Here is a 144179-nt window from a genome sequence, read left to right as displayed (position 1 = left end):
AGTTTTTCTTCCTGAAGTTTCCACTGTTCCTCTAAGATTTCCCTTCGTCTTTTGCTGTCCCGTTATTTGCCCTCCTCATCACTCTTACCCTGGTTCCCTCTATCATCTTATAACAGAGACTCCATATGAAGGACCCAAAGTGGGGGAGGTAGTTTCACTGTTCCTGGCCTTGAGACTTTCACAGTCTGCATTGGAAGGAAGGAACAAGTAATATTTTGAGAAATATATGACTAAGGAGAATGTGAAAAGGGACTTTTCATGTCTTGATATTCACTAATGTCTTGCAATTGTTTTGTGGGCTCACACCAAATGGAATACCATTCTCCTCAAGATGCTTCAGCATGCATACCCAGGAAGTGGTTGGAGGCCTGTTCCCTCCTCCGTCTCTCTCTGATGCCTCTGATGACATCTCTGCCTTTCTAGTTATTAGTATAGTGTTACCATCAGCAACACGCCCTGATTTCATTTCCTGGTCAATAGCCACTTATGTGGATCCTAGATTCTGGAAATCAAATGACTTTGAAGTGGTCCTTGTCCTTTCCCACATTCCCATTCTGAATATAGCTAGGAAGACTCTGAAAGTATTGCAACAAACAAGTAAATTAATCAATTAATTAAATTAATATGCAGGCTTCATTCAAACACAGAATGGAGATGAATACAAGCTGTCCTTCTAAATGCATAACTGATGATTCTCTAAACTTTCAGGATCAGAAGGGAGTTAAAAGTGTGCCTTGCTGACAACTTTGTTGGTCTGCTGAAGGAATCTTCACATTTGTTATTGACCTGAGTATTAATGAATTTGCATACAGAGAGAGCATGGAAGAGCAGAGCTCCTGTAGATCTAGATAGATCTTTGATACAAGCAAAGTGGAACGAAGAGTCATGCAAGTATCTACAAGAAAGAGGACTACACATGCCCACATAAGCATCAGAATGGAGTGTCAAGGTGTGGCAGGGAGGAAGGTGAAGAGTCTAGGAGGTCAAAAGAAGGGCCTGACAGTGGATGGGAAACACTAATAATATTAAGTGGCACAGGGTGTGCAATTTGGTGATGATTCTGTTAGCAGAGCACTCTTTTTAAGCAGAATTGTGCAAAATTATTTAAGCCAAAGATGGCTTTATTGACACTTATTTGGCCAAAGGTATAGTGTCTCCAAATGACAAATGCCCCATTTTGACACGAATAGTACCATCTGGCTGCTGTTCTACTCCAGTACAAGCATTAGTTGGAGGCAGAGAAGGATGAAAGAGAGAAACAGAGTACATAGGGTGTGTATTTCATGTATAGAGATTACTATTCTTGTTTGAAAGCCGCTTAGCACTTGTGCTTCTCATGGGAAGGAGTCTCTCACTTCAATAGGTATCAAGCAGTACAGAACAATCTCAATTATTCACATTCATAAAACAGGAAAGGGCCAGAGATGTTCCAAAATTACTCTTGCTTCTGCAAATTTCTTTATAAAGTTACTTATTTTTTCTTCTAGGACTGATTTTTATTTTCTGATTGTCTCCGGGCAATGTATTAAAATGAATGCATTTACTAAATTCTTACAACTAAATGAGAAAGGGGATTCTCAGATTTATGTGAGGGCCTGGTGTTAGAGCTGAACAAGGCCTGAAATTTTGTCACAACTAATCACTTTGTTACTGGGAACACACAGGATTTCCATCCATTTCAGAGAGAATACCTTGATAATGGCTCAGTGGATCCAGTCGGTCTTGATGCTATGAATGACTGGGTTCATTCACAATAGAAAGAAGATGTACACTTTGCCCATGATGAAATGGATGAGGAAGGAGGAATGGCCTTCAATGGAAGGGGCTAGCAGAGGGACATAAAGTAACATAAAGTATATCAGAATGTGACATACACACAGCTGTGAAAGCTTTGAGTTACTCCCTTCAGGAGGCAATGGGCACTTCAGATATGAGAATCAGAATAGAAGAAAGCACTATTAAAAAGAAATATGGGCCCATGGCAAGCAAGATGACCAATCAAGCACAGAGGCTGTTGATCTATGAGCCAGAGGAGGAAAGTTGGATCATATCCTGGTGTAGACAGTAGGAGTGAGAAAGGATATTGTTATCACAGTAAGACAGTAAGAGAAACCAAGGAGGTGAAGGCCATGAGGGATGGGGAAGGATGCACTCTGAATCCACCAAGCACTCTAATCTTCACTACCTGGGAGCTGATGAGCACTGAGGGATAGCTCAAAACCAACCCCCCCCCCAAATAATCTTATTAAAAATGGACAGAAGACATGAACAGACATTTCTGCAAAGAAGACATACAGATTGCCAACAGACACATGAAAAGATGATCCACATCACTAATTATCAGTAAATGTAAATTAAAACCACAATGATATATCACCTCACACCTGTCAGAATGGCTTAAATCAAAAGCACAAGAAACAACAAGTGTTGACGAGGATGTGGAAACATAGGAACCTTCATGCACTATTGGTGGGAATGCAAACTGGCATAGTCACCATAGAAAACAGTATGGAGGTTCCTCAAAGAATTAGATATACCTTATGATCCAATAAATTCACTACTGAGTGTTACCCAATGAATTTGAAAACACTAATTCAAAAAGATATATGCACTCCTATGTTTATTGCAGCATTATTTACAATAGCCAAACTATTGAAGCAACCCAAGTATCCATCGATAGATTAACAGATAAAGATGTGGTATGTATATATGATGGAATATTACTCAGCCATAAAAAGAATGAAATCTTGCCATTTGCAACAACATGGATGGATCTAGAGGGTATAATGCTAAGTGAAATTAGTCAGAGAAAGGAAAATACCTTATGATTTCACTCATAGGTGAAATTTAAGATACAAACAAAGAAAAAATAAACAAACAATAAAAAAAGCAGACTCTTAACTATAGAGAAGAAACTGGTGGTTACCAGAAGGGAGGTAAGTGGGGGGTATGGGGAAATAGGTGATGGGTATTAAGAGTACACTTACCATGAAAAGCATTGTGTAATGTATAGAATTGTTGAATCACTATATTGTACACCTGAAACTAATATAACACAGTACATTAATTACACATAGGAATTTAAAAAAATAACGTAGACAGTATAAACAATTTAGTCCAAGATGATTCCTGTTCTTTTAATATATTAAATTACCTCTACCCTTCTCTTCTCAGATGCATGGGACAATAAATATTTCTACACAGAGTTTTGATGCACCCCTTGGTCTCCTTGGCCAACCTGAATCATTAATATTAATTTGTAGTCCTTATACTAACTCAAGTCCTATCTCTGAAAGGAAATCAGAGGACATCAAAAAGACTAAGAAATACCACAAAGAAGTTCATGGAGGAATTATTAAAAGGGGAAAAAGGAGATGAAGGTAGCTTTGCTTTGTTGGTAAGGGAATGGAATGCATAAGAAAGTTGACTTTCTCAGTCTATGATAAGCCCTGAGCTGGGGAGTTTCTACATGAAGTGGAGAGCACATGAGGGAAGTAGGAGACTGGTCCCCTCCCTTCTCAGCTCCCTGTCTGCCTGCCTGCTCAGATTGGTGGTAGGGCTAAGCCTTAAACTTCACCATAATATCAGCTTTTTCACCTAAACTAAGGCTAGCCATGAAGAGGAGAGAGGAAATTAAAAGTAACAGAAAATATCTAAAAGGTGAAAAAAAATTATGAAAGGGAAAAAGCAGAACAATTCTGAAGGAAACCTGGACATTAATTTAATTGTTTATTTACCATAAGTAAACTAAAATAATAGAAAATTTAGAATGAGCATTTCTCGGGGCACCTGGGTGGCTCACTCAGTTAAGCCTCTCTCTGAGTTTTGATATCGGCTCAGGTCATGATCTCATGGTTCACGAGATAGAGCCCCGCATCTGGCTCTGCACTGGCAGCACAGAGCCTACTTGGGCTTCTCTCCCTCTCTCTGGCCTCTCTCTCTCTAAGATAAATAAATAAGTATTAAAAAATAAGCATTTCTTCCTTGCTATCACTTTACACATTAGACCCAGGATGGAAAAAGAATGATCTACCTGTCTGCAGGGAAGAGATTTTCTACCTTACCAAGATGACTTATAGCCTTCTTCAAAGTTTAATCAGATATTTCTGGGAGATGACCTTGAGAGGAGAGACCCTTGTATTTCTCTCACTTTGTGCCTATTTGGGACCACGTTGCTTCCCACAATTGTTCTTCTCATACAATTTCTAGTCAAATATGGGCAAAAATATGTGTACTTGTTATTATTGTTCCTGGATGTAGCCATGAACAATTTAAACTTGCTGGAACTCAGTTTCTTCAGTGGAAAGATAAACTGTTCAGCAGCATATGCTAAAGATGAACATATACATACCCTACGACCCAGTAGTTTCCAGAAATTCTTGTGTGTGTACAAATTATCTACAATAATCTTCATAGCAAGATTATTTATTGCAGTCAAAAGCTAGAAAGGACTCAAATGTCCATCCAGAGTAGTAGCAATAAATGTATTTGTGGTATATACATAAAATGGAATACCATCCAGCAATGGAAAAGAGTCAACTATAGTTATGTCAGCAATATGAATGCAATTCACAAATATTATGTTGCATAAATAAGTCAGATATTAAGAAAATGATAGAGCTCAATATATATACATTTTAAAAAGAGGAAAATGAATCAATCATGATAGATAAAATGAGAAAAATCAGGATAAGATTAACGATGGAGAGATAGCACATATACCATACATATTCTTTTATTCTTAGACATTTACACATGCTACCATCCCTTCCTGGATCGTCACTGCCACTATTTTTACTGATATATAAGGTATTTCCAGTGTTGGGTGTTACTTCCTACAATATATTTTTTTCTGACCTTTTCTCCTTCTGAAAGTCTTTAACTGTGACCTTCATTTATATTTCCATAGAGATGCATTAAAAGTGGTACAGTAGGTATCACGCCAAACTCTATTACTCACTAACCTACAAACTCTGTGATTATGGTCTTTGTGGGTTTTTTTTAACCATAGGACCTGGACCTCAGTGCCTGTATACAGTGTATTTTCAAAAACAAAATGAAATAAAACAAACTCCCACTCCCCAAAAAAAGCTAAAAAGAAAGACAAAAATTATAAAGTCTATGAAGGATTAAATGAATGAACCACTTCTATGGTACTAGTGCTTTTCCTGGGCATTTTGTCCCATTCGAGGACAATAGCACCTTCCAAATAGTTGCTCTTTCTATTCTGAAAGACATGGCCTGGCTCATACCTGATTTGTAAGTCTATAGAAACTGAGACACTAGCATCTCAGGTAATGAGCCTTTATCATCTTTGAAGCGTTCAGAAATTCAAGGATCTAGGAATTGTAGGAATTTAAGCAATTAAAATTTGACATTTTCTGTAATGTCACAATATAACAATGGCTGAGAAGCACTGAAATTTCGTTCCCATAAATAAAAAGTGATCTATTCTCACATAATGCAAAAAAAACATTATCAAAGGCCACAGCAAGAGCAGTCTCCCAGCACTGCATCATCAGAGCAGAAGAATCTTGGATAGGGTAAGCAAAGGCCATGTTAGTCACCCATGGCTTCACATAAGCCCTAGAGGGAAGTCTACCCACCATCTTTTTTCCCCCAGAAATAACACATCCTAGCAATAACATCCTGGTAAATTGCTTTGAGTAACTCCCTTCCCTGAGATACTGTGGCTATATTCTCACCCTTCCCTCATCTGGCTAAGGTTAGAGTTGCACTGGGTGAGTTAACTTTTGCCCCTCCACAAGCTTACCATCCTAAGATATGGCCAGTATTACTCTCTGCACAAGGTATTGCAGCTAAGAGCCTCATCTCTGTGGCAGTAGTAGGGCTAGCAGGCAAGGCATGTTATCTAGGGGTGCCCTGGAAGCCCTTTTTGCCCTTGGGAGTTTGGGTTCCCACTGATTGTGAAGGAGTTTGAACAGTCATCTGAGAATCCCCCAGTTCTAGTCTTGTCTATGGTATCTGTCTCTTCCATGCTCTGGAGACACAATAACCAGTTATCTGGGCCTAGGTTCCACTCTCAGCAAAGTAGTGCTCTCTCTGTTGGGGATGAAACAGGAACAAAGGAACTAATTTATTTCTTCTTATATCCTCTTCCTGTAAAGGAGGGTGGAACTGGAAATTAATGTCAGTATGTGAATTCAAAATTTCATTATTAATAGCATTTCTGTCAAGCATATAAACATGATCATGGTAATAAAATTTACATGAATAAATCATAATTCTAGATGTAACTGTTTTTAAAACTTATTTATTTTTGAGAGAGAGAGACAGAGAGAGAGAGTGAGAGCCAGCACAGGAGGGGCAGAGAGAGAGAGAGAGAGAGAATCCCAAGCAGGCTCTTCAGTGTCATTGAGGAGCCTGATGTGGGACTTGAACCCATGAACCATGAGATCATGACTTGAGCCCAAATCAAGAGTTGGATGCCTAATCAACTAAACCATCCTGATACCTCTCTAGATGTGACTATTAATTTCTATAATATCCACCAGTTTTCTAGGTCTTTCTGAAGACCTTACTGATTTAATATGACAATACATTTTTTTATTGCTGGCCAAGCTATTCTTCTCCACTGTGTGAGGATTACAGAACAAGAGAAGTAATGAAAATGGTGATTGTTGGTGCCTACACTAAAGTCATAGAAATGACTTGGACAACAGCAGGAGTCTAGCAGTGTGTATTCTGGTACTCAATTTCCTAGAAAGACCCTGCAAGTTTTTTTTATCTTGAAAACATGGGGGATGAATAAGATAGTCATGGCCTATTCTGTAATCTTCAGGGGACAATTTAAAATATGTGGAACACTTGGGAGGAGCCAAGATGGTGGAACAGCATGGAAGTTTTTTGTGTGTCTCACAGCCAGACCAACACTAAACCATCCTGCCCACCTAGAAAACGGGTCTGAGGATTAACACAGCAATCTGCATAACCTGAACCACATAATTCAGCAGGTACATGGCGCAGAGAGACGAATTTGAGGAAAGAGAAGCAGCGGCTGGCAGGGAGCCACTTTTGCATGAGGAGAGAGGATGGAGACAGCTGCGGGGGGTGGGGTGTGGGAGAATACAGGAAAAGCACGCCTCCCCAAAAGCAGCTGGAGAGAAAGTGGAAAATGGGAAACAGCTGCAGGGACTGAGCTAAAAAGGGAGAAGGGAGAAAGGAGAAAGGAGAGGGTTTAAATTCCATTAAGACTGTAAACAGGGGGTGTGCAGAGTCTGAAACTCTGCAGCTCAATAACTGGAGGTGCTCTGGTAGGAAGGCTGGATCCCCAGGAGCAGAGTAGCATGTGAGAGGTTCTCGGGCCACATGGGGAGAAGTGGTTCCACTGCTGGAAGGACATTTGATAGAGGCTGTGAGGCCACCTGGGCCCAGCAGACCCCAGAGAATGGCCACATTTGTTGGTGCTGGAACAAGGTTATTGGGGGTGAAGCCTGGTGTCAGATGTGTGTTGTGATTTTCCATAATCCGTGAAATGCTGCTGCTACACTGTCTCCCGAACTTTTTCTGGGGTGTGCTGGCACGTGGCCGCAGTATCTGGGTATCAGCAGAAGCACGGTCCTGCAAGCGCTCCTGGGTGTGGCTGGCACCTGGCCATTGCTCGGTGAGACCCTCTGCAAAGGGGAAGAATGGGTCAAGGCTGCAGTGCCTCAGAAGTGGGGGGGCCGGGGAAAGTAGTGGCATCTGAGACAAAACTAGGGAGGGAGGTGCTGCCTGGGGCTTGGTCACAGACAATGTGGAAGCGGGGAGTGGATGGAAGCTGAAGACGAAGGACGGGTACACAATTGCTGATCGGGGAGAATAGAGTTCCAATACTAGAGACTGGGTAGCTGGGTGTTGCCATTTTCACTACTCCAGCGCATGCTACTAAGCACCTACCAGCACCACAACAATGCATCCCAGTAGGCTAGCAGCACCATCTAGTGGAGAACAGAGCCATTACACTAAGCCCCAGCCAACTGGGCCAACCTTGCTCTTCAAGAACACAAGTCTCACCGCCTGCTTAGTTTATGGACTATAAAGCGCTTCATAGTTTGACTTCTAGGGGAAAATAAAGCAATTCCAGTCATATTTCAGTTGTTATCTGGTCCATCTATTCAATTTTCTTTCTTTTCTTAATTTTAATTTTTATTTATTTTTTCTCTCTTCTGTTTCTTTTATTTTTCTTGAATACAGAAAGAGAAAAACTTCATTTTTATTTTCAATTTTAATTAAAAATATTTTTCTAGAATTTTTTCTACTATATTTTTTACTTTTTTGTAAATTTTTTCAAATTTTATTTTACTTCTATCATTTCATTTTAGTCTACTTTAGTGTATTCATTTTTTCAAATTTTCAAATGATTTCTTTTTTCCCCCTTTTTTCTCTAATCGAACAAGCCACTTTCAACACGCAGACCCAAACACACCTAGGATCTAGCATCATTTATTCAATTTTTTTTCCCTAGAAACATATACACTATGAAAACTGAAACAGGAAGAAACAGAAAATTTGAACAGACCCATAACCAGTAAAGAAATCAAATTAGTAATCAAAAATTTCCCAAAAAACAAGAGTCCAGGGCCAGATGGCTTTCCAGGGGAATTCTACCAAACATTTAAGGAAGAGTTAACACCTATTCTCCTGAAGCTGTTCCAAAAAATAGAAATGGAAGGAAAACTTCCAAACTTTCTCTGAGGCCAGCATTACCTTGATTCCAAAACCAGAGACCCCACTGAAAAGGAGAACTATAGACCATTTTCCCTGATGAACATGGATGCAAAAATCCTCAACAAGATATTAGCCAACCGGATCCAACAATACATTAAAACAATTATTCACCACTACCAAGCGGGATTTATACCTGGAATGCAGGACTGGTTCAATATCCGCAAAACAATTAATGTGATTCATCACATCAATAAAAGAAAGAACAAGAACCATATGATCCTCTCAATAGATGCAGAGGAAGCATTTGACAAAATACAGCATCCTTTCTTGATAAAAACCCTCAAGAAAGTAAGGATAGGAGACCTGGGAAGATGGCGGCATAGGAGGATGCTGGGCTCACCTCATCCTGCTGATCACTTAGATTCCACCCACATCTGCATAAATAACCCAGAAAACTGGCAGAAGACTAGCAGAACAGACTCTCCAGAGCCAAGTGTAGACAAGAGGCCCATGGAAGAGGGTAGCAAGGAAGGAGACGCAGTGCATGGTACACAGACTGGTGGGAGGGAGCTGGGGCAGTGGAAGGGCAGCCCACCTGGCAAGGCAGAGCCCCTGAAGTCTGGCTTGCAAAAGCGGAGGCGCCAGACTCCATGAGTTCTGACAGCTAGGGGGACTTAACATCTGGAATGTTAAAAGTCAACAGCTCTGCTCTCGGAGAGTGGAGAGGGCGAGAGGACAATGGGAGGGAGAGTTGTTGAGCCCTGGAAGACAGAGCTCAGCTCGGCGGTGGAACAAAGGCACTGGCAAGCATCATCTCCCTCTCCCATCCCTCAGCCAAAATTCCAAAGGGAGCCAGTTCCCATCACTGAACTTGCTTGCACCATGCAAGCGCCCAATGCTGTGCTTCTGTGGATCCATCCCTCCTCTGGACCTGCCTCCCTCCGGTGCTGCAGGTCCCCTCCTGCAGGGGACCACTGATGGCAAAGCGAGCTAAGCCTGCCTCTCCCACCCCTGTGCACCTTAAGGATCCAACCCAGCTAATACGCCCTAGGACAGATCCCATGGAAGCAGCACCGCATGCCTGGCAGTGTGCAAGTAGCCCAGACAGGGCCACACCACTCCACAGTGAGTCCTGCCCCTGGGAGAAGGGAAGATAAGGTACACACCAGTTTGACTGGCCCCAGCGGTGGGCTGGGGGCAGACATCAGGTCTGACTGTGGCACCCCCACCAACACAAGTTACTCAGGACAGCACAGGGGAAGTGCCCTGCAGTTCCACACCACTGCAGGGACTACCCAAAATGACAAAACGGAAGAATTCTCCTCAAAAGAAACTCCAGGAAGTAGTGACAGCTAACGAATTGATTGAAAACGATTTAAGCAATATAATAGAACAAGAATTTAGAATAATAGTCATAAAATTAATCACTGGGCTTGAAAAAAGCATAGAGGACAGCAGAGAATCTATTGCTACAGAGATCAAGGAACTAAGAAATAGTCATGAGGAGCTAAAAAATGCCATAAATGAGGTATAAAATAAACTTGAGGCAGTTAGAGCAAGGATTGAAGAAGCAGAGGAGAGAATAGGTGAATTAGAAGGTAAAATTATGGAAAAAGAGGAAGCTGAGAAAAAGAGAGATAAAACAATCCAGGAGTATGAGGGGAGAATTAGAGAACTAAGTGGTGCAATCACACAGAACAATATCCATATCATAGGAATTCCAGAGGAAGGAGAGAGAGAGAAAGGGGCTGAAGGTGTACTTGAACAAATTATACCTGAGAACTTCCCTGATCTGGGGAAGGGAAAAAGCATTGAAATCCAAGAGGCACAGAGAACTCCCTTCACACGTAACTTGAATCGATCTTCTGCACGACATATAGTGAAACTGGCAAAATACACGGATAAAGAGAAAATTCTGAAAGCAGCTAGGGATAAACAGGCTCTAACTTATAAAGGTAGACATACAAGAGTAGTGGCAGACCTATCTACTGAAACTTGGGAGGCCAGAAAGGAATGGCAGAAAATCTTCAATGTGCTGAACAGAAAAAATATGCAGCTGAGAATCCTTTATCCAGCAAGTCTGTCATTCAGAATAGGAGAGATAAAGGTTTTCCCAAACAAACAAAAACTGAAGGGATTCATCACCAATAAACCATCTGAAAAGAGATCCTAAGGGGGATTCTGTGAGTGAAATGTTCAAGGACTGCAAAGTACTAGAGACATCACTACAAGCATGAAACCTACAGACATCACAATGACTCTAAACCCACATCTTTCAGTAATAACACTGAATGTAAATGGACTAAATGCTCCAACCAAAAGACATAGGGTATCAGAATGGATAAAAAAAACAAGACCCATCTATTTGCTGTCTACAGGAGACTCATTTTAGACCTGAGGACACCTTCAGATTGAAAGTGAGGGGATGGAAAACTATCTATCATGCTACTGGAAGTCAAAGGAAAGCTGGAATAGCCATACTTAGATCAGACAAAATAGACTTTAAATTAAAGGCTGTAACAAGAGATGAAGAAGGGCATTATATAATAATTACAGGGTCTATCCATCAGGAAGAGGTAACAATTATAAATATCTATGCACTGATATCAGCAGCCCTCAAATATGTAAAACAATTAATCACAAACATAAGCAACCTTATTGATAAGAATGTGGTAATTGTAGGGGACTTTAATACCCCACTAACAACAATGCATAGATCATCTAGACACAGGATCAATAAAGAAAAAAGGGCCCTGAATGATACATTGGATCAGATGGACTTGATAGATGTATATACAAAACTCTGCATCCTAAGGCACCAGAATATACTTTCTTCTCGAATGCACATGGGACATTCTCCAAGATAGATCACATACTGGGTCACAAAACAGCCCTTAATAAGTATCCAAAAATTGAGATCATACCATGCACACTTTCAGACCACAGTGCTATGAAACTTGAAATCAACAACAGGAAGAAGTCTGGAAAACCTCCAAAAGCATGGAGTTAAAGAACATCCTACTAAAGAATGAATGGGTCAACCAGGCAATTAGAGAAGAAATTTAAAAATATGTGGAAACAAATGAAGATGAAAATACAACAATCCAAACGCTTTGGGATGCAGCAAAGGTACTTCTGAGAGGAAAATACATTGCAATCCAGGCCTATTTCAACAAACAAGAAAAATCCCAAATACAAAATCTAACAGCACACATAAGGAACTAGAAGCAGAACAGCAAAGACACCCCAAACCCAGCAGAAGAAGAGAAATAATAAAGATCAGAGCAGAAATAAACAATATAGTATCTAAAAAAGACTGTAGAGCAGATAAATGACACCAGAGTTGGTTTTTTGAAAAAAAATAAACAAAATTGATAAATCTCTAGCCAGGCTTCTAAAAGAGAAAATGGAGATGACTCAAATAGATAAAATCATGAATGAAAATGGAATTATTACAACCAATCCCTCAGAGATACAAGCAATTATCAGGGAATGCTATGAAAAATTATATGCCAACTAACTGGACAACCTGGAAGAAATGGACAAATTCCTAAATACCCACACACTTCCAAAACTCAAACAGGATGAAACAGAAAACTTGAACAGACCCATAACCAGCGAAGAAATTGAATCAGTTATCAAAAATCTCCCAACAAATAAGAGTCCTGGACCAGACGGCTTCCCTGGGGAATTCTACCAGACATTTAAAGCAGAGATAATACCTATCCTTCTGAAGCTGCTCCAAAAAATAGAAAGGGAAGGAGAACTTCCAGACTCATTCTATGAAGCCAGCATTACTTAGATTCCTAAACCAGACAGACCCAGTAAAAAAAGAGAACTACAGGCCAATATCCCTGATGAACATGGATGCAAAAATTCTCAACAAGATACTAGCAAATCGAATTCAACAGCATATAAAAAGAATTATTCACCATGACCAAGTGGGATTCATTCCTGGGATGCAGGGCTGGTTCAACATTCGCAAATCAATCAATGTGATGCATCACATTAATAAAAGAAAAGATAAGAACCATATGATCCTCTCAATCGATGCAGAAAAGGCCTTTGACAAAATTCAGCATCCTTTCTTAATAAAAACCCTTGAGAAAGTCGGGATAGAAGGAACATACTTAAACATCATAGAAGCCATTTATGAAAAGCCCCAGTTAATATCATCCTCAATGGGGAAAAACTGAGAGCTTTCCCCCTGAGATCAGGAACATGACAGGGATGTCCAGTCTCACCACTGTTGTTTAACACAGTGTTGGAAGTGCTAGCATCAGCAATCAGACAACAAAACAAAATCAAAGGCATCAAAACTGTCAAAGATGAAGTCAAGCTTTCACTTTTTGCAGGTGACATGATATTATACATATGGAAAACCCAATAGACTCCACCAAAAGTCTGCTAGAACTGATACATGAATTCAGCAAAGTTGCAGGATACAAAATCAATGTACGGAAATCAGTTGCATTCTTCTACACTAACAGTGAAGCAACAGAAAGACAAATAAAGAAACTGATCCCATTCACAATTGCACCAAGAAGCATAAAATACCTAGGAATAAACCTAACCAAAGATGTAAAAGATCTGTATGCTGAAAACTATAGAAAGCTTATGAAGGAAATTGAAGAACATACAAAGAAATGGAAGAACATTCCGTGCTCATGCTTTGGAAGAATAAATATTGTTAAAATGTCAATACTACCCAAAGCTATCTACACATTCAATGCAATCCCAATCAAAATTGCACCAACATTCTTCTCAAAGCTAGAACAAGCAATCCTAAGATTTGTATGGAACCACAAAAGACCCTGAATAGCCAAAGTAATATTGAAGAAGACCAAAGCAGGAGACATCACAATCCCATACTTTAGCCTTTACTACAAAGCTGACATCATCAAGACAGCATGGTATTGGCACAAAAACAGGCACATAGACCAATTAAATAGAATAGAGACTCCAGAATTGGACCCTCAAAAGTATGACCAACTAATCTTTGACAAAGCAGGAAAGAATATCCAACAGAAAAAGACAGTCTCTTTAACAAATGGTGCTGGGAGAACTGGACAGCAACATGCAGAAGAATGAAACTAGACCACTTTCTAACACCACTCACAAAAATAAACTCAAAATGGATAAAGGACCTGAATGTAAGGCAGGAAACCATCAAAACCCTAGAGGAGAAAGCAGGGAAAAAAACCTCTCTGACCTCAGCCGCAGCAATTTCTTACTTGACACATCTCCAAAAGCAAGGGAATTAAAAGCAAAAATGAACTCTTGGGACCTCATGAAGATAAACAGCTTCTGCACTGCAAAGGAAACAACAAAACTAAAAGGCAGCCAACAGAATGGGAAAAGATATTTGCAAATGACATATCAGACAAAGGGCTAGTATCCAAAATCTATGAAGAACTCACAAAACTACACACCCGAAAAACAAATAATCCAATGAAGAAATGGGCAGAAAACATGAATAAGCACTTCTCTAAAGAAGACATCCAGATGGCCAAAAGGCACATGAAAAGATGCTCAATGTCACTCCTCATCAGGGAAATACAAATCAAAACCACACTGAGATAACACCTCACACCAGTCAGAGTGGCTAAAATGAATAAAACAGGAAACTATAGGTGTGGAGTGGATGTGAAGAAATGGGAACCCTCTTACCCTGTTGATAGGAATGCAAACTGGTGCAGCCACTCTGGAAAACAGTGTGGAGGTTCCTCAAAAAATTAAAAATAGATCTTCCCTAGGACCCAGTAATAGCACTACTAGAAATTTACCCAAGGGATACAGGAGTCCTGAGGGATAGGGGCCCTTGTACCCCAATGTTTATAGCAGCACTTTCAACAATAGCCAAATTATGGAAGGAGACTAAATGTCCACCAACTGATGAATGGATAAAGAAACTGTGGTTTATATACACAATGGAATACTACATGGCAATGAGAAGAATGAAATATGGCCTTTTGTAGCAACATGGATGGAACGGGAGAGTGTTATGCTAAGTGAAATAAGTCATACAGAGAAAGACAGATACCATATGTTTTCACTCTTATGTGGATCCTAAGAAACTTAGCAGAAGACCATGGGGGAGGGGAAGGAAAAAAAAAGAGAGGGAGGGAGCCAAATCATAAGATACTCTTAAAAACTGAGAATAAACTGAGGGATGATGGGGGTTGGGAGGGAGGGGAAAGTGGGTGATGGGCATTGAGGGGCACCTGTTGGGATGAGCCCTGGGTATTGTATGGAAACCAATTTGACAATAAAATTCATTTTTAAAAAAGGGAAAAAAAAAGAAAGTAGGGATAGAAGGATCATACCTCGAGATCATAGAAGCCATATATGAACGACCCAAAGCTAATATCATCCTCAATGGGGAAAAACTGAGAGCTTTCCCTCTAAGGTCAGGAACAAGACAGGGATGTCCACTCTTGCCACTGTTATTCAACATAGTATTGAAGTCTTAGCCTCTGCAACTGGACAGCACAAAGAAATAAAAGGCATCCAAATCAGCCAGGAGGAGGTCAAACTTTCACTCTTCGTAGATGACATGATATTCTATATGGAAAACCCACAGGATTCCACCAAAAATCTGCTAGAACTGATTCATGAATTCAGCAAAATTGCAGGATATAAAATCAAGGCACAGAAATCGGTTGCATTCCTGTTCACCAAAAATGAAGCAACAAAAGGAGAAATCAAGGAATCAATCCCATTCAAAATTGCACCAAAAACCATAAAATACCTAGGAATAAATCTAACCAGAGAGGTGAAAAATCTATACACTGAAAACTACAGAAAGCTTATGAAAGAAATTGAAGAAGACACCAAAAAATGGAAAAAGATTCCATGCTCCTGGATAGGAAGAACAAATATTGTTAAAATGTTGATAGTACCCAAAGCAATCTACATATGCAATGCAATCCCTATCAAAGTACCACCAGCATTCTTCACAGAGCTAGAACAAATAATCCTAAAGTTTGTATGGAAACAGCAAAGACCCTGAATAGCCAAAGTGATCTTGAAAAAGAAAACCATAGCAGGAGGCATCACAATCCCGGACTTCAAGCTATACTACAAAACTGTAATCATCAAGACAGTATGGTACTGGCATAAGAATAGACACTCAGATCAGTGGAGAGAATACAGAACCCAGTAATGGATCCACAAACGTATGGCAAACTAATCTTTGACAAAGCAGGAAAGAATATCCAGTGGAATAAAGACAGTCTCTCCAGCAAGTGGTGCTGGGAAAACTGGATAGCAACATGAAGAAGACTGAACCTGGACTACTTTCTTACACCATTCACAAAAATAAACTCAAAAGGATGAAAGACCTACCTGTAAGACAGGAAGCCATCAAAATCCTCCAGGAGAAACCAGTCAAAAACATCTTTGATCTTGGCTGCAGCAACTTCTTACTCAACACGTCTCTGGAGGCAAGGGAAACAAATGCCAAAATGAACTACTGGGACCTCATCAAAATAAAAAGCTTCTGCACAGCAATGGAAACGATCAGCAAAACTAAAAGGCAACTGACAGAATGGGAGAAGATATTTGCAAATGACATATCAGATAAATGGTTAGTATCCAAAATCTATAAAGAACTTATCAAACTCAACACCCACAAAACAAAGAATCCAGCAAAGAAATGGGCAAAAGACATGAATAGACACTTCTCCAAAGAAGACATCCAGATGGCCAACTGACGCATGAAAAAATGCTCAACATCACTCATCATCAGGGAAATACAAGTCAAAACCACTATGAGATACCTCCTTACATCTGTCAGGATCGTTAACATTAACAACTCAGGCAACAACAGACTTTGGTGAGGATTGGAGAAAGAGGATTTCTTTTGCATTGTTGGTGGCAATGCAAGCTGGTGCAGCCACTCTGGAAAACAGTATGGAGGTTCCTCAAACAATTAAAAATAGGACTACCTTATGACCCAGCAATTGCACTACTAGGTATTTACCCAAGGAATATAGGTGGGCTGTTTCAAAGGGACACATGCACCCCCATGTTTATAGTAGCACTATCAACAATAGCCAAAGTATGGAAAGAACCCCAATATATATATATATATATATTATATTACAATATATATATATATATATATATATATATATATATATATATTACTCGGCAATCCAAAAGAATGAAATCTTGCCATTGGCAACTACATGGATAGAACTGGAGGGTATTATGCTAAGTGAAATTAGTCAGTGAAAGACAAACATCATATGACTTCACTCATAGAGAACTTTAAGAGACAAACTAGATGAACATAAGGGAAGGGAAACAAAAATAATATAAAAACAGGGAGGTGGACAAAACATAAGAGACTCTTAAATATGGAGAACAAACAGAGGGTTACTGGAGGGTTTGTGGCAGTGGGGGATGGGCTAAATGGGTAAGGGGCATTGAGGAATCTACTCCTGAAATCATTGTTGCGCTATATGCTAACTAACTTGGATGTAAATTAAAAAAAAAAATTAAAAAAACCATTTGTAACACTTGCAGTGTTTATACTAAAATATTTAACTGTTGGGGCTCGGTTGCTCAGTGGGTTGAATATCTGACTCTTGATTTCAACTCAGGTCATAATCCCAGTGTTTTGAGATTGAGTCCCTCATTAGGCTTGGTGCTGAGCATGGAGCCTACTTAAGAATCTCTCTCTCTCTCTCTCTCTCTCTCTCTCTCTCTGTGTCTCTCTCTGTCTCTCTCCCTCAGCCCCTCTCTCCCACTTGTGCACACACTCTCCCCCCGCAAAAAAAATTAATTGCTTATTTTAGTATGATTAAAGATAGATTTAGTTGCCACTTACAACTACTTCCGCTTGTTTTTTGTCTTTCATTCAGTGTTTGACATCTTATTATGTCTGGTTTTTATTTCAGTTTTCTTACATTGTCTTAAATATAGAATAAGCGTTAAAACAGATAAATTTCCTAGATACACATCATTTGAATCATAGTACAATCAAACTATAAGAATCCTGACAGAAACTTCTCAAACACCAGAATGACCACAGTAAAATTTTTATCATGGTTCTAAATTATGGATAATCATTTTTCAATATTTTAACTATAATGAGATTATTATTTATAGACATATAATACAATTAGTAAGAAATATATAATAAGAATAGATAAATAAATAATACATAATAAAGAGAATATTCACAAAATGAATAATAGTAACTAACCATCCCTGTAAACTGGGATTTTAAGCCTATTGTGGGTTTGTGGTAAATAAGTCACCTCCAACGCTAACATACTGAGAACTCCTGAACGCCCAGTTTTTTGGATCAGTGTTATAGAAGGTTCTTATTTCTTCAGCCATGCCAAGACTCTGAAGGGCTTGGCCTCACTTACACTTACCCAGTTCTAAAGCAAACTTGCTTTATGCATCCCTGAAGAGGGGACAATTCAATGGGCTGCTTCTACCCCCTTCTGGTGTCCACATGGGACCATTAGAGGGATTACTCAAAGAATGAGACCATTTAATTTATTGTCCAAAGCAGGTTGTGTATGCGTGTCATTAAATAATCCTATGAGTAAACAAGCAGAAACCTGGACTATCCTGGCAAACAGATGTTTTTTATTCAATATACTGAAAAGGCTCTGACTTTTAGATCCAACAATCTTCCTTTATTCCTTTAGGGTAGATACAGACTGTTGGTCATTACCCTTCCTAATCTGAGAAAAAGGCAGCAAGTAATCAAATAGAGGATCATTTCCAAAGAACAGAAAAATAAATAAATAAAAGAAATGCAGAGGTAACTGAACATGTAGGTAAGTTTGAATTGGAGGATGTAAGAAAAGACTCTTCTGAAAGAATGGTCTGTTTAATTTGATCACAGATAGGGTTTCCAAATCAACATTCCAGACAAAGTGTACAGAGCCAGCCCCATAATCTCCTACCACTGCCCTCGACTCAACTTCACTGCTGCTTGTCTTCACTAATTATTTATTTTGTGCCTGGCATTGTTCTGGTTGCTAGAAATTCAGAAAGAAATATTACACACACTGACTTTGAGGGACCATAGCATAGCATGGTGTTTGGGGAAATGATATTCTTTTTTCCCCTTGTTGATACAGATGGAGCATAGAGTGCATCTGACATATCTAACCACTTTCTTCTTGAAATCTTCGTTTATTCATCTCATCAGCCCTATCTTCTCCTAATTTCCACCCTATCTCAAAATAGAATTAAAAAAAATTCTCCAACATTGAGGCAGCACCATTAACCTTCGTGGCTAGTCTGAAGAAGCTTGAATGAGAGTATGGCTTTTAATGTATGCCTATACTCACAGAATGTTTCAATCTTTTGATACCAATCCCATGGCCAAGCTTCCATGTCTGGGTCAGGTTGTGAACGATAAGAATCATATTTGGGTTCTGAGTATTGTGTTCAGGGTCAGCAGGAATGCCTAGGGCTGCGTCTGTTTTACATATTATATAAAACTTACATAGGATGACACATATTTTGTAGCACATGGCCAGCAAGGGCCAGATGTGTACTTCAAGATATGAGTGTTTAGATTTCACAACATTTTTTACAACGTATTTGAATTTAGCTTGTTTTTCTTTTTTTTTTTTTTTTGATGTTGGTGTTTATTTGAGAGAAGGCATGCAAGCAAGGGAGGGATAGAGAGAGAGGGAGAGAGAGAAATCCCAAGCAGGCTATGTAGCTTGAACCCATAAACTGTGAGATCATGACGTGAGTTGAAATCAAGAATTGGATGCTTAGCTGACTGATCCACCCAGGCAACCCTAACTTGTTTTTATACCTTTGTAATTGTGCAGCTCTTAACTCATAAATTAATTCAAATAATTCAATAATTATTTGCTAAATGCCCACTTGGTGCTAGACCTCATTTTGCATTTCAGTGAGCATAAACCAGACATGGCTCCTGGTCTTCCAGAACTTCCAATAGATCTAATGGAAAATCAGCATACGATAAGTGGTGTAAACACAAAGTAGGGTATTGTGCTAAGAGTAACTTATTTGAGAGAAAGAAGAAATGTTGGTGGGTTACAAAAATCCCTCTGAGGAAGCCACAATGAACTTTACCAAAGAAGAAAAAGTAATTGTTGGCTGTCATCTGGAGCGGGAGAATCCTAAATGAAGAAAAGAGATTTTGTGCAAATACTTGAAACAGATCATTCTAAGCAGAGAGAAGATTAAGAACAAAGACTCTGAGGCAGGAATACTTTTAATTTGTTTTGAGGAATTAAAGATTCCTGGACATTAGGGAGCTAAAATAACAGTGGTCTATGATGTAGATGGAGAGGTGTGTGAGGGTCAGATCATTTAAAGTTTTCTGACTATGAGAAATAAATTATTTTTTATTTTAAGAGCAATGAAAATCCATCAGTGGCATTTGTTTTGTTTTGCTTTGTTTTGTTTTGTTTAACATAAGCTCATGTGATCCAGTAGATGTTTGCAGAAGAGCAATCTGGTTTCTTTGGGGAAAATACAACTTTAAGGGGCAAGTGCAAAAACAATAAATCTAGCTGGCAAATTAGCCAATTACAATAGCCAAGGAACAGTTGATGATGTTACCAGTACAGTGACAGTGTGTAATGTATAGGTAAGAAGTGGACATATTCTGGGTATGTTTTAGGGTGGAAACTATAGAAATAGATGAAGGATTTGATATCCAGTAAAGGGAAGGAAAGGGAAGAATTGAGAAAGATTCTTGAGAGTTTTCTTAAGCAATATTGTGATTGGTGAAGGCATTTTATGAGGAAAACCAAATATTTTTTGTTATAACTTGAGTTTTGAGATGAAATATCCAGATGAAGATATCAAAGTAGGCAGCTGTATCCATGAGTATGAGCTCACAGGAGAGGTGAGGACTTTGAGGTGTAAATTTCAGGCTACAATGGTGAATAAAAATTAACACTATGCCCCCTCTCAGGGAACTTAGTAGAGACCTTAGTCTCTTATGTAGGCTAATGAATATCAAATTGTAAATTCAATAAGTTATATAAAGATAAATGTGGTTATCCAAATAATAGATATGCGGGGGAAATCTGTCTTAGTTAAGGGGCTTCCTGAGAAGTAATAGTTGAATTGAAGACGAAAGGGACAGGCTGGTTTTAAAAGTGGAGGAGAGGTTGGGGAGAAGATGGGAAAGACCATCTCTGTGAAAAGAGCATCTTAGGCAGAAAGAATATTTGGAAGGAAATCTCATGAAAGAATAAAAATGGTGTTTGAGAAATAAAAGAAGGGAAGTGCTTGAGGCTGAGGCTAACAGATTTGTCTTCCAAGAGCAAACACTCCAATCATTCAACGAAGGAGACAATTAAAAATAGCAGGCTAAGTTATCTAATGTGGAGAGGGGTTCAGGGCAAGCAATAATAGACAGGATTCTAGAAAAGGTCTCACAGGGAAACAAGGTGCATTCAGAAGAAGGTTAGCCTGAGGAGCTGCCTGGTGGGCTAGTATGACAAAGATGGGAAATAGGTCACAAGATGAAGTCAGAATCTGAGGCTAATTTAACATGTTGGAACAATTAAATCAAACACAAAAGCCAGTATGGACTTTTAAACATCTGCCTACATTATAAGAGGCTTAAACCTTTTATCATGACTCCCAGGGGCAGAACTCAATGTGAGGAAGAAGCAAGTCAATTCTGTTGCAATGAGGCTTTTTAAAATTCCGGACTTAACTGACATTGGCCCTCTTTCGAATCTTTAGAATGGTAGGTTCTCGGGAAGAGAAAAAAAAAAACCCTGCTCATACGTTCAATAAATGTATATTAAATGAATACTTAACCTACTGATTCAATAAATGACTAAGTGGGCTGGTGTCTGAGACTGTCTTCAACCTAAGTCTCCATATCACAAGGGCACAGATAAGTTGAACATCTCAGGGGGTGAGAATTCTACTGGGAAATCACTCACCAAAGGCCTCTTTCATAAATATTACTCTCTACTTATCACCACAGGAGAACAAAAAGTACTTCTTGGCTATGTTATCTGAAGTGGAATAAAACAGGAGCGTCTTTCCCTAAGTGCTATTTGGAGGAAAAATATACTTGGAGAGCAGCAGAAAATGGAAAACTATGGGTACACAGTGACTATTTAAACAGATTTTGGATACTTAAAAGCTAAATCTTACTCTTCAAAAAAATTTTTTTAACGTTTATATTTATTTTTGAGACAAAGAGAGACAGAGCATGAGTGGGGGAGGGGCAGAGAGAGAGGGAGACACAGAATCTGAAGCAGGCTCCAGGCTCTGAGCTGTCAGTACAGAGCCCAACACAGGGCTCGAACTCGCCAACACAGGGCTCGAACTCGCCAATGGAAAGATCATGACCTGAGCTGAAGTTGGACACTCAACTGACTGAACGACCCAGTTGCCCTGCCAATTCTTACTCTTTATTTTCAATGCTTAATGAATTAGAGGGAAGAAACTAATAATTACTTTAAAAACCTCAGCTCTCAATTTTACAGGTACACCTTTTACCAGAACCTCTGGGAAAATATTCCAGGTAACATATCTTTTCTGAAAATTAGCTTCCTCTAGTCTATTCGCTTTCGCTTGTGGCTTCTAAGGACATCTATGCATCTTGCCAGTGGATGAATAATGGCTCTTAAATGACATCAGGAGAACACTATTCTCTTCCAGGTAGCAGATAATACATGGCTAAAGAAGAGAGTTACTCATCTAATACTTTGTAAACTTAATTAACTTTAAGTATATTTTCATTTACTTAGAAATTTCACCTTACTCATCTGAAATTGGAGGATTTCTTTTGAAAAATACTTCCTTTCTGTTCGGAAGAAGTATCTCAGTTCCAGAATTACCGGTTTGGTAAGCCCTATCATGAATTCTTCCTCCTTTCTTCTCACTGGATTTTCTGGCCTGGAGCAGCAGTATCCCTGGATCTCCATTCCCTTTTTGACCATCTATGCCCTGGTGCTTTCGGGCAATTGCATGGTGCTGCATGTGATCCGGACAGAGCCCAGCCTGCACCAGCCCATGTTCTACTTCCTGGCCATGCTGGCCCTCACTGACCTGTGCATGGGGCTGTCCACATTCCACACGGTGCTGGGGATCCTGTGGGGGTTCATTCGAGAAATCAGCCTGAATTCCTGCATTGCCCAGTCCTATTTTATCCATGGTCTTTCCTTCATGGAGTCCTCTGTTCTCCTTACGATGGCCTTTGATAGGTATGTTGCTATTTGTAATCCACTGCGTTATTCCTCCATTCTGACTAATTCCAGGATTTTCAAAATTGGGCTCGCCATAGTAGGTAGGAGTTTCTTCTTTATTACACCCCCCATCATCAATCTGAAATTTTTCCATTACTGCCATTCCCACATCCTCTCTCACTCATTCTGCCTACACCAGGATCTTCTCCGCCTCGCTTGCTCAGACATAAGATTCAACAGCTACTATGCCCTGATACTGGTCATTTTCACACTATTGTTGGATGCTATTCTGATCCTTTACTCCTATTTCCTGATTCTTAGGTCAGTGCTGGTAATTGCCTCTCAGGAGGAGCGGCATAAATCATTTCAGACTTGTGTCTCCCACATTTGTGCTGTTCTCGTGTTCTACATCCCTATCATTAGCCTCACAATGATGCACCGTTTTGGCAAGCATCTCTCCCCTGTGGTCCATGTACTTATGGGCAACATCTACATCCTTTTTCCACCTTTGATGAACCCCATCATCTACAGTGTCAAGACCCAGCAGATTCGTAGCAGAATGCTCAGACTCTTTTCTCTGAAAATATATTGAGGTGCTCAGGTCTTTAAAAAAACAAAACAGCAACAATAACTAACACACAAAATTCAATACCAAAAAAATGAATTTTATTAGAATTAGAGATTTAGCCCAGGGTCTATGATTCTTGATTTTAAAATACATTTTAAACATAAATGCAGAAACAAGTCCCATTTTAGGCTATGTTTTGGAAGTCAACTGTTCTTAGGGCTAGAGGTGGGAGACTCCATCTGAAACATTCCATACATTTTCTACCAACTGTCAATTTGTGTAAAACAAGACAGTATGTTCATGCCATAAGTATGATCATATTCAAGAAAGGATAAAACTAGTTATTGTGCCCCAAATGGATATTCAAGTATTTTCTTTGCATTGAAACAGAGCTGGATTCAAATCCTAGGTCTTCTGGTTTCAAAGGTGGATACCTTGAAGCTTCTTTAATTCTGAGACTCAATTAATCTTCAAAATGGGGAAAGTGCCCAACTCACAAGGATGTTGTGATAACTAGATGGACCAGAATTGCGCAGTAGAAATTTTCTAAAAGGATGGAGACGTTTTCTAATATAGAATAATATAGACGAACATATAACAATAGCTCCATGTGGCTATTGAGCCCTTGAAATGTAAATAATATAACTGGGCAAGTACATTTTTGATCCGGTTAATTGTAGTTAATTTATATTTAAATGTTAAAAGAAGGTTGCTTTGGACAATGCAGTGGCTGCTTTATTGGACACTGCAAGTATAAAGAGCACATAAAATGGAATATGACTATGGATTCAATTTTCCCCACATCTACTTTATTTATTTTTTAAAGATCTAAAAATGTTTTAAAGTAATTTCTATACTTAACATGGGCTTGAACTTACAACCCCAAATCAAGAGTTGAATGTTCCACCAACTGAGCCAGTCAGGCATCCGTCACATCTACCTTAAATTGGAATCCTCACTTGTTATATTTTATATGTAGACTCCATATGTGGGAGTGGATTTGGCTCCAAATCCTTCACTTTTAAATCTAAATAGGGGAATAATCTGAGCAGATGAAACTTTAGGCTTATGATTGATTCTGATTTTTTTTTTAATTTTTTAACATATATTTATTTTTGAGAAGAGAGAGACAGAGCATGAGTGGGGGAGGAGGGAGAAAGAGGGAGACACAGAATATGAAACAGGCTCCAGGCTCTGAGCTGTCAGCACAGAGCCCGACAAGGGGCTCGAACTCACAGACTGTGAGATCATGAACTGAGCCGAAGTTGGATGCTTAACCGACTGAGCCACCCAAGTGCCCCTGATTGATTCTTATTTAAAAAAATATATATATATATATATATATATATATATATATATATATATATAACATAAATAGGTTCCCTTCTAAGTAATATAGTTCAATTTTCAAAAGAAGGGAAGAAAGAAAGGAAAAAGGTATCTGTGCAGAGATAAAGAGAAAATAATTGGTTTAATATTATTAAAATCTCTTAGGTACCTAAGGAGGAAAGTGTTAGCTAATACTCAGCAGATTAATGCATCAGAGTAATCTTACACCAAGGAAGCAAGTATTTCTTAATATTTTTAGATATAAACCTAAGTCTATGTACTTAAACTTTATTTTTAATTTTTTAATGTTATTTCTATTTATTTTTGAGACAGAGAGAGACAGAGCATGAGCAGGGGAGGGGCAGAGAGAGAGAGGGAGACACAGACTCCAAAGCAGGCTCCAGGCTCTGAGCTGTCAGCACAGAGCCGGAGATGGGGCTTGAACCCACGAACTCCAAAATCATGACCTGAGCCAAAGTCAGATGCTTAATGAACTGAGCCACCCAGGTGCCCCTGTACTTAAAATTTTTATTTCAGACTTGTGTTTATATATTTCTCTCCTTGTTATTGTTCCATTCAATTAAGTAGTCAGTGTAGAAAGCAAAAAGACACACTTTAGTTTCCAACCGCTTAAAAGTGGGAAAATAAATAGTTCCTGGACAGAGCAAAGCACCTTGGCATGTGCCAATTGCACAAGATCCGTATGACCCAGTTTTAGAATGAAATGAGAGTTAGCTACTGAGTTGGCAGAGGTCATGTTGTGTCTCACAGATCATCTTTGGGCACACATCGCTCAGCGGCTAGACAAGCTTCCCTTCAATGTCTTGATGCTACATAATCACCTTTGCTCAGCACTGACTCCGTTTGGGGGAAGCAGGGGCCTCTGCAACTGCAGGATATGTTCTGCCCTGCCAGGCATGCTGGGAGGACTGATGTGAACTTATATGGAGTTAACGGAACAGAGACATATACCTAACACACCTGAGTCGTTGGTTGGAGAGTCATGTTTAATATGAGGAGTGGGAAGGTCCATTTGAAGACTCTATTCATCAAGGCTCTGAGTATCTGTACCTAAGATTATGGCAACTTGTAGGAATATGAGCCAAAATAGTTGGAACCAATGGCTGTGGACAATGGGCTTGAAAATATCTGGTACATACTCAGAAATCACAGCTGGTTCTAGAACTGGGTAATTGGACTATAATGATGAGACTTGTGAAGAACTTCAGATTGTCTTAAAATCCATGACCCAGTGGAAGGGGGTCAAAGGAAGGAAAATGAAGGAAGGAAGCTGATGAAAATACACTTCCTGATTACTGGGTTTTACACAGAAAGGAACAAGTTACGAAAGTTTGTGCTTTGGATTGTATGCTTTACATAGGCCTCTCTATCTTGGAGCACTAACATAAAATAACTAAACCCCTTCCTAGGGAGGATGGCAATTTTAGAGCCATCAGCTAGGGTCCTCACATTGAGAATTGACAGACCTACCACAGGTATTAAAAATACCATTTGGGGGCGCCTGGGTGGCGCAGTCGGTTAAGTGTCCGACTTCAGCCAGGTCACGATCTCGCGGTCCGTGAGTTCGAGCCCCGCGTCAGGCTCTGGGCTGATGGCTCAGAGCCTGGAGCCTGTTTCCGATTCTGTGTCTCCCTCTCTCTCTGCCCCTCCCCCATTCATGCTCTGTCTCTCTCTGTCCCAAAAATAAATAAACGTTGAAAAAAAAAATTTAAAAAAAAAAAATACCATCTGGGGGGGCCTGGGTGGCTCGGTCGGCTAGGAGTCTGACTTTGACTCAGGTCATGATCTCACAGCTTGTGAGCTTGAGCCCTGCATCGGGCTCTGTGCTGACAGCGTGGAGCCTGGAGCCTGCTTTGGATTCTGTCTCCCTCTTTCTCTCTGCCCCTCCCCTGCTCACACTCTGTCTCTCTCTGTCTCAAAAGCAAACAAACATTAAAAAAAAATTTAAAAAAAAGAGAGCTATCAAGCTATGAAATGACATGGAAGAGTCTTAATGCAGTTTTGAGTGAAAGAAGCCATCCAGAGAAGGTTACATCTGTACATGATTCCAAATATATGACATTCTGGAAAAGGCAAAACTATACAAATTAGAAATAGCATAAAGATTAATGTAGCCAGGAGTGTAGGAAGAGAGAGGGAGGGTTGAATGGGTGGAGCACAGGGAATTGTAGAGTAGTGAAAGTGATCTGTATAATACTGTGATGGAGGGTATATGACATTATGTACAGGTATCCCCACTTTTTGAAAGTTCACGTTATGCCCCTTAGCTCTTCGGAAAGACCTACATCAGTACCTGTTGTCACTACTTGAAAGAACTCTGAAGAGTATTTTCACTTTTACAAAAAAGGCAAAACAAGCGTTCAGTGTGTGTTTTGCATTGAGCCATTACAGAGGGAGCGAGAGGAGGCCAGCCTTCCTGGGGACCCACACTCAACATCACAGCATCAACCCCCAGAGTTCTGAACCTCTGAGCATCTGTGCTTTATCCAGATTAATTTTGTGCATCTGTTAGCAAGACATATCTAAAGGCACCAGAAAACCTTAACAGAGATTATTTTGGGGGACTGGACATGCTAAAACAATTTTTCAGATGAATTAATGGTAATTGCTTCTTTGTTTTATGCCATTTCAGCTCAGGAATCGTTCCATAGGAAAGTTCTACTCTTGGATAGATCTGTACTTATCAGAACCATAGAACTGTAACAGAGAAAGTGAATCTTGATGTAAACTGTGGGCTTTGATTAATAGTAACGCATCAATATTGGCTCCATTGTTTAAAAATCAGACAGGCAATCATTAAGTTTTTATATAAAATGGGAGTAGTAGAAAGGACACACTAGTAGCTTCAAAAGGGAAACGAATAAGTTAGTAAACAAACAGCTGATACCTGTAGGAATGGAAAACAGAATGGCCTTGCCGATTTCCACCGTAACACAGGATCTAGAAGATAGCATAAAATCCCTGTGAAATGTTGAGGAAAGCTACTGGGATCCTGACGATGACAGTAGACACTTGTATCTCACTATGTTTACACGTTCCTTGCCCTCCCTCAATCGATAAGGAGCAGAAGAGCCAACCCATATTTTCATGTATAGGGAGAAAAACAATCTCCTACTTTCTGAGCCAGCCCCCAAGCCACACCCAAAAGACTGTCTAGGGAGAGAGGGTTGGGGGACAGTAGCCTACTGTTAGGGAAAACACTGGAAATACCACAAACCCTAACACAAATGCCAAAAAAGAGAGTCCACCCTGTAATGGAAAGTAGTGAGAACAGATCTGAGGCCTTTTGAGTCAGACATTCCTCAAATGGGGAATTAATAGGAGTAGTTGAAAGTGCATGGACATAGGCTTGAAAGCACTCTTGAGCAAGTGTTGATTTTGTGGGAGGAAAAACCATGACAGAAATGGTAGTCAGTTAAAACTGACAAAAAACTAGTAACCACCTTACTCTGAAAGAACCCCCTCACTCTTCCTTATACAACTGTTATCAATATTCCTGGAAAACAGGAAGCATTTTCAGTGAAGAGCTTCTGTCGAAAATAGAAAATAAAAATAAAAATAAAAATATTTCTGGTGATAAATGCTCTGTCTCCCCTGTAAGAACACCCACACAACACACACAGACACACTCACACACCGGTGTGTCCTAGAGAAACTACATTATATTGCTTCGATCTGAAGTCATTCTCTCTATGACTAATTGGTAGATATGGGAATAAAATAAGAAAATAAAGAGAGTAGAGAAATAGACAAGAAATAGATCATATGATATAAGAATCGTTTAAAGTTGGGGTGCCTGGGTGGCTCAGTTGGTTAAGCTGCCGACTCTTGATTTCATCTCAGGTCGTGATCTTGAGGATAGTGTGTTCAAGCCCCACATCAGGCTCCGTGCTGATAGCACAGAGTTTGCTTGGGATTCTCTCCCTTTCTCCCTCTTTCTCTGGCCCTCCCCCATTCATGCTTGCTCTCTCTCAAAAATAAATAAACTTAAAAAAAAGTTAAATTTAACAAATTGAAGTCAGGACCCAAAGAAAATTATGAAATCATTTCAAAATATTTGCTATGTTATAATTGTTATCTCTTGTGTAACAAACCATCCCCAAACTTAGTGTCTCCAAACAACAGTGACTTATTGTTTCTCACAATCCTGTGGGTCAACAATCCAGGTAAGGCTTGACCATATGGTTCTGTTTCCATAAGGAGTGGGCTGTGGTACCTCAATAGGCAGCATTCAACTAAGAATTCAGCCTCAACTGAGTTGAAAAGTCCACGGACTTCAGTCCCATGCCTGGTGCCTTTGGGCTCATCTCCATAGTCACCCTCTCTCCATGGGGATAGCTTCTTCATAGTATTGGTATGATTTCAATGGAGTTCTATTCCTAATATGGGTGCCTGGCTTTGAATAAAAAACAAGGTAGAAGTTGCCAGACTTCGTATTACATTGGCTCAGTCACCCAAGAACATCACCATCATTCCTGCTACATTATGTGGTCACAAGAACTGTCATCCCAGGTTCCAGGGGAGGAGAAATGGGCTCCACCACAGATGACAGCAGCAGCACACACAGAGAGATAGATAGAGAAGGGCATGATTGCAGTCAGCTTCTCAGATTACCTTCCACAGTGTGCAGAAGGGAACAGCAAACATATTGTAATAGGAATTGAGAAAGAATAATAACCAAGAGAGACAAAACTCGTGTGAGGGTCCGTGATAGATACAGAAAAGACAAAAAAGGGTTACTACATATATGAAAGGATTCTCCAAATTTTTTTAAAAAGCAAAATTAAACAATAAAAGAAATGTGAAATTAAGATTATGATTATAATTAGAACCTTAGCCCAACCCCCCAGACAATCCCAATGCATTTAGAGAAAAGTTACCAGGACAGAGAAAGGAAAAGGAAAAGAGAGGCACCTGGGTGACTCAGTCAGTTAAGCGTTCGACTTGTGATCAGGTCATGATCCCAGGTTGAAGATCAAGACTCATGTCAGACTCCACGCTGAGCACTGAGCACTGAATAGGGATTCTTTCTCTCCCTCTTCCTATGTCCCTCGTCCACTCTCTTTGTCTCTGAAAGAAGAAGGAGGAAGAGAAGGAAAGGGAGAAAGAAAAGAAGAAGAGCAGCTCAGGCTGAGAAAATAAAAATCCACATCAAAATCCAAATAAAACTCTCTATGGTAGCTAATGGCATTTCTGGACCCTTCTGATGCGAATTCTACCATGTGACCAATGGAAGAGAGAGAAAGCCAAGAGCCTTAAAATTTCAAGGTAAGTAAGGTGACAGAATCTAGTCTTAGTTACCCTCTCAAAAGCATACAATCCTTCCACATGTGGCATTCACAGTCTACATTTGCAGATGCCTCCATGGGAACAAGACAGTATTGCACTAGCAAGCATCTCTGCCACACAAAGGAGATCTGGGTACTCAATGCAAGTGTGGGCTAACTTGGATGTCCCAGAGTGCTGGACCAAGGAAACCCTGCACATGCTGTAGAGGGAGAGACAGTGGGTGTGTTTCTCCCAGGAGCCGACTCTGGGCCATCTCCTTCCACCAGTGTGTAAAGTTCAGTCCTCTGGGGACTGAAGGTCTAGGGCCTGAGAGATGCCTAGAGGAGGTATAAATAGCTCCACATTTGCTGTTTGTCTTCTGAACATCATCTTGCTTTTATTTTTCCCTCTCAACCAGTTAAATACCTTCAGGATCCAAGAAAGTATAGGTAAGTAAGCTGAGTTTTGCTCCGCAAAGACATGTAGAAAAAGACACCTGGAAACACAGGGAAAAAAAAAAAAAGAAAATCTTAGGGAACTCCAGAGGCAGCTCCGTCTTCCTAGCAACTAATCATCTTGCATTTCTCTCAGTCTTTCCCTATGAGGCATTGGATGTGGCTGTAATGGGACTCATGGGCAATTGTAGTATCTCTTTGTGCTCTTTTCCTAAATGGGCCATCTGCAAAGGCACAAATAGAGGTTTTTCCTTTTAGACGCACTTGGTTTCCATTTTGCTCAATGGTTCTTTTTCTTTGAAATGTGGGCCTGAATGCTGTGCATAGATGCAATGAATTTGGATTCCAGTTCCAGTAGTAAAAGCAAGGCTTTGTAGCTAAACAAGTCTAGTAGTTAAAGACAATGCATATGTGTGTATGTATGTAAATACATGCACGCATTTCCCCCTAAAATTTACAGACTATTCACTATACATCAGGTGCTGGGCTAAACACAGATTAAAAAACCTAAACTCAGAGATTTCAACTCCCTTCCCTATATAACAAAGATGATACACTGAACATGAGGCTAGAATAGAACCCCATTTCTTTTTTTTTAATGTTTAATTTTATATGAGAGACTGACAGTGTGAAAGCAGTGGAGGGGCAGAGAGAGAGGGAGATACAGAATCCAAAGTAGGCTCCAGGCTCTGAGCCTGAGCTGTCAGCACAGAGTCTGATGTAGGGCTCCAGCTCACAAACCATGAGATCATGACTTGAGCTGAAGTTGGATGCGTAACTGACTGAGCCACCCAAGTGCTCCTAAAACTCCATTTCTAAGCCAAGTTCACCATGCTGAATCGCCTGTACTTTATAAGACTGAAATGACAGATTGGGGGTGAAAATTACCAATTCACATTTGTATCTAGCATACGAAAGTAAGTCTAGGCCTTTATGGATACTGTATATTAGCTCAATCTCTGTCTAGAGGATCCGAAGCTTGAAGTCCAAAAATTTGAACTTGTTCAGTGTAATAATTATTATTTTTTTTAATTTTTTTTCAACGTTTTTTATTTATTTTTTTATTTATTTTTTTTATATGAAATTTATTGACAAATTGGTTTCCATACAACACCCAGTGCTCATCCCAAAAGGTGCCCTCCTCAATACCCATCACCCACCCTCCCCTCCGTCCCACCCCCCATCAACCCTCAGTTTGTTCTCAGTTTTTAACAGTCTCTTATGCTTTCGCTCTCTCCCACTCTAACCTCTTTTTTTTTTTTTTTCCCTACCCTCCCCCATGGGTTCCTGTTAAGTTTCTCAGGATCCACATAAGAGTGAAACCATATGGTATCTGTCTTTCTCTGTATGGCTTATTTCACTAGCATTTTTTATTTATTTTTGGGACAGAGAGAGACAGAGCATGAACGGGGGAGGGGCAGAGAGAGAGGGAGACACAGAATCGGAAACAGGCTCCAGGCTCTGAGCCATCAGCCCAGAGCCTGACGCGGGGCTCGAACTCACGGGTCGCGAGATCGTGACCTGGCTGAAGTCGGACGCTTAACCGACTGCGCCACCCAGGCGCCCCATATTTTGATCTTAATGATGGTAATTTTGCAAGTGCCCTAATCTCATCTGATGTTGAGCTAAAAATGTATCTGACTTACGTGGCAACCACCCTAACATACTGACCCACATTTGTAATTGATGTTTACTTTTAGGTGTTTTACAACTGTTAACTAAGCCTCCCATTAAGTAGTTTTTAGTGGTAATACAGTCAGAATAGGATGTAGCTATCACTTAAATATAATTCTATGGGTCCCAGATTTATGCAATCCCTATAAACCACACACTGCCTCTATGCATATATTCATGATTCAGTCAGAATCTGCCATTAGTAATATTATAAAATATGCTTCCTAGAGCCCCAGAGTTATAAGTTGGGGAGCTTCAGGTGATAATGCTATATCACAACAAAAAGGAATACAATGAAACAGATCACTCACTGGTGCCCCAAAAGATCACCGGGAAAGTTAGAAGAAAATCTGTAAAATTTGTCTTATGTCTCTTCTATCTCTGTTTCTTTTTCTTCCATCATTTAGACTCTCCTCTTCCCCATCTCTTATGTCCTGATGAAGCCCCACTCACTAAACATCCCCTCCCCATAACTGCACTTCACACACAGATTAATCTTTTCTTTCTGTCCCCGAAACTCTGTAATCCAATTGGAAATAAATTTCCAGCAATTAATTTTAGCTCTATGTTAAATGGCTACACAGTTGGTTTATGGAACTAAAGTAGATCGATAGACTTAATCATCTCAACATTTTATTACATTATTTTGAAAGAATCATATACCAACTTAAGGAAAGTCCTAATGGGGTGACCCTTTGAGTATTATGTCCGCTAAACTTTAACTCAAAAAATGGTGTCCAAATGAATATAGAGAACAAACTAATGCTTGCCAAACAGGCTGCAGGTCAGAGGACGGGCAACATGAGGAAGGGAGAGAGGGGTAGAAGCTTGCAGTCATGGGAATAAATGCCAAGCATGGGGAATCTGGTCAGTGGGATTGTAATAGAATTGCATGGTGACATACGGGACACTCACAGCAAGTATATAACATACTATAACATATAGACTTGTGGAATCACAGTGTGGTACACTTGAAACTAATGCTACATTGCATATCAACTATACTTCAGTTAAAAAAAAAGAAAAAGAAAGAAATGGATTCCAAATATTTCAATCATATGATATGAAGTACTGGAATATTGAACACCTAATAAAAACTGAAAGTAAAGGTGGTAAAACTATGCTGCACAATGATATTGACTCCAATGCAATCAAGAGGTAAAAAGGCAGACATCTCTTAAGCCCATGTTCCTCTTAAGCAAATACATTCAGCCCCCTTTGATTTGAGAATGGGGACTGGGGGAGGATGGAAGCCACTTGTCATCCACCTGCTTTGTATCCATGTTTATACCCTCACTTATAGCTATGTATTCATAGGAATACGCCCCCTCACACACACATCCCACTCAGATGGGCTATCTCCTCGCTGGCATTTCACCCAACACATCCCTTGCTTTTATGCATTCTGTTGCAACTACAGAAAAGTAGTAACCAGTAGATTACCCTCCCTCCCTTTTATTGAAGGCCTGGGGACCCCACTTCCTAATGTGAAACCCTGTTACTTCCTGCTTGGGGGTATTTTGAAGTAATATATTGTCTAATTTTCAAGCAGGGACCCAAATGGGACAGTGAATTTTTCCTTCACAACTTGTCAGGCATATCCATCCATTTAAGAGTCCAACTCAGTTTGAGGCTGCATATTCTTTAGATTTTTAATATTCATCGTATAATTTTAAGAAATATGTTGATTAGCTGACAAGAATCAATGAAGTCACCTGTAGATGTTTAGTGCCTATCATGGCCCTTAGCATCATTCCAGCGGCCCATCAAGGTTGAGAAGAGCATATGTACTGTATTGCCCAAAATGTATTTAGTTAAAAATGAATTCCCTCCCTCTTCCTTAGGAAGTATAATACTTCAGGGATACGATCAGTGAACAATTTGATGACATGTTTTTGTGTCTAGTTTTATTTTTATAGGGAGTATTGGGTGGTGGCTGCGATGAGAGCTTTCAAATCTATGCTGTCTGACCCTGAATCCAATGGGACCTGGGACAAGAAGCTGAAAGTCTGTGGAATGTTTTTGCATCTGTTGGAATAACAACAGTATCCATGTTGAGGATCATTGTAAAGGTCTTTTAACAGGCTATTGTGAAGATTTAATAAGGTGATATTTATAAAGTGCTATGGCACATATGAAGCACTTATTAATGTGAAGCATTTTTTCCCAAGATATGACTTAATTCTTCCATGGAAGGAGTCAGAGTGCAATTTTAGGCGCATTAACGTCTCACTATCTTTTCACAGAGAAGAAAATATTGCAAAACAATCTAATCAAGGGTCATTCAACCGAAAGTGGTGCTGCTCCTCAATCCTCAGTCAGCCCTGTGGTCTTTAATCCAGATGCTAGGTCTGGAATATACTGCCCCAGATGGCCCCTTTCTCTTACAATCACACCCATCCCCAGGATATGTGGTATGTCCTGACTGGAATCCCAGGACTGGAAGATTCTCATACCTGGATATCCATCCGTATCTGTTCTATGTACATTTTGGCTGTCATGGGCAACATCTTCTTGATCTTCCTGATTGTAACTGAGCGCCATCTCCGTGAGCCTATGTATGTCTTCCTTTCCATGCTGGCCTTATCAGATGTCCTGCTCTCCACAGCCACAGCCCCCAAGATGCTGGCCATCTTCTGGTTCCATTCCATGGATATATCCTTTGGTAGTTGTGTATCTCAGATGTTCTTCATCCATTTCCTCTTTGCGGTAGAATCTGCTATTCTCCTGGCCATGGCATTTGACCGCTATGTGGCCATCTGTCACCCACTGAGATATATCACAATCTTAACCTCCTCAGCCACTGGGAAAATTGGCATCACAGCTGTGGTCAGGAGCTTTATCATCTGACCGGTACACCAACTTACGTATTGTGGGAGAAACATCATTCCCCATTCGTACTGTGAGCACATGGGCATTGCCAGATTGTCATGTGGCAATATCAGTGTCAACATCATTTATGGCCTGACTGTGGTCCTACTGTCTACAGGACTAGACATTGTGTTCATCATTATGTCCTACGCGATGATCCTTTGCAGTGTTTCAGTTACCTTCGACTCTGCCCGATTCAAGGCCCTCAACACTTGTGGTTCCCACATCTGTGTCATCCTTATGTTCTATGCTCCAGCATTCTTTTCCTTTCTTGCCCATCGATTTGGGGGTAAAACCGTCCCTCAGCACATCTACATCCTGGTAGCCAACCTCTATGTGGTAGTGCCCCCTATGCTAAACCCCATCATTTATGGGGTGAAGACCAAACAGATTCAAGACCGAGTAATTTTGCTTTGCTCCCCCATCAGCACACATTGTGAAAATGAAGAATAATGCTAAATGCTGGCTATTTCTGAATAACCACCCCCCAACTTTTCTCTCTCTCTTTCTCACTCACATACACACATACACACACACACACACACACACACACACACACACACACACAAACTGAATGAGCAATGGGAATAAAGAGAATCCATAAGTAACTCTCAATAAACTTAGAAGGATAATAAATGCCAAAGTTTCCAATGTATTTTCCTAAAGCAGTTAAAATTTTTGAGAAAAATAAATGAATGATATTCTCAATTCTCCTAGATATCCTATTATCTTGCATTTTAACTTATTCTTAAGCATACACAAGATAACACTAAGAAAAACATATTTTAGGGTTAAACCCAGATGGAATTGTCTTGGGTAGATCTGGGAAGGGAAAATAGTGAGTCATTGAGTGTTTGTAGAAACAGTTGAAATTCTGCTGAAATATAAAACACTCCCACCACAGTCAGTAAATACTTGGGCCAGGAGCTTGAAGCCACAATAAACAATAAACAATAAGCAATAATTATTTCTATCTGTACCTTTTACAGCAATTAAAATGTGAGTTCTAAAATGAGATATTTTCTGAATCACTGATAGAAAGTCTACTGTATAGAAAAGGCACATCGTATAGGTTTATTGAATGAACAGATGATACTGAATGAAAACAAATAATAAGTGAAATCAACCCACCTGAGACCACATAGACAACTTAAAAGTTAACACTTTGTTCCCTACATAGTGAAGACTTTGGGCCCAAATCATTAATGAAGCATCCTGGTGTCAACAGACTTCACCAAGGGAGGGACTACCAGATGAAAAATACCATACCCAGGTCCAAAAAAAAAGCAGTGAAAGACTAAATAAGATGTTTACGCATAGTTGTATTTAAAGAGGCTATATTCACACCAAATATTATTTTACAGAAACTTGTCTCCAGATTGTACTTTAATTTCTTCATTTAAGATAGTATTCTTACAACCTCTCCTTCAGCAGGCCTTAGCACATGCTCTGAGAATGTGCAATCTGACCTTATATACACTTGAAGATAGACAAACAATGAACTTTCAAGCATTACCTTGAACACTTGCAACCTTTTCAGGGTTAGCCTTTTTTCTTTGTTTTTCTATTATGTATATGTGATGTGTGTTTGTATACACTAGACACATTAATATATGTACAATGTAATATATATACACATTATAAAAACACACATATATACACATGCATGCTAATGATATATATATATATATGATATATATATGATATAGGATGTATATATACACATGATGTAATATACATCACATATATCTATCACATATATATATCATATATATGTGATATATATATCATATATATATATATATATATATATATATATAAAACAATCAATGTGGGAAATGTTGCCTTGACCCTTAGAATCCTGGATAACTTCTTTAGTTTGAAATATATGTTATATTCACTTGAATTTGAGCAAGGAAATCTATTTTAAGAGTTAAAAAAAAAAAACCCTTTGATATGAGAAATCCTGGTTTGCCAGTCCCACACTAACTGTATAAAATTGTCCTGTTGGGCGACTGGATGGCTCGGTCGGTTAAGCGACCGACTTCGGCTCAGGTCATGATCTCACGGTTCGTGAGTTTGAGCCCGCGTCGGGCTCTGTGCTGACAGCTCAGAGCCTGGAGCCTGTTTCAGATTCTGTGTCTCCCTCTCTCTGCCCCTCCCCTGTTCATGCTCTGTCTCTCTCTGTCTCAAAAATAAATAAACGTTAAAATTTTTTTTAATTAAAAAAAAATAAAAAATAAATAAATAAAATTGTCCTGTTATGTAACTATTGGTTCTTGCCCTTAAAAAGGAATTATTTTAGTACCTTCTTTATTGGTTGACAATTAAATGAAATATGTCATATGATGTATTTGGAATTTAATAAAAGCAAATTTTATTTTGATGGTGTTGGTAACTTTTATGAACAGAAACATCAAAGAACTGATCTCACCAAACTCAACATAGCCCTGCTAACAATAATTCATAGAAAAATGGTTGGAATGGGTCATCATCATAGATACGAAAGTCACATAAAATGTTGCTAAAAGTTGTAGCAAATAGGATTCTGGATCAGAAGTAAATTCTCCAAGGATTGAAAGGGAGTCAGAGAGGAAATAGAGTACAGAATGATAACAAAATATTTGATTAAATGAGTGGTGTAAGTGAGCCTTCAAGGAGAAAACTTTTTAAGGGGTGCCTGGGTGGCTCAGGTGGTGAGGCATCTGACTTCGGCTCAGGTCATGATCTCATGGTTTGAGGTTTGAGCCCTGTGTCGGGCTCTGTGCTGACAGCTAGGAGCCTGGAGCCTGCTTCAGAATGTGTCTCTGTCTCACTGCTCCTCCCCCACTCATGCTCTCTCTCTCTCTCTCTCTCTTTCTCTGTGTCTCTCTCTCTCAAAAATAGATAAACATTAAAAAATTAAAAAAAAAGGAGACTTTTTAAGGCTTGATTTTTGACAGTGAGGAACTAAGGAAATACCAATTTCCCACCCAGAATGTATGAAATATGACAGGAATAAACAATGACTCAGTCGTCAGCCTTAATTGTAGAGAAGCTTTCAGGTTGAGGGCTCAGGGATTGGTATATGCTGAAGGAGTCAGGAGTACACTGTGTGTGCTGAGCTGCTAGAAGCACAATCACTGAGTGGTTGCCCTGGAAATTTTGAAGGGGATGCTCCATATCCTACCATCCTACCATCTTCTTGACCACAGAGTCCCCCACTGGGTAACAGTGAGTAAGAAAAACGGTATACCATGCACGATAGAAACGGAGAGCCCTGGAGGGGCTTAGAGAAAACTGACCTACTTTTCCAGGTACAATTAAAAAAGAAGGAGAACTAGAAGAAATAAAAGCTCTAAGAGATTGCTAAAGTGAGAACCGTGTTTCATGAGAGGAAGACGCCGGATCATTTAATATCAGACTCTGAGACCCAGCGAGTTAAAGAATATATTATCTGGGTAGCTGAGCAGTAGCAGATATAGAGATACTATGGAGTCAGAACAAATCTTTCTCCCGATGGTTTCTGCTCTGTCCTAAGTGGTCTCAGACATGGTGAAACGCTGTGACATGAAGCATAGGGTATTAGGAAAATGTATCCAAAAGTGGGAAGAGGCTAAAGATACTAGTCTGCCATGTCAAAACTGTTGCAGAATATGTGTTATAATAGGGGTTTTAGCTAATATAATTAAAGAAGTATAAGAAGTGGGGAAAGAAGAAGACAAATCCTAGGTTTTGTGTCTTAATTTATTTTTCCTTATTTCTGTATTTAATTATTTTCCTAGTCTTTGTAAAGCCAACAGAGTTCCACAAGAATGGCATAATAATCCATATTTACTTATCCTGGATTTTGTGCTTGAAATTTGTTGAGGGGTAGACCTTGGGTAGTCTCATCACAAAAGAGAAAAAAAACATAGGAAAATGGTACAGGTGTGAAGTGATGGATATGTTGATTGGCTTCGTTTTAGTGAGTATTTCATAATGTATACATATACTGGGTCATCAGTTACACACATCTGTTATAAGCAATTTCTGATTGTCAATTATACTTCAGTAAACCTGTGGCAGGGGTGGGGGAGAAGACATTAGTGTTTTATTGTAGCTAGAATGATTAGAAAAATGAAGTGGAACATGACATCATTTAAAATGGTAAACAAAACTGTACATGTGTCTGAAATACATGTAGGAAATGTTTATTGCATATTATTCATTGTAATGATAATATGGCATCCACAATGATCTACAAATTCCCCATAATCCCAATAAATACTAATATATTTTATCGTTTGCATGCTGACATTTTTTCAATTTTTTTTGTGGCAAAATATCTGTTCCATAAAGTTTATGATAACAATGATTTTTAAGTGTATGATTCAGAGCAATTAATCATATTTGCAATGTTGTGTTCCATTTGCCACCAGTTGCAAAAGCTTTCATCACCCAAAACAGAAACCCTATGTCTCTGAAGCAATAATTCCCCACTCCCCTGTTAACCTATAACCCACTTTATATTTCTATGAATTTGTTTACTTGTAGAGGTGGAATCATATAATATTTATGTTTTGTGTCTCGCTTATTTCACTGAACATAAGATTTGCAAAGGTCATCCATTTTTTAGCATGTTTCATCCTTTATGAATGTAGCATCCTTCATTTCTTTATACTGATGCATAATGTTCCCTTTATATATATATGTATATGTATATGTGTGTGTGTGTGTATACATCGTTTTTTACATTCATCTATGGATGTGCAGTTCGGTTGCTTCCACCATTTGCCTACTGTAAATAATGCTGCAATGAACATCCATGTACAGGTATGTCTTTGAATACCTGTTTTTATTTGGGGGGTACATACTCAGGAGTGGAATTACTGCATTACATGTAATTCTGTGCCTGAGTTTTTAAGAAACTGCCAAACAGTTTTCCACAGAATGTGCACCATTTTTCATTTCCTCTGGCAATGTATGATGGTTCCAATTTTTCCCTATTTTGTCAAAACTTGTTAGTGTTTCAATTTTTTAATTGTGTTTTACATTTCCTTATTTATTTTTGAGAGACAGAGCACAAGCGGGGGTTAGGCAGAGAGAGAAGGAGACACAGAATCCAAAGCAGGCTCCATAGCGTTTATTTATTTATTTTATTTGTATATTTTCTTTAGAGGATTAATTATTTAATTCCTTTGCCTATTTTTAAATTCGGTTGTTTATCTTTTTGGTTTTGAGTTGTTTGAGTTTTTTGTATATTCTGGGCATTAATCCCGTATTAGATATATAATTTGCAAATTCCGTTTGCAAATGATGAACCTTTAAAATGATCCATTAGCCTACCACCCACAACCCTCACAATTTTAGGAAAAAGGAAAGTAAATCTATCCAAGTAAAGTCAGTAGAAGAGAGGAAGAAAAAGGAAACAAAAGTATAAAATAGTCTAAGTTTTTCGGTGACTTAACAATGAGCTATTGTTAGCCAATATGTGACAGTCTGACCTCTGAATCAATTGCATTCAACGTGACTCAATGCCATGGTATCAGTCTCCTTTACAGACGGAATTGTGGAAAGAGCATGCAAGGCCCCCTTGCCCTTTGACCTCTACCTCTTATTCTCCCTGCAATCCATTATGAATGTCTTCCTCCATCATACTGAAGGTATTCTTCCTAAACTTGCCAGCATCTCAACATTACGTCAAGTACCTCTTAAGGTTAGCAACGGACAAGAAAGTTCTGGAAATCAGGTAAATCATGTCAAGGAGAAAGGTACAATGTATATAAGTTTTTTTTTTAGAACTCATCATTTGTTCTCATGATTAAAGATATGCTAATTCTTCTCCCCACATTTCTAAAAATTTGAAAGCATATATCATATCTTCTTTTATTTGCATCAAGTTCAGAATAGCATGATTCCTTCACATCTATGAGGCATAAAACACCTGCAATCCTAAGGAAGAGTGCAAGAAAAGCGGAAGAAATCTATGAAGAGGAGGGATGGAGAAAAGTTCAGTCCAATGTGCAACAACTGATTCAAGGCTCAGTATGGAAGGATTTAGAAATGTCCATCATAACTCGTCATCCTGAGAAAATTACTGAATTTACAAAAATAGCTTCAATAAAATAAAAATCTGAGGAAGGAGACTGTAAGAGAATTAGAGGGAAATATGTGATAGAAAGCCCTGGTGGATACAGATTTTTCTTTCCAGAAGTGCCTAAGGGAAAGATGGGTCAAAAGGATACTTATAGAATTCATGGCATAGAAACATGCCTACATTTAAAGGTGCTTTAGATCTTTTTCCAAAGGAGGACAGCAGGAAAGGAACTGAACTCTTAAAAAATACAACATGTGTACTTTAATTTCTCTGCATTTACCCCGTGGGAAAGCGAAAAGAGGAGCGCAAGGAGATTCTGCAAGTTTTAGAAATGATTTCAGAGACATGAGATGTGATTGGACCCAAGGGGGCTTAATTATGAGCTGCTGGGCCTCCTGTGGCTTGGGCTACTGGCTAGGAAATCTCTCAGTCCGTGTTCAGACTGGGTCCTTCTCACATTCACTGGGAAACATTACAAGTGGTGGTCAGAGGCTTTCCTCTACAGTTTGAGTTCAATAAATTTATACTGCTGCCTCAGCATGATACAAACCTTGCTGGGAGTTTTCGTGGAGATGAACCCACCAACACGATCTCAGATAAACTGACAGAACAGGGAGCATGTCTGTTCTGCAGCAACAGAAGGAAACCAAGAAAGGCTCTCCCAGAGATACCTCCCGCATATTGGCAGATAGCCCAGCAGCAAATGGCTCAGAGTTCATGACATTGAAGAGGGCTGTTATAGAGGGTGCAGATAGAAAGAAGAGGCATGGGCAGCATGAGATGCAAGTGAATGAGATGGGAATCTCAGGAGGAGAAAGAGTGGATGACAAGTGAGTGCTGAGTGATTGTATTATGAAGAGTGACCTTGGTCTTTAAGTGTCTGGTAAGAGCAGAACTGGCTCCCAACAGGAAAGGACAAGGAAGTCTCACTCTCGCCAAGTTCACCCCATAATGTTTCATTTCCAGCTTTTCCACTGGTAACCACTCCACCCCCTCGCTCTGTAGTCATGCATCCTCTCCCACCTGCCTTCCCACCGTCTGCACCTGTCAGGTAATGCTCCTATGTCAGCTCCTAACTCTTGAATAGGGTCAGACAAGGTGATCATTTCTAAAGGATTTCTATGCTTTGGAAATGAAGGACTTTGCTGACTGACTAGTCTATCCTAAATACATGTCAGGTGATACAGCCTGTCTTCATAAGTGGTCTCCCTGAATATGATTCTTCACTAGAGGTTTAGCAACACAAACCACAGCTATTGCTGAATTACTGGTATATTTGATGACATTCAGTATATGTTTAAATTTTTAAAAATAATTTTTTTAATATTTAGCTTTGAGAGACACAGAGACAGAATGTGAGTAGATTAAGGGCAGAGAGAGGGGGAGACAGAATCGGAGGCAGGCTCCAGGCTCCAAGCTGTCAGCACAGAGCCCGACACGGGTTTGAACTCAAGAGCTGTGAGATCATGACCTGAGCTGAAGTCGGACGCTCAACCGACTGAGCCACACAGGCGCCCCTAATTTTTTTTTTAACGTTTACTTTATGTATGATAGAGAGAGAGATATAGAGCATGAGCAGGGGTGGGGCAGAGAGACAGAGAGAGAGAGAGAGAGAGAGAGAGAGAGAGAGAAAGAGAGAGTTCAAAACAGTCTCCAGGCTCCAAGGTTTCAGCACAGAGCCCAACACAGGGCTTGAACTCATGAACCACAAGATCGTGACCTGAGCCCAAAGTCAGTTGCTTTACCTGCTGAGCCACCCTGGGGTCCCTAACATTCAGTATATGTTTAGATGATCATGAGCTTGCTGACATAATGCAACAGTGTTAGAGACACTAGGAATGAATGAAATAACTAAAGGTTGTTTTTCACAGGATAGCAAATATTTTTTTTCATAAATGGTTGTTTGTTTGTTTAGAGAGGAGCATGATAAGGAGCAGAGAGAGAAGGAGAGAGAATGCAGAGCCTGACATGGAGCTCAATCTCATTAACCATGTGATCATGACCTGAGCCAAGATGAAAAGTTGGAAGTGTGGGGCACCTGAGTGGCACAGTTGCAGTCCCTTAAGCCTCAGACCGTGGCCAAGGTCATGACCTCACAGCTCATGAACTGGAGCCCTGCATGGAGCTCTCTGCTGTGAGTAGATCTTCTGCACCCACCCCCCACTCCCCGCTCCCCTGCTAGCATTCTCTCTCTCAAAATAAATAAACATTAAAAACAACAACACAGAATGGGATACTTAACTGACTGAGCCACCCATGCACCTAGCAGATATTTTTCTATTGTACAACTTGAGAATTTCATGATTTTAGATATGCAATTCTTAAAAGCAATGATCTTTATAAGAAAAGAACTTTCATACAGGCACTAAGAACCCAAGTTTTGAGGAAATTCAGTCATCAGGGAATTGAAGCAACTAAAGTTTCCTTAGTTGCTCTACAGCGCTCTCTCTCCTGCATCATTTCTGGAACCCCAAGGTCTGCCTTCTGTCTTCCATTTCTACTTCTATCTTGGACTCCTCTTAAGGAGACAGTCTTTTCACCCCTTTAGTCTTGAGCTCACAATATGAGTGAAGCAATCAAATGGTCTGCATATTATTAGGAATCAATGAGCCTAAACTTGCCGATCTTTTGGTGATGGTAACCCTGAGCACTTTCGACCCCAGAAACTAACCTTTATTCTGGCTAAGTTACCCGTTCACCTATATCCCCTAGTCAGTAGGAATGAGTCCTCTTGCCTATGCCTTGTTTCTCTAGATTTCTTTGCCTTCTAGCGATTCCTCCCTTCTAGTCATTCCGAAGCATGTATTTCAGAATTTCCATTATTTTAAGTGTCCAACTCATTTCAAAGATTTCTGCTATTACTTACATAGGGAAAATAAAATAAAGTTTTACTTATAATGTAAATCAGCATGGAACTTTGATTTAGATTGTAAAATTACATGGATTTGATCATCTTTTCTCAAGCTCTATTTCACATTTTTTTAAAAGGACATCCAGTCCTACATAAACACATAATATACAGATACAGGTATCTAAATATGTTATGTTCCTGGGTGAAGCTATTTCTATCTCACTTCTCTTTCATAGGAAGCCTTTTAAACCAAAATACTGGTTAGAGTCTGATTATGTGATTGTCCAAACTGACAGTTTCTGACTCAGAGGGTTTGGGGGAAAGAAATAGAACACTAAGGTCATCTGAAATGTGGTGTGTATGTATGAATCTGTCTTTTCCCTTTGATAATATAAACGAGACGGATGAGATGATCTTAGAGTTCTGCCAAAATCACAGAGACTCACTATGATGACTTTGAATTAAAACAGGAGTAGAAGAGAAGAGTGCCACTGACTGAGAACCTTCTTTCATTTTCATCTGGAGGCCGGAGGACATTATGTCCGTTTCCAACATCACAGTCCTCAGGCCTTCTGTGTTGACGCTGATAGGGATCCCAGGCCTAGAGACTGTGCAGTGCTGGATTGGGATTCCATTCTGTGTCATGTGTCTCATTGCTATGATTGGAAACTCCTTGCTTCTGATCACCATCAGGTCAGAACGCAGCCTCCATGAGCCCATGTACATTTTCGTAGGCATGCTGGGAGTCACAGATACTTTACTTGGCACGAGGATTGTGCCCAAGATACTTGGAATCTTCTGGTTTCATGTACCAGAGATTTATTTTGATTCTTGCTTGCTTCAAATGGGGCTCATCCACACATTTCAGGGTATAGAGTCAGGCATCCTGTTGGCCATGGCTCTGGACCGTTATGTGGCCATCTGTTATCCACTAAGACATTCTGCCATCTTCACCCACCGCCCAGTCACCCAAATAGCAGCTGTGGTAACACTCAGGACTGCCCTTCTTGTAGCCCCATCTTTAGTACTGATAAAATACCGGTTTCAGTTTTACCATACAACCATCATCTCCCACTGCTACTGTGAGCATATGGCCATTGTGAAACTAGCTGCAGAAAATGCACGAGTCAATGAATTTTATGGTTTGTTTGGGGCATTTATAGTTGCAGGGTTCCACCTCACATTCATCACTTTGTCTTATGCACAGATCTTTTTCACAGTTTTTCGTTTGCCCCAGAAGGAGGGTCATTTGAAAGCATTCAATACGTGCATCGCTCACATCTGTGTCTTTCTCCAGTTCTACCTCCTTGCCTTCTTCTCCTTCTTCACACATAGGTTTGGTGCTCATGTTCCCCCTTATATCCATATCCTCTTTTCTAGCCTCTACTTGCTGGTCCCCCCGTTTCTCAATCCACTTGTGTACAGTGCCAAGACCACGCAGATCCGCATTCACCTGGTAAAGATGTTGTATTCATGAAATGCACTGTGATTAACGTCTTCAACCTTCTCCTTTATGCAAAGTAACAATCTTTCAAAACAGAATAAAACAGAAAAATGCATATGATTCATGATGCCTGACTTGTCTCCTTAATTGTTTTGTGAAATTTGCCTGCATTTTAGGCAGTTTTCACATCACAGCCCATGACACCTATCAGTCAGTGCGATTTAGATCCTACTAGGTAATGAGAATGGGAGTGGTAGAAACAGCAATAGTGAATATGTACCAATTCCCTTTCTTTTTTCTTATTTTGCATTTCCTGATTGAATTTTCTCCTTTAAGTATTCTTCTCCACAACGATGCATAAATATCTATTTCTCAATGAATTTCCAAGCACCCAAGACTCATTGTCTTGGATTGTCCAGGTACTTGATGAAATCACGTTGTTGAATCTATTTTTTTCTGGATCATCCTCATCATCTTTAAAGTAAATGAGAGGAGGGGTTCCTGGATGGCTCTGTTGATTAAGTGTCCAACTTTGGCTCTGGTCATGATCTCATGGTTCATGAGTTCAAGCCCTGCACTAGGTTCTTTGCTGAGAGCACAAAGCCAGCTTGAGATTCTCTCTCACCTTCTCTCTCTCTGCCCCTGCCAACTTGTGCACTTTCTTTCCCTCTATTAAAATAAATAAATAAACTTAAGAAATAAAATTAATGAGAGGAAGCATTTTGTTCTCATTCAAAGAAAAAACCTAAAAGAAACAAAAAACTGTATACAATCTAATGACACATAGTCTTCAAATTTCAACATTTCCGGTGTCATTCAGGGCATTAAGGTATAAACATTATGAACAATCCATCATTCTATTTTACAATTCAGTGCTTTTTATGCACACTCACCATTTATGTCTTTATTAATTCCTCAAGTATTATCAAAACCCTACAATATTATAAATGCTATACTCAAGAATAGAAGCAAAATGACAAATTTGACAGTGTTTATGTTTCTTGGGTTTATAGCCATCATAGCTTAATATCACTGGGAGAAAGAGAGAGAGAGGGAGACGAAAATGATAGAAGTAATAGAGGTACCTCTGGAATGTAGGGTTAGCCAAGAGAGTGAAGCATTGAAATCCAAAGGAAAGCAGCATCTGTAGTATTTTCTTCTTTTCTTTTGTTTTAATTACAAAGTCTGATTCCTTTTTTAAATTTTTTGTTAATTCCAGTTAGGTAACACACAGTGTTATATTAGTTTCAGATGTGCAATATAGTGATTCCATACTTCCATACAACACCTTGTGCTCAACATGACAAGTGGACTTCTTAATCCCCATCACCAATATAACCCATCCCTCCACCCACCTCCCTGCTGGTAACCATCAATGTGTTCTCTCCAGTTAAATGTCCTTTTTTGATTTCTTTCTGTCTCTTATTTTTTCCCTTTGCTTGTTTGTTTTGTTTCTTAAATTCCACATATGCTTGAAATCATGTGGTATCAGTTTTTCCCTGTAGAGAGTCTTAAGGAATGACAGATGAATTGCTGGTAGGTAAGGCCTACCATGCCAGGTAGATGGTCTTGGAGCTTAAATAGAGAATCAAGAAATGGCACAGTTTTTCTACATGTAATGCACAACTTGTAGAGACAAGAAAACTACAAATGTCAAGAATGGTTATGGACACTATACAAAATGGGTGAACTTTATTCTGAAAGCTATCATATGTCACTGGCCAGTTTTCACTCCAAAAATGCGCATGTGTGTGAATGTGTGTATCTATTTGACATACGGCAGGGTATCTTCTCAGTGGACTTAAAACATCATGCTTTTAAATCACTCAAGGTTATTGTGCTAATGAACACATAAAGTGTTCTGTCCAAATTAATGACTTCAGAACTTAAGGCTTGTGGGCCGTTCCTGAAAACCTGAGCTCATGGGTCATTTTTAAAAAGAGTATGGAAAATATTCACATGTGTGCAGACGTCCATACTTTGATTTGTGACACTTAAATCAATGTATACGTAAGAATTTATTAGACTGCATGTCACATGGATGTAGATACTCTGGCTTGTTTTATAGACTGGGCTTTATCAATGAATACTGAATTTGATCACTTTGTAAATCTAGAGGCTATCCTGAAGCATCTTTTGAGGCTGTTTTAAATGTCAGTATTTATTATGGAAAGAGCCTAAATGTTAATCAACTAAAGAATGGATAAGGAATTGTGGTTTATGTACACAATGGAATTCTAGTTGGCAGTGAGAAAGAATGAAATATGGCCTTTTGTAGCAACATGGATGGAACTGGAGAGTGTTAAGCTAAGTAAAATAAGTCACACAGAGAAAGACAGATACCATATGTTTTCAGTCTTATGTGGATCTGGAGAAACTTACCAGAAGACCATGGGGGAGGGGAAGGAAAAAAAGTTACAGAGGGAGGGAGCCAAAGCATAAGAGACTCTGAAAAACTGAGAATGAACTGAGGGTTGTTGGGAGGTGGGAGGGAGGGGAGGGTGGGTGATAGGCATTGAGGAGGGCACCTGAAGGGATAAGCATTGGGTGTTGAATGGAAACTAACTTGACAGTAAATTACATATGAAAAAATAAATAAATGTCAGTATTTATGAGATAGGGTTTGCTTGGATTACCAATATGGGTTGTGGTGCTTTAATAACAATTTCTTTGGAATAAAAGAAAAAAAAAACATCGCAGGCAATTTTAATGTTCTAGTCAGAGTTCAGCAAACATTTATGCAAATAAACAGTTTGGGTCATCGTCTGCAAAGAAACAATTAAAGAGTATTTTGTAAGTATTTATATAAAAAGCGACAAAGCATATTTCCAAAAACATTTAGATGAAATTATGTATAATTATTTATCATGTATAATTGACAATGATAATAATGATAGTAGTCAGATGTGTAGTTTTCTGTAATGAAAGTCTACTAAGCAGGGGAATGTGGAAATGTCCATCATAACTGGTCATTGTGAGAATACTACTCAATTTACAAAGCTTCAATAAAATAAAGATCTAAAGAATGATACTACAAGAGAATGAGTGCTAAATGTGTGATAGAGAGCCATTGAGGATACAGATTTTGTGTCCAGAAGTGTCTCAGCGAAAGAAGGGTCACAGAATACTTATTTATACGTAACTCATTGGCACAGGAACATACATTTAAGTACATTTAAGTTTCCTTTCGATCTTTTTCCAAATGAGGACAGCAGAAAGAAACTGACAAAAGTAAATTTAATTACTTAATTTTTACAGAAAACTTTTTATTTTGTAAGGAATGTCAAAAAATACAGATTGCATATATTAATTTCTCTACATCTCCCCGGTGGGGAAAAAGGAATGAAGAGACCAAGGGGATTCTGCAAGTTGCAGAAATGGCTTCAGAGACATTAGATGTGGATGGACAAAAGAGGGCTTCATAATGAGCTGTTGGGTCCCTGGGGGCTTGGGTTAGTGGCTAGGAAATCTCTATTCAGATCTCCTCCCTCTCCATGTACACTGGGGAACGTTATATTTGCCAATTCAAGCTTAATAAAGTTATGCTGTGCCTAGCAAATATAGACCTTCCTGTGAGTTTTGTTGGAGTGTGATCCCACCAACATGAGCTCAGACACATTCACAAAAGAGGGTGCAAGTCTGTTTTGCAGGGACAGAAGAAGAGAGGAAAGTCTATTCCAGAGATGTGCACAGTTTGGCAGATGGCCGAGCAGCAAATGGATAAGAGTTCATGATATTTACAGCGGGCTGTTCTAGAGGGTGCAGAGAGAAGAAAGAGACGCTGCCAGCATAAGCACAAGTGAATGAGATGAGAGTCTCAGGGGGAAAAAGAGTGAATGACAGGTGAGTGATGAGTGATGAGTGATAGTGTTACGAAAACAGACCATGGTTTTCACGAGTCTTGTAAAAACACAACTGGCCCCCAATAACAAAGAATGAAGTCCCTTTCCCCAAGTTCACCCAATAATGTTTCACTACCAGCTTTTCCAGTGATAACCACTCCAGCCCCCCTGCCCTGTACTCACTTAGGTCCTCTCCCACCTGCCTTCCCACCACCTGTACCTGTCAGGTAATGCTGCCACATCAGCTCCTTACTGTTAAATATGCCACACAATGTGAATGGTACTGAAGGATTTCTCTTCTAATTCTGATTAACTCTAGAAAGAAGAAGTGAATGAAAGAATCCATGATCGAGGAATCTCTAGGATTAAGCATTGGGGAGCAAAGCTTTGGAAATCATGTTTTAGTTGACTAACTAACTGGTCTATTCTAAATATGCATCAGCTGATACAGACTTGCTTCTAGAATGGACCTGTTGAATGGGTTCCTTAACTTGAGGTTTAGCCACATAGACCACATCTCTTCCTGCATTACTGGCATTTTTAGTGACAATAAATATATGATTAAATGATCATCGGCTTGCTGACAGGAAGCAACAATGTTCGACCAACTAGGAAAGAATGAAACAACTGAATCCTGTTTTCACCAAATAGAAACTTTCTAATGTAGCCTGAGGCTTTCTAATTTAAGATATGTGATTTTTAAAAAGCAATGATCTTTTTAGATACAAATGTATCTGAACTAGACTAAGAGCCCAGTTTTCAGAAAAGTCAGTCATCATGAATCGAGGTGATTAAATGTTCGTTAGTTGAGCCCTCTCCTCCATCATTTCTGGTATCCCAAGTCTGCTCCGTGTCTTCCATTCCTACTTCCATATTGGACTCCTGTTGGGAAACGTGTCTTTTCACCCCTTTATTTTTGACTCTTTTCTCATGCATGAGCTCACGAAAAATTCAAATGTTCAAGTGATATATATTTCATTAAGAATTAATGAGCTTACATTGGCCAAATCTCATGTTACTGGCAGCTGTGAGCAGTTTAAGCCCAAGAACCTAGCCTCTAGTCCATGAATTACCCATGGACCCATTTTCCCAGACTCTGTTGTCAGCAAGATTGAGTCCCCTTGTCTCTATACATTGTCGCCTCTGAGTTTCCATGTTTTCTAGAGATTCCTTCCATCTAGGTATTCAGAAATGGGTATTCCAAAATGTCAGTGATTTTAAGCACGCCACTAATTTTCAGGAATTCAATTGTTAGTATGTGGGCAAAATAAAATAGAGTTTTACTAGGCATGTAAAAATGGCATGAAATTTTCACCCAGACTCACCAAAAGTGCATGGGCTTGGATGATTATTCAAAGCGCTTCCATTACTTTCTTTTGAAAGGACTTCTGGGGAAGGGAAGAAAAAATAAGATAAAAACGGAAGAGGACAAACCATAAGAGCCTCCTGGGTGTAAAGAACACTCTGAGGTTTACTGTAAGGGTGGTGGGTGGGGGATGGGTTAAATGGGTGATGGGCATTAAGGAGGGCACTTGTTGGGATGAGCACTGGGTATTATATTTAATGACAAATCACTAAATTCTACTTCTGAAACCCTTCTTACACTACATGTTAACTAACATGGATTAAATTTAAAAAGTGAAATTGTTAATGGAAAAAAAAAAACAAACAAGGAAAAGAGAGACATCCAGTCTTGTGTAGATACAAATGATATAGATAGATGAATATATTGTGCTCCTGGGTGTCACCAGTTTCTCTGTTCTCTTTCATAGGGAGTTTTTTCACTTAAAAAAATCAAGAAATAAACAGAAAAAGAGGCTCCTGGGTGTCTCAGTTGAGCGTGCCATTCTTGATTTCAGGTCAGGTCAAGATCTTGGGGTTGGTGAGTTCAAACCTCATGTCAGGCTGTGTGCTGATGGTATGGAGTCTGTTTGGGATACTCTCTCTCTCCCTTCTCTTTGCCCCTCCTGTGATCTCTGTCTCTCTCTATTAAAAAAAAAAAAACCTGGGGCGCCTGGGTGGCGCAGTCGGTTAAGCGTCTGACTTCAGCCAGGTCACGATCTCGCGGTCCGTGAGTTCGAGCCCCGCGTCAGGCTCTGGGCTGATGGCTCGGAGCCTGGAGCCTGCTTCCAATTCTGTGTCTCCCTCTCTCTCTGCCCTTCCCCCGTTCATGCTCTGTCTCTCTCTGTCCCCAAAATAAATAAAAAAAAAAAGTTGAAAAAAAAATAAAAAATAAAATAAAAAAAAATAAAGTTGGCCACTTAGCAACCTTAAAAAAAAAAAAAAACCTTAAAATATAAAACTTATGGAGATTTATCTACTAATGTACTGGTCAGAGTCAGATTTGTTGATCCAAAGTGTCAGTTCCAGACCTAGACACAATGGAAAATAACAGAATATTATCAGGTAGTTGGAATGTGGAATATGGAGATTCATCAAACTCTGCTTGAAATGTCATTTCCAAGCAAGTTTAACAGGTATAATTATTGTATCCCCAGGTGCAGAGGAACTTAACAGAGAGATCAGCAGTTACTCTGTTACCCACATGATCTGGCTGGTTGTGATGCAATTGACTTGCCTTCTATGTAACTTCTCATTGTGCTACACTACTCGTGGATGTCCGTTCTGAAAACACAATGTGTATCGGCGGATCATTTTCCTTCCATAATATAAATAAGAAGGATGATATGACCTTAGAGTTCTGACAAAATCAGAGACCCACTATGATGACTTTATACAAACAAGAGTAGAGGAGAAGGGTGCCACTGACTGAGAAGCTTCTTTCATTTGCTTCTGGAAGCCCAAAGACATTATGTCCACTTCCAACATCACAGTCTTCATGCCTTCTGTGTTGACACTGATAGGGATCCCAGGCCTAGAGACTGTGCAGTGCTGGATTGGGATTCCATTGTGTGTCATGTATCTCATTGCCATCATTGGAAACTCCATGCTTCTGATCATCATCAGGTCAGAGTGCAGCCTCCATGAGCCCATGTATATTTTCGTAGGCATGCTGGGAGTCACAGATATTGCGCTTGCTACCACCATTATGCCCAAGATGCTTGGAATTTTCTGGTTTCGTGTGCCAGACATTTATTTTGATTCCTGTTTGCTTCAAATGTGGCTCATCCACACATTTCAGTGCATAGAGTCAGGCCTTCTGTTGGCCATGGCTGTGGACCGTTATGTGGCCATCTGTTACCCACTAAGACATGCTGTCATCTTCACCCACCGCCTAGTCACCCAGATAGGGGCAGTGGTAACACTCAGGGCCGCTTTCCTAGTAGCCCCGTGCCTAATCCTGATAAAGTTCCGGTTTCAGTTTTACCATACAACCATCATCTCCCACTCTTACTGTGAGCATATGGCCATTGTGAAACTGGCTGCATCAGATGTGCGGGTCAACAAAATTTATGGCTTGTTTGTGGCATTCACCGTTGCAGTGTTTGACCTCACATTCATCACTTTGTCTTATGCACAGATCTTTTCCACAGTTTTTCGTTTGCCCCATAAGGAGGCTCGGTTGAAAGCATTCAATACGTGCATCGCTCACATATGCGTCTTCCTCCCGTTCTACCTCCTTGCCTTCTTCTCCTTCTTCACACATAGGTTTGGTGCTCATGTTCCCCCTTATATCCATATCCTCTTTTCTAGCCTCTACTTGCTGGTCCCCCCATTTCTCAATCCACTTGTCTACGGTGCCAAGACCAAGCAGATCCGCATTCACCTGGTAAAGATGCTCTATTCATAAAATTCACTGTGATTAACTCCTTCAACCTCCGCATTAGTAACAATCTCTCAAAATTAAATATAACATTTAAAAAGCCACATTATCTGCAATGCTTCAGTTTTGTATATTTGTTTTGTGTAATTTGTCTGCATTTTATGGTTTTCACATCATTATACCCCATGACAACTATTATTTGGTCGGTTTTGGGATGCTACCACCTAATAAGAGGAATAAACATAAAGATTAAAATAGTGAAAATATATTGTTTCCTTTCCTCTTTTATTTTTTATTTCCTGGTTGAGTTTCTTCCCTATGGATTCTTCTCCAGAAGGATTCATAAATATGCATCTATCACTGAAATCAAATGCAGCCAACCTCTTTGTTTTAGAATGTGCAGGTACTCAAAGAAAACAAGGTGTTCATGTGGGTTGAACTTATTGTCACCTAGACAGGTTTTTTTTGAGAAGGTTTATTTTAAGCATATTGTGCTAAGAAACAAACAAAAAGCAAACATGTACATAGAAGCCAAATCTTTAAGGATGTAATGAAATAAAAATATCTAAGGGGCACTTGGGTGGCCTAGTCAGTTAAGCCTTCAACTAAGTCTCAGGTCATCTCTCAATTTATGGGTTTGAGCCACCTGTAGGGCTCTGTGCTACAGCTCAGAGCCTGGAGCCTGCTCGAATTCTGCGTCTCCCTCTCTGTGCTCCTTCCCTGCTTGTGCTCTGTCTTTCTCTGTCTCTCAAAAATAAATAAACCTCATTTTTTTTCAAAAAATACAACGGAATACTACTAAAAGAAATAATTAGAGTACAGAAAGATAATTTGTAAATTAAACAGCCATATGAAAAATAAAAGAAAAAACAATGAAATTCTCAGAAGTTAGATATAAGAAAGTAGAACAGAAGGACAAGTGTTAACTATGGGGGCTGGGATGAAAAACTATATAGGGCCAATCCAAGAACACCATCATATCACTAAGTAGGAGTTCTAGAAAGTAAGGGAAGTTAAAACAATATATAGGTGGACCGCTGCAGACTAGGAACATATTAGAAATTATACAAGACTATTCCAAAAACCAAACACACAGATCCAAATTGGGAGTATCCACCATGAACCCATGGAAAAAAGAATACAATTTCACAGTAAGTTAAGAAAATGAAAGCCTGTGGCTATAGACTAGCAGAAAGTATTTGCAAAATACATGTTTAACAAAGGACTTATATCCAAAATATACAAAGAACTTTTAAATCTCAACAATAAGGAAATAAACAAGTCGCTTAAAAAGTAGGCAAAAATCTGAAAACATATTTCACCCCAAAAAGACATAACAAAGAGCAATAAGCATGTTTTAAGATGCTCAATATCATTTGTCATTAAGGAATTGCAAAGTAAAACAATGGGATACCATACACACCTATCAGAATGGGTAAAACCTGAAATACTGACAAAACCAAATGCTGGTGAGGATATAGAATAATAGGGACTCTCGTTCATTGCTGGTGAAAATACAAAATAGTACAGCCACGCTGACAGAGAGTTTTGCATTTCTCACTGAACGAAACATAGTCTTACCATGTGGTCGGCCTTGCACTCCTAGATATGGTACCAAATGGGTTAAAACTTATGTCTACACAAAGACACGCACATAAATGTTTATAGCAGGTTTATTTTTAATTGCCAAAAATTGGAGGCAACTAAGATGAAGGGGAAAAACAGACCGTGGCACCTCTTTAAAATGTAATGTGAGTATTTGATTAAAAAAAAGAGAGAGCTAGGTGTGCCAGAGAGGCTCAGTGGGCTGAGCATCTGACTTCGGCCTAGGTCATGATCTTGCCATTTGTGGGTTCGAGCCCCACGTCGGGCTCAGAGCTACAGCTCGGAGCCTGGAGCCTGCTTCGAATTCCATGTCTCCCTCTTTCTCTCTACCCCTCCCCTGCTCACACTCCGTCTCTCTCTGCCTCAAAAGCAAATAAACATTAAAAAAATTTAAAACTCAAGAGAGCTATCAAGCTATGAAAAGACATGGAAGAGCCTTTAACGCACAGTTTTGAGTGAAAGAAGCCATCCAGAGAAGGTTACATCTGTACATGATTCCAAATATATGACATTCTGGAAAAGGGAAAACTATACAAATTAGAAATAGCATAAAGATGAGTGTAGCCAGGAGTGTAGGAAGAGAGAGGGAGGGTTGAATGGGTGGAGCACAGGGAATTGTAGAGTAGTGAAAGTGATCTGTATGATACTGTGATGGAGGGTATACGACATTATGTACAGGTATCCCCACTTTTTGAAAGTTCACGTTATGCCCCTTAGCTCTTCGGAAAGACCTACCTCAGTACCTGTTGTCACCACTTGAAAGAACTCTGAAGAGTATTTTCACTTTTACAAAAAAGGCAAAACAAGCTTTCAGTGTGTGTTTTGCATTGAGCCATTACAGAGGGAGCGAGAGGAGGCCAGCCTTCCTGGGGACCCACACTCAACATCACAGCATCAACCCCCCAGAGTTCTGAACCGTGTCTCTGAGCATCTGTGCTTTATCCAGATTAATTTTGTGCATCTGTTAGCAAGACATGTCTGAAGGTGTCAGAAAACCTTAACAGAGATTATTTTGGGGGACTGGACATGCTAAAACAATTTTTCATATGAATTAATGGTAATTGCTTCTTTGTTTATGCCATTTCAGCTGAGGAGAGGTTCCAGAGAGAGGTTCTACTCTTGGATAGATCTGTACTTATCAGAACCTCAGAACTGTAACAGAGAAAGTGAATCTTGATGTAAACTGTGGGCTTTGATTAATAGTAATGCATCAATATTGGCTCAATTGTTTACAAATCAGACAGGCAATCATTAAGTTTTTATATAAAATGGGAGTAGTAAAAAGGACACACTAGTAGCTTCAAAAGGGAAATGAATAAGTTAGTAAACAAACAGCTGTCACCTATAGGATTGGAAACCAGAATGGCCTTGCCGATTTCCACAGTAACACAGGATCTAGAAGATAGCATAAAATCCCTGCGAAATGTTGAGGAAAGCTACTGGGATCCTGACGATAACAGTAGACACTTGTATCTCAGTATGTTTACATGTTCCTTGCCCTCACTCAATCAATAAAGAGCAGAAGAAGAGCCAACCCATATTTTCATGTATAGGGAGAAAAACAATCTCCTACTTTCGGAGCCAGCCCCCAAGCCACACCACAAAAGACTGTCTAGGGAGAGAGGGTTGGGGGACAGTAGCCTACTGTTATAGAAAACACTGGAAATACCACAAACCCCGACACAAATGCCAAAAAAGAGAGTCCACCCTGTGATGGAAAGTAGTGACAACAGGCCTGAGGCCTTTTGAGTAAGACATTCCTCAAATAGGGAATTAATAGGAGTAGTTGAAAGTGCATGGAAATAGGAAAGTGCATGGAAATTGCGTGGAAAACACTCTTGAGCAAGTGTTGATTTTGTGGGAGGAAAAACCATGACAGAAATGGCTGTCAGTTAAAACTGACGAAAAACTAGTAACCACCTTACTCTGAAAGAACCCCCTCACTCTCCTGTATACAACTGTTATCAATATTCCTGGAAAACAGGAAGCATTTTCAGTGAAGAGCTTCTGTCGAAAATAGAAAATAAAAATACAAATAAAATAAAAATGAAAATAAAAATGTTTCTGGTGATAAATGCTCTGTCTCCCCTGCATGAACACCCACACAACACACACAGACACACTCACACACCGGTGTGTCCTAGAGAAACTACATTATATTGCTCCAATCTGAAGTCATTCTCTCTATGAATAATTGGTAGATATGGGAATAAAATAAGAAAACAAAGTACAGAAATAGACAAGAAATAGATCATATGATATAAGAATCATTTAAAGTTGGGGTGTCTGGGTGGCTCAGTTGGTTAAGCTGCCGACTCTTGATTTCATCTCAGGTCATGATCTTGCGGTTAGTGGGTTCAAGCCCCACATCAGGCTCCGTGCTGATAGCGCAGAGTCTGCTTGGGATTCTCTCCCTCTCTCCCTCTTTCTCTGGCCCTCCCCCGTTCATGCTTGCTCTCTCTGGTGATAATGCTATATCACAACAAAAAGGAATACAATAAAACAGATCACTCACTGGTGTCCCAAAAGATCACCAGGAAAGTTAGAAGGAAATCTGTAAAATTTGTCTTATGTCTCTTCTACCTCCGTTTCTTTTTCTTCCATCATTTAGACTCTCCTCTTCCTCATCGCAGATGTCCTGATGAAGCCCCACTCGGTAAACATCCCCTCCCCATAACTGCACTTCACTCACAGATTAATCTTTTCTTTCTGTCTCCAAAACACCGTAATCCCATTGAAAATAAATTTTCAGCAATTAACTTTAGCTTCATGTTAAATGGCTACACAGTTGGTTTATGGAACTAAAGTAGATCAATAGACTTAAGCATCTCAACATTTTATTACATAATTTGAAAGAATCATATACCAACTTAAGGAAAGTCCTAATGGGGTGACCCTTTGAGTATTATGTCCGCTAAACTTTAACTCAAAAAATGGTGTCCAAATGAATACAGAGAACAAACTAATGCTTGCCAAACAGGCTGCAGGTCAGAGGATGGGCAACATGAGGAAGGGAGAGAGGGATAGAAGCTTTCAGTCACAGGAATAAATGCCAAGCATGGGGAATCTGGTCAGTGGGATTGTAATAGGATTGCATGGTGACATACGGGACACTCACGGCAAGTATATAACATACTATAACATATAGACTTGTGGAATCACAGTGTGGTACACTTGAAACTAATGCTACATTGCATATCAACTATACTTCAGTTAAAAAAAAAGAAAAAGAAAGAAATGGATTCCAAATATTTCAATCATATGATATGAAGTACTGGAATATTGAACACCTAATAAAAACTGAAAGTAAAGGTGGTAAAACTATGCTGCACAATGATACTGACTCCAATGCAATCAAGAGGTAAAAAGGCAGACATCTCTTAAGCCCATGTTCCTCTTAAGCAAATACATTCAGCCCCCTTTGATTTGAGAATGGGGACTGGGGGAGGATGGAAGCCACTTGTCATCCACCTGCTTTGTATCCATGTTTATACCCTCACTTATAGCTATGTATTCATAGGAATACGCCCCCTCACACACACATCCCACTCAGATGGGCTATCTCCTCGCTGGCATTTCACCCAACACATCCCTTGCTTTTATGCATTCTGTTGCAACTACAGAAAAGTAGTAACCAGTAGATTACCCTCCCTCCCTTTTATTGAAGGCCTGGGGACCCCACTTCCTAATGTGAAACCCTGTTACTTCCTGCTTGGGGGTATTTTGAAGTAATATATTGTCTAATTTTCAAGCAGGGACCCAAATGGGACAGTGAATTTTTCCTTCACAACTTGTCAGGCATATCCATCCATTTAAGAGTCCAACTCAGTTTGAGGCTGCATATTTTTTAGATTTTTAATATTCATCGTATAATTTTAAGAAATATGTTGATTAGCTGACAAGAATCAATGAAGTCACCTGTGGATGTTTAGTGCCTATCATGGCCCTTAGCATCATTCCAGCGGCCCACCAAGGTTGAGAAGGACATATGTACTGTATCGTCCAAAATGTATTTTGGTAAAAACGAATTCCCTCCCTCTTCCTTACGCAGTATAATACTTCAGGGGTATGACAGTGAACAATTTGATGACATGTTTTTGTGTCTAGTTTTATTTTTATAGGGAGTATTGGGTGGTGGCTGCGATGAGAGCTTTCAAATCTATGCTGTCTGACCCTGAATCCAATGGGACCTGGGACAAGAAGCTGAAAGTCTGTGGAATATTTTTGCATCTGTTGGAATAACAACAGTATCCATGTTGAGGATCATTGTAAAGGTCTTTTCAATAGGCTATTGTGAAGATTTAATAAGGTGATATTTATAAAGTGCTATGGCACATGTGAAGCACTTATTAATGTGAAGCATTTTTTCCCCAAGATACGACTTAATTCTTCCATGGAAGGAGTCAGAGTGCAGTTTTAAGCTTATTAATACATCTCACTATCTTTTCACAGAGAAGAAAATCTTGCAAAACAATCTAATCCGACGTCATTCAACCTAAAGTGGTGCTGCTCCTCAATCCTCAGTCAGTCCTGTGGTCTTTAATCCAGGTACTAGGTCTGGAATATACTGCCATAGATGGCCCCTTTCTCTTACCATCACACCCATCCCCAGGATATGTGGTATGTCCTGACTGGAATCCCAGGACTGGAAGATTCTCATACCTGGATCTCCATCCCTATCTTTTCTATGTACATGTTAGCTGTCATAGGCAACATCTTCTTGATCTTCCTGATTGTAACTGAGCGCCGTCTCCATGAGGCTATGTATATCTTCCTTTCCATGCTGGCCTCATCAGATGTGCTCTCCACAACCACAGCCTCCAGGATGCTGGCCATCTTCTGGTTCCATTCCATGGATATATCCTTTGGTAGTTGTGTATCTCAGATGTTCTTCATCCATTTCCTCTTTGCGGTAGATTCTGCTATTCTCCTGGCCATGGCATTTGACTGCTATGTGGCCGTCTGTCACCCACTGAGATATACCACAATCTCAACCTCCTCAGCCACTGGGAAAATTGGCATCACAGCTGTGGTCAGGAGCTTTATCATCTGTTTTCCATTCATCTTCCTGGTACACCGACTTTCATATTGTGGGAGAAACATCATTCCCCATTCTTACTGTGAGCACATGGGCACTGCCAGATTGTCATGTGACAATATCAGTGTCAACATCATTTATGGCCTGACTGTGGCCCTACTGTCTACAGGACTAGACATTGTGTTCATCATTATGTCCTATGCGATGATCCTTTGCACAGTTTTTCAGATATCTTCCTTGTCTGCCCAATTCAAGGCCCTCAACACATGTGGTTCTCACATCTGTGTCATACTTATGTTCTATGCTCCAGCATTCTTTTCCTTTTTTGCCCATCGCTTTTGGGGTAAAACCATCCCTCAGCACATCTACATCCTTGTAGCCAACCTCTATGTGGTAGTGCCCCCTATGCTAAACCCCATCATTTATGGGGTGAAGACCAAACAGATTCAAGACCGAATAATTTTGCTTTGCTCCCCCATCAGCACACATGTGAAAATGAAGAATAATGCTAAATGCTGGCTATTTCTGAATAACATTCCCACTTTCTCTCTCTCCCTGTGTCTCTCTCTCTCTCCCTCTCTCAGTTACACACACACACACACACACATGCACACACACACATACACACACACTGAATGAGCAATGGGAATAAAGAGAATCCATAAGTAACTCTCAATAAACTTAAAAGGATAATAAATGCCAAAGTTTCCAATGTATCTCCCTAAAGCACTTAAAATTGTTGAGAAAAATAAATGAATGATATTCTCAATTCTCCTAGATATCCTATTATCTTGCATTTTATCTTATTCTTAAGCATACACAAGATAACACTAAGAAAAACATATTTTAGGGTTAAACCCAGATGGAATTGTCTTGGGTAGATTTGGGAAGGGAAAATAGTGAGTCATTGAGTGTTTGTAGAGACAGTTGAAATTCTGCTGAAATATAAAACACTCCCACCACAGTCAGTAAATACTTAGGCCAGGAGCTTGAAGCCACAATAAACAATAAACAATAAGCAATAATTATTTCTATCTGTACCTTTTACAGCAATTAAAATGTGAGTTCTAAAATGAGATATTTTCTGAATCACTGATAGAAAGTCTACTGTATAGAAAAGGCACATCGTATAGGTTTATTGAATGAACAGATGATACTGAATGAAAACAAATAATAAGTGAAATCAACCCACCTGAGACCACATAGACAACTTAAAAGTTAACACTTTGTTCCCTACATAGTGAAGACTTTGGGCCCAAATCATTAATGAAGCATCCTGGTGTCAACAGACTTCACCAAGGGAGGGACTACCAGATGAAAAATACCATACCCAGGTCCAAAAAAAAGGCAGTGAAAGACTAAATAGGATGTTCACACATAATTGTATTTAAAGAGGCTCTATTCACACCAAATATTATTTTATAGAAACTTGTCTCCAGATTGTACTTTATTTTCTTCATTCAAGATAGTATTCTTACAACCTCTCCTTCAGCAGGCCTTAGCACATGCTCTGAGAATGTGCAATCTGACCTTATATACACTTGAATATAGACAAACAATGAACTTTCAAGCATTACCTTGAATACTTGCAACCTCTTTAGGGTTAGCCTTTTTTCTTTGTTTTTCTATTATGTATATATGATGTGTGTTTGTATACACTACACACATTAATATATGTACAATGTAATATATATACATTATAAAAACACGCATATATAGACATGCATGTTAATGATATATATATATGATATATATATGATATAGGATGTATATATACACATGATGTAATATACATCATATATATATCACATATATAAATCATATATATATATATATGTATATATATATAAAACAATCAATGTGGGAAATGAAAGCGTGTTGCCTTGACCCTTGGAATCCTGGATAACTACTTTGGTTTGAAATATGTGTTATATTCACTTGAATTTGAGCAAGGAAATCTATTTTAAGAGTTAGAATAAACCCTTTGATATGAGAAAATCCTGGTTTGCCATTCCCACACTAACTGTATAAAATTGTCCTGTTATGTAACTATTGGTTTTTGTCCGATAAAATGGAATTATTTTAGTACCTTCTTTACTGGCATGACAATTAAATGAAATATGTCATATGATGTATTTGGAATTTAATAAAAGCAAATTTTATTTTGATGGTGTTGGTAACTTTTATGAACAGAAACATTAAAGAACTGATCCACCAAACGCAACATAGCCCTGCTAACAATAATTCATAGAAAAATGGTTGGAATGGGTCATCATCATAGATACGGAAGTCACATAAAATGTTGCTAAAAGTTGCAGCAAATAGGATTCTGGTTCAGAATTAGATTCTCCAAGGATTGAAGGGGAGTCAGAGAGGAAATAGAGTACAGAATGATAACAAAATATTTGATTAAATGAGTGGTATAAGTGAGCCTTCAAGGAGAAAACTTTTTAAGGGGTGCCTGGGTGGCTCAGGTGGTGAAGCATCTGACTTTGGCTCAGGTCATGATCTCATGGTTTGAGGTTTGAGCCCTGTGTCGGGCTCTGTGGTGACAGCTAGGAGCCTGGAGCCTGCTTCAGATTGTGTGTCTCTCTCTCACTGCTCCTCCCCACGCAGGCGCTCGAACTCTCTCTCTCTCTCTCTCTCTCTCTCTCTCTCTCTCTCTCTCTCCCTCTCTTTCTCTGTGTCTCTCTCTCTCTCTCAAAAATAGATAAACATTAAAAAATAATAAAAAAGAAGGCTTTTTAAGGCTTGATTTTTGGCAGTGAGGGACTAAGAAGATACCAATTTCCCACCCAGAATGTATGAAATATGACAGGAATAAACAATGATTGACTCGTCAGCCTCAATTGTAGAGAAGCTTTCAGGTTGAGGGCTCAGGGACTGGTATATGCTGAAGGAGTCAGGAGTACACTGTGTGTGCTGAGCTACTAGAAGCACAATCACTGAGTGGTTGCCCTGGAAATTTTGAAGGGGATGCTCCGTATCCTACCATCCTACCATCTTCTTGACCACAAAGTCCCCCACTGGGTAACAGTGAGTAAGAAAAACGGTATACCATGCACGATAGAAACTGAGAGCCCTGGAGGGGCTTAGAGAAAACTGACCTACTCTTCCAGGTACAATTAAAAAGAAGAAGAAGAAGTAGAAGAAGAAAAAGCACTAAGAGATTGTTACGGTGAGAACCATATTTCATGAGAGGAAGATGCCGGATCATTTAATATCAGACTCTTAGACCCAGAGAGTCAAAGAATACATTATCTGGGTAGCTGAGCAGTAGCAGATATAGAGATACTATGGAGTCAGAACAAATCTTCCTCCTGATGGTTTCTGCTCTGCCCTAAGTGGTCTCAGACATGGTGAAACGCTGTTACATGAAGCATGGGGTATTAGGAAAATGTATCCAAAAGTGGGAAGAGGTTAAAGATGCTAGTTTGCCATGTCAAAAGTGTTGCAGAATAATATGGTGTTATAATTGGGTTTTAGCTAATATAAGTTAAAGAAGTATAAGAAGTGGGGAAAGAAGAAGACAAGTCCTAGGTTTTGTGTCCTAATTTATTTTTCCTTATTTCTTTATTTCATTATTTTTCTAGTCTTTGTAAAGCCAACAGAGTTCCATTAGAATGGCATAGAAATCCATATTTTCTTATACTGTATTGTGTACTTGAAATTTGTTGAGGGGTAGAACTTGGGTAGTCTCATCACAAAAGAGAAAAAAATAGGAAAATGGTGCAGGTGTGAAGTAATGGATATGTTGATTGGCTTCGTTTTAGTGAGTATTTCATAATGTATACATATATTGGGTCATCAGTTACACAATCCGATATAAGCAATTTTTGATTGTCAATTATACTTCAGTAAACATGGGGCAGGGGTGGGGGAGAAGACATTAGTGTTTTATTGTAGCTAGAATGATTAGAGACATGAAATGAAAAATGACATCATTTAAAATGGTAAACAAAACTACATGTGTCTCAAATACATGTAGGAAATATTTATTGCATATTATTCATTGTAATGATAATATGGCATCCACAATGATCTACAAATTCCCCATAATCCCTATAAATGCTAATATATTTTATCATTTGCATGCTGATTTTCTTTTTTAATTTTTATTATGGCAAAATATCTTTACCATGAAGTTTGTTATAATAATGATTTTTAAGTGTATGATTCAGAGCAATTAATCATATTTGCAATGTTGTGTTACTACTTCAACCAGTTGCAAAAGCTTTCATCACCCAAAACAGAAACCCTATGTCTCTGAAGCAATAATTCCCCACTCCCCTGTTAACCTATAACCCACTTTATATTTCTATGAATTTGTTTACTTGTAGAGGTGGAATCATACAATATTTATGCTTTGTGTCTGGTTTATTTCACTGAACATAAGATTTTCAAAGGTCATCCATGTTGTAGCATGTTTTTATCCTTCATTCCTTTATACTGAAGCATAATGTTCCTTTTACATATATATATATATACATATATATATATATATGTATATATGTGTGTGTGTGTGTGTGGGTGTATACATTGTTTTGTACATTCATCTATGGATGTGCAGTTTGGCTGCTTCCACCACTTGCCTAATGTAAATAATGTTGCAATGAACATCCATGTACAAGTATGTCTTTGAATACCTGTTTTTAATTTGGGCGGTACATACTCAGGAGTGGAATTACTGCATTACATGTAATTCTGTGCCTGAGTTTTTAAGAAACTGCCAAACTGTTTTCCACAGAATGTGCACCATTTTTCATTTCCTCCGGCAATGTATGATGGTTCCGATATTCCCTATTTTGTCAAAACTTGTTAGTGTTTTCATTTTTTAACTGTGTTTTACATTTACTTATTTATTTTTGAGGGGCAGAGACAGAGCACAAGCCGGGGTGGGGGGGGGGCAGAGAGAGAAGGAGATGCAGAATCCAAAGCAGGCTCCAGGCTCCAAGGCAACAGCACAAAGCCTGACCTGGGGCTGGAACTCACAAACCGCGAGATCATAATCTGAGCCGAACTCGGACGCTCAACCGACCGAGCCACCCAGGCACCCCTAGTTTTTAAATTAAAAAAAAAATTATACACATTTTAGTAGATGTGAAGTGGTGTCTTATTGTGGTTTTGATTTTTATATCATGTGTAATTGGCATTTGCATATTTTCTTTAGAGGATTAATTATTTAATTCCTTTGCCTATTTTTAAATTCAGTTGTTTATCTTTTTGGTTTTGAGTTGTTTGAGTTCTCTGTATATTTTGGGAATTAATCCCTTATTAGATATATAATTTGCAAATTTCGTTTTGTAGGTTATCATTTCACTTTTTGTTAATGTCATTTGATAATGTTGAAATTTTAATTTTGATGAAGTCCATTTATCTATGTTGTTTATTTTTATCCTCAGGATTTGGTGTGGCTTTTGAGAATCTATTGTTCAATTCAAGTTTATGAAAATGTATCTCTATGTGTTTTCCCAAGAATTTTATGATTTTAAATTTTATATTTGTGCCATTGCTCTATTTTTATGCATTCTGAGTTGTAGTGTTTATGTAAAAGAAAAACATAGAAAGTAGTCAGAAAAATTAAAAAAATTACTTAACCACTTAGATATGAACTTATGTATTATAAAATCAGATACTTGCAGCACTGTGACTCTGACAAAATAGGCATTAGATCCAAAATCAGGATACAGAATCAAGATATAGATCTACATTTACATAAAGATTTAAAATGAGACCTATAGTTGCTCAAAATACTTGAGGAAACACCAGGCTATCCATTAACACATGTGTTAAAAGTGGTCTCTACATTTGTGAATAACTAAATGAAATCCTTAGTCACCCAAGTCCCCAAAACAAATTCCAGATGGAGTTAAATTTCTCTCCTTTCTCCTTGTTCTTTCTGTCAACTCTATTAAAATCTCTGTCCCATTTTCACTCACCAACTCTATCTCAAGCCTGATCTTGAATTCCACCTCTGGCTCCTAACCTTAACACCCAAGGCTCTGCTACTAGAGAGCCTAATTCTAAATTCTAAAACACTAGAATTTTAGTGTTCATGAACTTCTTCCCAGATAAAGAACCTTCGCCTTAAACTCCATCCTCGCCATCATATTCAGCCTGTGAGACCCTAATGGCTTTGCTGTTGCTCTCAGCTTTGACCCCAGGTTCCAGCAGGAGACACTTACCCTCCGAGAAAATATAGAGAAGGTTTCACCATCATCCATGGAGAGTAGGGGGAGAAAGAGTGAACTGGTAAGTTAAACAAGGGCATTGGAAAATTCTAAAAACTGGGAGAAACTACCCTCCTTTTCTAAGAGACTTGTTTCTTTTATTTCCTGTGTTGAGTATTTACTGTTCCAAATATAATGGTAAACAATTTACATACATTATCTTATATAAGTATTATTTGTTTATGTCAAATACTTGGATCTCAGATAACTTAAGTGGTTCTCCAAGATCACAAGTCATTAGTGTTAGAACCATGAACTCTCTTTATCACTGTGCTAAATTACTTTTGCTACTTCCATCACTCTTGTACAAACTGCAGAAAGTTACCAGATCCTTCAGTCTTCCATTTCCAGAGGAAGCTGTCATTTCTATGCTTATTATCAGCACCTTCACTGCCACAAATGACCCTGTGGAGATTTCTGTCAATGCCTTTTTTGTTTGGCATGTGGCCCATGTAGAAACACTCTGCCCTGCATCTAAACACATTTCTCTCCCACACAGTGTGCTTTACATGTGTCCTTGTTTCATAAATACATTTTCCATCTCTTTTGTAAGGAATATCTTAATATGATATCAAGAGCTTGACATTTGACATACAGTAACTGACCAGAGACTGATATTCGCCAGTCCCCACGTGTTTCCCTGTATCTTCTTTTTTTTTTTATATATATATGAAATTTATTGACAAATTGGTTTCCATAATTCCCTGTATCTTCAAATGTGAAGTCTCGCCATGACATTTTCGACAGTTCCACTGAGTGCACACCTGCAACCTTCAGTGTTGTTGGCACTCCAGGGAAGAGGCAGAGCATACCTGGATATCTATCCCTTTCTGCCTGGTGTACATCATCTTTCTCCCAGGAAATGGCACCATTCTTTCCATCATCTGGATTGACCCTGCTTTGCACCAACCCATGTACCTCTTTCTGGCCATGCTGGCCGTTGTTGAACTTGGTGTCTCTATGAAGTGTGGTCCTCATGTTCCCACTGCTCTTCCCCATGAAAGGTCTGCTTTTCTGGGGCTACAATACCCTCACACACTCTTACTGTCTCCATTCAGATCTAATCAAATTGCCCTGTGGAGACATCCGCCCAATAGCATCCTGGGTCTGTTTGTCATTACCTCCACATTTGGGCTGAACTCCTTGTTCATTGTTCCTTAGGTGTTGATTCTTCATAGGGTACTGGGAGTAGCTTCTGGGGCTGGGAAGTGGAGGGCACTCAACACGTGTGTCACACGTCTGTGCTGTTCTTGTATACTATGTGCCCATGATCAGCTTCTCCTTGCTGCATCCTTTTGGGTGGCAATTACCTCCACTCCTCCAATCTGTCATGGCCAATGCCTACCTTTTCTTCCCACCTGTGGTCAATCGGATCATCCATAGTATTATACCCAGGAAATTTGCAATAGCATTGTCCGTACACTGACTAGAAACTGGGATGAGGTCTAATCAAGACAGATAATACGCTAAGAACATAGGAACTTACATCAGGTATTATTGGTTGGATATGAGCCCTGCAAATGGAAAAGTTCCATAGTTTATTATTGCTTATGAATAAGCTACAAGGTTTAGTAGATGGAGAAAGTAAAGTAGCCTCACCTTTCTCCCTGAAAATAGAGAATGTCATTACTTTGATGTAAGCTTTTAGAAGGAGGCATGGGCCATGAGATTTTTCCTGGTGAGGACATCATTTGACCATTCAATACTTAAATACTTGATTCCTTTGTTTTTATTCCCCGAGGGATAGGCAGAATGTGTCCTGGGGATGTTTTTGTTTCCAAGTACATGCAACTCAGGGATACATATTTGTGAGTGGAAAAGAATCAGGACACAAAAGAGTGTGTGTTATTATTATAATGGGTGTATTGCGACAGTGGTTACTTCTGATGGATGTAGAGGGGACCGAACGACTGGGGAACCACATGAGAACATTTGCCAGAAGATGGAAATGCCATACGAATGTTAAGATTGTAAGCTACATGGTTGTATTCATTTGTCAAAATGGTACAGCTAAGATTTGCACACTTCCATGAATGTCAAATTTACTTCTAACCCTCTAAATAATAATAATGATGACGATAATATTATTAACAATAATTATTGGGGCAGATACTGGCGGTGAGTATGGAAGATAAAAGAATGGTATAATGTTGATAATTATTTATTTTTTTTAATTTTTTTTTTCAGCATTTATTTATTTTTGGGACAGAGAGAGACAGAGCATGAACGGGGGAGGGGCAGAGAGAGAGGGAGACACAGAATCGGAAACAGGCTCCAGGCTCTGAGCCATCAGCCCAGAGCCCGACGCGGGGCTCGAACTCACGGACCGCGAGATCGTGACCTGGCTGAAGTCGGACGCTTAACCGACTGCGCCACCCAGGTGCCCCAATGTTGATAATTATTGAACCCGGTGATGGGTAGATAGAATCACATTATAATGCTTGTTTTGTGCCTGTTTAAAGTTTTTGTAATTAAACAATTTGGAAACATACTAATGGTGCTGATACTAAATATTCATTGAGTGTGTGCCCTGAAGAAGAGATACCTTTCAACTGGTACCTTACGAAGTGATTTACACAGGTGAAAATAATTTAGTACACAGAACAAATATTTGCAGTCAAAACTATTTGACTTTAAGAAACCATTTTGTTTTTAATTAGCTAATGGGTAGAAAAAACCGTGACCTGAAAACAGTGGTTTCAGCAGGAAATGACTAAAATATATAAGCCTCTACTTTTCATAGCTCTGGCAGACACCAATCTTTCGGTAGTAGACATTAGGAGACCTGCTTTTGATCAACAGGAAGGGAGGGAGGGAAGGAACAATTTGAGATAAACTTCCTAGACAGGGTCTGCAGGACTCACCTTTGTTTCCTACATGGTTGCGACTTTCCACAAACTAGAATGAATATTCTTTTAAACTAGAGCTTGAAGAATTACTGAGTATCAAGGTCTTTGTCTTAGAACAAGTGATAAGTATGTAAGTTGATGGGTGGCATCATGTATATAATTTTTTCTGCTTTTATATAATTCATTCAATTTATTGAGTTTTCTTCCATTTTGTATATATCTGTCTTTGAAAGTGCTCAATTCACTGCAACCACCAAAATGGACAAGGATATTTTGTGGACCCAGTTCTTAATTTTTCCAGATAGTTTCAGAAGCCATCCCACAGCAATAATTAGTGGCAATCTCCATGACATTCCTGTTAACTAGTTAGTATTATGATTCTCATTATATAATTGAAGAAACTCAAAGAACTTATGCAAGTTTATTAAAGTCACACAGTAAAAATTGGTACTTGCAAGAAGTAAGTCTGCAATGTGATGTTGGATGATTGAATTAAATATACTTAAGTCCCCCAGGGCACCTGGGTGGCTCATTTGATTAAGCCTCTGACTTCAGCTCAGGTCATGATCTCTCACTCTGAGTTCTAACCCTGCGCTGGCCTCTATGCCCACAGCATGGAGCCTGGAGCCTTTTTTGAGTTCTGTGTCTCGCCCTCTCTGCCTCTCCCCTGCTCATGCTTTGTCTGTCTGTCTGTGTATCTCTCTCAAAAATAAACATGGAAAAAATTTTAAATAGGTATACTTATATCCAAATTCTAGCTATTTTGCTCTTAATATGTATGGGACATTGCTTGTGTTCTGACCTGTTTGAATTAAATTTACTCATTTGTAAACAGGAGATGAAATGCAGTTTAGTTTTGATGCTTTGAAGATTAAAGGAAATGATCTAAATAAAGCAACTACACTATTCATGGTAGAATTTTCTCAATAACTGCTTAGATTTTATTAGTCATTCATTTCCCATGAAATCTGATAGAAATGTGTGAAATCACCCCACTAATTTCATGCTGCCTGCTAAAGCTCTGTATACGGATTTTAAGTTCAAAAACATCACTCAAGTTTTTCCCCAAAATACTGATTTGTATTCACGATGAAGAATAATACATCAGTCTTGCAATCCAGGTTTTTAGCAGAGTAAAATCAATTACATCAATTTCCTGTCCATCCTTTATTTTAAGAAAGCTACAGTAATTAAGAGACTCATATTGCCAAAATCACTGCTAAATCATGTGGAATACAGAGTCAAGAAATTAAGTTCTACATATGGGGTCAATTGAGATCATAAATAATATCATGGCTGTTCAACAGAGAAAGAAGTCTTCTCTGCAAATAATGCTCATATCCATATCCAGACAAAATCAACCTTTTTACTATACAACAGTTAACTTGAAATGGATTATAAATTTAATGAAATATCTAAAAGGATAAAATTGCTAGAAGAAACAGGAACTTTTTAAAAAAAATTAATGTTTATTTATTTTTGAGAGTGAGAGTGAGAGCCAGAGAGCAAGAGCAAGAGGGAGAGAAAGAATGGGGGAGGGGCAGGGAGAGGGAGACACAGACTCTAAAGCAGGCTCCAGGCTCTGAGCTGTCAAGACAGAGCCTGATTCAGGGCTCGAACCCAGGAACTGGATCATGACCTGAACTGAAGACGGACACTTAACAGACTGAGCCAACCAGCACCCCCAACCAGAACATTTTCAAATGATGATCCTTTAAAGATGATTCATTAGCCTACCCCCCACAACCCTTACAACTGTAGGAAAAAGGAAAGTATATCTATCAAAGTAAAGTCAGTAGAAGAGAGGAAGAAAAAGGATACAAAAGTATAAAATAGTCTAAGTTTTCTCAGTGACTTAACAATGAGCTATTGTTAGCCACCATGTGACAGTCTGACCTCTGAATCAATTGCATTCAACGTGACTCAATGCCATATTATCAGTCTCCTTTACAGAGGGAATTGTGGAAAGAGCATGCAAGGACCCCTTGCCCTTTGACCTCTACCTCTTATTCTCCCTGCAATCCATCATGAATGTCTTCCTCCATCATACTGAAGGTATTCTTCCTAAACTTGCCAGCATCTCAACATTACGTCAAATACCACTTAAGGTGAGCAACGTACAAGAAAGGTCTGGAAACCAGGTGAATCATATCAAGGAGAAAGGTACAATGTATATAAGTTTGTCTGGTTTTTTTAGAACTCATCATTTGTTCTCATGATTAAAGATATGCTAATTCTTCTCCCCACATTTCTAAAAATTTGAAAGCATATATCATATCTTCCTTTTATTTGCATCAACTTCAGAAGGGCATGATTGCCTCACATCTATGAGGCATAAAACACCTGCAAAATGAAGGAAGAGTGCAAGAAAAGCGGAAGAAATCTATGAAGAGGAGGGATGGAGAAAAGTTCAGTCCAATGTGCAACAACTGATTCAAGGCTCAGTATGGAAGGACTTAGAAATGTCCATCATAACTCGTCATCCTGAGAAAATTACTGAATTTACAAAAATAGCTTCAATAAAATAAAAATCTGAGGAAGGAGACTGCAAGAGAAGTAGAGGGAAATATGTGATAGAAAGCCCTGGTGGATACAGACTTTTCTTTCCAGAAGTGCCTAAGGGAAAGATGGGTCAAAAGGATACTTACAGAATTCATGGCATAGAAACATTCCTACATTTAAAGGTGCTTTAGATCTTTTTCCAAAAGAGGACAGCAGGAAAGGAACTGAACTCTTAAAAAATACAACATGTGTACTTTAATTTCTCTGCATTTACCCCGTGGGAAAGCGAAAAGAGGAGCGCAAGGAGATTCTGCAAGTTTTAGAAATGATTTCAGAGACATGAGATGTGATTGGACCCAAGGGGGCTTAATTATGAGCTGCTGGGCCTCCTGTGGCTTGGGCTACTGGCTAGGAAATCTCTCAGTCCGTGTTCAGACCAGGTCCTTCTCACATTCACTGTTTGAGTTCTCTACTGTTTGAGTTCAATAAATTTATGCTGCTGCCTCAGCATGATACAAACCTTGCTGGGAGTTTTCGTGGAGATGAACCCATCAACATGATCTCAGATAAACTGACAGAACAGGGAGCGTGTCTGTTCTGCAGCAACAGAAGAAAACCAAGAAAGGCTCTCCCAGAGATACTTCCGGCCTATTGGCAGAGAGTCCAGCAGCAAATGGCTCAGAGTTCATGACATTGAAGAGGGCTGTTATAGAGGGTGCAGATAGAAAGAAGAGGCATGGCCAGCATGAGATGGAAGTGAATGAGATGAGAATCTCAGGAGGAGAAAGAGTGGATGACAAGTGAGTGCTGAGTGATTGTATTATGAAGAGTGACCTTGGTCTTCAAGTGTCTGGTAAGAGCAGAACTGGCTCCCAACAGGAAAGGACAAGGACGTCTCACTCTCGCCAAGTTCACCCCATAATGTTTCATTTCCAGCTTTCCCAATGATAACCACTCCACCCCCCCCGCTCTGTAGTCATGCATCCTCTCCCACCTGCCTTCCCACCGTCTGCACCTGTCAGGTAATGCTCCTATGTCAGCTCCTAACTCTTGAATAGGGTCAGACAAGGTGATCATTTCTAAAGGATTTCTATGCTTTGGAAATGAAGGACTTTGCTGACTGACTAGTCTATCCTAAATACATGTCAGGTGATACAGCCTGTCTTCATAAATGGTCCTTCTGACTATGATTCCTCACTAGAGTTTTAGCAGCATAAACCACAGCTATTGCTGAATTACTGGTATATTTGGTGACTTTCGGTATATGTTTAAATTTTTAAAAATAATGTTTTTAATGTTTAGTTTTGAGAGAGACAGAGACAGAATGTGAGTGGGTTAGGGGCAGAGAAAGATGGAGACAGAATCGGAAGCAGGCTCCAGTCTCCAAGCTGTCAGCACAGAGCCCGACACGGGGTTTGAAATCATGAGCTGTGAGATCATGAGCTGAGCTGAAGTCAGACGCTCAACTGACTGAGCCACCCAGGCGCCCCTAAATTTTTTTAATGTTCATTTTATGTATGAGAGAGAGAGAGAGATAATGAGCAGATGAGGGGCAGAGAGAGAGAGAGAGAGAGAGTGAGAGAAAAACAAAGACAGAGTTTGAAACAGGCTCCAGGCTCCCTGGTGTCAGCATAGAGCCCAACACAGGGCTTGAACTCATGAACCACAAAATCATGACCTGAGCCAAAGTCAGTTGCTTTACCTACTGAGTCACCCAGGGGCCCTAACATTCAGTATATGTTTAGATGATTATGAGCTTGCTGACATAATGTAACACTGTTGGAGAGACTAGGAATGAATGAAATAACTAAAAGCTGTTTATACAGGATAGCAACTATTTTTTTTTCATAAATGGTTGTTTGTTTGTTCAGAGAAGAGCCTGGGAAGGAGCAGAGAGAGAAGGAGAGAGAATGCAGAGCCTGACATGGAGCTCAATCTCATTAACCATGTGACCATGACCTGAGCCACGATGAAAAGTTGGAAGTGTGGGGCACCTGAGTGGCGCAGTTGCAGTCCCTTAAGCCTCAGACTGTGGCCAAGGTCATGACCTCACAGCTCATGAACTGGAGCCCTGCATGGAGCTCTCTGCTGTGAGTGGATCTCCCCCCCCATCCCCGCTTCCCTGCTTGCATTCTCTCTTTCAAAATAAATAAACATTAAAAACAACAACAACAACACAGAATGGGATACTTAACTGACTGAGCCACCCTTGCACCCAGCAGATATTTTTCTATTGTACAACTTGAGAATTTCATGATTTTAGATATGCAATTCTTAAAAGCAATGATCTTTATCAGAAAAGAACTTTCATATAGGGACTAAGAACCCAAGTTTGAGGAAATTCAGTCATTAGGGAATTGAAGCAACTAAAGTTTCCTTAGTTGCTCTACTGCCCTCTCTCCTGCATCATTTCTGGAACCCGAAGGTCTGCCTTCTGTCTTCCATTTCTACTTCTATCTTGACTCCTCTTAAGGAGACTGTCTTTTCACCCCTTTATTTTTATTCATTTTTTAGGCTTGAGCTCACAATATGAATGAAGCAATCAAATGGTCTGCATATTATTAAGAATCAATGAGCCTAAGCTTGCCGATCTTTTGGTGATGGTAACCCTGAGCACTTTCAATCCCAGAAACTAACCTTTATTCTGGCTAGGTTACCTGTTCACCTATATCCCCTAGTCAGCAAGAATGAGTCCTCTTGCCTATGCACTGTTTCTCTAGATTTTTTTGCCTTCTAGATATTCCTCCCTTCTAGTCATTCCGAAGCGTGTATTTCAGAATTTCCATTATTTGAAGTGTATAATTCATGTCAAAGAATTCTGCCATTACTTACTTAGGCAAAATAAAATAAAGTTTTATTTATAATGTGAAAATCAACCTGGAACATTGATTTAGATTAAAATTACATGGATTTGATCATCTTTTCTCAAGCTCTATTTCACATTTTTTAAAAAAGACAGCCAGTCCTACATAAATACATAATACACAGATACACTTATCTCAATATATTATGTTCCTGGGTGAAGCTATGTCTATCTCACTTCTCTTTCATAGGAAGCCTTTTAAACCAAAATACTGGTTAGAGTCTGATTATGTGATTGTCCAAACTGATGGTTTCTGACTCCGAGAGTTTGGGGGAAAAAAATAGAACACTAAGGTCAGCTGAAATGTGGGATAGGGAGAGATTTATTAAAATCTGATTAAAGTGCAATATCCAAGCAAATAAACAAGTATAATTATTTTATCCGCAGATCCAGAAGGACATAAGCAAAAGATCAGCAATTTACTCCTTTATCCACGTCATCTGGGTGGTTCTAATGCAGTTGGCCTGCCTTGTACATAACTTCTAATTGTGGTACACTACTTATGGATGTCCTTCTTGAAAACAGTGATGTGTAAGTATGGATCTTTTTCCTTTGATAATATAAACGAGATGGATGAGATGGTCTTTGAATTCTGACAAAATCACAGAGACTCACTATGATGACTTTGAATTAAAACAGGAGTAGAAGAGTGCCACTGACTGAGAAGCTTCTTTCATTTTCATCTGGAGGCCGGAGGACATTATGTCCGTTTCCAACATCACAGTCTTCAGGCCTTCTGTGTTGACGCTGATAGGGATCCCAGGCCTAGAGACTGTGCAGTGCTGGATTGGGATTCCATTCTGCGTCATGTATCTCATTGCTATGATTGGAAACTCCTTGTTTCTGATCATCATCAGGTCAGAACACAGCCTCCATGAGCCCATGTATATTTTTCTAGGCATGCTGGGAGTCACAGATATTGTACTTGGCACGAGCATTGTGCCCAAGATGCTTGGAATCTTCTGGTTTCATGTGCCAGAGATTTATTTTGATTCTTGCTTGCTTCAAATGGGGCTCATCCATACATTTTAGTGCATAGAGTCAGGCATCCTGTTGGCCATGGCTCTGGACCGTTATGTGGCCATCTGTTATCCACTAAGACATGCTGCCATCGTCACCCACCGCCTAGTCACCCAGATAGGGGCAGTGACAACACTCAGGGCCGCTTTCCTAGTAGCCCCGTGCCTAATACTGATAAAGTTCCGGTTTCAGTTTTACCATACAACCATCATCTCCCACTGCTACTGTGAGCATATGGCCATTGTGAAACTGGCTGCAGAAAATGTACAGGTCAACAAAATTTATGGCTTGTTTGTGGCATTCACCGTTGCAGGGTTTGACCTCATATTCATCACTTTGTCCTACATACAGATATTTATCACCGTTTTTCGTCTGCCCCAGAAGGAGGCTCGGTTGAAAGCATTCAATACATGCATCGCTCACATCTGTGTCTTTCTCCAGTTCTACATCCTTGCCTTCTTCTCCTTCTTCACACATAGGTTTGGTGCTCATGTTCCCCCTTATATCCACATCCTCTTTTCTAGCCTCTACTTGCTGGTCCCCGCATTTTTCAGTCCACTTGTCTACGGTGCCAAGACCACGCAGATCCGCATTCACCTGGTTAAGATGTTGTGTTCATAAAATGTACTGTGATTAACATCTTCAACCTTCTCCTTTATGCAAAATAACAATCTTTCAAAACAGAATAAAACAGAAAAATTCATATGATTCATGATGTTTGACTTGTCTCCTTAATTGTTTTGTGAAATTTGCCTACATTTTAGGCAGTTGTCACATCAAAGCCCATGACACCTATCAGTCAGTGCGATTTAGATCCTACTAGGTAATGAGAATGGGATGGTAGAAACAGCAATAGTGAATATGTATCATTTCCCTTTTTTTTTTCTTATTTTGCAATTCCTGATTGAATTTTCTCCTTTAAGAATTCTTCTCCACAACGATGCATAAATATCTATTTCTCAATGAATTTCCAAGCACCCAAGACTCATTGTCTTGGATTGTCCAGGTACATGATGAAATCATGTTATTGATTCTATTTTTTTCTTGATCATCCTCATCATCTTTAAAGTAAATGAGAGGAGGGGTTCCTGGATGGCTCTGTTGATTAAGTGTCCAATTTCAGCTCCAGTCATGATCTCATGGTTTATGAGTTCAAGCCCTGTACTGGGTTCTTTGCTGAGAGTTCCAAGCCAGCTTGAGATTCTCTCTCACCTTCTCTCTCTCTGCCTCTCCCCACTTGTGCACTTTCTTTCCTACTTTTAAAATAAATAAACTGAAAATTAAATAAAATAATTAAAGGATAATCTTAAAATAATTAAAAATAAACTTAAAATAGAAATAAAATTAATGAGAGGAAGTTTTTTTGTTCTTATTCAAACAAAAAACCCAAAGAACCAAAAAACTGTATGCGTTCTAATGACACATAGTCTTCAAATTTCAACATTGCTGGTGTCATTCAGGGCATTAACGTTTAAACGTTATGAACAATCCAGTATTCTATTTCACAATTCAGTACTTTTTATGCCCACTCACCATTTATGTCTTTATTAATTCCTCAAGTGTTATCAAAACCCTACAATATTATAAATGCTATACTAAAGAATAGAAGCTTAATGACAAATTTGACAGTGTTTATGTGTTTTGGGTTTATAGCCATTATGGCTTAATATTACTGGGAGAAAGAGAGAGACAGGGAGATGAAAATGACAGAAGTAATAGAGGTTCCTCTGGACTGTGGGGTTAGCCAAGAGAGTGAAGCATTGAAATCCAAAGGAAAGCAGTATCTATAGAATTATTCTTATTTTCTTTGGTTTTTAATAACAAAGTCTGATTCCTCTTTTAAGTTTTTTTGTTAATTCCAGTTAGTTAACACACAGTGTTATATTAGTTTCAGATGTGCAATATAGTGATTCCACACTTCCATTCAACACCTTGTGCTCATCATGACAAGTGGACTTCTTAATCCCCATCACCAATATAACCCATCCCTCCATCCACCTCCCTGCTGGTAACCATCAATGTGTTCTGTACAGTTAAATGTCCTTTTTTGATTTCTTTCTCTCTCTCTTATTTTTTTCCCTTTGCTTGTTTGTTTTGTTTCTTAAATTCCACATATGCTTGACATCATGTGGTATTTGTTTTCCCCTGTAGGGAGTCTGATTCTTAAGGAATGACAGATGAATTGCTGGTAGGTAAGGACATACCATGCCAGGTAAATGATCTTGGAGCTTAAATAGAGAATCTAGAAATGGCACAGTTTTTCTCAATGTAATGCACAACTTGTAGAGAAAAGAAAACTACAAATGTCAAGAATGGCTATGGACACTATGCAAAATGGGTGAACTTTATTCTGAAAGCTATCATATGTCACTGGCCAGATTTCACTCCAAAATGCACATGTGTGTGAATGTGTGTATCTATTTGACAAATGGCAGCATATCCTCTCAGTGGACTTAAAACATTATGCTTTTAAATCACTCAAGGTTATTGTGCTAATGAACACATAAAGTGTTCTGTCCAAATTAATGACTTGAGAACTTAAGGCTTGTGGGCTGTTCCAAACATCATGATCATTTTTAAAAAGAGCATGGAAAATATTCCTGTGTGTGCAGATGTCCATACTTTGATTTGTGACACTTAAATAAATCAACGTATACATAAGAACTTATTAGACTGCATGTCGCATGGATGTAGATACTCTGGTTTGTTTTATGGACTAGGTCTTATCAATGAATACTGAATTTGATCACTTTGTAAACCTAGAGGCTACCCTGAAGCATCTTTTGAGGCTGTTTTAAATATCATTTTGTATTATGGAATGAGCCTAAATGTCCATAAACTGATGAAAGGATAAAGAAATTGTCGTTTGGAAGATGGCGGCGTAGGAGGACGCTGGGCTCACCGCGCGTCCTGCTGATCACTTAGATTCCACCTACACCTGCCTAAATAACCCAGAAAACCGCCAGAGGATTAGCAGAACGGAGTCACCGGACCCAAGTGCAGACGAGAGGCCCACGGAAGAGGGTAGGAAGGGCGGCGAGGCGGTGCGCGCTCCACGGACTGGCGGGAGGGAGCCGGGGCGGAGGGGCGGCTCGCCAGCCAAGCAGAGCCCCGGAGTCCGGCTTGCAAAAGCGGAGGGGCCTGACGGACTGTGTTCCGACAGCAAGCGCGACTTAGCGTTTGGGAGGTCATAAGTTAACAGCTCTGCTCAGAAAGCGGGAAGGCTGGAGGACAAAGGGAGGGTGACTGCGGAGCCCCCGGACGACAGAGCTCAGTTTGGCGGGGAACAAAGGCGCTCGCCAGCGCCATCTCCCCCGCCCATCCCCCAGCCAAAATCCCAAAGGGAACCGGTTCCAGCCAGGGAAATTGCTCGCTCCGCGCAAACACCCAACTCTGTGCTTCTGCAGAGCCAAACCTCCGGCAGCGGATCTGACTCCCTCCGGCTGCCACAGGGCCCCTCCTGAAGTGGATCACCTAAGGAGAAGCGAGCTAAGCCTGCCCCCCCTGCCGCCGTGCACCTTGCCTTCCCACCCCAGCTAATACGCCAGATGCCCAGCATCACAAGCCTGGCAGTGTGCAAGTAGCCCAGACGGGCCACGCCACCCCACAGTGAATCTCGCCCCTAGGAGAGGGGAAGAGAAGGCACACACCAGTCTGACTGTGGCCCCAGCGGTGGGCTGGGGGCAGACATCAGGTCGGACTGCGGCCCCGCCCACCAACTCCAGTTATACACCACAGCACAGGGGAAGTGCCCTGCAGGCCCTCACCACACCAGGGACTATCCAAAATGACCAAGCGGAAGAATTCCCCTCAGAAGAATCTCCAGGAAATAACAACAGCTAATGAGCTGATCAAAAAGGATTAAAATAATATAACAGAAAGTGAATTTAGAATAATAGTCATAAAATTAATCGCTGGGCTGGAAAACAGCATACAGGACAGCAGAGAATCTCTTGCTACAGAGATCAAGGGACTAAGGAACAGTCACGAAGAGCTGAAAAACGCTTTAAATGAAATGCAAAACAAAATGCAAACCACCACGGCTCGGATGGAAGAGGTAGAGGAGAGAATAGGTGAACTAGAAGATAAAGTTATGGAAAAAGAGGAAGCTGAGAAAAAGAGAGATAAAAAAATCCAGGAGTATGAGGGGAAAATTAGAGAACTAAGTGATACACTAAAAAGAAATAATATACGCATAATTGGTATCCCAGAGGAGGAAGAGAGAGGGAAAGGTGCTGAAGGGGTACTTGAAGAAATAATAGCTGAGAACTTCCCTGAACTGGGGAAGGAAAAAGGCATTGAAATCCAAGAGGCACAGAGAACTCCCTTCAGACGTAACTTGAATCGATCTTCTGCACGACATATCATAGTGAAACTGGCAAAATACAAGGATAAAGAGAAAATTCTGAAAGCAGCAAGGGGTAAACGTGCCCTCACATATAAAGGGAGACCTATAAGACTCGTGACTGATCTCTCTTTTGAAACTTGGCAGGCCAGAAAGAATTGGCACGAGATTTTCAGGGTGCTAGACAGCAAAAATATGCAGCCGAGAATCCTTTATCCAGCAAGTCTGTCATTTAGAATAGAAGGAGAGATAAAGGTCTTCCCAAACAAACAAAAACTGAAGGAATTTGTCACCACTAAACCAGCCCTACAAGAGATCCTAAGGGGGACCCTGTGAGACAAAGTACCAGAGACATCACTACAAGCATAAAACATACAGACATCACAATGACTCTAAACCCGTATCTTTCTATAATAACACTAAATGTAAACGGATTAAATGCGCCAACCAAAAGACATAGGGTATCAGAATGGATAAAAAAACAAGACCCATCTATTTGCTGTCTACAAGAGACTCATTTTAGACCTGAGGACACCTTTAGATTGAGAGTGAGGGGATGGAGAACTATTTATCATGCTACTGGAAGCCAAAAGAAAGCTGGAGTAGCCATACTTATATCAGACAAACTAGACTTTAAATTAAAGGCTGTAACAAGAGATGAAGAAGGACATTATATAATAGTTACAGGGTCTACCCATCAGGAAGAGCTAACAATTATAAATGTCTATGTGCCGAATACCGGAGCCCCCAAGTATATAAAACAATTACTCATAAACAGAAGCAACCTTATTGATAAGAATGTGGTAATTGCAGGGGACTTTAACACCCCACTTACAGAAATGGATAGATCATCTAGACACACGGTCAATAAAGAAACAAGGGCCCTGAATGAGACACTGGATCAAATGGACTTGACAGATATATTTAGAACTCTGCATCCCAAAGCAACAGAATATACTTTCTTCTCGAGTGCACATGGAACATTCTCCAAGATAGATCATATACTGGGTCACAAAACAGCCCTTCATAAGTTTACAAGAATTGAAATTATACCATGCATACTTTCAGACCACAATGCTATGAAGCTTGAAATCAACCACAGGAAAAAGTCTGGAAAACCTCCAAAAGCATGGAGGTTAAAAAACACCCTACTAACGAATGAGTGGGTCAACCAGGCAATTAGAGAAGAAATCAAAAAATATATGGAAACAAACGAAAATGAAAATACAACAATCCAAATGCTTTGGGACGCAGCAAAGGCAGTCCTGAGAGGAAAATACATTGCAATCCAGGCCTATCTCAAGAAACAAGAAAAATCCCAAATACAAAATCTAACAGCACACCTAAAGGAAATAGAAGCAGAACAGCAAAGGCAGCCTAAACCCAGCAGAAGAAGAGAAATAATAAAGATCAGAGCAGAAATAAACAATATAGAATCTAAAAAAACTGTAGAGCAGATCAACGAAACCAAGAGTTGGTTTTTTGAAAAAATAAACAAAATTGACAAACCTCTAGCCAGGCTTCTCAAAAAGAAAAGGGAGATGACCCAAATAGATAAAATCATGAATGAAAATGGAATGATTACAACCAATCCCTCAGAGATACAAACAATTATCAGGGAATACTATGAAAAATTATATGCCAACAAATTGGACAACCTGGAAGAAATGGACAAATTCCTGAACACCCACACTCTTCCAAAACTCAATCAGGAGGAAATAGAAAGCTTGAACAGACCCATAACCAGCGAAGAAATTGAATCGGTTATCAAAAATCTCGCAACAAATAAGAGTCCAGGACCAGATGGCTTCCCAGGGGAGTTCTACCAGACGTTTAAAGCAGAAATAATACCTATCCTTCTCAAGCTATTCCAAGAAATAGAAAGGGAAGGAAAACTTCCAGACTCATTCTATGAAGCCAGTATTACTTTGATTCCTAAACCAGACAGAGACCGAGTAAAAAAAGAGAACTACAGGCCAATATCCCTGATGAATATGGATGCAAAAATTCTCAATAAGATACTAGCAAATAGAATTCAACAGCATATAAAAAGAATTATTCACCATGATCAAGTGGGATTCATTCCTGGGATGCAGGGCTGGTTCAACATTCGCAAATCAATCAACGTGATACATCACATTAACAAAAAAAAAGAGAAGAACCATATGATCCTGTCAATCGATGCAGAAAAGGCCTTTGACAAAATCCAGCACCCTTTCTTAATAAAAACCCTTGAGAAAGTCGGGATAGAAGGAACATACTTAAAGATCATAAAAGCCATTTATGAAAAGCCCACAGCTAACATCATCCTCAACGGGGAAAAACTGAGAGCTTTTTCCCTGAGATCAGGAACACGACAGGGATGCCCACTCTCACCGTCGTTGTTTAACATAGTGCTGGAAGTTCTAGCATCAGCAATCAGACAACAAAAGGAAATCAAAGGCATCAAAATTGGCAAAGATGAAGTCAAGCTTTCGCTTTTTGCAGATGACATGATATTATACATGGAAAATCCGATAGACTCCACCAAAAGTCTGCTAGAACTGATACATGAATTCAGCAAAGTTGCAGGATACAAAATCAATGTACAGAAATCAGTTGCATTCTTATACACTAACAATGAAGCAACAGAAAGACAAATAAAGAAACTGATCCCATTCACAATTGCACCAAGAAGCATAAAATACCTAGGAATAAATCTAACCAAAGATGTAAAGGATCTGTATGCTGAAAACTATAGAAAGCTTATGAAGGTAATTGAAGAAGATTTAAAGAAATGGAAAGACATTCCCTGCTCATGGATTGGAAAAATAAATATTGTCAAAATGTCAATACTACCCAAAGCTATCTACACATTCAATGCAATCCCAATCAAAATTGCACCAGCATTCTTCTCAAAACTAGAACAAGCAATCCTAAAATTCATATGGAACCACAAAAGGCCCCGAATAGCCAAAGGAATTTTGAAGAAGAAGACCAAAGCAGGAGGCATCACAATCCCAGACTTTAGCCTCTACTACAAAGCTGTCATCATCAAGACAGCATGGTATTGGCACAAAAACAGACACACAGACCAATGGAATAGAATAGAAACCCCAGAACTAGACCCACAAACGTATGGCCAACTCATCTTTGACAAAGCAGGAAAGAACATCCAATGGAAAAAAGACAGCCTCTTTAACAAATGGTGCTGGGAGAACTGGAAAGCAACATGCAGAAGGTTGAAACTAGACCACTTTCTCACACCATTTACAAAAATAAACTCAAAATGGATAAAGGACCTAAATGTGAGACAGGAAACCATCAGAACCTTAGAGGAGAAAGCAGGAAAAGACCTCTCTGACCTCAGCCGTAGCAATCTCTTACTCGACACATCCCCAAAGGCAAGGGAATTAAAAGCAAAAGTGAATTACTGGGACCTTATGAAGATAAAAAGCTTCTGCACAGCAAAGGAAACAACCAACAAAACTAAAAGGCAACCAACGGAATGGGAAAAGATATTTGCAAATGACATATCGGACAAAGGGCTAGTATCTAAAATCTATAAAGAGCTCACCAAACTCCACACTCGAAAAACAAATAACCCAGTGAAGAAATGGGCAGAAAACATGAATAGACACTTCTCTAAAGAAGACATCCAGATGGCCAACAGGCACATGAAAAGATGTTCAGCGTCGCTCCTTATCAGGGAAATACAAATCAAAACCACACTCAGGTATCACCTCACGCCAGTCAGACTGGCCAAAATGAACAAATCAGGAGACTATAGATGCTGGAGAGGATGTGGAGAAACGGGAACCCTCTTGCACTGTTGGTGGGAATGCAAATTGGTGCAGCCGCTCTGGAAAGCAGTGTGGAGGTTCCTCAGAAAATTAAAAATAGACCTACCCTATGACCCAGCAATAGCACTGCTAGGAATTTACCCAAGGGATACAGGAGTACTGATGCATAGGGGCACTTGTACCCCAATGTTCATAGCAGCACTCTCAACAATAGCCAAATTATGGAAAGAGCCTAAATGTCCATCAACTCATGAATGGATAAAGAAATTGTGGTTTATATACACAATGGAATACTACGTGGCAATGAGAAAAAATGAAATATGGCCTTTTGTAGCAACGTGGATGGAACTGGAGAGTGTGATGCTAAGTGAAATAAGCCATACAGAGAAAGACAGATACCATATGGTTTCACTCTTATGTGGATCCTGAGAAACTTAACAGGAACCCATGGGGGAGGGGAAGGAAAAAAAAAAAAAAAAAGGACGTTAGAGTGGGAGAGAGCCAAAGCATAAGAGACTGTTAAAAAACTGAGAACAAACTGAGGGTTGATGGGGGGTGGGAGGGAGGGGAGGGTGGGTGATGGGTATTGAGGAGGGCACCTTTTGGGATGAGCACTGGGTGTTGTATGGAAACCAATTTGTCAATAAATTTCATATATAAAACAAAAAAAGAAATTGTCGTTTATATACACAATGGAATACTACTTGGCAATGAGAAAGAATGAAATATGGCCTTTTATAGCAACGTGGATAGAACTGGAGAGTGTTATGCTAAGTGAAATCTGTCATACAGAGAAAGACAGATACCATATGTTCTCACTTTTATGTGGCTCCTGGGAAACTTAACAGAAGACCACAGAGGAGGGGAAGGAAAAAAACAAGTTAGAGAGGGAGGGAGGCAAACCATAAGAGACTCTTAAAAACATAAAATAAACTGACGGTTGATGGGAGGTAGGAGGGAGGGGAGGGTGGGTGATGGGTATTGAGGATGGCACCTGTTGGGATGAGTATTGGTGTTGCATGGAAACCAATTTGACAATAAATTTCACATACAAAAAGAAAAGAAATGTCAGTATTGACAGATAGGATTTGCTTGGATTACCAATAGGGGTTGTGGTTCTTTAATAAAAATTTCCTTTAAATAAAAGTAAAAAAAAACCATCAGAGGTAATTTTAATATTCTAATCAGAGTTCAGCAAACATTTATGCAAATAAATGGGTCATCGTGGGCAAAGAAACATTTAAAGACTATTTTGTAAGTATTTATATAAAAAGCGACAAAGCATATTTCCACAAATATTTTGATATAATTATATATATTTATGAATCATTAATAACTGACAATAATAATAATAATCAGATGTGTAGTTTTCTGTAAAGAAAGTCTACTAATCAGGGGAATGTGGAAATGTCCATCATAACTGGTCATTGTGAGAATACTACTCAATTTACAAAGCTTCAATAAAATAAAGATCTAAAGAATGATACTACAAGAGAATGAGTGTTAAATGTGTGATAGAGAGCCATTGAGGATACAGATTTTGTGTCCAGAAGTGTCTCAGCGAAAGAAGGGTCACAGAATACTTATTTATACGTAACTCATTGGCACAGGGACATACATTTAAGTACATTTAAGTGTCCTTTCGATCTTTTTCCAAATGAGGACAGCAGAAAGAAACTGACAAAAGTAAATTTAATTACTTATTTTACAGAAAACTTTTTATTTTGTAAGGAATGTCAAAAAATACAGATTGTGTATATTAATTTCTCTACATCTCCCCGGTGGGGAAAAAGGAATGAAGAGACCAAGGGGATTCTGAAAGTTGCAGAAATGGCTTCAGGGACATTAGATGTGGATGGAAAAAAAAGAGGGCTTCATAATGAGCTGTTGGGTCCCTGGGGGCTTGGGTTAGTGGCTAGGAAATCTCATATTCAGACCTCCTCCCTCTCTATGTACACTGGGGAACGTTATACTTGCCAATTCAAGCTTAATAAAGTTATGTTGTGTGTAGCAAATATAGACCTTCCTGTGAGTTTTGTTGGAGTGTGATCCCACCAACATGAGCTCAGACACATTCACAAAAGAGGGTGCAAGTCTGTTTTGCAGGGACAGAAGAAGAGAGGAAAGTCTATTCCAGAGATGTGCACAGTTTGGCAGATGGCCGAGCAGCAAATGGATAAGAGTTCATGATATTTACAGCGGGCTGTTCTAGAGGGTGCAGAGAGAAGAAAGAGACGCTGCCAGCATAAGCACAAGTGAATGAGATGAGAGTCTCAGGGGGAAAAAGAGTGAATGACAGGTGAGTGATGAGTGATGAGTGATGAGTGATAGTGTTACGAAGACAGACCATGGTTTTCAGGAGTCTTGTAAAAACACAACTGGCCCCCAATAACAAAGAATGAAGTCCCTTTCCCCAAGTTCACCCAATAATGTTTCACTACCAGCTTTTCCAGTGATAACCACTCCAGCCCCCCTGCCCTGTACTCACTTAGGTCCTCTCCCACCTGCCTTCCCACCACCTGTACCTGTCAGGTAATGCTGCCACATCAGCTCCTTACTGTTAAATATGCCAGACAATGTGAATGGTACTGAAGGATTTCTCTTCTAATTCTGATTAACTCTAGAAAGAAGAAGTGAATAAACGAATCCATGATCGAGGAATCTCTAGGATTAAGCATTGGGGAGCAAAGCTTTGGAAATCATGTTTTAGTTGACTAACTAACTGGTCTATTCTAAATATGCATCAGCTAATACAGACTTGCTTCTAGAATGGACCTGTTGAGTGGGTTCCTTCACTTGAGGTTTAGCCACATAGACCACAGCTCTTCCTGCATTACTGGCATTTTTGGGGACAATAAGTATATGATTAAATGATCATGGGCTTGCTGACAGAAAGCAACAGTGTTGGACCAACTAGGAAAGAATGAAACAACTGAACCCTGTTTTCACCAAATAGAAACTCTCTAATGTAGCCTGAGGCTTTCTAATTTAAGATAGGTGATTTTTAAAAAGCAATGATCTTTTCAGATACAAATGTATCTGAACTAGACTAAGAGCCCAGTTTTCAGAAAAGTCAGTCATCGTGAATCGAGGTGATTAAATGTTCTTTAGTTGAGCCCTCTCCTCCATCATTTCTGGTATCCCAAGTCTGCTCCGTGTCTTCCATTCCTACTTCCATATTAGACTCCTGTTGGGAAACATGTCCTTTCACCCCTTTATTGTCGACTCATTTCTCATGCCTGAGCTCATGAAAAATTCAAATGTTCAAGTGATATATATTTCATTAAGAATTAATGAGCTTACATTGGCCAAATCTCATGTTACTGGCAGCTGTGAGCAGTTTAAGCCCAAGAACCTAGCCTCTAGTCCATGAATTACCCATGTACCCATTTTCCCACACTCTGTTGTCAGCAAGATTGAGTCCTCTTGCCTCTATACATTGTTGCCTCTGAGTTTCCAAGTTTTCTAGAGATTCCTCCCATCTAGGTATTCAGAAATGGGTATTCCAAAATGTCAGCGAATTTAAGCACACCACTAATTTTCAGGAATTCAATTGTTAGTATGTGGGCAAAATAAAATAGAGTTTTACTAGGCATGTAAAAATGGCATGAAATTTCACCCAGACTCACCAAAAGTGCATGGGGTTGGATGATCTTTGCAAAGCGCTTCATTTACTTTCTTTTGAAAGGATATCTGGGGAAGGGAAGGAAAAATACTATAAAAACAGAGGGGACAAACCATATGAGCCTCCTGGGTATAAAGAACACTCTGAGGTTACTGGAAGGGTGGTGTTGGGGGGGATGGGTTAAATGGGTGATGGGCATTAAGGAGGGTACTTTTTGGGATGAGTACTGGGTACTATATTTAAGCAAAGAATCACTAAATTCTACTCCTGAAACCCTTCTTACACTATATGTTAACTAACGTGGATTTAAATTTAAAAAGTGAAATTGTTATTGGAAAAGAAAAAAGCAAAGAAAAGAGAGACATCCAGTCTTATGTAGATACAAATGATACAGATAGATGAATATATTGTGCTCCTGGGTGTCACCAGTTTCTCTGTTCTCTTTCATAGGGAGTTTTTTCACTTAAAAAAAATCAAGAAATAAACAGAAAAAGAGGCTCCTGGATGTCTCAGTTGAGCGTGACATTCTTGATTTCAGGTCAGGTCAAGATCTTGGGGTTGGTGAGTTCAAACCTCATGTCAGGCTGTGTGATGATGGTATGGAGTCTGTTTGGGATACTCTCTCTCTCCCTTCTCTTTGCCCCTCCTCTGATGTCTGTCTCTCTCTATTAAAAAAAAACACCTTTAAAATATAAAACTTATGGAGATTTGTCTACTAATATACTGGTCAGAGTCAGATTTGTTGATCCAAAGTGTCAGTTCCAGACCTAGACACAATGGAAATAACAGAATATTATCAGGTTGTTAGAATGTGGAATACGGACATTCATCAAACTCTGCTTGAAATGCCATTTCCAAGCAAGTTTAACAGGTATAATTATTGTATCCCCAGGTGCAGAGGGACATAACAGAGAGATCAGCAGTTACTCTGTTACCCACGTGATCTGGCTGGTTGTAATGCAAATGACTTGCCTTCTACATAACTTCTCATTGTGCTACACTACTCGTGGATGTCCGTTCTGAAAACACAATGTGTATCGGCGGATCATTTTCCTTCCATAATATAAATAAGAAGGATGATATGACCTTAGAGTTCTGACAAAATCAGAGACCCACTATGATGACTTTATACAAACAAGAGTAGCGGGGAAGAGTGCCACTGACTGAGAAGCTTCTTTCATTTGCTTCTGGAAACCCAAAGACATTATGTCCATTTCCAACATCACAGTCTTCAGGCCTTCTGTGTTGACGCTGATAGGGATCCCAGGCCTAGAGACTGTACAGTGCTGGATTGGGATTCCATTCTGTGTCATGTATCTCATTGCTATCATTGGAAATTCCTTGCTTCTGATCATCATCAGGTCAGAGCGCAGCCTCCATGAGCCCATGTACATTTTCGTAGGCATGCTGGGAGTCACAGATATTGCGCTTGCTACCACCATTATGCCCAAGATGCTTGGAATTTTCTGGTTTCGTGTGCCAGACATTTATTTTGATTCCTGTTTGCTTCAAATGTGGCTCATCCACACATTTCAGGGCATAGAGTCAGGCATCCTCCTGGCCATGGCTGTGGACCGTTATGTGGCCATCCGTTATCCACTAAGACATGCTGCCATCGTCACCCACCGCCTAGTCACCCAGATAGGGGCAGTGACAACACTCAGGGCCGCTTTCCTAGTAGCCCCGTGCCTAATCCTGATAAAGTTCCGGTTTCAGTTTTACCATACAACCATCATCTCCCACTCTTACTGTGAGCATATGGCCATTGTGAAACTGGCTGCATCAGATGTGCGGGTCAACAAAATTTATGGCTTGTTTGTGGCATTTACAGTTGCAGGGTTCGACCTCACATTCATCACTTTGTCTTATGCACAGATCTTTTCCACAGTTTTTCATTTACCCCAGAAGGAGGCTCGGTTGAAAGCATTCAATACGTGCATCGCTCACATGTGCGTCTTCCTCCCGTTCTACCTCCTTGCCTTCTTCTCCTTCTTCACACATAGGTTTGGTGCTCATGTTCCCCCTTATATCCATATCCTCTTTTCTAGCCTCTACTTGCTGGTCCCCCCATTTCTCAATCCACTTGTCTACGGTGCCAAGACCAAGCAGATCCGCATTCACCTGGTAAAGATGCTCTATTCATAAAATTCACTGTGATTAACTCCTTCAACCTCCGCATTAGTAACAATCTCTCAAAATTAAATATAACATTTAAAAAGCCACATTATCTGCAATGCTTCAGTTTTGTATATTTGTTTTGTGTAATTTGTCTGCATTTTATGGTTTTCACATCATTATACCCCATGACAACTATTATTTGGTCGGTTTTGGGATGCTACCACCTAATAAGAGGAATAAACATAAAGATTAAAATAGTGAAAATATATTGTTTCCTTTCCTCTTTTATTTTTTATTTCCTGGTTGAGTTTCTTCCCTATGGATTCTTCTCCAGAAGGATTCATAAATATGCATCTATCACTGAAATCAAATGCAGCTAACCTCTTTGTTTTAGAATGTGCAGGTACTCAAAGAAAACAAGGTGTTCATGTGGGTTGAACTTATTGTCACCTAGACAGGTTTTTTTTGAGAAGGTTTATTTTAAGCATATTGTGCTAAGAAACAAACAAAAAGCAAACATGTACATAGAAGCCAAATCTTTAAGGATGTAATGAAATAAAAATATCTAAGGGGCACTTGGGTGGCCTAGTCAGTTAAGCCTTCAACTAAGTCTCAGGTCATCTCTCAATTTATGGGTTTGAGCCACCTGTAGGGCTGTGTGTGATAGCTCAGAGCCTGGAGCCTGCTCAAATTCTGTGTCTCCCTCTCTGTGCTCCTTCCCTGCTTTGTTCTGTCTCACTCTGTCTCTCAAAAATAAATAAACCTCAATTAAAAAAAAAAAGAACAGAACACTACTATAAGAAATAGAGAACAAAAAGATAGTTTGTAAATTAAACAACAATATGAGAAATAAAAAAAAAACAATGAAACTCTCAGAAGATAGATATAAGAAAGCAGAACAAAAGGACAAGTGTTAACTATGGGGGCTGGGATGAAAAAGTATATAGGGTCAATCCAAGAACACCATCATATCACTAAGTAGGAGTTCTAGAAAGTAAGGGAAGTTAAAACAATATATAGGTGGACCGCTGTAGACTAGGAACATATTAGAAATTATACAAGACTATTCCAAAAACCAAACACACAGATCCAAATTGGGAGTATCCACCATGAACCCATGGAAAAAAGAATACAATTTCACAGTAAGTTAAGAAAATGAAAGCCTGTGGCTATAGACTAGCAGAAAGTATTTGCAAAATACATGTTTAACAAAGGACTTATATCCAAAATATACAAAGAACTTTTAAATCTCAACAATAAGGAAATAAACAAGTCGCTTAAAAAGTAGGCAAAAATCTGAAAACATATTTCACCCCAAAAAGACATAACAAAGAGCAATAGGCATGTTTCAAGGTGCTCAATATCATTTGTCATTAAGGAATTGCAAAGTAAAACAATGGGATACCATACACACCTGTCAGAATGGGTAAATCCTGAAATACTGACAAAACCAAATGCTGGTGAGGATATAGAATAATAGGGACTCTCGTTCATTGCTGGTGAAAATACAAAATAGTACAGCCACGCTGACAGAGAGTTTTGCATTTCTCACCGAACGAAACATAGTCTTACCAAGTGGTCGGCCTTGCACTCCTAGATATGGTACTGAATGGGTTAAAAACTTATGTCCACACAAAGACATGCACATAAATATTTAGAGCAGGTTTGTCTTTAATTGCCAAAAATTGGAGGCAACTAAGATGAAGGGAAAAACAGACCGTGGCACCTCTTTAAAATGTAATGTGAGTATTTGATTAAAAAAAAGAGAGAGCTAGGGGTGCCCAAGAGGCTCAGTGGGCTGAGCATCTGACTTCGGCCTAGGTCATGATCTTGCCATTTGTGGGTTCGAGCCCCACGTCGGGCTCAGAGCTATAGCTTGGAGCCTGGAGCCTGCTTCGGATTCCGTGTCTCCCTCTCTCTCTCTGCCCCGCCCCTGCTAACATCTGACTCTCTCTGTCTCAAAAGCAAATAAACATTAAAAAATTTAAAAAGAAGAGAGCTATCAAGCTATGAAAAGACATGGAAGAGCCTTTAATGCACAGTTTTGAGTGAAAGAAGCCATCCAGAGGTTACATCTGTATATGATTCCAAATATATGACATTCTGGAAAAGGCAAAACTATACAAATTAGAAATAGCATAAAGATGAGTGTAGCCAGGAGTGTAGGAAGAGAGAGGGAGGGTTGAATGGGTGGAGCACAGGGAATTGTAGAGTAGTGAAAGTGATCTGTATGATACTGTGATGGAGGGTATACAACATTATGTACAGGTATCCCCACTTTTTGAAAGTTCACGTTATGCCCCTTAGCTCTTCGGAAAGACCTACCTCAGTACCTGTTGTCACCACTTGAAAGAACTCTGAAGAGTATTTTCACTTTTACAAAAAAAGCAAAACAAGCGTTCAGTGTGTGTTTTGCATTGAGCCATTACAGAGGGAGCGAGAGGAGGCCAGCCTTCCTGGGGACCCACACTCAACATCACAGCATCAACCCCCCAGAGTTCTGAACCGTGTCTCTGAACATCTGTGCTTTATCTGGATTAATTTTGTGCATCTGTTAGCACGACATGTCTAAAGGTGCCAGAAAACCTTAACAGAGGTTATTTTGGGGGATTTGAAATGCTAAAACAATTTTTCAGATGAATTAATGGTAATTGCTTCTTTGTTTTATGCCATTTAGGCTCAGGAATAGTTCCATAGGAAAGTTCTATTTTTGGATAGATCTGTGCTTATCAGAACCACAGAACTGTAACAGAGAAAGTGAATCTTGATGTAAACTGTGGGCTTTGGTTAATAGTAATGCATCAATATTGGCTCAATTGTTTACAAATCAGACAGGCAATCATTAAGTTTTTATATAAAATGGGAGTAGTAAAAAGGACACACTAGTAGCTTCAAAAGGGAAACGAATAAGTTAGTAAACAAACAGCTGATACCTATTGGATTGAAAAACAGAGTGGCCTTGCCGATTTCCACAGTAACACAGGATCTAGAGGATAGCATAAAATCCCTGTGAAATGTTGAGGAAAGCTACTGGGATCCTGACGATAACAGTAGACACTTGTATCTCACTATGTTTACACGTTCCTTGCCCTCCCTCAATCGATAAGGAGCAGAAGAGCCAACCCATATTTTCATGTATAGGGAAAAAAACAATCTCCTACTTTCTGAGCCAGCCCCCAAGCCACACCACAAAAGACTGTCTAGGGAGAGAGGGTTGGGGGACAGTAGCCTACTGTTAGCGAAAACACTGGAAATACCACAAACCCTGACACAAATGCCAGAAAAGAGATTCCACCCTGTGATGGAAAGTAGTGACAACAGGTCTGAGGCCTTTTGAGTCAGACATTCCTCAAATGGGGAATTAAAAGGAGTAGTTGAAAGTGCATGGACATAGGCTTGAAAACACTCTTGAGCAAGTGTTGATTTTGTGGGAGGAAAAATCATGATAGAAAATGTTGTCAGTTAAAACTGACAAAAAACTAGTAACCACCTTATTCTGAAAGAACCCCCTCACTCTTCTGTATACAACTGTTATCAATATTCCTGGAAAACAGGAAGCATTTCCAGTGAAGAGCTTCTATGGAAAATCGAAAATCGAAAATAAAAATAAAAATATAAATAAAAATGTTTCTGGTGATAAATGCTCTGTCTCCCCTGCATGAACACCCACACAACACACACAGACACACTCACACACCGGTGTGTCCTAAAGAAACTACAATGACTTCGATCTGAAGTCATTCTCTCTATGAATGATTGGTAGACATGGGAATACAATAAGAAAATAAAGACAGTAGAGAAATAGACAAGAAATAGATCATATGATATAAGAATCGTTTAAAGTTGGGGTGCCTGGGTGGCTCAGTTGGTTAAGCTGCCGACTCTTGATTTCATCTCAGGTCGTGATCTTGCGGATAGTGGGTTCAAGCCCCACATCAGGCTCCATGCTGATAGCACAGAGTTTGCTTGGGATTATCTCCCTCTCTCTCTCTTTCTCTGGCCCTCCCCCATTCATGCTTGCTCTCTCTCAAAAATAAATAAACTTAAAAAAAAGTTAAATTTAACAAATTGAAGTCAGGACCAAAAGAAAATTATGAAATCATTTCAAAGTATTTGCTATGTTATAATTGTTATCTCTTGTGTAACAAACCATCCCCAATGTAGTGTCTCCAAACAACAATGACTTATTGTTTCTCACAATCCTGTGGGTCAACAATCCAGGTAAGGCTTGACCGTATGGTTCTGTTTCCATAAGGAGTGGGCTGTGGTACCTCAATAGGCAGCATTCAACTAAGAATTCAGCCTCAGCTGAGTTGAAAAGTCCACAGACGTCAGTCCCATGCCTGGTGCCTTTGGGCTCATCTCCATAGTCACCCTCTCTCCATGGGGATAGCTTCTTCATATTATTGGTATGATTTCAGTGGAGTTCTATTCTTAATATGGGTGCCTGGCTTTGAATAAAAAACAAGGTAGAAGTTGCCAGACTTCGTATTACATTGGCTCAGTCACCCAAGAATATCACCATCATTCCTGCTACATTATGTGGTCACAAGAACTGTCATCCCACGTTCAAGGGGAGGAAAAATGGGCTCCACTACAGATGACAGCAGCAGCACACACAGAGAGATAGAGAAAGGCATGATTGCAGTCAGCTTCTCAGATTACCTTCCACAGTGTGCAGAAGGGAACAGCAAACATATTGTAATAGGAATTGAGAAAGAATAATAACCAAGAGAGACAAAACTTGTGTAGGGTCCGTGATAGATACAGAAAAGACAAAAAAGGCTTACTACATATATGAAAGGATTCTCCAATTTTTTTTTAAAAAGCAAAATTAAACAATAAAAGAAATGTGAAATTAAGATTATGATTATAATTAGAACCTTAGCCCAACCCCCCAGACAATCCCAATGCATTTAGAGAAAAGTTACCAGGACAGAGAATGTTTAAAAAGAAAAAGGAAAAGGAAAAGAGAGGCACCTGGGTGACTCAGTCAGTTAAGCGTTCGACTTGTGATCAGGTCATGATCCCAGGTTGTAAGATCAAGACTCATGTCAGACTCCACGCTGAACACTGAGCACTGAATAGGCATTCCTTCTCTCCCTCTTCCTATGTCCCTCATCCACTCTCTTTGTCTCTGAAAGAAGAAGGAGGAAGAGGAGGAAAGGGAGAAAGAAAAGAAGAAGAGCAGCTCAGGCTGAGAAAATAAAAATCCACATCAAAATCCAAATAAAACTCTCTATGGTAGCTAATGGCATTTCTGGACCCTTCTGATGCGAATTCTACCATGTGACCAATGGAAGAGAGAGAAAGCCAAAGGGCCTGAAAATTTCAAGGTAAGTAAGGTGACAGAATCTAGTCTTAGTTACCCTCTCAAAAGCATACAATCCTTCCACATGTGGCATTCACAGTCTACATTTGCAGATGCCTCCATGGGAACAAGACAGTATTGCACTAGCAAGCATCTCTGCCATGCAAAGGAGATCTGGGTACTCAATGCAAGTGTGGGCTAACTTGGATGTCCCAGAGTGCTGGACCAAGGAAACCCTGCACATGCTGTAGAGGGAGAGACATTGGGCGTGTTTCTCCCAGGAGCCGACTCTGGGCCATCTCCTTCCACCAGTGTGTAAAGTTCAGTCCTCTGGGGACTGAAGGTCTAGGGCCTGAGAGATGCCTAGAGGAGGTATAAATAGCTCCACATTTGCTGTTTGTCTTCTGAACATCATTTTGCTTTTATTTTTCTCTCTCAACCAGTTAAATACCATTAGGATCCAAGAAAGTATAGGTAAGTAAGCTGAGTTTTGCTCAGCAAAGACATGTAGAAAAAGACACCTGGAAACACAGGGGAAAAAAAAAAAGAAAGAAAGAAAATCTTAGGGAACTCCAGAGGCAGCTCCATCTTCCTAGCAACTAATCATCTTGCATTTCTCTCAGTCTTTCCCTATGAGGCATTGGATGTGGCTGTAATGGGACTCATGGGCAATTGTAGTATCTCTTTGTGCTCTTTTCCTAAATGGGCCATCTGCAAAGGCACAAATAGAGGTTTTTCCTTTTAGACGCACTTGGTTTCCATCTTATGCAATGGTTCTTTTTCTTTGAAATGTGGGCCTGAATGCTGTTCATAGATGCAATGAATTTGGATTCCAGTTCCAGTAGTAAAAGCAAGGCTTCGTAGCTAAACAAGTCTAGTAGTTAAAGACAATGCATATGTGTGTATGTATGTAAATACATGCACGCATTTCCCCCTAAAATTTACAGAGTATTCACTATACATCAGGTGCTGGGCTAAACACAGATTAAAAAACCTAAACTCTGAGATTTCAACTCCCTTCCCTATATAACGAAGATGATACACTGAACATGAGGCTAGAATAGAACCCCATTTCTTTTTGTTAATGTTTGTTTATATTTGAGAGACAGACAGAGTGAAAGCAGGGGAGGGGCAGAGAGAAAGGAAGATACAGAATCCAAAGTAGGCTCCAGGCTTTGAGCCTGAGCTGTCAGCACAGAGTATGATGTATGGCTTCAGCTCACAAACCATGAGATCATGACTTGAGCTGAAGTTGGATGCGTAACTGACTGAGCCACCCAAGTGCTCCTAAAACTCCATTTCTAAGCCAAGTTCACCATGCTGAATCGCCTGTACTTTATAAGACTGAAATGACAGATTGGGGGTGAAAATTACCAATTCACATTTGTGTCTAGCATACAAAAAATAAGTCTAGGCCTTTATGGGTACTCTAAATTAGCTCAATCTCTGTCTAGCAGATCCAAAGCTTGAAGTCCAAAAATTTGAACTTGTTCAATGTAATAATTATTTTGATCTTAATGATGGTAATTTTGCAAGTGCCCTAATCTCATCTGATGTTGAGCTAAAAATGTATCTGACTTACGTGGCAACCACCCTAACATACTGACCCACATTTGTAATTGATGTTTACTTTTAGGTGTTTTACAACTGGAAACTAAGCCTCCCATTAAGTAGTTTTTAGTGGTAATACAGTCAGAATAGGATGTAGCCCTCACTTAAATATAATTCTATGGGCCCCAGATGTACGCAATCCCTATTAACCACACACTGCCTCTATGCATATATTCATGATTCAGTCTGAATCTGCCATTAGTAATATAAAATATGCTTCCTAGAGCCCTAGAGTTATAAGTTGGGGAGCTGTAGTTGATAATGCTATATCACAACAAAAAGGAATACAATGAAACAGATCACTCACTGGTGCCCCAAAAGATCACCGGGGAAGTTAGAAGAAAATCTGTAAAATTTGTCTTATGTCTCCTCTCTCTCCGTTTCTTTTTCTTCCATCATTTAAACTCTCCTCTTCCCCATCTCGGATGTCCTGATGAAGCCCCACTCACTAAACATCCCCTCCCCATACCTGCACTTCACTCACAGATTAATCTTTTCTTTCTGTCCCTGAAACACTGTAATCCCATTGGATATAAATTTCCAGCAATTAATTTTAGCTCTATGTTAAATGGCTACACAGTTGATTTATGTAACTAAAGTAGATCGATAGACTAAAGCATCTCAACATTTTATTACAGTATTTTGAAAGTATCATATACCAACTTAATGAAAGTCCTAATGGGGTGAGCCTTTGAGTATTATGTACTCTAAACTTTAACTCAAATAATGGCGTCCAAATGAATATAGAGAAGAAACTAATGCTTGCCAAAGTGGCTGCAGGTCGGAGGACGGGCAACATGGGTGAAGGGAGAGAGAGATAGAGCTTGCAGTCACGGGAATAAAAGCCAAACATGGGGAATCTAGTCAGTGGGATTGTAATAGCATTGTATGGTGACATATGGGAACCATACTCATGGCAAGTATAGAACATACTATAACATATAGACTTGTGGAATCACAGTGTGGTACACTTGAAACTAATGCCATATTGCTTATCAAATACTTCAATTAAAAAAAAAGAAAAAGGGAGAAATGGATTCCAAATTTTTCAATCATATGATATGAAGTACTAGAATACTGAACACCTAATAAAAACTGAAAGTGAAGGTGGTAAAACTATGCTGCACAATGATACTGACTCTAATGCAATCAAGAGGTAAAAAGGCAGGCATCACTTAAGCCCATGTGCCTCGTCAGCAAATGCATTCAGCCCCCTTTGATTTGAGAATGGGGACTGGGGGAGGATGGAAGCCACTTGTCATCCACTTGCTTTGTATCCATATCTATACCCTCCCTTATATCTATGTGTTTATAGGAACACGCCCCCTCACACTCACATCCCACTCAAATGGGCTATCTCCTCGCTGGCATTTCACCCAACACATCCCTTGCTTTTATGCATTCTGTTGCAACTACAGAAAAGTAGTAACCAGTAGATTACCCTCCCTCCCTTTTATTGAAGGCCTGGGGACCCCACTTGCTAATGTGAAACCCTGTTACTTCCTGCTTGGCGGTATTTTAAAATAATATACCGTCTAATTTTCAAGCAGGGACGCAAATGGGACAGTGTATTTTTCCTTCACCACTCGTCAGGCATATCCATCTACTAAAGAGTCCAACTCAGTTTGAGGCTACATATTCTTTAGGTTTTATAATATTCATCGTATAATTTTAAGAAATATGTTGATTAGCTGACAAGAATCAATGAAGTCACCTGTGGATGTTTAGTGCCTATCATGGCCCTTAGCATCATTCCAGTGGCCCACCAAGGTTGAGAAGGACATATGTACTGTATAGCCCAAAATGTATTTTGGTAAAAACGAATTCCCTCCCTTTCCTTACGCAGTATAATACTTCAGGGATATGAGAGTGAACATTTCGATGACATGTTTTTGTGTCTAGTTTTATTTTTATAGGGAGTATTGGGTGGTGGCTGTGATCAGAGCTTTCAAATCTATGCTGTCTGACCCTGAATCCAATGGGACCTGGGACAAGAAGCTGAACGTCTGTGGAATAATTTTGCATCTTTTGGAATAACAACAGTATCCATGTTGAGGATCATTGTAAAGGTCTTTTCAACAGGCTATTGTGAAGATTTAATAAGGTGATATTTATAAAGTGCTATGGCACATATGAAGCACTTATTAATGTGAAGCATTTTTTTCCCCAAGATACGACTTAATTCTTCCATGGAAGGAGTCAGAGTGCAATATTAGGCGCATTAATGCATCTCACTATCTTTTCACAGAGAAGAAAATATTGCAAAACAATCTAATCAGGGGTCATTCAACCGAAAGTGGTGCTGCTCCTCAATCCTCAGTCAGCCTTGTGGTCTTTAATCCAGATACTAGGTCTGGAATATACTGCCCCAGATGGCCCCTTTCTCTTACAATCACACCCATCCCCAGGATATGTGGTATGTCCTGACTGGAATCCCAGGACTAGAAGATTCTCATACCTGGATATCCATCCCTATCTGTTCTATGTACATTTTGGCTGTCATAGGCAACATCTTCTTGATCTTCCTGATTGTAACTGAGCGCCGTCTCCATGAGCCTATGTATGTCTTCCTTTCCATGCTGGCCTTATCAGATGTCCTGCTCTCCACAGCCACAGCCCCCAAGATGCTGGCCATCTTCTGGTTCCATTCCATGGATATATCCTTTGGTAGTTGTGTATCTCAGATGTTCTTCATCCATTTCCTCTTTGCGGTAGAATCTGCTATTCTCCTGGCCATGGCATTTGACCGCTATGTGGCCATCTGTCACCCACTGAGATATACCACAATCTTAACCTCCTCAGCCACTGGCAAAATTGGCATCGCAGCTGTTGTCAGGAGCTTTATCATCTGCTTTCCATTCATCTTCCTGGTACACCGACTTTCATATTGTGGGAGAAACATCATTCCCCATTCTTACTGTGAGCACATGGGCATTGCCAGATTGTCATGTGACAATATCAGTGTCAACATCATTTATGGCCTGACTGTGGCCCTACTGTCTACAGGACTAGACATTGTGTTCATCATTATATCCTATGCGATGATCCTTTGCACAGTGTTTCAGATACCTTCCTGGTCTGCTAGATTCAAGGCCCTCAACACATGTGGTTCTCACATCTGTGTCATACTTATGTTCTATGCCCCAGCATTCTTTTCCTTTTTTGCCCATCGTTTTGGGGGTAAAACCGTCCCTCAGCACATCCACATCCTGGTAGCCAACCTCTATGTGGTAGTGCCCCCTATGCTAAACCCCATCATTTATGGGGTGAAGACCAAACAGATTCAAGACCGAGCAATTTTGCTTTGCTCCCCCATTAGCACTCATTGTTAAAGTGAAGTGAAGAATAATACGAAATGCTGGCTATTTCTGAATAAACCCCTGCCCCACTTCTCTCTCTCTCTCTCTCTCTCTCTCTCTCTCTCTCTCTCTCACACACACACACACACACACACACACGCACACACACATACACAAACACTGAATGAGCAATGGGAATAAACAGAATCCATAAGTAACTCTCAATAAACCTAGAAGGATAATAAATGCCAAAGTTTCCAATGTATTTTCCTAAAGCACTTAAAATTGTTGAGAAAAATAAATGAATGATATTCTCAATTCTCCTAGATATCCTATTATCTTGCAATTTAACTTATTCTTAAGCATACATAAGATAACACTAAGAAAAACATATTTTAGGGTTAAACCCAGATGGAATTGTCTTGGGTAGATCTGGGAAGTGAAAATAGTGAGTCATTGAGTGTTTGTATAGACAGTTGAAATTCTGCTGAAATATAAAACACTCCTACTGCAGTCAGTAAATACTTGGGCCAGGAACATAAAGCCACAATAAACAATAAACAATAAGTATTTCTATCTGTACCTTTTATGGCAATTAAAATGTGAGTTCTAAAAGGACATTTTCTGAATCACTGATATAAAGCCTATGTATAGAAAAGGCACATCGTATAGGTTTATTGAATGAACAGATAATCCTGAATGAAAACAAATAATAAGTGAAATCAACCCACCCGGGACCACATAGACAACTTAAAAGTTAACACTTTGTTCCCTACATAGTGAAGACCTTTGGGCCAAATCATTAATGAAGCATCCTGGTGTGAACAGACTTCACCACGGGAGGGACTAACAGATGAAAAATACCATACCCAGGTCCAAAATTAAAAGGCACTGAAAGACTAAATAGGATGTTTGCACATATTTGTTTTAAAAAGGTTCTATTCATACCAAATATTATTTTATAGAAGCTTGTCTCCAGATTGTACCATAATTTCTTCATTCAAGATAGTATTTTCACAATCTCTCCTTCAGCAGGCCTTAGCACATGTTCTGAGAATGTGCAATCTGACCTTATATACACTTGAAGATAGACAAACAATGAACTTTCAAGCATTACCTTGAACACGTGCAACCTTTTCCGGGTTAGCCTCTTTTCTTTGTTTTTCTATTATGTATATATGATGTGTGTTTGTATACACTACACACATTAATATATGTACAATGCAATATATACATACACATTATAAAAACACGCATATATAGACATGCATGTTAATGATATATATATATGATATATATATATGATATAGGATGTATATATACACATGATATAATATACATCATATATATATCACATATATAAATCACACACACACACATATATATATGTGTGTATATATATATATATATATATATATATATATATATATAAACAATCAATGTGGGAAATGAAAGCGTGTTGCCTTGACCCTTGGAATCCTGGATAACTACTTTGGTTTGAAATATGTGTTATATTCACTTGAATTTGAGCAAGGAAATCTATTTTAAGAGTTAGAATAAACCCTTTGATATGAGAAAATCCTGGTTTGCCATTCCCACACTAACTGTATAAAATTGTCCTGTTATGTAACTATTGGTTTTTGTCCGATAAAATGGAATTATTTTAGTACCTTCTTTACTGGCATGACAATTAAATGAAATATGTCATATGATGTATTTGGAATTTAATAAAAGCAAATTTTATTTTGATGGTGTTGGTAACTTTTATGAACAGAAACATCAAAGAACTGATCCACCAAACGCAACATAGCCCTGCTAACAATAATTCATAGAAAAATGGTTGGAATGGGTCATCATCATAGATACGGAAGTCACATAAAATGTTGCTAAAAGTTGCAGCAAATAGGATTCTGGTTCAGAATTAGATTCTCCAAGGATTGAAGGGGAGTCAGAGAGGAAATAGAGTACAGAATGATAACAAATATTTTTAATGAGTGGTGTAAGTGAGCCTTCAAGGAGAAAACTTTTTAAGGGGGTGCCTGGGTGGCTCAGGTGGTGAAGCATCTGACTTAGGCTCAAGTCATGATCTCATGGTTTGAGGTTTGAGCCCTGTGTCGGGCTCTGTGGTGACAGCTAGGAGGCTGGAGCCTGCTTCAGATTGTGTCTCCCTCTCTCACTGCTCCTCCCCCACTCAGGCTCTCTCTCTTTCTCTCTCTCTCTCTCTCTCTCTCTCTCTCTCTCTCTCTCTCTCTCAAAAATAGATAAACATTAAAAAATAATAAAAACAAGAAGAGTTTTTAAGGCTTGATATTTGGCAGTGAGGGACTAAGAAGATACCAATTTCCCACCCAGAATGTATGAAATATGACAGGAATAAACAATGATTGAGTCGTCAGCCTCAAATGTAGAGAAGCTTTCAGGTTGAGGGCTCAGGGATTGGTATATGCTGAAGGAGTCAGGAGTACACTGTGTGTGCTGAGCTGCTAGAAGCACAATCACTGAGTGGTTGCCCTGGAAATTTTGAAGGGGATGCTCCATATCCTACCATTCTACCATCTTCTTGACCACAGAGTCTCCCGCTGGGTAACAGTGAGTAAGAAAAACGGTATACCATGCACGATAGAAACGGAGAGCCCTGGAGGGCCTTAGAGAAAACTGACCTGCTCTTCCAGGTACAATTAAAAAAGAAAAAGAAGAAGTGGAAGAAAAAAGCACTAAGAGATTGCTAAAGTGAGAACCGTGTTTCATGAGAGGAAGACGCCGGATCATTTAATATCAGACTCTTAGACCCAGAGAGTCAAAGAATACATTATCTGGGTAGCTGAGCAGTAGCAGATATAGAGATACTATGGAGTCAGAACAAATCTTTCTCCCGATGGTTTTTACTCTGCCCTAAGTGGTCTCAGACATGGTGAAACGCTGTGACATGAAGCATAGGGTATTAGGAAAATGTATCCAAAAGTGGGAAGAGCCTAAAGATACTAGTTTGCCATGTCAAAACTGTTGCAGAATCATATCGTGTTATAATTGGGTTTTAGCTAATATAAGTTAAAGAAGGATAAGAAGTGGGGAAAGAAGAAGACAAATCCTAGGTTTTGTGTCCTAATTTATTTTTCCTTATTTCTGTATTTAATTATTTTCCTAGTCTTTGTAAAGCCAACAGAGTTCCATAAGAACGGCATAGACATCCATATTTTCTTATCCTGTATTGTGTACTTGAAATTTGTTGAGGGGTAGACCTTGGGTAGTCTCATCACAAAAGAGAAGAAACATAGGAAAATGGTGCAGGTGTGAGGTAATGGATATGTTGATTGGCTTCGTTTTAGTGAGTATTTCATAATGTATACATATATCGGGTCATCAGTTACACAATCCGATATAAGCAATTTCTGATTGTCAATTATACTTCAGTAAACTTGGGGCAGGGGTGGGGGAGAAGACGTTAGTGTTTTATTGTAGCTAAAATGATTAGAGACATGAAATGGAAAATGACATCATTTAAAATGGTAAACAAAAATGTACATGTGTCTGAAATACATGTAGGAAATGTTTATTGCATATTATTCATTGTAATGATAATATGGCATCCACAATGATCTACAAATTCCCCATAATCCCTATAAATGGTAATATATTTTATCGTTTGCATGCTGATCTTTTTTTAAATTGTATTATGGCAAAAGATCTGTACCATAAAGTTTGTTATAATAATGATTTTTAACTGTATGATTCAGAGCAATTAATCATATTTGCAATGTTGTGTTACAACTTCAACCAGTTGCAAAAGCTTTCAACACCCAAAACAGAAACCCTATGTCTCTGAAGCAATAATTCCCCACTCCCCTGTTAACCTATAACCCACTTTATATTTCTATGAATTTGTTTACTTGTAGAGGTGGAATCATATAATATTTATGCTTTGTGTCTGGCTTGTTTCACTGAACATAAGATTTTCAAAGGTCATCCATGTTGTAGCATGTTTTTATCCTTCATTCCTTTATACTGATGCATAATGTTCCTTTTATATATATATATATATGTATGTGTGTGTGTGTGTGTGTGTGTGTGTGTGTGTATACATCGTTTTGTACATTCATCTATGGATGTGCAGTTTGGCTGCTTCCACCACTTGCCTACTGTAAATAATGTTGCAATGAACATCCATGTACAAGTATGTCTTTGAATACCTGTATTTAATTTGGGCGGTACATACTCAGGAGTGGAATTACTGCATTACATGTAATTCTGTGCCTGAGTTTTTAAGAAACTGCCAAACTGTTTTCCACAGAATGTGCACCATTTTTCATTTCCTCTGGCAATGTATGATGGTTCCCATTTTTCCCTATTGTGTCAAAACTTGTTAGTGTTTTAATTTTTTAACTGTGTTTTACATTTACTTATTTATTTTTGAGGGGCAGAGACAGAGCACAAGCCGGGGTGGGGGTGGGGGGCAGAGAGAGAAGGAGACACAGAATCCAAAGCAGGCTCCAGGCTCCCAGGCAACAGCACAGAGCCTGACCTGGGGCTGGAACTCACAAACCGCGAGATCATAATCTGAGCCGAACTCGGACGCTCAACCGACCGAGCCACCCAGGCACCCCTAGTGTTTAAATTTTTAAAAAAATTATACACATTTTAGTAGATATGAAGTGGTGTCTTATTGTGGTTTTGAATTTTATTTCATGTGCTATTGGCATTTGCATATTTTCTTTAGAGATTAATTATTTAATTCCTTTGCCTATTTTCAAATTCGGTTGTTAATCTTTTTGGTTTTGAGTTGTTTGAGTTCTCTGTATATTTTGGGAATTAATCCCTTATTAGATATACAATTTGCAGGGGCGCCTGGGTGGCGCAGTCGGTTAGGCGTCCGACTTCAGCCAGGTCACGATCTCGCGGTCCGTGAGTTCGAGCCCCGTGTCGGGCTCTGGGCTGATGGCTCAGAGCCTGGAGCCTGTTTCCGATTCTGTGTCTCCCTCTCTCTCTGCCCCTCCCCCGTTCATGCTCTGTCTCTCTCTGTCCCAAAAATAAATAAACGCTGAAAAAAAAAATTAAAAAAAAAAAAAAAAGATATACAATTTGCAAATTTCGTTTTGTAGGTTATCATTTCACTTTTTGTTAATGTCATTTGATAATGTTGAAATTTTAATTTTGATGAAGTCCATTTATCTCTGTTTTTTATTTTTTTCCTCATGCTTTGGTGTGACATTTGAGAATCTGTTGTGTAATCCAGGGTCATGAAAATTTACCTCTATGTTTTTTCCCAAGAATTTTATGATTGTAACTTTTATATTTGTGTCATTGCTCTATTTTTATGCATTCTGAGTTGTAGTGTTTATGTAAAAGAAAAACATAGGAAGTAGTCAGAAAAACTAAAAAAATTACTTGACCAATTAGATATGAACTTACGTATTATAAAATCAGATAATTGCAGCACTGTGACTCTGACAAAATAGGCATTGGATTCAAAAGCAGGATACAGAATCAAGATATAGATCTACATTTACATAAAGATTTAAAATGAGACCTATAGTTGCTCAAAATAGTTGAAGAAACACCAGGCTATCCATTAACACATGTGTTAAAAGTGGTTTCTACATTTGTGAATAACTAAATGAAATCCTTAGCCACCCAAGTCCCCAAAACAAATTCCAGATGGAGTTAAATTTCTCTCCTTTCTCCTTGTTCTTTCTGTCAACTCTATTAAAATCTCTGTCCCATTTTCACTCACCAACTCTATCTCAAGCGTGATCTTGAATTCCACCTCTGGCTCCTAACCTTAACACCCAAGGCTCTGCTACTAGAGAGCCTAATTCTAAATTCTAAAACACTAGAATTTTAGTGTTCATGAACTTCTTCCCAGATAAAGAACCCTCACCTTAAACTCCATCCTCGCCATCATATTCAGCCTGTGAGACCCTAAAGGCTTTGGTGTTTCTCTCAGCCTTGGCCCCAGGTTCCAGCAGGAGACACTTACCCTCCGAGAAAATATAGAGAAGGTTTCACCATCATCCATGGAGAGTAGGGGGAGAAAGAGTGAACTGGTAAGTTAAATAAGGGCATTGGAAAATTCTAAAAACTGGGAGAAACTACCCTCCTTTTCTAAGAGACTTAATTGTTTCTTTTATTTCCTGTGTTGAGTATTTACTGTTCCAAATATAATGGTAAACAATTTACATACATTATCTTATATAAGTATTATTTGTTTATGTCAAATACTTGGATCTCAGGTAACTTAAGGGGTTCTCCAAGATCACAAGTCATTAAGTGTTAGAACCATGAACTCTCTTTATCACTGTGCTAAATTACTTTTGCTACTTCCGTCACTCTTGTACAAACTGCAGAAAGTTACCAGATCCTTCAGTCTTCCATTTCCAGAGGAAGCTGTCATTTCTATGCTTATTATCACCACCTTCACTGCCACAAATGACCCTGTGGAGATTTCTGTCAATGCCTTTTTTGTTTGGCATGTGGCCCATGTAGAAACACTCTGTCCTGCATCTAAACACATTTCTCTCCCACACAGTGTGCTTTACATGTGTCCTTGTTTCAGAAATACATTTTCCATCTCTTTTATGAGGAAATATCTTAAATATTATATCAAGAGCTTGACATTTGACATACAATAACTGACCAGAGACTGATATTCGCCAGTCCCCACGTGTTTCCCTGTATCTTCAAATGAAGTCTCGCCATGACATTTTCGACAGTTCCACTGAGTGCACACCTGCAACCTTCAGTCTTGTTGGCACTCCAGGGAAGAGGCAGAGCACATCTGGATATCTCTCCCTTTCTGCCTGGTGTACATCATTGTTTTCCTAGGAAATGGCACCATTCTTTCCATCATCGGATTGACCCTGCTTTGCACCAACCCATGTACCTCTTTCTGGCCATGCTGGCCGTTGTTGAACTTGGTGTCTCTACGAAGTGTAGTGCTCATTTTCCCACTGCTCTTCCCCATGAAAGGTCTGCTTTTCTGGGGCTACAACACCCTCACACACTCTTACTGTCTGCATTCAGATCTAATCAAATTGCCCTGTGGAGACATCCGCCCAATAGCATCCTGGGTCTGTTTGTCATTACCTCCACATTTGGGCTGAACTCCTTCTTCATTGTTCCTTAGGTGTTGATTCTTCATAGGGTACTGGGAGTAGCTTCTGGGGCTGGGAAGTGGAGGGCACTCAACACGTGTGTCACACGTCTGTGCTGTTCTTGTATACTATGTGCCTATGATCAGCTTCTCCTTGCTGCATCCTTTTGGGTGGCAATTACCTCCACTCCTCCAATCTCTCATGGCCAATGCCTACATGTTCTTCCCAACTGTGGTCAATCAGATCATCCATAGTATTATACCCAGGAAATTTGCAATAGCATTGTCCGTACACTGACTAGAAACTGGGATGAGGTCTAATCAAGACAGATAATACGCTAAGAACATAGGAACTTACATCAGGTATTATTGGCTGGATATGAGCCTTGCAATTGGAAAAATTCCATAGTTTATTATTGCTTATGAATAAGCTACAAGGTTTAGTAGATGGAGAAAGTAAAGTAGCCTCAACTTTCTCCCTGAAAATAGAGAATGTCATTACTTTGATGTAAGCTTTTAGAAGAAGGCACGGGCCATGAGATTTTTCCTGGTGAGGACATCATTTGACCATTCAATACTTAAATAGTTGATTCCTTTGTTTTTATTCCCCGAGGGATAGGCAGAATGTGTCCTGGGGATGTTTTTGTTTCCAAGTACATGCAACTCAGGGATACATATTTGTGAGTGGAAAAGAATCAGGACACAAAAGAGTGTGTGTTATTATTATAATGGGTGTATTGCGACAGTGGTTACTTCTGATGGATGTAGAGGGGACCGAACGACTGGGGAACCACATGAGAACATTTGCCAGAAGATGGAAATGCCATACGAATGTTAAGATTGTAAGCTACATGGTTGTATTCATTTGTCAAAATGGTACAGCTAAGATTTGCACACTTCCATGAATGTCAAATTTACTTCTAACCCTCTAAATAATAATAATGATGACGATAATATTATTAACAATAATTATTGGGGTAGATACTGGCGGTGAGTATGGAAGATAAAAGAATGGTATAATGTTGATAATTATTGCAGCCCCGTGAGGGGTAGATGGAATCTCATTATAATGCTTGTTTTGTGCCTGTTTAAAGTTTTTGTAATTAAACAATTTGGAAACATACTAATTGTGCTGATACTAAATATTCATTGAATGTGTGCCCTGAAGAAGAGATACCTTTCAACTGGTACCTTACGAAGTGATTTACACAGGTGAAAATAATTTAGTACACAGAACAAATATTTGCAGTCAAAACTATTTGACTTTAAGAAACCATTTTGTTTTTAATTAGCTAATGGGTAGAAAAAACCGTGACCTGAAAACAGTGGATTCAGCAGGAAATGACTAAAATATATAAGCCTCTACTTTTCATAGCTCTGGCAGACACCAATCTTTCGGTAGTAGACATTAGGAGACCTGCTTTTGATCAACAGGAAGGGAGGGAGGGAAGGAACAATTTGAGATAAACTTCCTAGACAGGGTCTGCAGGACTCACCTTTGTTTCCTACATGGTTGCGACTTTCCACAAACTAGAATGAATATTCTTTTAAACTAGAGCTTGAAGAATTACTGAGTATCAAGGTCTTTGTCTTAGAATAAGTGATAAGTATGTAAGTTGATGGGTGGCATCATGTATATAATTTTTTCTGCTTTTATATAATTCATTCAATTTATTGAGTTTTCTTCCATTTTGTATATATCTGTCTTTGAAAGTGCTCAATGCACAGTAATCACCAAAATGGACAAGGATATTTTGTGGACCCAGTTCTTAATTTTTCCAGATAGTTTCAGAAGCCATCCCACAGCAATAATTAGTGGCAATCTCCATGACAATCCTGTTAACTAGTTAGTATTATGATTCTCATTATATAATTGAAGAAACTCAAAGAACTTATGCAAGTTTATTAAAGTCACACAGTGAAAGGTGGTACTTGCAAGAAGTAAGTCTGCAATGTGATGTTGGATGACTGAATTAAATATACTTAATTCCCCCAGGGCACCTGGGTGGCTCATTTGATTAAACCTCTGACTTTAGCTCAGGTCATGATCTCTCACTCTGAGTTCTTACCCTGCGCTGGCCTCTATGCTGACAGCGTGGAGCCTGGAGCCCTTTTGAGTTCTGTGTCTCGCCCTCTCTGCCTCTCCCCTGCTCATGCTTTATCGGTCTGTCTGTGTCTCTCTCTCAAAAATAGACATGGAAAAAATTTTAAATAGGTATACTTAAATCCAAATTCTAGCTATTTTACTTTTAATATGTATGGGACATTTTTTGTGTTCTGACCTTTGAATTAAATTTACTCATTTGTAAATAGGAGATGAAATGCAGTTTAGTTTTGATGCTTTGAAGATTAAAGGAAATGATCTAAATAAAGCAACTACACTGTTCATGGTAGAATTTTCTCAATAACTGCTTAGATTTTATTAGTCATTCATTTCCCATGAAATCTGATAGAAATGTGTGAAATCACCCCACTAATTTCATGCTGCCTGCTAAAGCTCTGTATACGGATTTTAAGTTCAAAAACATCACTCAAGTTTTTCCCCAAAATACTGATTTGTATTCACGATGAAGAATAATACATCAGTCTTGCAATCCAGGTTTTTAGCAGAGTAAAATCAATTACATCAATTTCCTGTCCATCCTTTATTTTAAGAAAGCTACAGTAATTAAGAGACTCATATTGCCAAAATCACTGCTAAATCATGTGGAATACAGAGTCAAGAAATTAAGTTCTACATATGGGGTCAAATGAGATCATAAATAATATCATGGCTGTTCAACAGAGAAAGAAGTCTTCTCTGCAAATAATGCTGATATACATATGCAGACAAAATCAACCTTTTTACTATACAACAGTTAACTTGAAATGGATTATAAATCTAAATGAAATATCTAAAATTATACAATTGGTAGAAGAAACCAGGACGTTTAAAAAATTGTTAATGTTTAGTTATTTTTAGATGAGAGCAAGAGTGAGAAAGCTAGAGCAAGGGGGAGAGAAAGAGTGGGGGAGGGGCAGGGAGAGGGAGACACAGACTCTAAAGCAGGCTCCAGGCTCTGAGCTGTCAAGACAGAGCCCGACTCAGGGCTCGAACCCAGGAACTGGATCATGATCTGAACTGAAGACGGACACTTAACAGACTGAGCCACTCAGGCACCCCCAAACCAGATCATTTTCGAATGATGATACTTTAAAGATGATTTATTAGCCTACCCCCACAGCCCTCATAATTTTAGGAAAAAGGAAAGAAAATCTTTTGAAGTAAAGTCAGTAGAAGAGAGTAAGAAAAAGGAAACAAAAGTGTAAAATAGTCTAAGTTTTCTCGGTGACTTAACAATGAGCTATTGTTAGCCACCATGTGACAGTCTGACCTCTGAATCAATTGCATTCAACGTGACTCAATGCCATGGTATCAGTCTCCTTTACAGACGGAATTGTGGAAAGAGCATGCAAGGACCCCTTGCCCTTTGACCTCTACCTCTTATTCTCCCTGCAATCCATTATGAATGTCTTCCTCCATCATACTGAAGGTATTCTTCCTAAACTTGCCAGCATCTCAACATTACGTCAAATACCTCTTAAGGTGAGCAACGTACAAGAAAGGTCTGGAAACCAGGTGAATCATATCAAGGAGAAAGGTACAATGTATATAAGTTTGTCTGTTTTTTTTAGAACTCATCATTTGTTCTCATGATTAAAGATATGCTAATTTTTTCTCCCCACATTTCTAAAAATTTGAAAGCATATATCATATCTTCCTTTTTATTTGCATCAACTTCAGAAGGGCATGATTGCCTCACATCTATGAGGCATAAAACACCTGCAAACTGAAGGAAGAGTGCAAGAAAAGTGGAAGAAATCTATGAAGAGGAGGGATGGAGAAAAGTTCAGTCCAATGTGCAACAACTGATTCAAGGCTCAGTATGGAAGGACTTAGAAATGGCCATCATAACTCGTCATCCTGAGAAAATCACTGAATTTACAAAAATAGCTTCAATAAAATAAAAATCTGAGGAAGGAGACTGCAAGAGAATTAGAGGGAAATATGTGATAGAAAGCCCTGGTGGATACAGACTTTTCTTTCCAGAAGTGCCTAAGTGAAAGATGGTTCAAAAAGATACTTATAGAATTCATGGCATAGAAACATGCCTACATTTAAACGTGCTTTAGATCTTTTTCCAAAGGAGGACAGCAGGAAAGGAACTGAACTCTTAAAAAATACAACATGTGTACTTTAATTTCTCTGCATTTACCCCGTGGGAAAGCGAAAAGAGGAGCGCAAGGAGATTCTGCAAGTTTTAGAAATGATTTCAGAGACATGAGATGTGATTGGACCCAAGGGGGCTTAATTATGAGCTGCTGGGCCTCCTGTGGCTTGGGCTACTGGCTAGGAAATCTCTCAGTCCGTGTTCAGACCGGGTCCTTCTCACATTCACTGGGAAACATTACAAGTGGTGGTCAGGGGCTTTCCTGTACAGTTTGAGTTCAATAAATTTATGCTGCTGCCTCAGCATGATACAAAGCTTGCTGGGAGTTTTCGTGGAGATGAACTCATCAACATGATCTCAGATAAACTGACAGAACAGGGAGCATGTCTGTTCTGCAGCAACAGAAGAAAACCAAGAAAGGCTCTCACAGAGATACTTCCCACGTATTGGCAGATAGCCCAGCAGCAAATGGATCAGAGTTCATGACATTGAAGAGGGCTGTTATAGAGGGTGCAGATAGAAAGAAGAGGCATGGCCAGCACGAGATGGAAGTGAATGAGATGAGAATCTCAGGAGGAGAAAGAGTGGATGACAAGTGAGTGCTGAGTGATTGTATTATGAAGAGTGACCTTGGTCTTCAAGTGTCTGGTAAGAGCAGAACTGGCTCCCAACAGGAAAGGACAAGGACGTCTCACTCTCGCCAAGTTCACCCCATAATGTTTCATTTCCAGCTTTTCCAATGATAACCACTCCACCACCTCGCTCTGTAGTCATGCATCCTCTCCCACCTGCCTTCCCACCGTCTGCACCTGTCAGGTAATGCTCCTATGTCAGCTCCTAACTCTTGAATAGGGTCAGACAAGGTGATCATTTCTAAAGGATTTCTATGCTTTGGAAATGAAGGACTTTGCTGACTGACTAGTCTATCCTAAATACATGTCAGGTGATACAGCCTGTCTTCATAAATGGTCCTTCTGACTATGATTCCTCACTAGAGTTTTAGCAGCATAAACCACAGCTATTGCTGAATTACTGGTATATTTGGTGACTTTCGGTATATGTTTAAATTTTTAAAAATAATGTTTTTAATGTTTAGTTTTGAGAGAGACAGAGACAGAATGTGAGTGGGTTAGGGGCAGAGAAAGATGGAGACAGAATCGGAAGCAGGCTCCAGTCTCCAAGCTGTCAGCACAGAGCCCGACACGGGGTTTGAACTCATGAGCTGTGAGATCATGAGCTGAGCTGAAGTCAGACGCTCAACTGACTGAGCCACCCAGGCGCCCCTAAATTTTTTTAATGTTCATTTTATGTATGAGAGAGAGAGAGAGATAATGAGCAGATGAGGGGCAGAGAGAGAGAGAGAGAGAGTGAGAGAGAAACAAAGAGAGAGTTTGAAATAGGCTCCAGGCTCCCTGGTGTCAGCACAGAGCCCAACACAGGGCTTGAACTCATGAACCACAAAATCATGACCTGAGCCAAAGTCAGTTACTTTACCTACTGAGTCACCCAGGGGCCCTAACAGTCAGTATATGTTTAGATGATTATGAGCTTGCTGACATAATGTAACACTGTTGGAGAGACTAGGAATGAATGAAATAACTAAAAGCTGTTTATACAGGATAGCAACTATTTTTTTTTCATAAATGGTTGTTTGTTTGTTCAGAGAAGAGCCTGGGAAGGAGCAGAGAGAGAAGGAGAGAGAATGCAGAGCCTGACATGGAGCTCAATCTCATTAACCATGTGACCATGACCTGAGCCACGATGAAAAGTTGGAAGTGTGGGGCACCTGAGTGGCGCAGTTGCAGTCCCTTAAGCCTCAGACTGTGGCCAAGGTCATGACCTCACAGCTCATGAACTGGAGCCCTGCATGGAGCTCTCTGCTGTGAGTGGATCTCCCCCCCCCATCCCCGCTTCCCTGCTTGCATTCTCTCTTTCAAAATAAATAAACATTAAAAACAACAACAACAACACAGAATGGGATACTTAACTGACTGAGCCACCCTTGCACCCAGCAGATATTTTTCTATTGTACAACTTGAGAATTTCATGATTTTAGATATGCAATTCTTAAAAGCAATGATCTTTATCAGAAAAGAACTTTCATATAGGGACTAAGAACCCAAGTTTGAGGAAATTCAGTCATTAGGGAATTGAAGCAACTAAAGTTTCCTTAGTTGCTCTACTGCCCTCTCTCCTGCATCATTTCTGGAACCCCAAGGTCTGCCTTCTGTCTTCCATTTCTACTTTATCTTGGACGCCTCTTAAGGAGACTGTCAATTCACCCCTTTATTTTTATTCATGTTTTTAGGCTTGAGCTCACAATATGAGTGAAGCAATCAAATGGTCTGCATATTATTAAGAATCAATGAGCCTAAACCTGCCAACCTTTTGGTGATGGTAACCCTGAGCACTTTCAGCCCCAGAAACTAACCTTTATTCTGGCTAAGTTACCTGTTCACCTATACCCCCTAGTCAGCAAGAATGAGTCCTCTTGCCTATGCACTGTTTCTCTAGATTTTTTTGCCTTCTAGAGATTCCTCCCTTCTAGTCATTCCGAAGCGTGTATTTCAGAATTTCCACTACTTGAAGTGTACAATTCATATCAAAGAATTCTGCCATTACTTACATAGGCAAAACAAAATAAAGTTTTACTTATAATGTAAAAATCAGCATGGAACTTGGATTTAGATTAAAATTACATGGATTTGATCATCTTTTCTCAAGCTCTATTTCACATTTTTTTAAAAGGACAGCCAGTCCTACATAAATACATAATACACAGATACAGCTATCTCCATATATTATGTTCCTGGGTGAAGCTATGTCTATCTCACTTCTCTTTCATAGGAAGCCTTTTAAACCAAAATACTGGTTAGAGTCTGATTATGTGATTGTCCAAACTGATGGTTTCTGACTCCGAGAGTTTGGGGGAAAAAAATAGAACACTAAGGTCAGCTGAAATGTGGGATAGGGAGAGATTTATTAAAATCTGATTAAAGTGCAATATCCAAGCAAATAAACAAGTATAATTATTTTATCCGCAGATCCAGAAGGACATAAGCGAAAGATCAGCAATTTACTCCTTTATCCACGTCATCTGGGTGGTTCTAATGCAGTTGGCCTGCTTTGTACATAACTTCTAATTGTGGTACACTACTTATGGATGTCCTTCTTGAAAACAGTGATGTGTAAGTATGGATCTTTTTCCTTTGATAATATAAAGGAGATGGATGAGATGGTCTTTGAATTCTGACAAAATCACAGAGACTCACTATGATGACTTTGAGTTAAAACAGGAGTAGAAGAGAAGAGTGCCACTGACTGCGAAGCTTCTTTCATTTTCATCTGGAGGCCTGAGGACATTATGTCCGTTTCCAACATCACAGTCTTCAGGCCTTCTGTGTTGACGCTGATAGGGATCCCAGGCCTAGAGACTGTGCAGTGCTGGATTGGGATTCCATTCTGCATCATGTATCTCATTGCTATGATTGGAAACTCCTTGTTTCTGATCATCATCAGGTCAGAGCGCAGCCTCCATGGGCCCATGTACATTTTCGTAGGCATGCTGGGAGTCACAGATATTGTACTTGGCACGAGCATTGTGCCCAAGATGCTTGGAATTTTCTGGTTTCATGTGCCAGAGATTTATTTTGATTCTTGCTTGCTTCAAATGGGGCTCATCCACACATTTCAGTGCATAGAGTCAGGCATCCTGTTGGCCATGGCTCTGGACCGTTATGTGGCCATCTGTTACCCACTAAGACATGCTGCCATCTTCACCCACCGCCTAGTCACCCAAATAGCGGCTGTGGTAACACTCAGGGCCGCTTTCCTAGGAGCCCCGTGCCTAATACTGATAAAGTTCCGGTTTCAGTTTTACCATACAACCATCATCTCCCACTGCTACTGTGAGCATATGGCCATTGTGAAACTAGCTGCAGAAAATGTACAGGTCAACAAAATTTATGGCTTGTTTGTGGCATTCACCGTTGCAGGGTTTGACCTCATATTCATCACTTTGTCCTACATACAGATATTTATCACCGTTTTTCGTCTGCCCCAGAAGGAGGCTCGGTTGAAAGCATTCAATACGTGCATCGCTCACATCTGTGTCTTTCTCCAGTTCTACATCCTTGCCTTCTTCTCCTTCTTCACACATAGGTTTGGTGCTCATGTTCCCCCTTATATCCACATCCTCTTTTCTAGCCTCTACTTGCTGGTCCCCCCATTTTTCAATCCACTTGTCTACGGTGCCAAGACCAAGCAGATCCGCATTCACCTGGTAAAGATGTTGTATTCATAAAATCCACTGTGATTAACATCTTCAACCTTCTCCTTTATGCAAAATAACAATCTTTCAAAACAGAATAAAACAGAAAAATTCATATGATTCATGATGTTTGACTTGTCTCCTTAATTGTTTTGTGAAATTTGCCTGCATTTTAGGCAGTTGTCACATCAAAGCCCATGACACCTATCAGTCAGTGCGATTTAGATCCTACTAGGTAATGAGAATGGGAGTGGTAGAAACAGCAATAGTGAATATGTATCATTTCCCTTTTTTTTCTTATTTTGCAATTCCTGATTGAATTCTCTCATTTAAATATTCTTCTCCACAAGGTACCATAATATCTATTTCTCAATGAATTTCCAAGCACCCATGACTCATTGTCTTGGATTGTCCAGGTACATGATGAAATCATGTTATTGATTCTATTTGTTTCTGGATCATCTTCATCGTCTTTAAAGTAAATGAGAGGAGGGGTTCCTGGATGGCTCAGTTGATTAAGTGTCCAACTTTGGCTCTGGTCATGATCTCCTGGTTCATGAGTTCAAGCCCTGCACTAGGATCTTTGCTGAGAGCACGAAGCCAGCTTGAGATTCTCTCTCACTTTCTCTCTCTCTGCCCCTCCCCAGTTGTGCACTTCCTTTCCCTCTTTTAAAATAAATAAATAAACTTAAAACGTAAAATTAATGAGAGGAAGTTTTTTTGTTCTTATTCAAACAAAAAACCTAAAGAAACAAAAAACTGTATGCAATCTAATGACACATAGTCATCAAATTTCAACATTTCTGGTGTCATTCAGGGCATTAAGGTTTAAACTGTATGACCAATGCAGTATTCTATTTCACAATTCAATACTTTTTATGCCCAGTCACCATTTATGTCTTTATTAATTCCTCAAGTGTTATCAAAACCCTACAATATTATAAATGTATACTCAAGAATAGAAGCATATTCTATTGTGTTATATTAGTTTCAGATGTGCAATATAGTGATTCCACACTTCCATACAACACCTTGTGCTCATCATGACAAGTGAACTTCTTAATCCCCATCACCAATATAACCCACCCCTCCACCCACCTCCATGCTGGTAACCATCAATGTGTTCTCTACAGTTAAGAGTCTTTTCTTGATTTCTATCTGTCTCTTATTTTTTTCCCTTTGCTTGTTTGTTTTGTTTCTTAAATTACACATATACTTGAAATCATGTGGTATTTGTTTTCCCCTACAGGGGGGCTGATTCTTAAGGAATGACAGATGAATTGCTGGTAGGTAAGGACATACCATGCCAGGTAGATGATCTTGGAGCTTAAATAGAGAATCAAGAAATGGCACAGTTTTTCTCAATGTAATGCACAACTTGTAGAGACAAGAAAACTACAAATATCAAGAATTGTTATGGACACTATGCAAAATTTTTGAACTTTATTCTGAAAGCTATCATATGTCACTGGCCAGTTTTCACTCCAAATGCACATGTGTGTGAAAGTGTGTATCTATTTGACATACAGCAGCGTATGTTCTCAGTGGACTTAAAACATTATGCTTTTAAATCACTCAAGGTTATTGTGTTAATGAACACATAATGTGTTCTGTCCAAATTAATGACTTGAGAACTTAAGGCTTGTGGGCTGTTCCAAAAACCTGATCTCATGGATCATTTTTAAAAAGAGCATGGAAAATATTCCCATATGTGCAGGTGTCCATACTTTTATTTATGACACTTAAATCAATGTATACATAAAAATTTATTAGACTGCATGTCACATGGATGTAGATACTCTGGCTTGTTTTATGGACTGGGCCTTATCAATGAATTCTGAATTTGATCACTTTGTAAATCTAGAGGCTATCTTGAAGCATCTTTTGAGGCTGTTTTAAATGTCAGTATGTATTATGGATTGAGCCTAAATATCCATCAACTGATGAAAGGATAAAGAAATTGTGGTTTATATACACAATGGAATACTACTTGGCAATTAGAAAGAATGGAATGTGGCCTTTTGTAGCAACATGGATAGAACTGGAGAGTGTTATGCTAAGTGAAATATGTCATACAGAGAAAGACAGACACCATATGTTTTCACTCTTATGTGGATCCTGAGAAACTTAACAGAAGACCACGGGGGAGGGGAAGGAAAAAAACAAGTTAGAGAGGGAGGGAGACAAACCATAAGAGACTCTTAAAAACTGAGAATAAACTGAGGGTTGATGGGAGGTAGGAGGGAGGGGAGGGTGGGTGATGGGCATTGAGGAGGGCACCTGTTGGGATGAATTGGGTGTTGCATGGAAACCAATTTGACAATAAATTTCATATGAAAAAAAAAAAGAAATGTCAGTATTTCTCATATAGGATTTGCTTGGATAACCGATAGGCGTGTGGTTCTTTAATAACAATTTCTTTGAAATAAAGGTAAAAAAAAAACATCGGAAGTAATTTTAATATTCTAATCAGAGTTCAGCAAACATTTATGCAAATAAAGTTTGGGTTATCGTGGGCAAAGAAACGTTTAAAGACTATTTTGTAAGTATTTATATAAAAAACGACAAAGCATATTTCCACAAACATTTCGATGAAATTATAAATAATTATGAATCATTTATAATTGACAATAATAACAATCAGATGTGTAGTTTTCTGTGATGAAAGTCTACTAATCAGGGGAAGGTGGAAATGTCCGTCATAAGTGGTCATTGTGAGAATACTACTGAATTTACAAAGCTTCAATAAATAAAGATCTAAAGAATGATACTACAAGAGAATGAGTGTCAAATGTGTGATAGAGATCCATTGTGGATACAGATTTTGTCTCCAGAAGTGTCTCAGTGAAAGAAGGGTCACAGAATACTTATTTATATGCAACTCATTGGCACAGGAACATACATTTAAGTACATTTAAGTGTCCTTTCGATCTTTTTCCAAATGAGGACAGCAGAAAAAAACTGACAAAAGTAAATTTAATTACTTAATTTTTACAAAAATCTTTTTATTTTGTAAGGAATGTAAAAAAAAAGATTGCATATATTAATTTCTCTACATCTCCCCGGTGGGGAAAAAGGAATGAAGAGACCAAGGGGATTCTGAAAGTTGCAGAAATGGCTTCAGGGACATTACATGTGGATGGACAAAAGAGGGCTTCATTATGAGCTGCTGGGTCCCTAGAGGCTTGGGTTAGTGGCTGGGAAATCTCATATTCAGACCTCCTCCTTCTCCACGTACACTGGGGAACGTTATACTTGCCAATTCAAGCTTAATAAAGTTATGCTGTGTCTAGCAAATATAGACCTTCCTGTGAGTTTTGTTGGAGTGTGATTCCACCAACAGGAGCTCAGACACATTTACAAAAGAGGGTGCAAGTCTGTTTTGCAGGGACAGAAGAAGAGAGGAAAGTCTATTCCAGAGATGTGCACAGTTTGGCAGATGGCTGAGCAGCAAATGGATAAGAGTTCATGATATATACAGCGGGCTGTTCTAGAGGGTGCAGACAGAAGAAAGAGATGCTGCCAGCATAAGCACAAGTGAATGAGATGAGAGTCTCAGGAGGAAAAAGAGTGAATGACAGGTGAGTGATGAGTGATGAGTGATAGTGTTACGAAGACAGACCATGGTTTTCAGGAGTCTTATAAAAACACAACTGGCCCCCAACAACAAAGCATGAAGTCCCTTTCCTCAATTTCACCCAATAATGTTTTACTACCAGCTTTTCCAGTGATAATCACTCCATCCCCCCTGCTCTGTACTCACTTAGGTCCTCTCCCACCTGCCTTCCCACCATCTGTACCTGTCAGGTAATGCTGCCACATCAGCTCCTTACTGTTAAATATGCCAGACAATGTGAATGGTACTGAAGGATTTCTCTTCTAATTCTGATTAACTCTAGAAAGAAGAAGTGAATGAAAGAATCCATGATCGAGGAATTTCTAGGATTAAGCATTGGGGAGCAAAGCTTTGGAAAATCAAGGAAATAGTTGACTAGTGTATTCTAAATATACATCAGCTGATACAGACTTGCTTCTAGAATGGCTCCAGTTGAGTGGGTTCCTTCACTGAGGTTTGGCCACATAGACCACAGCTCTTCCTGCATTACTGGCATATTTGGTGACAATAAGCATATGATTAAATGATCATGGGCTTGCTGACAGAAAGCAACAGGGTTGGACCAACTAGGAAAGAGTGAAACAACTGAACCCTGCTTTTCACCAAATAGAAACTCTCTAATGTAGCTTGAGGTTTTCTAATTTAAGATAGGTGATTTTTAAAAAGCAATGATCTTTTCAGATACAAATGTATCTGAACTAGACTAAGAGCCCAGTTTTCAGAAAAGTCAGTCATCAGTGAATCGAGGTGATTAAATGTTCGTTAGTTGAGCCCTCTCCTCCATCATTTCTGGTATCCCAAGTCTGCTCCGTGTCTTCCATTCCTACTTCCATATTAGACTCTTGTTGGGAAACATGTCCTTCACCCCTTTATTTTCAACTCATTTCTCATGCCTGTGCTCATGAAATTCAAATGTTCAAGTGATATATATTTCATTAAGAATTAATGAGCTTACATTGGCCAAATCTCATGCTACTGGCAGCTGTGAGCAGTTTAAACCCAAGAACCTAGCCTCTAGGCCATGAATTACCCATGGACCCATTTTCCCACACTCTGTTGTCACCAAGATTGAGTCCCCTTGCCTCTGTACATTGTTGCCTCTGAGTTTCCATGTTTTCTAGAGATTCCTTCCATCTAGGTATTCAGAAATGGGTATTCCAAAATGTCAGCGATTTTAAGCACACCACTAATTTTCAGGAATTCAATTGTTAGTATGTGGGCAAAATAAAATAGAGTTTTTTGAGGCATGTAAAAATGGCATGTAATTTTCACCCGGACTCACCAAAAGTGCATGGGGTTAGATGATCTTTTCAAAGTGCTTCCTTTACTTTCTTTTGAACGGACTTCTGGGGAAGGGAAGGAAATATAAGATAAAAACAGAGGGGGACAAATCATGAGAGATTCCTGGGAATAAAGAACACTCTGAGGGTTACTGGAAGGGTGGTGGTGGGGGATGGGTTAAATGGGTGATGGACATTAAGTAGTGCACTTGTTGGGATGAGTTCTGGGTATTACATTTAAGCGACGAATCACTAAATTCTACGCCCGAAACCCTTCTTACACTATATGTTAACTAACGTGGATTTAAATTTAAAAAGTGAAATTGTTATTGGAAAAGAAAAAAACAAAGAAAAGAGAGACATCCTGTCTTACGTAGATACAAATGATATAGATAGATGAATATATTGTGCTCTTGGGTGTCACCAGTTTCTGTTTTCTCTTTCATAGGGAGTTTTTTCACTTAAAACAAATCAAGAAATAAACAGAAAAAGAGGCTCCTGTGTGTCTCAGTTGAGCATGCCATTCTTGACTTCAGGTCAGGTCAAGATCTTGGGGTTGGTGAGTTCAAACCTCATGTCAGGCTGTGTGCTGATGGTATGGAGTCTGTTTTAGTTACTCTCTCTTTCCCTCCTCTTTGCCTCTCCTGTGATCTCTGTCTCTATTAAATAAATACCTTAAAATATAAAACTTATGGAGATTTATCTACTAATGTACTTGTCAGAGTCAGATTTGTTGATCCAAAGTGTCAGTTCCAGACCTAGACACAATGGAAAAAACAGAATATTATCAGGTTGTTAGAATGTGGAATACGGACATTCATCAAACTCTGCTTGAAATGTCATTTCCAAGCAAGTTTAACAGGTATAATTATTGTAACCCCAGGTGCAGAGGGACATAACAGATCAGCAGTTACTCTGTTACCCACGTGATCTGGCTGGTTGTAATGCAATTAACTTGCCTTCTACATAACTTATTGTGCTACACTACTCGTGGATGTCTTTCTGAAAAGAATAATGTGTATCTGAGGATTTTTTCCTTCAATAATATAAGTAAGAAGGATTATATGATCTTAGAGTTCTGACAAAATCAGAGACCCACTATGATGACTTTATACAAACAAGAGTAGCGGAGAAGAGTGCCACTGACTGAGAAGCTTCTTTCATTTGCTTCTGGAAACCCAAAGACATTATGTCCATTTCCAACATCACAGTCTTCATGCCTTCTGTGTTGACACTGATAGGGATCCCAGGCCTAGAGACTGTGCAGTGCTGGATTGGGATTCCATTGTGTGTCATGTATCTCATTGCCATCATTGGAAACTCCATGCTTCTGATCATCATCAGGTCAGAGTGCAGCCTCCATGAGCCCATGTACATTTTCGTAGGCATGCTGGGAGTCACAGATATTGCGCTTGCTACCACCATTATGCCCAAGATGCTTGGAATTTTCTGGTTTCGTGTGCCAGACATTTATTTTGATTCCTGTTTGCTTCAAATGTGGCTCATCCACACATTTCAGGGCATAGAGTCAGGCATCCTCCTGGCCATGGCTGTGGACCGTTATGTGGCCATCTGTTATCCACTAAGACATGCTGCCATCGTCACACACCGCCTAGTCACCCAGATAGGGGCAGTGGTAACACTCAGGGCCGCTTTCCTAGTAGCCCCGTGCCTAATACTGATAAAGTTCCGGTTTCAGTTTTACCATACAACCATCATCTCCCACTGCTACTGTGAGCATATGGCCATTGTGAAACTGGCTGCAGAAAATATACGGGTCAACAAAATCTATGGCTTGTTTGTGGCATTTACAGTTGCAGGGTTCGACCTCACATTCATCACTTTGTCTTATGCACAGATCTTTTCCACTGTTTTTCGTTTGCCCCAGAAGGAGGCTCGGTTGAAAGCATTCAATACGTGCATCGCTCATATGTGTGTCTTCCTCCAGTTCTACCTCCTTGCCTTCTTCTCCTTCTTCACACATAGGTTTGGTGCTCATGTTCCCCCTTATATCCATATCCTCTTTTCTAGCCTCTACTTGCTGGTCCCCCCATTTTTCAATCCACTTGTCTACGGTGCCAAGACCAAACAGATCCGCATTCATGTGGTAAAGTTGTTCTCTTCATAAAATTCACTGTGATTAACTCCTTCAACCTTCCGCCTTAGTAGCAATCTCTCAAAATTAAATATAACATTTAAAAATCCACACTGTCTGCAATGCTTCAGTTTTGTATATTTGTTTTGTTTAATTTGTCTGCATTTTATGGTTTTCATATCATTATACCCCATGACAACTATTATTCCGTCGGTTTTGGGATGCTACCGCCTAATAAGAGGAATAAACATAAAGATCAAAATAGTGAAAATATATTGTTACCTTTCCTCTTTTATTTTTTATTTCCTGGTTGAATTTCTTCTCTATGGATTCTTCTCCAGAAGAATTCATAAATATGCATCTATCACTGAAATTAAATGCAGCCAAACTCTTTGTTTTAGAACGTGCAGGTACTCAAAGAAAATAAGGTGTTCATGTGGCTTTTTATTCACCAAAAGGTATTTTTTTGAGGAGGTGTATTTTAAGCATATTGTACTAAAACAAACAAAAAACAAACATATTTACAAAAGGTAATTTGTAAATTAAACAACAATATGAGAAATAAAAGAAAAAAAAACAATGAAACTCCCAGAAGATAGATATAAGAAACCAGAACAAAAGGACACATGTTAACTATGGGGGCTGTGATTAAAAACTATCTAGGGTCAATCCAAGAACACCAACATATCACTAAACAGGAGTTCTAGAAAGTCAGGGAAGATAAAATTATAGGTGGACTGTAGTAGACTAGGAACATATTAGAAAATTATTCAAAACTATTCCAAAAACTAAAGGACACAAATCCAAATTGGGAGTATCCATCATGAACCCATGGAAAAAAGAATACAATTTCATAGTAAGTTAAGAAAATGAAAAGCCTATGGCTACAGACTAGCAGAAAGTATTTGCAAAATACATGTTTAACAAAGGACTTATATCCAAAATATACAAAGAACTTTTAAATCTCAACAATAAGGAAATAAACAAGTCGCTTAAAAAGCAGGAAAAAATCTGAAAACATATTTCACCCCAAAAAGACATAACAAAGAGCAATAAGCATGTTTTAAGATGCTCAATATCATTTGTCATTAAGGAATTGCAAAGTAAAACAATGGGATACCATACACACCTGTCAGAATGGCTAAATCCTGAAATACTGACAAAACCAAATGCTGGTGAGGATATAGAATGATAGGGACTCTCGTTCATTGCTGGTGAAAATACAAAATAGTACAGCCACGCTGAAAGAGAGTTTTGCATTTCTCACTGAACGAAACATAGTCTTACCATGTGGTCGGCCTTGCACTCCTAGATATGGTACCAAATGGGTTATGTTTAGAGCAGGTTTGTTTTTAATTGCCAAAAATTGGAGGCAACTAAGATGAAGGGAAAAACAGACCGTGGCACCTCTTTAAAATGTAATGTGAGTATTTGATTAAAAAAAAGAGAGAGCTAGGGGTGCCCGAGAGGCTCAGTGGGCTGAGCATCTGACTTCGGCCTAGGTCATGATCTTGCCATTTGTGGGTTCGAGCCCCACGTCGGGCTCAGAGCTACAGCTTGGAGCCTGGAGCCTGCTTTGAATTCCATGTCTCCCTTTCTCTCTCTGCCCGCCCCTGCTAACATCTGTCTCTCTCTGTCTCAAAAGCAAATAAACATTAAGAAAAATTTAAAAAGAAGAGAGCTATCAAGCTATGAAAAGACATGGAAGAGCCTTTAATGCACAGTTTTGAGTGAAAGAAGCCATCCAGAGGTTACATCTGTATATGATTCCAAATATATGACATTCTGGAAAAGGCAAAACTATACAAATTAGAAATAGCATAAAGATGAGTGTAGCCAGGAGTGTAGGAAGAGAGAGGGAGGGTTGAATGGGTGGAGCACAGGGAATTGTAGAGTAGTGAAAGTGATCTGTATGATACTGTGATGGAGGGTATACGACATTATGTACAGGTATCCCCCACTTTTTGAAAGTTCACGTTATGCCCCTTAGCTCTTCGGAAAGACCTACCTCAGTACCTGTTGTCACCACTTGAAAGAACTCTGAAGAGTATTTTCACTTTTACAAAAAAAGCAAAACAAGCGTTCAGTGTGTGTTTTGCATTGAGCCATTACAGAGGGAGCGAGAGGAGGCCAGCCTTCCTGGGGACCCACACTCAACATCACAGCATCAACCCCCCAGAGCTCTGAACCGTGTCTCTGAGCATCTGTGCTTTATCCAGATTAATTTTGTGCATCTGTTAGCAAGACATGTCTGAAGGTGCCAGAAAACCTTAACAGAGGTTATTTTGGGGGATTTGAAATGCTAAAACAATTTTTCATATGAATTAATGGTAATTGCTTCTTTGTTTTATGCCATTTCAGCTCAGGAATCGTTCCATAGGAAAGTTCTACTTTTGGATGGATCTGTGCTTATCAGAACCACAGAACTGTAACAGAGAAGGTGAATCTTGATGTAAACTGTGGGCTTTGGTTAATAGTAATGCATCAATATTGGATCAATTGTTTACAAATCAGACAGGCAATCATTAAGTTTTTATATAAAATGGGAGTAGTAAAAAGGACACACTAGTAGCTTCAAAAGGGAAACGAATAAGTTAGTAAACAAACAGCTGTTACCTATAGGATTGGAAACCAGAATGGCCTTGCCGATTTCCACAGTAACACAGGATCTAGAGGATAGCATAAAATCCCTGTGAAATGTTGAGGAAAGCTACTGGGATCCTGACGATAACAGTAGACACTTGTATCTCAGTATGTTTACACGTTGTTTGCCCCCCTCAATTGATAAAGAGCAGAAGAAGAGCCAACCCATATTTTCACAGACAGGGAAAAAACAATCTCCTACTTTCTGAGCCAGCCCCCAAGCCACACCACAAAAGACTGTCTAGGGAGAGAGGGTTGGGGGACAGTAGCCTACTGTTAGAGAAAACACTGGAAATACCACAAACCCTGACACAAATGCCAAAAAAGAGAGTCCACCCTGTGATGGAAAGTAGTGACAACAGGTCTGAGGCCTTTTGAGTAAGACATTCCTCAAATAGGGAATTAATAGGAGTAGTTGAAAGTGCATGGAAATAGGAAAGTGCATGGAAATTGCGTGGAAAACACTCTTGAGCAAGTGTTGATTTTGTGGGAGGAAAAACCATGACAGAAATGGCTGTCAGTTAAAACTGACGAAAAACTAGTAACCACCTTACTCTGAAAGAACCCCCTCACTCTCCTGTATACAACTGTTATCAATATTCCTGGAAAACAGGAAGCATTTTCAGTGAAGAGCTTCTGTCGAAAATAGAAAATAAAAATAAAAATGTTTCTGGTGATAAATGCTCTGTCTCCCCTGCAAGAACACCCACACAACACACACAGACACACTCACACACCGGTGTGTCCTAGAGAAACTACATTATATTGCTTCGATCTGAAGTCATTCTCTCTATGAATAATTGGTAGACATGGGAATACAATAAGAAAATAAAGACAGTAGAGAAATAGACAAGAAATAGATCATATGATATAAGAATCGTTTAAAGTTGGGGTGCCTGGGTGGCTCAGTTGGTTAAGCTGCCGACTCTTGATTTCATCTCAGGTCGTGATCTTGCGGATAGTGGGTTCAAGCCCCACATCAGGCTCCGTGCTGATAGCACAGAGTCTGCTTGGGATTCTCTCCCTCTCGCCCTCTTTCTCTGGCCCTCCCCCATTCATGCTTGCTCTCTCTCAAAAATAAATAAACTTAAAAAAAATTTAAATTTAACAAATTGTTTGCAGTCAGGACCAAAAGAAAATTATGAAATCATTTCAAAATGTTTGCTATGTTATAATTGTTATCTATTCTGTGACAAACCATCCCCAAATTAGTGTCTCTAAACAACAATGACTTATTGTTTCTCACAATTTTGTGGGTTAACAATCCAGGTAAGGCTTGACCATATGGTTCTGTTTCCATAAGGAGTGGGCTGTGGTACCTCAATAGGCAGCATTCAACTAAAAATTGCTTCAGCTGAGTTGAAAAGTCCACAGACGTCAGTCCCATGCCTGGTGCCTTTGGGCTCATCTCCATAGTCACCTTCTCACCATGGGGATAGCTTCTTCATATTATTGGTATGATTTCAGTGGAGTTCTATTCCTAATATGGGTGCCTGGCTTTGAATAAAAAACAAGGTAGAAGTTGCCAGACTTCATATTACATTGGCTCAGACACCCGAGAACATCACCATCATTCCTGCTACATTATGTGGTCACAAGAACTGTCATCCCTGTTCAAGGGGAGGAGGATTGGGCTCCACCACAGAAGATAGTAGCAGCACACACAGAGAGATAGAGAAGGGCATGATTGTAGTCAGCTTCTCAGATTACCTTCCACAGTGTGCAGAAGGGAAAAGCGAACCTATTGTAATAGGAATTGAAAAAGAATAATAACCAAGAGAGACAAAATTCGTGTGAGGGTCTGTGATAGATATAGAAAAGACAAAAAAGGTTTACTACATCTATGAAAGGATTCTCCAATTTTTTTTACAAAGGAAAATCAAACAATAAAAGAAATGTGAAATTAAGATTATGATTATAATTAGAACCTTAGCCCGACCCCCCAGACAATCCCAATGCATTTAGAGAAAAGTTACCAGGATAGAGAAAGTTTAAAAAGAAAAAGGAAAAGGAGAAGAGAGGCACCTGGGTGGCTCAGTCCGTTAAGCCTTCGACTCCTGATCAGGTCATGATCCCAGGTTGTAAGATCAAGACTCATGTCAGGCTCCACACTGAGCACTGAGCACTGAACAGGGATTCTTTCTCTCCCTCTTCCTATGTCCCTTGTCCACTCTCTTTGTCTCTGAAAGAAGGAGGAGGAGGAGGAGGAGGAGGAGGAGGAGGAGGAGGAGGAAAGGGAGAAAGAAAAGAAGAAGAGCAGCTCAGGCTGAGAAAATAAAAATCTACATCAAAATCCAAATAAAACTCTCTATGGTAGCTAATGGCATTTCTGGACCCTTCTGATGCGAATTCTACCATGTGACCAATGGAAGAGAGAGAAAGCCAAAGAGCCTGAAAATTTCAAGGTAAGTAAGGTGACAGAATCTAGTCTTAGGTGCCCTCTAAAAAGCGTACAATCCTTCCACATGTGGCATTCACAGTCTACTTTTGCAGATGCCTCCATGGGAACAAGACAGTATTGCACTAGCAAGCATCTCTGCCACGCAAAGGAGATCTGGGTACTCAATGCAAGTGTGGGCTAACTTGGATGTCCCAGAGTGCTGGACCAAGGAAACCCTGCACATGCTGTAGAGGGAGAGACATTGGGCGTGTTTCTCCCAAGAGCCGACTCTGGGCCATCTCCTTCCACCAGTGTGTAAAGTTCAGTCCTCTGGGGACTGAAGGTCTAGGGCCTGAGAGATGCCTAGAGGAGGTATAAATAGCTCCACATTTGCTGTTTGTCTTCTGAACATCATCTTGCTTTTATTTTTCCCTCTCAACCAGTTAAATACCTTCAGGATCCAAGAAAGTATAGGTAAGTAAGCTGAGTTTTGCTCAGCAAAGTCATGTAGAAAAAGGCACCTGAAAATACAGGGGCAAAAAAAAAAGAAAGAAAGAAAATCTTAGGGAACTCCAGAGGCTGCTCCATCTTCCTAGTACCTAATCATCTTGTATTTCTCTCAGCATTGACCTATGAGGCATTGGATGTGGCTGTAATAGGACTCATGGGCAATTGTAGTATCTCTTTGTGCTCTTTTAATAAATGGGCCATCTGCAAAGGGCACAAATGGGTGTTTTTCCTTTAGACGCAAATGGTTTCCATTATACACAATGGTTCTTTTTCTTTGAAATGTGGGCCTGAATGCTGTGCATAGATGCAATGAATTTGGATTCCAGTTCCATTAGTAAAAGCAAGGCTTCGTAGCTAAACAAGTCTAGTAGTTAAAGACAATGCATATGTGTGTATGTATGTAAATACATGCACGCATTTCCCCCTAAAATTTAATGACTATTCACTATACATCAGGTGCTGGGCCAAACACAGATTGAAAAACTGAAACTCAGAAATTTCAACTCCTTTCCCTATATGACAAAGATGACACACTCAACATGAGGATAGAATAGAACCCCATTTCTTTTTGTTAATGTTTATTTATATTTGAGAGACAGAGTGAAAGCAGGGGAGGGGCAGAAAGAGAGGGAGATACAGAATACAAAGTAGGCTCCAGGCTCTGAGCCTGAGCTGTCAGCACAGTCTGATGCAGGGCTCCAACTGCAGGCCTCCAACAGACCATGAGATCATGACCTGAGCCAAATTCCGATGCTTAACCAACTGAGCCACCCAAGTGCTCCTAAAACTCCATTTCTAAGCCAAGTTCACCATGCTGTACCACTTGCACCTTATAAGACTGAAATGACAGATTGGGGGTGAAAATTACCAATTCACATTTGTGTCTAGCATACGAAAGTAAGTCTAGGCCTTTATGGATACTCTAAATTAGCTCAATCTCTGTCTAGCGGATCCAAAGCTTGAAGTCCAAAAATTTGAACTTGTTCAATGTAATAATTATTTTGACCTTAATGATGGTAATTTTGCAAGTGCACAAATTTCATTTGTTGCTGAGATAGAAATATATCTGACTTATGTCACAACCACCCTAAAATACTAACTTCAGAATTGACCCACATTTGTAATTGATGTTTACTTTTAGGTGTTTTACAACTGGAAACTATGCTTCCCATTAAGTAGTTTTTAGTGGTAATACAGTCAGAATAGGATGTAACCAGCACTTAAATACAATTCTATGGTCCCCAGATGTACACAATCCCTATTAACCACACACTGCCTCTATGCATATATTCATGATTCAGTCAGAATCATGGATTCTGCCATTAGTAATATTATAAAAAATGCTTCCGTGAGCCCCAGAGGTATAAGTTGGGGAGCTGTAGGTGATAATGCTATATCACAACAAAAAGGAATACAATAAAACAGATCACTCACTGATGTCCCAAAAGATCACTGGGAAAGTTAGAAGGAAATCTGTAAAATTTGTCTTATGTCTCTTCTACCTCCGTTTCTGTTTCCTCCATCATTTAGACTCTCCTCTTCCCCATCTCGGATGTCCTGATGAAGCCCCACTCGCTAAATATCCCCTCCCAATAACTGCACTTCACTCACAGATTAATCTTTTCTTTCTGTCTCCGAAACACCATAATCCCATGGAAAATGAATTTCCAGCAATTAATTTTAGCTCTATGTTAAATGGTTACACAGTTGATGTATGTAACTAAAGTAGATCGATAGTCTTAAGCATCTCAACATTTTATTACAGTATTTTGAAAGTATCATATACCAACTTAATGAAAGTCCTAATGGGGTGACCCTTTGAGTATTGTGTCCTCTAAACTGTAACTCAAATAATGGCGTCCAAATGAATATAGAGAAGAAACTAATGCTTGCCAAAGGGGCTGCAGGTTGGAGGACGGGCAACATGGGTGAAGGGAGAGAGAGATAGAGCTTGCAGTCACGGGAATAAAAGCCAAGCATGGGGAATCTAGTCAGTGGGATTGTAATAGCATTGCATGGTGACATATGGGAACCACACTCATGGCAAGTATATAACATATTACAACATATAGACTTGTGTAATCACAGTGTGGTACACTTGAAACTAAGGCTACATTGTGTTTCAACTATACTTCAGTTAAAAAAAAAAAGAAAAAGAAAGAAATGGATTCCAAACATTTCAATCATATAATATGGAGTACTAGAATACTGAACACGTAATAAAAACTGAAAGTATAGGTGGAGAAACTATACTGCACAATGATACTGACTCCAATGCAATCAAGAGGTAAAAAGGCAGACATCTGTTAAGCCCATGTTCTTTTTAAGCAAATATATTCAGCCCCCTTTGATTTGAGAATGGGGACAGGGGGAGGATGGAAGCCACTTGTCTTCCACCTGCTTTGTATCCATGTTTATACCCTCACTTATAGCTATGTATTCATAGGAATACGCCCCCTCACACACACACATCCCACTCAAATGGGCTATCTCCTCACTGGCATTTCACCCAACACATCCCTTGCTTTTATCCATTCTGTTGCAACTACAGATAAGTAGCAACCAGTAGATTACCCTCCCTCCCTTTTATTGAAGGCCTGGGGACCCCACTTGCTAATGTGAAACCCTGTTACTTCCTGCTTGGCGGTATTTTAAAGTAATATATTGTCTCATTTTCAAGCAGGGACCCAAATGGGACAGTGTGTTTTTCCTTCACAACTTGTCAGGCATATCCATCTATTTAAGAGTCCAACTCAGTTTGAGGCTGCATATTCTTTAGGTTTTTTAAAATTCATCGTATAATTTTAAGAAATATGTTGATTAGCTGACAAGAATCAATGAAGTCACCTGTGGATCTTTAGTGCCTATCATGGCCCTTAGCATTATTCCAGCGGCCAATCAGTGTTGAAAAGTGCATATGTACCGTATTGCCCGAAATCTATTTTGGCAAAATGAATTCCCTCCCACTTCCTTAAGCAGTATAATATTTCAGGGATACAAGCAATGAACATTTTGATGACATGTTTTTGTGTCTAGTTTTATTTTTATAGGGAGTATTGGGTGGTGGCTGTGATCAGAGCTTTCAAATCTATGCTGTCTGACCCTGAATCCAATGGGACCAGGGACAAGAAGCTGAAAGTCTGTGGAATATTTTTGCATCTGTTGGAATAACAACAGTATCCATGTTGAGGATCATTGTAAAGGTCTTTTCAACAGGCTATTGTGAAGATTTAATAAGGTGATATTTATAAAGTGCTATGGCACATATGAAGCACTTATTAATGTGAAGCATTTTATTCCCAAGATACGACTTAATTCTTCCATGGAAGGAGTCAGAGTGCAGTTTTAGGTTCATTAATACATCTCACTATCTTTTCACAGAGGAGAAAATATTGCCAAACAATCTAATCAGATGTCATTCAGCTGAAAGTGGTGCTGCTCCTCAATCCTCAGTCAGCCCTGTGGCCTTTAATCCAGGTACTAGATCTGGAATATACTGCCATAGATGGCCCCTTTCTCTTACAATCACACCCATCCCCAGGATATGTGGTATGTCCTGACTGGAATCCCAGGACTAGAAGATTCTCATACCTGGATATCCATCCCTATCTGTTCTATGTACATTTTGGCTGTCATAGGCAACATCTTCTTGATCTTCCTGATTGTAACTGAGCGCCGTCTCCATGAGCCTATGTATGTCTTCCTTTCCATGCTGGCCTTATCAGATGTCCTGCTCTCCACAGCCACAGCCCCCAAGATGCTGGCCATCTTCTGGTTCCATTCCATGGATATATCCTTTGGTAGTTGTGTATCTCAGATGTTCTTCATCCATTTCCTCTTTGTGGCAGAATCTGCTATTCTCCTGGCCATGGCTTTTGACCGCTATGTGGCCATCTGTCACCCACTGAGATATACCACAATCTTAACCTCCTCAGCCACTGGCAAAATTGGCATCGCAGCTGTTGTCAGGAGCTTTATCATCTGCTTTCCATTCATCTTCCTGGTACACCGACTTACATATTGTGGGAGAAACATCATTCCCCATTCGTACTGTGAGCACATGGGCATTGCCAGATTGTCATGTGACAATATCAGTGTCAACATCATTTATGGCCTGACTGTGGCCCTACTGTCTACAGGACTAGACATTGTGTTCATCATTATATCCTATGCGATGATCCTTTGCACAGTGTTTCAGATACCTTCCTGGTCTGCTAGATTCAAGGCCCTCAACACATGTGCTTCCCACATCTGTGTCATACTTATGTTCTATGCCCCAGCATTCTTTTCCTTTTTTGCCCATCGTTTTGGGGGTAAAACCGTCCCTCAGCACATCCACATCCTGGTAGCCAACCTCTATGTGGTAGTGCCCCCTATGCTAAACCCCATCATTTATGGGGTGAAGACCAAACAGATTCAAGACCGAGTAATTTTGCTTTGCTCCCCCATCAGCACTCATTGTTAAAGTGAAGTGAAGAATAATACGAAATGCTGGCTATTTCTGAATAAACCCCTGCCCCACTTCTCTCTCTCTCTCTCTCTCTCTCTCTCTCTCTCTCTCTCTCTCACACACACACACACACACACACACACATGCACACACACATACACACACACTGAATGAGCAATGGGAATAAACAGAATTCATAAGTAACTCTCAATAAACCCAGAAGGATAATTAATGCCAAAGTTTCCAATGTATTTTCCTAAAGCAGTTAAAATTTTTGAGAAAAATAAATTAATGATATTCTCAATTCTCCTAGATATCCTATTATCTTGCAATTTAACTTATTCTTAAGCATATATAAGATAACACTAAGAAAAACATATTTTAGGGTTAAACCCAGATGGAATTGTCTTGGGTAGCTCTGCGAAGTGAAAATAGTGACTCACTGAGTGTTTGTATAGACAGTTGAAATTCTGCTGAAGTATAAAACACTCCTACTGCAGTCAGTAAATACTTGGGCCAGGAACATAAAGCCACAATAAACAATAAACAATAAGTATTTCTATATGTACCTTTTATGGCAATTAAAATGTGAGTTCTAAAAGGATATTTTCTGAATCACTGATACAAAGTCTATGTATAGAAAAGGCACATCGTATAGGTTTATTGAATGAACAGATAATCCTGAATGAAAACAAATAATAAGTGAAATCAACCCACCTGAGACCACATAGACAACTTAAAAGTTAACACTTTGTTCCCTACATAGTGAAGACCTTTGGGCCAAATCATTAATGAAGCATCCTGGTGTCAACAGACTTCACCATGGGAGGGACTAACAGATGAAAAATACCATACCCAGGTCCAAAATTAAAAGGCACTGAAAGACTAAATAGGATGTTTACACATAGTTGTATTTAAAGAGGCTCTATTCACACCAAATATTATTTTATAGAAGCTTGTCTCCAGATTGCACCTTAATTTCTTCATTCAAGATAGTATTTTTACAACCTCTCCTTCAGCAGGCCTTAGCACATGCTCTGAGAATGTGCAATCTGACCTTATATACACTTGAAGATAGACAAACAATGAACTTTCAAGCATTACCTTGAACACTTGCAACCTTTTCCGGGTTAGCCTCTTTTCTTTGTTTTCTATTATGTGTATGTGATGTGTGTTTGTATACACTACACACATTAATATATGTACAATGTTATATACACGTTATAAAAACACACATATATACACATGCATGTTCATGATATATATAGATGTATATGTATATATACATCTATATATATATAATATCAGATATATATATATGTATATATATATATATATATATATATATATATATATATAAAACAATCAATGTGGGAAATGAACGTGTGTTGCCTTGACCCTTGGAATCCTGGACAACTACTTTGGTTTGAAATATATGTTATATTCACTTCAATTTAAGCAAGGAAATCTATTTTAAGAGTTAAAAAAAAATACCTTTGATATGAGAAATCCTGGTTTGCCAGTCCCACACTGACTGTATAAAATTGTCCTGTTATGTAACTATTGGTTCTTGACCAATAAAATGGAATTATTTTAGTACCTTCTTTACTGGCATGACAATTAAATGAAATATGTCATATGATGTATTTGGAATTTAATAAAAGCAAATTTTATTTTGATGGTGTGGGTAACTTTTATGAACAGAAACATGAAAGAACTGATCCCACCAAACTCAACATAGCCCTGCTAACAATAATTCATAGAAAAATGGTTGGAATGGGTCATTATCATAGATACGGAAGTCACATAAAATGTTGCTAAAAGTTGTAGCAAAGAGGATTCTGGTTCAGAAGTAAATTCTCCAAGGATTGAAGGGGAGTCAGAGAGGAAATAGAGTACAGAATGATAACAAAATATTTTTAATGAGTGGTGTAAGTGAGCCTTCAAGGAGATCTTTTTAAGGGGGTGCCTGGGTGGCTCAGGTGGTGAAGCATCTGACTTTGGCTCAGGTCATGATCTCATGGTTTGAGGTTTGAGCCCTGTGTCGGGCTTTGTGCTGACAGGTAGGAGGCTGGAGCCTGCTTCAGATTGTGTCTCCCTCTCTCACTGCTCCTCCCCCACTCAGGCTCTCTCTCTCTCTCTCTCTCTCTTTCTCTGTGTCTCTCTCAAAAATAAACATTAAAAAACAATAAAAAAAAGAAGAGTTTTTAAGGCTTGAGTTTTGGCAGTGAGGAACTAAGAAAATACCAATTTTCCACCCAGAATGTATGAAATATGACAGGAATAAACAATGACTCAGTCGTCAGCCTTAATTGTAGAGAAGCTTTCAGGTTGAGGGCTCAGGGACTGGTAGATGCTGAAGGAGTCAGGAGTACACTGTGTGTTCTTAGCTGCTAGAAGCACAATCACTGAGTCGTTGCCCTGGAAATTTTGAAGGGGATGCTCTGTATCCTACCATTCTACCATCTTCTTGACCACAAAGTCCCCCACTGGGTAACAGTGAGTAAGAAAAATGGTATACCATGCACGATAGAAACGGAGAGCCCTGGAGGGGCTTAGAGAAAACTGACCTACTCTTCCAGGTACAATTAAAAAAGAAAAAGAAGAAGTGGAAGAAAAAAAGCACTAAGAGATTGCTAAAGTGAGAACGTGTTTCACGAGATGAAGACGCCGGGTCATTTAATATCAGACTCTGAGACCCAGCGTGTTAAAGAATACGTTATCTGGGTAGCTGAGCAGTAGCAGATATAGAGATACTATGGAGTCAGAACAAATCTTCCTTTGATGGTTTCTGCTCTACCCTAAGTGGTCTCAGACATGGTGAAACGCTGTGACATGAAGCATAGGGTATTAGGAAAATGTATCCAAAAGTGGGAAGAGGCTAAAGATACTAGTTTGCCATATCAAAACTGTTGCAGAATATCATGTTATATTTGGGGTTTTAGCTAATATAATTAAAGAAGTGTAAGAAGTGGGGAAAGAAGAAGACAAAGCCTAGGTTTTGTGTCTTAATTTATTTTTCCTTGTTTCTGTATTTATTTTCCTATACTTTGTAAAGCCAACAGAGTTCCACAAGAATGGCATACTAATCCATATTTACTTATCCTGTATTGTGTACTTGAAATTTGTTGAGGGGTAGACCTTGGGTAGTCTCATCACAAAAGAGAAAAAACATAGGAAAATGGTACAGGTGTGAAGTGATGGATATGTTGATTGGCTTCATTTTTGTGAGTATTTCATAATGTATACATATATTGGGTCATCAGTTACACACATCCATTATAAGCAATTTCTGATTGTCAATTATACTTCAGTAAACCTGGGGCAGGGTGGGGGAGTGTTTTATTGTAGCTAGAATGATTAGAAAAATGAAATGGAAAATGACATCATTTAAAATGGTAAACAAAAATGTACATGTGTCTGAAATACATATAGGAAATATTTACTGCATATTATTCATTGTAATGATAATATGGCATCCACAGTGATCTACAAATTCCACATAATCCCAATAAATGATAATATATTTTATCATTTCCATGCTGATTTTTTTTCAAATTTTTATTTTGGCAAAATATCTGTACCATAAAGTTTGTGATAACAATGATTTTTAAGTGTATGATTCAGAGCAATTAATCATATTTGCAATGTTTTGTTACTATTGCCACCAGTTGCAGAAGTTTTCATCACCCATAACAGAAACCCTATGTCTCAGAAGCAATAATTCCCCACTCCCCTGCAAACCTCTAACCTACTTTATATTTCTAGGAATTTGTTTACTTGTAGAGGTAGAATCATATAATATTTGTTTTGTGTCTGGCTTATTTCACTGAATATAAGTTTTCAAAGGTCATGAATATTGTAGCATGTTTTTACCCTCCATTCCTTTATACTGATGCGTGATGTTTCCTGTGTGTGTGTGTGTGTGTGTGTGTGTGTGTGTGTATATATATGTGTATATGTATATATGTATATATATATGTATATGTATATATATATATCTGTGTGTGTGTGTGTACATCGTCTTGTACATTCATCTGTGGATGTGCAGTTTGGTTGCTTCCAACATTTGGCTACTGTAAATAATTCTCCAATGAATGTCCATCTACAAGTATGTCTTTGAATACCTGTTTTTAATTTGGGGGGGTACACACTCAGGAGTGGAATTACTGCATTACATATAATTCTGTGCCTGAGTTTTTAAGAAACTGCCAAACTGTTTTCCACAGAATGTGCACCATTTTTCATTTCCTCTGGCAATGTATGATGGTTCCCATTTTTCCCTATTGTGTCAAAACTTGTTAGTGTTTTAATTTTTTAATTGTGTTTTACATTTACTTATTTATTTTTGAGGGGCAGAGACAGAGCACAAGCGGGGGGGGGGGCGCGCAGAGAGAGAAGGAGACACAGAATCCAAAGCAGGCTCCAGGCTCCAAGCCAACAGCACAGAGCCTGACCTGGGGCTGGAACTCACAAACCGCGAGATCATAATCTGAGCTGAAGTTGGACGCTCAACCGACCGAGCCACCCAGGCACCCCTAGTGTTTAAATTTTTAAAAAAATTATACACATTTTAGTAGATGTGAAGTGGTGTCTTATTGTGGTTTTGAATTTTACTTCATGTGCTATTGGCATTTGCATATTTTCTTTAGAGGAATAATTATTTAAGTCCTTTGCCTATTTTTAAATTCGGTTGTTTATATTTCTGGACTTGAGTTGTTTGAATTCTCTGTATATTCTGGGTATTAATCCCTTATTAGATATATAATTTGCAAATCCCGTTTTGTAGGTTATCATTTCACTTTTTGTTAATGTTATCTGATGATGTTGAAATTTTAGTTTTGATGAAGTCCATTTATCTATTTTGTTTATTTTTTTCCTCATGCTTTGGTGTGACATTTGAGTATCTGTTGTGCAATCCAGGGTCATGAAAATTTACCTCTATGTTTTTTCCCAAGAATTTTATGATTGTAACTTTTATATTTGTGTCATTGCTCTATTTTTATGCATTCTGAGTTGTAGTGTTTATGTAAAAGAAAAACATAGGAAGTAGTCAGAAAAATGAAAAAAATTACTTGACCAATTAGATATGAACTTACGTATTATAAAATCAGATAATTGCAGCACTGTGACTCTGACAAAATAGGCATTGGATTCAAAAGCAGGATACAGAATCAAGATATAGATCTACATTTACATAAAGATTTAAAATGAGACCTATAGTTGCTCAAAACACTTGAGGAAACAACAGGCTATCCATTAACACATGTGTTAAAAGTGGTTTCTACATTTGTGAATAACTAAATGAAATCCTTAGCCACCCAAGTCCCCAAAACAAATTCCAGATGGAGTTAAATTTCTCTCCTTTCTCCTTGTTCTTTCTGTCAACTCTATTAAAATCTCTGTCCCATTTTCACTCACCAACTCTATCTCAAGCCTGATCTTGAATTCCACTTCTGGCTCCTAACCTTAACACCCAAGGCTCTGCTACTGATGAGTAGAATTTTAGTGTTCATGAACTTCTTCCCAGATAAAGAACCTTCGCCTTAAACTCCATCCTCGCCATCATATTCAGCCTGTGAGACCCTAATGGCTTTGGAGTTGCTCTCAGCTTTGACCCCAGGTTCCAGCAGGAGACACTTACCCTCCGAGAAAATATAGAGAAGGTTTCACCATCATCCATGGAGAGTAGGGGGAGAAAGAGTGAACTGGTAAGTTAAACAAGGGCATTGAAAAATTCTAAAAACTGGGAGAAACTACCCTCCTTTTCTAAGAGACTTAATTGTTTCTTTTATTTCCTGTGTTGAGTATTTACGGTTCCAAATATAAAGGTAAACAATTTACATACATTATCTTATATAAGTATTATTTGTTTATGTCAAATGCTTGGATCTCAGGTAACTTAAGGGGTTCTCCAAGATCACAAGTCATTAAGTGTTAGAACCATAAACTCTCTTTATCACTGTGCTAAATTACTTTTGCTACTTCCGTCACTCTTGTACAAACTGCAGAAAGTTACCAGATCCTTCAGTCTTCCATTTCCAGAGGAAGCTGTCATTTCTATGCTTATTATCACCACCTTCACTGCCACAAATGACCCTGTGCAGATTTCTGTCAATGCCTTTTTTGTTTGGCATGTGGCCCATGTAGAAACACTCTGCCCTGATTCTAAACACATTTCTCTCCCACACAGTGTGCTTTACATGTGTCCTTGTTGCAGAAATACATTTTCCATCTCTTTTGTAAGGAAATATCTTAAATATGACTATCAAGAGCTTGACATTTGACATACAATAACTGACCAGATATTGATATTCTCCAGTCCCCACGTGTTTCCCTGTATCTTCAAATGAAGTCTCGCCAGGACAGTTTCGACGGTTCCACTGAGTGCACACCTGCAACCTTCAGCCTTGTTGGCACTCCAGGCGAGAGGTAGAGCACATCTGGATATCTATCCCTTTCTGCCTGGTGTACATCATTGTTGTCCTAGGAAATGGCATCATTCTTTCCATCATCCAGATTGACCCTGATTTGCACCAACCCATGTATCTGTTTCTGGCCATGCTAGCCTTTGTTGAACTTGGTGCCTCTGCAAAGTGTCATACTCATGTTCCCACTGCTCTTCCCCTGAAAGGTCTGTCTTTCTGTGGCTACAACACCCTCACACACTCTTACTTCCATAGTTTATTATTGCTTATGAATAAGCTACAAGGTTTAGTAGATGGAGAAAGAAAAGTAGCCTCACCTTTCTCCCTGAATATAGAGAATGTCATTACTTTGATGTAAGCTTTTAGAAGGAGGCACGGGCCATGAGATTTTTCCTGGTGAGGACATCATTTGACCATTCAATCCTTAAATACTTGATTCCTTTGTTTTTTTCCCCCAGGGATAGGCAGAATGGTGCCTGGAGAGGTTTTTGTTTCCAAGTACATGCAACTCAGGGATACATATTTGTGAGTGGGAAAGAATCAGGACACAAAAGAGCGTGTGTTATTATTATAATAGGTGTATTGTGACAGTGGTTACTTCTGATGGATGTAGAGGGGACCCAATGACTCGGGAACCACATGAGAACATTTGCCAGAAGATGGAAATGCCATACGAATGTTAAGATTGTAAGCTACATGGCTGTATTCATTTGTCAAAATGGTACAGCTAAGATTTGCACACTTCCATGAATGTCAAATTTACTTCTAACCCTCTAAATAATAATAATGATGACGATAATATTAATAACAATAATTATTGGGGTAGATACTGGTTGCGAGTAGGGAAGATAAAAGAATGGTATAATGTTGATAATTATTGCAGCCCCGTGAGGGGTAGATGGAATCTCATTATAATGCTTGTTTTGTGCCTGTTTAAAGTTTTTGTAATTAAACACTTTGGAAACATACTAATGGTGCTGATACTAAATATTCATTGAGTTTGTGCCCTGAAAAAGAGATACCTTTCAACTGGTACCTTACGAAGTGATTTACACAGGTGAAAATAATTTAGTACACAGAACAAATATTTGCAGTCAAAACTATTTGACTTTAAGAAACCATTTTGTTTTTAATTAGCTAATGGGTAGAAAAAACCGTGACCTGAAAACAGTGGTTTCAGCAGGAAATGACTAAAATATATAAGCCTCTGCTTTTGTCATAGCTCTGGCAGACACCAATCTTCTGGTAGTAGACATTAGGAGACCTGCTTTTGATCAACAGGAAGGGAGGGAGGGAAGGAACAATTTGAGATAAACTTCCTAGACAGGGTCTGCAGGACTCACCTTTGTTTCCTGCATGGTTGCGACTTTCCACAAACTAGAATGAATATTCTTTTAAACTAGAGCTTGAAGAATTACTGAGTATCAAGGTCTTTGTCTTAGAACAAGTGATAAGTATGTAAGTTGATGGGTGGCATCATGTATATAATTTTTTCTGCTTTTATATAATTCATTCAATTTATTGAGTTTTCTTCCATTTTGTATATATCTGTCTTTGAAAGTGCTCAATGCACAGTAATCACCAAAATGGACAAGGATATTTTGTGGACCCAGTTCTTAATTTTTCCAGATAGTTTCAGAAGCCATCCCACAGCAATAATTAGTGGCAATCTCCATGACAATCCTGTTAACTAGTTAGTATTATGATTCTCATTATATAATTGAAGAAACTCAAAGAACTTATGCAAATTTATTAAAGTCACACAGTGAAAGGTGGTACTTGCAAGAAGTAAGTCTGCAATGTGATGTTGGATGATTGAATTAAATATACTTAAGTCCCCAGGGCACCTGGATGGCTCATTTGATTAAGCCTCTGACTTCAGCTCAGGTCATGATCTCCCACTCTGTGAGTTCTAACCCTTTGCTGGCCTTTATGCTGACAGCGTGGAGCCTGGAGCCTTCTTTGAGTTCTGTGTCTCTCCCTCTCTCTGCCTCTCCCCTGCTCATGCTTTATCGGTCTGTCTGTGTCTCTCTCTCTCAAAAATAATCATTGAAAAAAATTTAAATAGGTATACTTATATCCATATTCTAGCTATTTTGCTCTTAATATGTATGGGACATTGCTTGTGTTCTGACCTGTTTGAATTCAATTTACTCATTTATAAATGGGGGATAAAATACAGTTTAGTTTTGATGCTTTGAAGATTAAAGGCAATGATCTAAATAAAGCAATTGCACTGTTCCTGGTAGAATTTCCTCAATAACTACTTAGATTTTATTAGTCATTCCTTTCCCATGAAATCTGATAGAAATGTGTGAAATCACCCCACCAATTTCATGCTGCCTGCTAGTAGCTCTGTATACTGATTTTCAGTTCAAAAACATCACTCAAGTTTTTCCCCAAAATACTGATTCGTATTCACGATGAAGAATAATACATCAATCTGGCAATCCAGGTTTTTAGCAGAGTAAAATCAATTACATCAATTTCCTGTCCATCCTTTATTTTAAGAAAGCTACAGTAATTAAGAGACTCATATTGCCAAAATCACTGCTAAATCATGTGGAATACAGAGCCAAGAAATTAAGGTCTACATATGGGGCCAGTTGATATCATAAATAATATCATGGCTGTTCAACAGAAAAAGAAGTCTTCTCTGCAAATAATGCTGATATCTATATCCAAACAAAACCAACCTTTTTACTATACAACAGTTAACTTGAAATGGATTATAAATTTAATGAAATATCTAAAATTATACAATTGGTAGAAGAAACAGGAACTTTTTAAAAAATTTAATGTTTATTTATTTTTGACAGTGAGAGTGAGAGCCAGAGAGCAAGAGCTAGAGGGAGAGAAAGAGTGGGGGAGGGGCAGGGAGAGGGAGACACAGACTCTAAAGCAGGCTCCAGGCCCTGAGCTGTCAAGACAGAGCCTGACTCAGGGCTCGAACCCAGGAACTGGATCATGACCTGAACTGAAGACAGACACTTAATAGACTGAGCCAACCAGGCACCCCCAACCAGAACATTTTCAAATGATGATCCTTTAAAGATGATTCATTAGCCTACCCCCCACAACCCTTACAACTGTAGGAAAAAGGAAAGTATATCTATCGAAGTAAAGTCAGTAGAAGAGAGGAAGAAAAAGGATACAAAAGTATAAAATAGTCTAAATTTTCTTGATGACTTAACAATGAGCTATTGTTAGGCAACATGTGACAGTTTGACCTCTGAATCAATTGCAGTCAACATGACTCAATACCATGTTATCAGTCTCCTTTACAGAGGGAATTGTGGAAAGAGCATGCAAGGCCCCCTTGCCCTTTGACCTCCATCTCTTTTTCTCCCTGCAATCCATTATGAATGTCTTCCTCCATCATACTGAAGGTATTCTTCCTAAATTTGCCAACATCTCAACATTACTTTAAGTACCTCTTAAGGTGAGCAACACATAAGAAAGGTATGGAAAACAGGTAAATCATATCAAGGAGAAAGGTACAATGTATGTAAGTTTGTTTTTTTTAGAACTCATCATTTGTTCTCATGATTAAAGATATGCTAATTCTTCTCCCCACATTTCTAAAAATTTGAAAGCATATATCATATCTTCTTTTTATTTGCATCAAGTTCAGAAGGGCATGATTCCCTCACATCTATGAGGCATAAAACACCTGCAATCCGAAGGAAAAGTGCAAGAAAAGTGAAGAAATTTATGAAAAGGAGGGATGGAGAAGTTCAGTCCAATATGCAACAACTGATTCACGGCTCAGTATGGAAGGATTTAGAAATGTCCATCATAACTGGTCATTCTGAGAAAATCACTGAATTTACAAAAATAGCTTCAATAAAATAAAAATCTGAGGAAGGAGACTGCAAGAGAATTAGAGGGAAATATGTGATAGAAAGCCCTGGTGGATACAGACTTTTCTTTCCAGAAGTGCTTAAGTGAAAGATGGGTCAAAAGGATACTTATAGAATTCATGGCATAGAAACATTCCTACATTTAAAGGTGCTTTAGATCTTTTTCCAAAGGAGGACAGCAGGAAAGGAACTGAACTCTTAAAAAATACAACATGTGTACTTTAATTTCTCTGCATTTACCCCGTGGGAAAGCGAAAAGAGGAGAGCAAGGAGATTCTGCAAATTTTAGAAATGATTTCAGAGACATGAGATGTGATTGGACCCAAGAGGGCTTAATTATGAGCTGCTGGGCCTCCTGTGGCTTGGGCTACTGGCTAGGAAATCTCTCAGTCCGTGTTCAGACCTGGTCCTTCTCACATTCACTGGGTAACGTTACAAGTGGTGGTCAGGGGCTTTCCTCTACAGTTTGAGTTCAATAAATTTATGCTGCTGCCTCAGCATGATACAAACCTTGCTGGGAGTTTTGGTGGAGATGAACCCACCAACATGATCTCAGATAAAGTGACAGAACAGGGAGCATGTCTGTTCTGCAGCAACAGAAGAAAACGAAGAAAGGCTCTCCCAGAGATACTTCCGGCCTATTGGCAGAGAGTCCAGCAGCAAATGGGTCAGAGTTCATGACATTGAAGAGGGCTGTTATAGAGGGTGCAGATAGAAAGAAGAGGCATGGCCAGCATGAGATGGAAGTGAATGAGATGGGAATCTCAGGAGGAGAAAGAGCGGATGACAAGTGAGTGCTGAGTAATTGTATTATGAAGACTGACCTTGGTCTTCAAGAGTCTGGTAAGAGCAGAACTGGCTCCCAACAGGAAAGGGCAAGGAAGTCGCACTCTGGCCAAATTCACCCCATAATGTTTCATTTCCAGCTTTTCCAATGATAACCACTCACCCCCCCCCCCGCTCTGTAATCATGCAGATCCTCTCCCACCTGCCTTCCCACCATCTGCACCTGTCAGGTAATGCTCCTATATCAGCTCATAACTCTTGAATAAGTCAGACAAGGTGATCATTTCTAAAGGATTTCTATGATTTGGAAATCAATAACTTACCTGACTGACTAGTCTATCCTAAATACATGTCAGGTGATACAGCCTGTCTTCATAAATGGTCCCTCTGACTATGATTCTTCTCTAGAGTTTTGGCAGCTTAAACCACAGCTGTTGCTGAATTACTGGTATATTTGGTGACTTTTGGCATATGGCATACGTTTAAATTTTTTAAAAATAATTTTTTTAATATTTAGTTTTGAGAGACACAGAGACAGAATACGAGTGGGTTAGGGGCAGAGAGAGGGGGAGACAGAATCGGAAGCAGGCTCCAGGCGCCAAGCTGTCAGCACAGAGCCCAACACGGGGTTTGAACTCACGAGCTGTGAGATCATGACCAGAGCTGAAGTCGAATGCTCAACCGACTGAGCCAGCCGGGGTTTGAACTCACGAGCTGTTAGATCATGACCAGAGCTGAGGTCGAATGCTCAACCGACTGAGCCAGCCAGGCACCCCTAAATTTTTTTTAATGTTTACTTTATGTGTGTGTGTGTGTGTGTGTGTGAGAGAGAGAGAGAGAGAGAGAGAGAGAGAATATCTAAAACAGGCTCCAGCCTCCAAGGTATCAGAACAGAGCCCAACACAGGGCTTGAACTCATGAACCACAAGATCATGACCTGAACCCAAAGTCAGTTGCTTTACCTGCTGAGCCACCCCGGTGGCCCTAACATTCAGTATATGTTTAGATGATCATGAGCTTGCTGACATAATGCAACAGTGTTGGAGACAGTAGGAATGAATGAAATAACTAAACGTTGTTTTATACAGGATAGCAACTATTTTTGCTTAAATGGTTGTTTGTTTGTTTAGAGAGGAGCATGATAAGGAGCAGAGAGAGGAGAGAGAATGCACAGCCTGTTTAGGAGCTCAGTCTCTTAACCATGAGATCATGACCTGAGCCAAGATGAAAAGTTGAAAGTGTGGGGCACCTGAGTGGTGCAGTTGCAGTCCCTTAAGCCTCAGACCTCAGCTAAGGTCATGACCTCACAGCTCAGGAGCTGGAGCCCTGCATGGAGCTCTCTGCTGTGAGTAGATCTTCTGCACCCACCCCCCACTCCCCGCTCCCCTGCTAGCATTCTCTCTCTCAAAA

The 144179-nt window shown here is 39.4% G+C and overlaps 10 protein-coding genes and 1 pseudogene across 11 annotated transcripts; all 11 read left to right on the top strand.

The window, feature by feature from the left end:
* Positions 1 to 20470: 20470 nt before the first annotated feature.
* LOC115526287 (olfactory receptor 51V1-like) lies at positions 20471 to 23439 on the top strand. Its single transcript, XM_030333739.1, has 2 exons — positions 20471 to 20536; positions 22477 to 23439. The coding sequence occupies exons 1-2, from the start codon at positions 20471 to 20473 to the stop codon at positions 23437 to 23439; spliced, it is 1029 nt and encodes a 342-aa protein (XP_030189599.1).
* Positions 23440 to 34532: 11093 nt separating this feature from the next.
* Positions 34533 to 35486, top strand: LOC115526286 (olfactory receptor 52Z1-like). Its single transcript, XM_030333738.1, is given in 1 exon segment — positions 34533 to 35486. A coding segment is annotated over 1 exon segment (954 nt).
* Positions 35487 to 44480: 8994 nt separating this feature from the next.
* LOC115526117 (olfactory receptor 52A1-like) lies at positions 44481 to 45419 on the top strand. The gene has a single exon (XM_030333601.1). It carries the CDS (start codon positions 44481 to 44483, stop codon positions 45417 to 45419), a length of 939 nt encoding a protein of 312 aa, XP_030189461.1.
* A 6621-nt stretch (positions 45420 to 52040) lies between these two features.
* On the top strand, positions 52041 to 52979 carry LOC115526087 (olfactory receptor 52A1-like). The gene has a single exon (XM_030333563.1). It carries the CDS (start codon positions 52041 to 52043, stop codon positions 52977 to 52979), a length of 939 nt encoding a protein of 312 aa, XP_030189423.1.
* Positions 52980 to 59133: 6154 nt separating this feature from the next.
* LOC115526285 (olfactory receptor 52Z1-like) lies at positions 59134 to 71980 on the top strand. Its single transcript, XM_030333737.1, has 3 exons — positions 59134 to 60113; positions 65748 to 65847; positions 71780 to 71980. The coding sequence occupies exons 1-3, from the start codon at positions 59134 to 59136 to the stop codon at positions 71978 to 71980; spliced, it is 1281 nt and encodes a 426-aa protein (XP_030189597.1).
* Positions 71981 to 74741: 2761 nt separating this feature from the next.
* On the top strand, positions 74742 to 75680 carry LOC115526060 (annotated as a pseudogene).
* A 12337-nt stretch (positions 75681 to 88017) lies between these two features.
* Positions 88018 to 88956, top strand: LOC115526089 (olfactory receptor 52A1-like). Its single transcript, XM_030333565.1, has one exon. It carries the CDS (start codon positions 88018 to 88020, stop codon positions 88954 to 88956), a length of 939 nt encoding a protein of 312 aa, XP_030189425.1.
* A 7377-nt stretch (positions 88957 to 96333) lies between these two features.
* On the top strand, positions 96334 to 99183 carry LOC115525654 (olfactory receptor 52Z1-like). Of its 2 annotated transcripts, XM_030332932.1 has the most exons (2): positions 96334 to 96370; positions 98273 to 99183. In XM_030332932.1, exon 2 carries the CDS (start codon positions 98335 to 98337, stop codon positions 99181 to 99183), a length of 849 nt encoding a protein of 282 aa, XP_030188792.1. In that variant the 5' UTR covers positions 96334 to 96370; positions 98273 to 98334. The 2 variants fall into 2 exon arrangements, with proteins under 2 accessions (XP_030188792.1, XP_030188791.1); XM_030332931.1 differs by lacking the exon at positions 96334 to 96370 and having other exon boundaries at positions 98224 to 99183.
* A 14629-nt stretch (positions 99184 to 113812) lies between these two features.
* LOC115526088 (olfactory receptor 52A1-like) lies at positions 113813 to 114751 on the top strand. The gene has a single exon (XM_030333564.1). The coding sequence runs from the start codon at positions 113813 to 113815 to the stop codon at positions 114749 to 114751; it is 939 nt and encodes a 312-aa protein (XP_030189424.1).
* A 6052-nt stretch (positions 114752 to 120803) lies between these two features.
* On the top strand, positions 120804 to 121742 carry LOC115525918 (olfactory receptor 52A1-like). The gene has a single exon (XM_030333328.1). The coding sequence runs from the start codon at positions 120804 to 120806 to the stop codon at positions 121740 to 121742; it is 939 nt and encodes a 312-aa protein (XP_030189188.1).
* A 9005-nt stretch (positions 121743 to 130747) lies between these two features.
* Positions 130748 to 131707, top strand: LOC115525686 (olfactory receptor 52Z1-like). Its single transcript, XM_030332971.1, has one exon. It carries the CDS (start codon positions 130748 to 130750, stop codon positions 131705 to 131707), a length of 960 nt encoding a protein of 319 aa, XP_030188831.1.
* The last annotated feature ends 12472 nt before the right edge of the window (positions 131708 to 144179 follow it).

This window comes from Lynx canadensis, chromosome D1 (assembly GCF_007474595.2).
Source record: "Lynx canadensis isolate LIC74 chromosome D1, mLynCan4.pri.v2, whole genome shotgun sequence".
NCBI lineage: Eukaryota > Metazoa > Chordata > Mammalia > Carnivora > Felidae > Lynx > Lynx canadensis.
Note: the sequence above shows the minus strand (reverse complement) of the source record. Positions and strands in the feature narration are given on the sequence as shown.

Excerpts from the sequence above, each read along its gene's own strand:
- LOC115526287 (XM_030333739.1), top strand. The coding sequence starts at position 20,471 with ATGAAATATCCAGATGAAGATATCAAAGTAGGCAGCTGTATCCATGAG. Across the intron at positions 20,537-22,476 it reads AGTATGAGCTCACAGGAGAG|AAGTATCTCAGTTCCAGAAT; the intron begins GTGAGGACTTTG and ends TCTGTTCGGAAG.
- LOC115526117 (XM_030333601.1), top strand. The coding sequence starts at position 44,481 with ATGTCCGTTTCCAACATCACAGTCCTCAGGCCTTCTGTGTTGACGCTG.
- LOC115526087 (XM_030333563.1), top strand. The coding sequence starts at position 52,041 with ATGTCCACTTCCAACATCACAGTCTTCATGCCTTCTGTGTTGACACTG.
- LOC115526285 (XM_030333737.1), top strand. The coding sequence starts at position 59,134 with ATGGCCCCTTTCTCTTACCATCACACCCATCCCCAGGATATGTGGTAT. Across the intron at positions 60,114-65,747 it reads AAGAATAATGCTAAATGCTG|CTTTGACCCCAGGTTCCAGC; the intron begins GCTATTTCTGAA and ends TGTTGCTCTCAG. Across the intron at positions 65,848-71,779 it reads GGGGGAGAAAGAGTGAACTG|CAACAGAAGAAAACCAAGAA; the intron begins GTAAGTTAAACA and ends TCTGTTCTGCAG.
- LOC115526089 (XM_030333565.1), top strand. The coding sequence starts at position 88,018 with ATGTCCATTTCCAACATCACAGTCTTCAGGCCTTCTGTGTTGACGCTG.
- LOC115525654 (XM_030332931.1), top strand. The coding sequence starts at position 98,224 with ATGGCCCCTTTCTCTTACAATCACACCCATCCCCAGGATATGTGGTAT.
- LOC115526088 (XM_030333564.1), top strand. The coding sequence starts at position 113,813 with ATGTCCGTTTCCAACATCACAGTCTTCAGGCCTTCTGTGTTGACGCTG.
- LOC115525918 (XM_030333328.1), top strand. The coding sequence starts at position 120,804 with ATGTCCATTTCCAACATCACAGTCTTCATGCCTTCTGTGTTGACACTG.
- LOC115525686 (XM_030332971.1), top strand. The coding sequence starts at position 130,748 with ATGGCCCCTTTCTCTTACAATCACACCCATCCCCAGGATATGTGGTAT.